This window comes from Mixophyes fleayi, chromosome 9 (assembly GCF_038048845.1).
Source record: "Mixophyes fleayi isolate aMixFle1 chromosome 9, aMixFle1.hap1, whole genome shotgun sequence".
NCBI classification, from domain to species: Eukaryota; Metazoa; Chordata; class Amphibia; order Anura; family Limnodynastidae; genus Mixophyes; species Mixophyes fleayi.
In genome coordinates, this window is record NC_134410.1 from 24050430 (window position 1) to 24194608 (window position 144179).

At 39.2% G+C, this 144179-nt stretch overlaps 5 protein-coding genes across 8 annotated transcripts in view; 4 read left to right on the top strand and 1 right to left on the bottom strand.

Annotated features, from left to right (window-relative positions):
• Positions 1-9111: 9111 nt before the first annotated feature.
• Positions 9112-27538, top strand: LOC142102240 (cytochrome P450 2G1-like). Its single transcript, XM_075186976.1, has 9 exons — positions 9112-9330; positions 13600-13762; positions 14214-14363; positions 19287-19447; positions 19886-20062; positions 21872-22013; positions 22512-22699; positions 25160-25301; positions 27024-27538. Exons 1-9 carry the CDS (start codon positions 9151-9153, stop codon positions 27203-27205), a joined length of 1485 nt encoding a protein of 494 aa, XP_075043077.1. The 5' UTR covers positions 9112-9150; the 3' UTR covers positions 27206-27538.
• A 10027-nt stretch (positions 27539-37565) lies between these two features.
• Positions 37566-52826, top strand: LOC142102252 (cytochrome P450 2G1-like). Of its 4 annotated transcripts, XM_075186990.1 has the most exons (9): positions 37566-37745; positions 39058-39220; positions 39906-40055; positions 40679-40839; positions 41698-41874; positions 43938-44079; positions 46215-46402; positions 50647-50788; positions 52509-52826. In XM_075186990.1, exons 1-9 carry the CDS (start codon positions 37566-37568, stop codon positions 52694-52696), a joined length of 1491 nt encoding a protein of 496 aa, XP_075043091.1. In that variant the 3' UTR covers positions 52697-52826. The 4 variants fall into 4 exon arrangements, with proteins under 4 accessions (XP_075043091.1, XP_075043092.1, XP_075043093.1 ...); XM_075186991.1 differs by lacking the exon at positions 41698-41874; XM_075186992.1 differs by lacking the exon at positions 39058-39220 and having other exon boundaries at positions 37612-37755.
• A 3571-nt stretch (positions 52827-56397) lies between these two features.
• Positions 56398-87617, top strand: LOC142102244 (cytochrome P450 2G1-like). The gene is made up of 9 exons (XM_075186979.1): positions 56398-56576; positions 61480-61642; positions 66274-66423; positions 68950-69110; positions 72213-72389; positions 76360-76495; positions 79590-79777; positions 82006-82147; positions 86577-87617. Exons 1-9 carry the CDS (start codon positions 56400-56402, stop codon positions 86762-86764), a joined length of 1482 nt encoding a protein of 493 aa, XP_075043080.1. The 5' UTR covers positions 56398-56399; the 3' UTR covers positions 86765-87617.
• Positions 87618-98182: 10565 nt separating this feature from the next.
• Positions 98183-112467, bottom strand: LOC142102243 (cytochrome P450 2G1-like). The gene is made up of 9 exons (XM_075186978.1): positions 112231-112467; positions 109488-109650; positions 107904-108053; positions 106890-107050; positions 105775-105951; positions 103780-103921; positions 100907-101094; positions 100464-100605; positions 98183-98528 (listed from the first exon to the last, which is right to left on the bottom strand). Exons 1-9 carry the CDS (start codon positions 112408-112410, stop codon positions 98347-98349), a joined length of 1485 nt encoding a protein of 494 aa, XP_075043079.1. The 5' UTR covers positions 112411-112467; the 3' UTR covers positions 98183-98346.
• An 11045-nt stretch (positions 112468-123512) lies between these two features.
• LOC142102235 (cytochrome P450 2C23-like) overlaps positions 123513-144179 on the top strand; it is a 24660-nt gene continuing 3993 nt past the window's right edge. Inside the window, exons 1-8 of the mRNA XM_075186968.1 lie at positions 123513-123770; positions 125211-125373; positions 126804-126953; positions 129736-129896; positions 135528-135704; positions 136617-136758; positions 137308-137495; positions 142655-142796. Of these exons, the coding sequence (XP_075043069.1) occupies positions 123525-123770; positions 125211-125373; positions 126804-126953; positions 129736-129896; positions 135528-135704; positions 136617-136758; positions 137308-137495; positions 142655-142796 (1369 nt within the window). The 5' untranslated portion in view covers positions 123513-123524. The remainder of the gene's footprint in view (positions 123771-125210; positions 125374-126803; positions 126954-129735; positions 129897-135527; positions 135705-136616; positions 136759-137307; positions 137496-142654; positions 142797-144179) is intronic.

Sequence of the window (144179 nt, forward strand, 5' to 3'; positions counted from 1 at the left end):
CACTGTGGACTCACGCATATCAGTCCCAGCCCCATAGGGGCTTACAGTCTAAATTCCCTAACACACACACAAACAGACTAGGGTCAATTTGTCAGCAGCCAATTAATCTACCAGTATGTTTTTGGAGTGTGGGAGGAAACCAGAGCACCCGGAGGAAACCCACACAAACACAGGGAGAGCATACAAACTCCTCACAGATAAGGCCTGAACTCAAGACCCCAGTGCTGTAAGTCAGAAGCGCTAACCACTTAGCCACTGTGCTGCCACATAAAATTAGCAGCCTGGCCAAATCTATGAAGTACCATCACACTTCAAGCTTCAATGCAGTTTTAAAAAGTTAGGAATTGACCCATGGAGCTTAAAAAAATATGTACACCAATATTAGTAAAGAAATAAATGATCTAAGCTACTATAACCAAAGGTAAATAAAGTTTCTGATGTACCAGAAAAACATCCAAGCTCAAAAATATGCCTCAATAACAGTAGTATTATAGTGTAATGTATGGAGGAGACAATAAATTTCTACCCTACTGTTGCACTCACTTGACATAAGTCGCTTCAAGACCTGTAGTAAATCCACCAAGATGTCAGGGATCCTTTTCTTTGGACTGTGTTGCTCTAAGTAAGCGCCTCTCACTTCAACTCTCTGACCTTGAATCACACAGGAATCTTCATATTTCCTTAATAGAAACTATTTTCTTGCTAGTTAAAAACTAATAGTTTTTAATACATTAAACAGCATGCACTCTTACATATTTATATAACAGCGCTATAGAATTTTATAGTATCTGCATATGTGCAGTAATATGTGCTGGATTATGATTGGTAAATGCAAATGTTAAACTTCTTATAATATGTCTTCTAAATCTTTAGTGTTTTGTGTGACTCTTCAAGGGTTTTTGGTAATGATCATGCTAAAGCTAAAAAAACAGTTATTCTTAACTATCTTCCCTACTACCCAAATTCCTTTCACAGCCTTATCTAGTACATAAAACTATGTACCAAGCACAGCTTTCTCCTAGCCAAACATCATCCATCTGTCTCAAATTGTCTGTTTCTTGCATAAATAATTCTTCATACAAGCTGATAACCTTTCCCACACTGTGTACAGTCACCTGAAAGTAACTTTGCTTACAGCAAGATTTTGTTCTGACAGATATTTAAATGTGTCTCAATCGGCGAAGGGCCTTTTTCTTCCCATAAAAAAAATTTGACTTTTATACATCCAGAGGTGTGGTGGAGATTGGGCTTTTACCTATAATTTCACTGAGATGCCATTTTGCAGCTAGTTTTAATCTATGCCTTTCCTTTTCAATTTATCTATGGAATGCCAATTAACTCGCACATGAGACACTCATGCACGAGATATCCAGAACCTGCATTTATTATAATTGAAGCTAAATAATACTTCCCAACTTTTTCAGCTGGGACACCAGGACAATGTACGTACAGGAAGGGGCATGGGTCACGCTACACGGGTTATGTCATCGCATCCAAAGGGCTGGTATGACCCAAGTTCCCTCCCCCTCCACAAAAACAACTTTTCAATGCTGCACAGCTTCCATTGGTACATGCATCATTGAAAGGCCATCCGTCAGTTGGACATACCTGCCAACTATTCCGGAATCAGGACAAAACTCCTGATCTGCAGGATGGTGGGACAGTCCCAGTTTAAGGACAGTGGGGAGGTATATGAAATGCAATGCTACATTTATTCAGCTACAAAACTCTGGCATGTTGTAGCCCTGTGTAGTAGTAGCTTTATAGTCATAATTCTACCGATATAATAAAAACATTCAAATAAATGATAGTAACACTTGAAGTAAAGATATTCAGATGTCCGCTTCTGAAACTCCAAGTTTGGACGTGAGTCTAGCCGCCACATTCCCATAGAATGGACAGGCGAAGCTAACACTTACTACTGTAGAACAGTATTGCCAGGGCAGCTGAGTATTGCTAATGCTTCTTCATAAATTTCTGAGAAATAAAAAAACAAAATCAACTTATCAATGCTGTTTGATAACTAGGGTAAGAAATCTCTTTTTTGGAATATGGTGGAAATATAATATTAAAACCAATAAACAGTATGAATTTATGCACACGGGCATATGAGACACGATTATGCTACTTCAATTCCTTGTGAAGATACATTACTCTGTATTTTCTCTATATGTCTGGTAACTGTGGTTGACACATTGCATGTGTCAAAATGAAATTATTAAAATTGTATGAAAGAGCAATCTAAATCAATGTATATTTATGATTATGTTGTGTACATTGCGATTGCATTTAAACGCACACATTTGAGGTTTGTTGTGGTTAGTTGCTATCGTATCGTACACTGTGGCAATAACATTTATTATTGTTTCAATGTGTATAAAATCAGATTTTATATAACAATATATTAAGTGTGCTTATGTAACTCTTTAATTGCAGGAGCCGAAGGGGAAATAATTATGTAACCAGTATCTAATGGATGACTGGGGGATGAGCGCTTAGTCACGTACAATCAGTGTCGGACTGGGGCATGAAGGGCCCACCGGGGGAATTCAGTGATAGGGGCCCACTATATTGGGGTGTGGCCAACTTTAGGAGTGGGTGTGGCCAGTAAAGGGGGTGTGGTCAGGCCATGGAGGACAACTTATAGCACTATTTTAAATGTGCACCTTTTGCATTAGACCCTGCCCATTCTACTGGTAGGGAACTACATGGGACCCATTAATAAAACACTTGTGGTTTGGTAGAAACTCCAGTACCAGCTCCTGTCGTCTCCTAATGCACCAAGACAGTTACTTATGATAAGTGCATCATTTGGTTACCTCCAACCCTCGCCTCATATGTTGTTATTGCCCATCATGTATTGAGCTTATTAAAAGCCATTACAAGGGCTACACAAACCAAATAATAACATCATCAATTAGAAGACATAAACTGCACAATTAATTTTTTAGTACAATGGTTACCAACCTGTTGTTGCTGTGACATGTCCTGGAATAAAAGTCAATTCATAAAAAACAAGTGATTGTAATTCTCAACAAATCTCAGTGAAATCCATCTAATTTCATTTTAAATACGGTTGATATATGCCTATAATACTTTCACTATATCACCCCTAAATTCTAAACAGGACAACCATCAAAAAGAATGCACAATAGGCAAAAGGAAAAATATATAAATATAATTATGTTCTCCTATGCATGTGCCTTTCTACACTAACATACAATATAGACCAACATATTATACAACCCTGAATGATTATATTTTCAACTGGATGCAATTGGAATACTAGACTACATGAAAAGCTCCCTTCATTTGCCAGATCTTGTATACACAGTCTGATTATTAAAATGACTCTTTGTTATAATTATTTTTTAAGGACTCTTACAGAATATGCCACTCGTCAAAGACCATACACACAGCATCAGTGCTACTACGGTTGCGTACTTCACCAATGAATGCTTGTTGAGAAGGGAAATTTTAAAAAACAAAAAAATGAACAGAATACAGCCCATCCAAAGCCTGTCACATTTATTCCATATATGCTGGTATGCTGCCAGTGTTGTATGAAAGAGAATATAAATATCAAAGGACGGGCGCAAATGGGGGAAGGGTAAAGAAACACAAGGATTGGGTCAATGAATAAGTCAAGGGGAAAACGGTCCCAAAGTCATTAAAGGATGTTGGTCTTCTAGTTCCACCTATACCGATGTCCCAGATGGTAAACTTACATCAATGTGACCTTTTCTATTCCATACAGTATTTGAATAATGTGTCCTCTTGCTTCAAAAAAGCACCACCACGATGTACTTTTACTCCCCTCTAAACCTGTTTCTTCTCCTCACCAGAGTGCACATATTGGAGACCAGGGAGAGAACAGAGAAAGATCTCATGGTGTTTTACGTTCTCTATTTATTAAGTTAAAACATGGGGTTAAAAACACTCACATTTTGTATGTTAAAAAGGTATCTTTCAGTCCATATGTTTCCTCGATCAAACGGCAGTATCCAGCTTCTGTATCCCAGCCACGATCAAACTGGCTGGGCTTCAGATAACCCGGGGAAACTCTGCAGCGTCAGAGGGGGCGTGGTCTATTGCGTCCAGTGTTGTATGAACCTATGATGACCAAACTGACCTTGGATCAGTATGTTGATATCAGGACGTCCTCCTCCCCTGCTCAAACTGCTGAAAAACACACTACCGCGCCTGGGCTCTCTGCATCTGCGCGGTAGTGTGGTTACAGGAGATGTGACCGCCGCCGCCATCTAAACAAAGTTCAACATCAAGCTCCGCCCTAACAACAGAGGGGGCGGAGCTTCAACCCCGCTGGGCCTACCGGTGGATTGACCGGCTGTCCGGCGGGCCAGTCCGAGGCTGCGTACACTGCTACAATGGAGAAAGACCCAAGCCTCAAGAACAAAGAACTAAAGAGCTGACTTATAGGGGCATATTCAATTGTCCGCGGGATTGCCGAAAATCCCGCCGTCCGTGCAGAATTACCGTTAATATGGTAATCCTGCGCGGAAAAAACGTTAATACGGTAATTTACTCGCTGGATTTCAGCTCGCAGCTCCGAGCTGAAATCCAGCGAGAGATTACCATATTAACGGTATTAGTTTTTCCGCGCTCGAACCCGCGGACAATTGAATATCCCCCATAGTGAACCGTGCTATTGGACTGTCCCTGGCCTTTGACCTATAGGAAAGTGACCAGTATAACTGTGACTGAAACTTCTGTTATACAATCAACCCCCCATGTTGTGTATAAATAACCAGCTCTGCCCATTGGATGGCAGTGGCTGTGCGTTTGTGCGCTTTACCCTCAGGTGGTATTTTTAAATGTTATTTCTGTACTTATTTCAGAACACAACTCTATTTTTAATAAATCACTTTTTGTGCTCTGGAACCACAACCGGGTGGACATCCACTTATTTACCTCTAATACATGGGACTAGGTTTATCAAATAATGATGTATATAGAGATTTTCTGAAATATGAATTATGAAAAGTTTTGCCTTGATGTGAGTTTTTTTTTAAAATTTTTATTTTATTATTATTATTATTATTATTATTTATTATTTAGGTGATGTGCTGTAGATTTTTGTTTTAATGCCTAATGTACAGTACCTAGCTACAAAATATTTGTACACCTTCTCTGATCCTCAGATCCCCCAGCCTGCCTCAGAAATAGCCTAATTTACAAAGTGACACTTACAGTCATGTACCTGGAGCTCACCTATATGTCTTTCAACAGTGTGTATACCCCATAAGCATAACCAAGTATGTGCACAAAGTTTTAACATTTAAGTATTTAAGAGGCCACTTCTATTCTAATATTACATGTTACAGTTGGTCTCCTTAGTTTTCAAACATACCTTATATATCTTTGGCTTCCCGCCACTGCATCTTATTCAAACATACTTTTATTTAGAAACTTTAATTTCTTGCCTTGGCAAAAACTAACTCATAACTACATATTTACCTATTTCCTATGCATACCATTGCAATTACTAGAAATATATGCAATTGCTATATCACTAGATGCTTGCATAAATAATATGACTTCAACCTCTCAGCATCAGTCTTGATGCTATTATCCAGTGACCAATCCCTGCATCACATTCCCCCTCATCACCTGGGGTTCACAGTGAACCCTTCCTTCCATGTGCTTCCAGACTAACTGCTTTCCTCCAATTCCCAGTGCCTGCTAGCAGCACAGTCTTATGGCCTGTTCCAGGTGCCTTCCATTGTAACACTGCCCTCCTCTTTATCTCAGACATCAGCTTTGCATCCTCCATAAGCTACTATTCTGCTTTGGCTGCTGCATCCCACTACCTCAAGCTTTTCTCTGAGTATTCATCCTGCTACCATTGATCTGACTTGCTCTTGATGCCTGCTGATAACCACTGCATATTGGGTTTTTTACAGGTCTTCTCCTGACCATGGCCAACTGAACTCTCCAACATGAAGTGGATGCTCCCCCACTTGCTGAATACTGTTGCCTCTCACCTGTTGTCCTGGTACATGACCATAGAATAATCCTACGACCCTGTGCTCTCTGACTTCCAATATCTTCACTCTTTGGCCTTATTAAATTGACAAAAACCTAATCCTAGCTAAGTCTAATGGCCACTACTCAATCCTCATACTACATACTACTTGACCTCTTTGAAAATGAGAATTGTAGATGGAAAATTATAGATTCATTTAGGATAAGAAGAGATAATCTGTGACCTGGAGGATGTAAATCATAATGGTGTTGTAATAATATATAACAAGAACACAGTCTCTATGAGATCAAACATACCCATAATGAATAAATATACTGCCGATTATAAGATAGCATATCAGAATAAATAAATATGGATTCTGACTGAGAAATGACATTGAACAGGTTCGCTATGATGCAAAAACAGAAGTGAAAACAGAGATGGCGCTCATAATCACAGTGTTCAATATAATAATTTCTCCAACAATACTATATTCTATTGTGATCCCTCCAAAAAATTGTACATACACGTGATCCTCCCCAAATAAAATGTACTCATTGTGTGTCAAAACATGAAGATTTCAGTGTCTCCTATTGGTTGATTCCCTTGAGAAAGCCTCATGGTGAAATGTAGGTCAGGTCACAACGTAATTTCTTACATCATAACCCGGAAGTAAGAGCCGTAAACGGCGATGCAGCCGTGAATGCCGGCAAAAGTCTGTCTGCTTTATATTATCTATAACCACCAATTACACTATTTGAATATTACTATTGTGAGCTACCATGTAAGGGGGATGCAAATCTCTATTACGGAAGCAAACAGAGGAGGTATATAAAAATTTCCTCAACTTAAATTCCTAGTAGAAGTATAATAACAATGACATCTATGTAGAGCCATAAATGGTGTGGGCAAATGGCTTTTTCTTGAGGGGTTAGATGTAAATATAGTATATTGATCCAATCAGTGAGGATATATGAGTGATAGAAATACACTTTGCTAACCAAAGCTCACTAAATATATAAATCCAACACTGATATGTAAAGCCATGGATGATATGAAGATTGGGCTGATTTGGATGAGACAAATAAAGAGAAACTACTAATGGCCTATTTTAGAAATATCTTGGGAAAAGGGATATCTTACCCGAATAAAAAATAATCTAAAATGATTTGAATGAGAGATATGGAAATCCAATAAATTTCTATTAATCTAATTCTGTTATCCTGTATCCATTCCTATTCAAGTGATCCTGGTATATGGCACCATATACTTCTCAAATAATCCTGATATCCTGTATTCTTTTCTATTTAGCAGATGCTGGTATACAGGGCTATATGCTTCTCAGCTAATCCTGGAATCCTGTATTCACTACCCTTCAAGTTAACCTTGTATCCTGACCAATTTTGGTCCTTCCTTGTTGCTTAACATCTTATTCTTTTGTCAGTCTCGCCTGGTACCCATCGGGAAAACTGCACCCTGTGTAGCGAAGCAGAGAAGCTCCTTGCAGGGGTCCCTGAGGAAAACCTTTGCCGTGTTAGACTCTGCACCACCGTGATGGGTTGAACTAAACCAGGCAGACTGTAGAATCCCATTGTTCCTGTGTGATTCCATGACACTATTAGACCACGTGGTCTTTATGTATACACACGGAGATACTGAAGTGTCTCTGTTGATGTGTGCAATACTATTATTTTGTTAGTTTGGAAATTACGTTGCTGCAGAAAGTTTAAAAAAAAAAAAATGTGTAATATCAAAGCACTAATTTAATGAGTATATGAACTAACAAACAAACAAAACAAAACAAAAATGGAAAAAAAAAAATATGTGTATATATAAAACCGTCATGTGATTCATTACTTGTATATTTCAAATTAAGACATCTATCTCTAAAATATCTAAGGAAGAAATCTTTTGAGGACTTTGTCCTGTATCAGCAAGACATTTTTCATTACAATTTTTATAATATTAAAGGAGGAGTTATTATACTTTATTATGCTTAGTATACTAATTTTATTTTTCTTCTGCCCTTGTTTAGTTAGAGCAGCACCTCCCTCCATACATAGCAACTTGCTGCCGAGGAGTGAATGATAGCAAGGTAAACATATTTAGTTACATATAAACACTCCCATTATAATTAATTTGCATCTATTTTTAAATATGATAAAGCAACGTTAATATAGAAATGTTTAATTCAAAGTCTGATTGTTTGTGATAAATATCTACATTCTGTTCCACTAAATTGGAAGTTAATTTTATTTTCATTCATTTCAATGACTGACCAGGACCCTTAAAAAAAATCAGTTTGCAGAAAGCATGCAAGGAGTTCTAATTACGGAATTACAGACATCATTTGGGTGAACTGGCCCAAATATCCTTTATATTGTGCACATATTTGAAGGAAACAAAACATCTAATTTGCCTACTGGAACAGTATCTTTCTGTATTTAAGTACTTTGGATCACTCATCACAAAAGGTGCACATTTGGGTAATATTCATAGACTTTATTTTATCTATTTACATCAGCACAACACGACTTTCCCTAAGAGTCTCTATATGTCATTTTCTTAGTTGAACTCTCATTAGTGATCTTGGAGATTACAAAATCAAACGAATTCTTGAGTTTTATCATTTTTCAAAGTTATTGGAACAGTGTTGTTATCACAACTTACACTTGTGTTCGTTTTTATCATCTTGTGCTCACATTCAGTCATTTTTTATATGAGTGTTATATGTGTATTTTTAAGATACTCTTTCATCTATTTAGATCTTATACTGTTTATATATAAATACATTTTATTTAATATACCTTTTCAGCATCGTGTTTGGCATGGTTATATTTTTACCAGTTGCAGCCCTCTAATCATTTTTTTCTTTGTTTATAGTCTGTTTGTTGCCCTTTAATCACACAAAAAACAAATAACAATTGTTTAAATTGTACTTTTAACGCTCAAGTGGTTTTGAAATGTACAAGACATGAAACTGTGTTGACTGTACTTGTTCTGAACTTTAACAAACTTTGGCTTTCTGACAACTTTACCTCACCAATCATTTCTGAACTATGATACTGTACAATCAGTGCAGTAAAGTCAACAGATTCTGATATAAATACGCAGTGACACCGAAGATTAGGCTGTTGTTAGTTCTGGCTACACCTAATTACAACATGGACATTACAGCATTTGTAACATTACTGCTTGTTCTGATGATCTCTTTTATGTTCATTTACTCAGCATGGGATAAAATGTATAGGAAGAGGAATTGGCCACCTGGACCAACCCCACTCCCGGTTATTGGAAACATGTTGCATTTAAAGAGAGGAGAGCTGGTAAAATCTCTAAATAAGGTCAGTGCCACATCTATTTGATTTTATGTGCCCTGCAAAATATAAAGAAGAGCCTTAAATCCACAAGAGACATACAGAAGGACAATATGTTGGCAGACAGATAAAGACCTATCAAACCACCTGGTTGGCCATCGTTGCTTTGTTGTTTTATTTTCATTATAGACTTATGTTTATTCCATCTAAGCTTACATTTCTTTACTGATGTATTTTAACTGCATTTCACCTGCTAAACAATTTTTCCAAGCATTTACTAATGTTTCTGTATAGCACAATTGGCTTGCATACCTCTTAAGCCCCCAACACTACTAGTGGTAAGACTTGGCCCACAAACATTTTGTCTGTCTATTTTTCAGTGCGACAAGTGGATTGTTTGCTTGCTTTTCTGGGTGTGTTCCTGCTTTATATTTTTCACAGATTCAAAAAAAAATTGGTTGCTTGATTTGGCATGATATTTGCCCTGCAATTGTGGAAGATGAATTGCATCATGAGAGCTTCACAAGGGCACTGCAGTGCGGTGATCTAAAAAGAAGTACTACATCTGCCCATACTTGCCAACTCTCCCGCAATGTCCGGGAGACTCCCGCATTTTGCGAGAGTCTCACAGACTCCCGGGAGAGTGTGGCAATCTCCCTGAAGTGGGCAGAATTACGTTCCAAACGCCGCGATTCACCGGCCCCACGCTGTCAAATGACGCGTTTGCGTCATGATGGCATGGGGGGCGGGTCCAAAATGACGCGCATTTTGGAGGCCCGCCCCCCATCCCGCCCACCTCCCCGCAGGCTCCCGTTGCTTGATATATATGGTAGTAAAGTCACTTACGTGACGTAAAATCTAGCGCACGTAGCACTGCTTTTATTCTTTGCCCCTCTAGCTAAAGCACAGGTGTGAAATTACATTTAATTGTAACTGATTTGTTTACGCTCAGGTTTTATTATCAGAGTTATCATAATTTCATTTTAACCCTGCTCATTAACTCTTTCTATGATGCTGTATGTATACTGCTTGTATGATACTGCATGATATGTAAAAAGCATATTTGATGATAGCAAGAGATTGACTGTGCCGCTATGTACTGTATGGGGATAATGGAGCAACGGCTGTGCTGAAATATACTGGGTGGGTATCATGGAATAATGGCTGTGCTGCCATATACTGTGTGATTATAATGACTTTGCTGCTGTAGACTGTGTGATTATAATGGCTGTGCTGCCATATACTGAGTCATGATAATGGCTTTGCTACCATATACTGTGTGATTAGAAATGCAACAGAAGGACAGGACAGGCTCTAGCTGAGCATGACAGAGTGGATATTACTAAAAGATTCCTGTTGAACAAGGCTTTACAAGGTAAAGAGTCAGAGTTAAGCTGAGAATCTGTTTTCTAAACTGATAGCAGTGGTGGAGAAGCTAGTATCTGATCAGTATGAGGTATGTTTGTTTAATTTTTTTCTATGGCTTTTTCTTTGGTGCCTTCCAGGGTAAGCGAGTTGGTGGTAATGGCCAAGTATTCGCCAGTTCCAGTTTTGCTGTGGCATAATATTGTCAGCAATCAGCGTAGTTTGGTTTGTAAAATCCACAGATCAAAATCAGATTAGCTCGGTAAATGGCAATGGGTTAACCTGTCTAACAGGTTGAACAGAGCATCTTGCCTGATACTTCTGATTCGGGAATATTTTTAAAGTGAGGCAAAATACAGGGAGCATCTGACTGTTGCGTAGGAATGGTGTACCCTCACCAAATACCAGTTCAGAGCAGTTTTTAAAAGGTGTCTTTGGGCATTGTCTGGCAGCCATTCATGTAATATGTGCAATACTGGAGCTCCAATGGAAAGTTACATATCTAATCTTACCCTGAGTGTTTCCCTCTCACTTGCTCTATAAACCACCTATATCACTCTTCAGACATCTTGGGTTACCTACATAGCTGCAATTTGGGTCCATCTTGGCCCACCACAATGACAAACCATCTTGCAGCTTAGCACCCCACCAGTGGAGCCGTCAGACACTGCAGCATGTGTATACCTATGGAGCTCTGAGTCAGCCTGCACTCTTCTTGCTGGTGGCCAGTCTAAAGGTGCTGACCGTGCATCACTGCACTTTTTGATCTCTGCTCATCATCCAGTGGATCCTGAGAAAATGGAAGATGGTTGAGCACCTCCAATGCACTTCATGTCTGCAACCAGACCCCTGAGCAGAGCAGTTGAGTCACCCGATAATGAACCAGCGGCCCACAGCTACAGTATTTCTAACTTTGAGAGTGTCCTACAGACCACCCTGCCAAGTCCCCCACAAAGGGTTGAAGATCAGCGTGGAAATCACCATCTTGCAGCCCACGCTAGATTCCACATCGCATTCCTGGTGTACAGAGCTTTGTCATCCTACTCCTGACATCCAAGTAAGGTAACCCTACCAGCACCGGTACACACAAGGAGCAGAGCCATCAACAACAGAGGGGGTCTCCTCCACCCTCTCTCCCTTCCCCTCTATCCCCCTCTCTCTCTCTCTCTTTCTCTCCCCCTCTCTCTCTCTCTCCCTCCCTCTCTCTTCCCTAAATGGTGGAGTATAATTTGATGGAATAAGTGTAAATATTCATGAGCTGCAAAGTATACATCCCAGCTATTAGAGGAAGAATACCTGTTATCTACTATTGATCTGCCGACCTGATGGTTCTCCACCCTTTAAGCTCACTATGTCCCTCAACATATTGACATGCCTTGTCTGATTTCTACATTTCTCCCCGGAAAGTCATAAGCAACAGTGCCAAAAAGCAAGAAGTCTCTTAAAAAGGGTATTCTACTACTCTAACAAATCCTCATGCTCCACTTGACCAGACAAACCAGACACTTCACAGTCTCTCGTGGACTGGGATTTGGATGATGACGAGTCTTCTCTTGTCTCAAACATGGAATTTCTTGCCATAATCCAAAAAATGAAAGATTTTTGTTCTTTAGTGCAGGCTGAGGTTCAACATGCCCTTCACACTTTTAAGTCAAAATTGACTTCCCTTGGCTCCCACACAGACCAATTGGAGAGGATAATGGAGAATATTGTTTCATACCAGACCCATGCAGAATAAGTCATGTCACAATCCCACCAACAATTTACTGCTATGCATGAAAATCAAGAAAACATGGTATCAGGCAAGGAAGAATAGTCTCAGAATCAAGGGAATCCCTAAATCAGTAGAACCTGTCCACCTGGACCCTGTCTCAGATAACTGTTCTCCCAACTTGCCCCAGATGTTCCCGAGGAGCAGCTATTCCTGGGCCATGCTTGCAGAGCACTTAAACCTAGATCACAAGATCAATCTCCTACCAGAGATGAAATCATACACCTTCATTTCTTCATGGCTAAAGGGTTTACTTAATCAAGAAAACTTCAAATCTTATCATATGAAGGTAATAACCTCCAGCTTTATCAATAACCTCTCCCCCATGACCCTGGCTAGTGCTAGAGAGATGACTTCAATAACTTCGGTCATGAGAGAAAATAATGTATGCTACCAGTGGGGCATTCCCTTCTGTCTATTTATCTGGCACCAAGATTAACAACTTTTAGCTAAGTCACTGCACTAATAGTCTGTAGAAGGAATAGTCAGCTCAAGCTGCTGCCTAACAAAAATTGAGATTAGACACATTACTGTACCTGGTTATTCCAAGTCATAAGAGAAATCTGATGAAACCAGGTGTTTTGTGGACCCCTACAAGGTTAAACACTGTATATGGGGGAGTCCGAGGACAGGGTGTGTAGCTAAAATCTGCCCAGCAACAAGAAAGGTATATAAGACTGTGTAAATGCATTACTTGTTCAGATTCTTGTTAGAATGCTGCACCCATGCTTTCAGGCCTGAATAAAGAAGCTCACATTTGTATTTGTGGCTTATCATTTTTTACTTTAATTCAGATTATTTTTATCAATGGTAGACACAATTGTGTTTTGATTTGTTATTAAGTGATTGTATTTTTCGTTGGGATATGTGAGTCTGTGTTTTTATGTAGTTCACATACATTTGTATACATGTATTATTAAATTGTAATTGGAATTTGCATTTCTCAAATACAAAAGGATCATTGGATATTGGAATGATCTCAAATCTGTTTATAAATATATGATCTATATAAATCATAGACAATGAGTAGTACAATCTCCATTATTATAATTCAATTGTTGTCTTTATTACTGGTTTTGGGCGCTATTATTATGTTCAGTTTAAATGGTGTTCTATAGCTATAGCAACTAATATGTCACTTTCTTTTTGTGTAATTACAGCTATCTAAGAAGTATGGGCCAATATATACTCTTTACTTTGGGTCAAGTCCAGCAGTAATTCTCACTGGCTACCAAATGGTTAAAGAAGTTCTTGTTGACCAAGGAGATGACTTTAGTGACCGAGGGAAGATGCCATCAGTGGACAGAATCTTCCAAGGATATGGTAAATCCTGGATTATTTTTTGTATTCCTCTTTGACATTTTGGTTCTCAAGATAGGCTTCTGATGTGGATAGAGCCTGACTATCCTGTCAGCGTCACACAGTTGTATAGTTGTGTCATAGGCTCTTAGAATGATCAAACATAAAATACAGTTAACATACACTTAGCGCGCACCTTCTCACATCTCACAGGAGATAGGGACTTCTATACTTCCTTCACTGGATAGATGACCCTTATCTCTCTCCTCAAATGGAGTTCCTATAATCTTAAAATGTGTGCTGAACCTTAAAAAGCAAAATTACTTTTTACACTTTATCATTAAAGGACAACATACGCAAAAAAGGTTCCTCAGCTGTATTATTTTTAGTTTGTTAAGATAATGTTTATTGGATAAGGATGGGGTTGCAGAAAAAAAAAAGTGCTCCGTCTCATGAGAATTATTTCGAACCACAGGGGTGATCCTCAGCAATGGGGAGCGCTGGAAAGAGCTACGTCGCTTTACACTGATGACCCTGAGGAATTTTGGAATGGGAAAGAGGAGCATTGAAGAGAGAATCCAGGAAGAAGCACATTTTTTAAAAGAGAAACTCAGATCACTGAAACGTATGGCTATATAATTATCTGTATTTCATAAAAATATAATGCTAATCTTATAAAGCACCACCATATTCCACAGCTTGGTACAGTAAGGGATTATAGCAAACACACATTGATAACAATATAGAAGTAAAACATGTTAAATTCTTTTTTTTTTCTTTTAAATGTATTTCTATTAAACGGTCTTTAAACAGAAGACTGACAATAATACATCATGGCGTAGCAAAGAGGTATATCACATAAATGTACAAAAACATAAATAAGTATAAAAGAAAGAAAACTGGATATGCAGTAGTCAGGTCAAACAGAGGCATCAATCATGAGATACCGGAGAATTTTTGTAGTTATACAGAGATTAAGGGAAAGAACAGAATAAATAAGGAGCTAGAGAAAGGACAAGGAGATAAGGGTAGAGAGAAGAAAAGAACTGAGAAAGAAAGGAGAAGGAAAGCAGGTAGAAGGGAGAAAGAGAGAGAAAGGACGGAGTAACAGGATCCGTCTTTAGGAGAGAGGAAGGGAGGTGGAAAGGGATGGTAGTGAGCAGTATTGATGTGTGCATCAGGAAAAGGGGGCGCGGTATTGGAAGTATTACATCCATGGGTCCCAAACTTTATTAAAGGACTTGGAAGAATCATTGTTGATACTAGACATGAATTCCATGTGGTGGATATGCCAGAGTCTGATGATAACAGTGGTAATGGATGGGGGAGCAGTTTATTTCCAGTCCGCAGCAATTTGACAGGTGGCGGCTGAAACAATGTGGTGGGCCAATTTATTCTGGTGTCTGGTAGCCAAAGGGAAACCCAAAGAGAGGAGAAAGAATTTTGGATCCAGAAGGAAGGACATTTGAATTATAGACTCTAATAGGATTTAATATCCCGCCAAAACGGGGTTAGTCCCACCATATATGAAGGAACGTGCCCACACCAGAGCATGCACACCAGCATCTATCGGAGTATTAGGGCAGCATTTTACAAATACGAGTAGGGACATAGTACCAGCGGAACAGGAGCTTATAAACATTTTCCTTTATACGGACACAGAAAAAATAGTGTGAAATTCTATGAGGGCCTGGCTGAGAAGATTATTATTATTATTTTTATCATCGTAGATTATTAGTGTGCCACAGTGCTCTGCAGCACCGTACAGTAGGGAAAACAGAACATACATAAAACAGTGACATACAAGGTAGACAAACTAAACGCAGACATGAAAACAAAGGGTATGAAGGACCCTGCTCATTAGAGAGCTTACATTCTAAATGGAAGAGGGCACAGCTGAAACAAGAGGACCAAATGTGGTTCAGAGGGAGATTGGGACAGTTGTGAGGGTGCATTAATGTGAATAGTGTTATCAGGCATATGGTCACCTCTAAAAAAAAGAGATGGGTTTTGCAAAGAGCATCTAAATATTTGAAGGCAGTGGGAAAGTCTGATTGAGCGTGGTAGGGAATTCTATAAGTGGAGAGCAGCACGGAAGAAGCCTTGTAGACAGGAGTGAGAGGTGGTTACCAGAGAAGAGACAAGGCGAAGGTCATAGATAGATCTAAGAGAGCGGGAGGGAGAGTATTTTGAGATGAGATTTGAGATGTCTCCAGGGGTAGTGTTGTTGAGGGCTTTGTAGGTAAGGGTGAGTAATTTGAATTTGATTCTGGAGGACACAGGGAGCCAGTGTAGGGATTTGCAAAGTGGTGCAGCAGATGTAGAACGGTGAGAGAGGAAGATTAGTCTTGAAGCAGCATTTAGGATGGATTGAAGTGTGGATATATGGGTGTCATGAATATTGTCAGAAGAGCTTACAGTCTAAAGCATTTGTTATAAACCATGTTCTGTAGCCTTCCTCTCACCAGAGCCAATTTTTACGAGTTTTACTGAATACAATTATTTATGTTAAATTTAGCAGTATAAAGTATCCCTTTAATCTACATGTTAAGATTTTTTTAAAGAATGTCAGGCTCAAAAAAAGGTGGACATATGTCTGTTTTTCTGTGTAAAATATGCATTTCTATACTCTGCATGCACACCAAAAATGTATACGCATACTTCCATATAGACATTTTTGAGTATCGTTGCCATTGCCTAGGGAGGTGGGACAGGGATAAGAAGGAGTGTCAAGCATAGATGTGAAGACATCTTCATGTACTGGAAACACAAGTAGAGGTGTACACATCTGCAGATAGTGCTACAGTATGCAGTGATGATGAAAAAAGCTGCACAGCGTAGCAGCTTCTGATTGGCTGAATGCATATTGATCTCTCCAGCTGATAGCACTTAAATCAATTGAATCGCGGCTGCATTATATAAAGTCATGGATGGCTATTCTTATATACTTATTTGATATTTCTACTGCAGCAGGAAAGGAGATTTCCAATTGATCGTTAAAGAGTAATACAATAGATGTTTGTATATAATTTTATGTGATTTATATTTGTGTTTGTATTTCATTACATGTTATATGGAAAATGTGACCCACAATTATTAACTGCGAAAATACTATTTTCTCCTGGTATAGTCACATTAAAAATCACATTACCCTATTTGTACACAATATGAAACTATTACATTATTATATTGTGTACAAATAGGGTCATGTGACTTTTAAACTGATTACATTAAGCTAAACCAAACCCATTCATATATTCTTAATATATGCATTTATGTAGAGTCATTGCTTTATACGAATTATTATCAATTCATGTCAAGTTTTGCTTTCAATTTGATCTGTTTTGACCTGTGTTTTGGTTTTGGCTTTGGAACTGGATTAACTTCATGTTTTGGTTTTGGATCCCTATTTTTCTCTAAAATCACATAAATTGGCTCTTTTTTTGTTCCTACATTATTATTAACCTCAATAACATTAATTTCCAGTCAATTCCAGTCATTTTTTTGTCAAGTGACAAAAACACTGCTACCCCTCCTGTTTCTGTGTGAATAATGGCACTGAGCAATGTCACTGGAGACTGGAGAGTGACAAAAACACTGCTACCCCTGTTTCTGTGTGAGCAACGGTGCTGGATTTCCTGGGGAGGGAGGTACTTATGGAATCCAAAACCTGTGAGATCTGACAACGCAACAATGACGTTTTGCCACGATTCAGATCCGAGGGTGCGCAAAAGTACCGAGCTGAGTCGCGAGCCCCTAAGTTCGGGTGGGCTCGGTTTTCAGAAAACCGATCCCGAGCATCTCTACTTATAACATCAAAATGGGCAGTAAATGTTTTGCTCTCAATTATGCTGTGTGGCTCTGGGATCATTGAAATAAATATGGAGTTTATTTAGGGATAACAGACATTGATTGTAATTTTGTACTGAATAGTTAGGCAACAGACAATGTATGAAACTGAAAACTGTTTGCTTCCCACCCACTGCAAGAATGTTCAAAATAAACTCTTTTGTCTAGTAAGAAAGATCAGCCTTTGTAAATAGATTTTTGGATTGCTTAAAAGTTCAGTCAATAATTACGCCACTGGAAAGACTGAAGACGTATGATTTGGCTTCAGCATGCACAGATAAGTTAGAAATGATATTTAACGATCAAAGAGTTCAGCCGCAAAAAATAAGCAATAACAAAATGTAAAATCAGGTCACAGGTCATAGAGCCAGCAAAAAAAATTGTGAAATTGAGGTGAAAAGTTACTTCTTCTTGTTCCAATCTCTTAAAATACATAATGCAGCAACAGTGAGTTTAAAGCAAACACAGAAGGCAGAGAATCCAAGACAACACCCATGTTTAATCTTACACCAGGCCACTCTATGTGTGCACTCAGTGCTATGTTCATGCCAGTAACATTCTAAAGAGGAACAACACCTTAATAAAAATATTTAGAATTTTGTACTGGAGTATAAATGTATCTTACTTTTCCATGTATGCCAGAAAAGTTATGTTTATTCAGAAAATTATAGTAGATGGCCTATTATCAACTACGTGAGGGTTTTTTTTCAGCCCCCTCTCTTAGAATCATCATTTCCTATAAAGTGCCATGCGGTCTGTTCTTTTTGCTGTCAGTCAAAAGACAGTCAGATTGTCAACAGACAGAATGTCGACAGGTTCAGAGTGTCTACGTGGTTTAAAGAGCATCATTGTGTCTGTCGACAGATAGTAAAGTTGGACCCACTGACAGGACAGCCGCCGAATCTGTTGGGACAATAAAGCTGCTGACACAATACAGTAAATAATACAGTAAAAAAATAAAAATAAATTGTCAATACATACATTTTAAAAAAGAAATACTGTGCTCCCCCCCACCCTCCCCAAACAGCTTAACCCTAGATCTACCAGCCTAGACTGGTACTAGCAAAATCTGTGGGGGGGACGGACAAAAACTGTGCGGTCTCCCCAACTTTACAAGTACCAGCACTAGGCTTTACCAGCCGGAGCTGGTGGCACCCACAATGTGGGATACCCCTACCATAATTACATCCAACCCCAGCATAGTCCCCTTAGAGAGATAGGGTCTGCAAAAACAGTACACCCCCAACCCCATCCCTAGGTGATTGTGATTGCAGAAATTTTAAAGCATGCACACAATATGGACATCAGTACTTGTGGGGAATTAGTCTAGTCCTATAGCTAGTGCAAGACAACCAGCAGAAAAACAGGTAACTTTGAGACTCAAGGAGCTTGATTCGGATGAGGCTGCATGCGCTTGAGTTTGCCAAACACTTACTGTAAATTCCCTATGGCAGAACTCTCCTTCCCCGCCCCGTTCAATCCCCGAATACGTAGGCTGTAGTGAGTGTCCTTTGTGTATGAACACGTAGCGGACAGGGCTACGTTTACAGATACATTTCCTGGTTCTGGGCATGCGCAGACTGATTTTGCATACGATAAGCTCAAAATCAGCAGATACGTGCCTTGATAAATCAGGCCCCTAAGTTTGCAAGTTTGCAATTTCATGCCCCTAAATGCATTATTTGTTCTTCTATTACAGAATCACAGATCAACCCCACAAATATCCTGATCCAGACCGTTTCAAATGTCATCTGTTCTGTGGTGTTTGGGAGTCGTTTTGATTATGACGACTTAAAGTTTCTGAAGCTTATCAGTATGTTTAATGAAATATTCAGGTTGATGAATTCCACCTGGGGACAGGTAAATGACCTTATTTGAGAGGAGAGGTTATAAATTTTCTGTTCTATAATGACCAGACTGGAGTTAAAAAAGGATTCAATTCAGTAGAGAACTAAGAGCATACTTGCCAACTCTCCCGGAAAGTCCGGGAGACTCCTGAAATTCGGGTCAGTCGCCCGGGCTCCCGGGGGAGATGGCATTTCTCCCGCATCCCGGATTTCACAGAGAATCGCGTCATAATTTAATAACAGAACTTAAACAGTACTGGCACCATTAAAATAAATAAATTATTCATGGTATATGTTGGGATTTCTCATAGCACAGTAATATTTTAAAATGGATGTGCTATATAATTCATGGAAATGAATTGCATTCTAAAACATGTTAATTACAGGAACTCTAGACATGAAATTAGTGTCAGGGAGTAATTGCTGATTTATAATTTTGCTACTCTCCCAGCTGCAGAACACACTTCCAGAGGTAATGAATTTCGTGCCTGGGCCCCACCACAAAATTGACAAACTCTTAAGCACTTTGCTTGTGTTTGTATCTGAGAGGATGAAACTGAATGAGGAAACACTGGACCCCGCAAACCCACGTGATTATATCGACTGTTTTCTCATTAAAATGAAGCAGGTATATTTCATACAACAATAAACATATTTTAGCAAATCTTAAAGGGAAATATCACACAAATTTTACATGTTATCAACAAACCACCAATGCCCTAAGATGCAGAAAGTTGTCGATGAAGCCTACTCATTCAGTTGGGTCAACAGTCATTCAATGCAGACCTTATATTTCCAAAGTTCTCCAGGCTTTTATGAATGGTAAAGCGGCATTTGCCAGCAGGGGTGACTAGCTCTTGAACAGCAGAAGTTCGGGTCATCATATACCTTCATCATCATCATCATCATCATCATCATCATCATCATCATTTATTTATATAGCGCCACTAATTCCGCAGCGCTATACAGAGAACTCACTCACATCAGTCCCTGCCCCATTGGAGCTTACAGTCTAATTTTCCCAACATACACACACAAAGAGAGACTATGGTCAATTTATTAGCAGCCAATTAACCTAAGTATGTTTTTGGAGTGTGGGAGGAAACCGGAGCACCCAGAGGAAACCCACGCAGACACAGAGAGAACATACAAACTCCACACAGATAAGGCCATGGTCGGGAATTGAACTCATGACCCCAGTGCTGTGAGGCAGAAGTGCTAACCACTAGGCCACTGTGCTGCCCCGTGGTTCTACTTGATTAGTGAAGGTGGTTTTATTGACAAAATGTTGTTTAGAGTTCCCACCTACAGCTACGCTAATGCTTTTGAAATGCTGACAGCTCTACACAGTGAATTACAACTATAGTAACATGGGCCCGCCACATATTTTTTTGTGTACCTGACCATCCACTGAAACATTCATAATTCTTTCAAATACACAATGGATTACTTATTTATATATACAAAAGCCTCATTAGCCCAGTAATTGTAATAAACAGTAAAAACCGTTCCTACTTTTTATTATCTAGTTTAACATACAGCAAGATCCTCAGCCGAAGCTCACTTTATATTTTGTGAATGTCCTTCTAGCATTGTGTTTTGATGGGGGGAAAACCTGGTTCACTTTGCTATCTTTAAGCTACTGCCCAAATAACTTCTATGGTAACCTATCACTGTAGTGCTATGAAAAAACCATAATAGGGGTCAAAGTGTAAAACAGTATTATGGGAGCCACCACTCTACAGGGTAACATATACTATGAGATACAGTACACTTGTTTTATTTTTGAGCTTATAGGTGATGGATATTGAATCTTTAGTTGTAGCTGGCTTAGCTCTGACTACAAGGGTCCATATACTGTAGTATAATTACACTACTAGAATATGTATGATAGGAAACAATACATTAAGGATCTCTGCAATTGATCTTCTCACAAATTATTATGAGACTCAGAGGCTGAGTATGAGGCTCAGAGCAACCAATCAGATTCCAGCTATCGTTCATCTAGTGCATTCTAGAAAATGACAGCTAGAATCTGCTGTATCTGTAATTATATACACCATGTGACAACTTTAGAGAGGAAACAAGATGACATGCAAACATTGAATTGAAGTTGAATTTTTGATTGTAGACTATATTAAATCTGACACAAACACTCTAGTTTTAATGTTTGGCATGATTGCCAAGTAATAGGAACAATGTTCAATTTGCCTATAATTATATGTGGCCATATTGGATGAGATCTGTTGGTTCTGCCTCTAGCATAGAGCAGCCAGATCATTTTACGCATGACTGGCCTGTGTGACATCAGAAGATAGCTCATACACAAGCAGATAGCGGTCATCTTCCAACCAAATCAGATTATTATCAAGCATCACGTTTACTTGTGGGCCACAGATGCTGTGATAGCAGGCTAATATTGACATTCTATTACCAGGATAACCAAAAACCAACCTCTGAATTTCACACAATGAACCTGCTGATGTCAGTACTTCAACTCTTTTTTGCTGGAACAGAAACAATCACCAGCACCCTTAGACATGGTCTTCTTATCCTTCTGAAATATCCTGACATACAAGGTATAATTATTATTATTATTCATAAAATTCCAGTGCACCGTACACTGGGGAAATAGAGCTTAGTACATAAATGTAGAGTTCCAACAAGCAAAATACAGAACAAGAAAATGTAAATACAGAATATTCAAGAAGCATAAATACAACAATACCAAGAAATTAAGCATAAGACATAATAGGCAAGGTATAGAACAAACACAAAGACTGTATAAAACATGCAAGGGGCAAAATACAAGAATGCACAGGTGGACAGGGTGGAAGTGGCATAGAAGACAGTAGGAGAGAGGGCCATGTTGAGAACTTACAATTTAATGTATTACAATATGTTAGTAATTATACTAGTTTGGTTCTGCAGCAATATGTTTTAAATGCCCTTTCTGAAAAATAATTATCAACCACAAGGAGATTTATAAAACACTGAGCAATCTCTTGATAGTTAGGATAATAAATGGAGACATTAAGAAGCATTTAGGTTTTCTAAGTACCTTTACTATCATACAGCCAAATTGCATGAGGAGATAGATCGTGTCATTGGGGACAATCGGGGTCCAAGTTTTGAAGACCGGAGCAAGATGCCATATATGGATGCAGTGATTCACGAGATCCAGAGATTCAGTGATGTTCTCCCACTTAATCTCCCACACAAGACCGTAAGAGATGTCACATTACATGGATACACTATACCAAAGGTAATTATGTTTACAAAGTTTGTCCATGAGTTGCCCATGTGTGGAGCAATGTAATTCTATCTGCATTATAGAAAGTCAGTGGTGTGTGTGTGTTATGAAATTTCTATGATGAAAATGCTGACACCAATAACAGTGACACTAAAATGCCAACACATAAAACAGTGACAAGTAGGAATTATCTAACGTGAAACACAGTGACACACAATAAATCCTGATACCAAAATTACTGATATGTAAGATACGCTGACACACATAAAATGCAGAAAGCATGATCACACCAGTGTGTGTGTTTTTCTGTGTCTGTGTGTGTAAGGCCGGGGTTTTAGCACACACATCAGGAGGTGGTCTTATCTGAGAAGACAACATGAACAATAATTGTCCTTCAAATTGGCTTTGTTTGTACACATTTTATATAATATAAATAACGGAATTAGAGAAATTATATGGGGACACCATTAATGGTGTTAATGTGTCTTTAAATAAATTAATCAATATTAAAATGTACCAGATAACCAAAGATTCCAAAGAATGAATTCAGGTAATTGTAATTGGCTTATTATAAATGCTATGTAAATAAATGAGTTTTGAACTAAGGTTGACGGTTTGGAGATTTGTATGGCTTTGGTTGGCAGTTGTTTCAGGGTGTCATGTCTGCCAAGAAAGCCATTTCCCAATATTTGCGATTAAAATTAGAGAATCTTTAGTATTAAGTTGTTGTTTGATGGTTTGAGGAGTTTTGCAGGCTGATAGGGTATTATATAGTGTATGTGAGCTAACTGGTAAGTTGCTTTGAAAACTATATAAAATTAATATGTTGATTGATTGGGAGCACAAACAAATCCTTCCAACTGGATGAAGATGTTGTATAAATGCTTTATAGAAATAGATTTCAATTCCATGAATATTCTCTCCTGATTCAGTCCTGATTTAACCCATTCTGATGCATCCTATTTAAGATGCGCCTTTTAGGAGGAGTCTCAATTGGCCTTTGGCAAGTTTATATAAATGTGTGTCGCATCAGTGTTCTAGATGCATCTGTATACTATATTTAAAGTGTATGTATCATAAGATATGTGCCTACACATATTTTTGCTGACACTTTTTTTCCCGCATGTTAACAGAAAATTCACCAACTGTGCTTAGACCTCATGTGGCCAAGATAAGTGCCCTTCAATCCGTTCATAACAGGGGAAAATACAGGATCTTTAGAGGGATGTTTCCACGTCACTCTGCCAGACTGAACATAACCGCTGCCTTTTTATGATGATTATCATTTAGCCATTGCTAGGCCATTCTCCAACACCTTTCCATCCTCTTCAAATACACAGGCAATGCTGGTACACTACTGTTTGGAGCTCACAACTCCCACTTTCTGGGCAGAGCAGTCGAAAGTGGTACATACCTTCTGACTGTCCCTGCAGTCAGCACAAAATCTCGACTGAGTATGGCAGTCATCCAAAATTGTTACTGCCTCACCATAATCAGGGCAGTTGGCAGGATGTCAGGTGTCTGCAGGAGAAGGTGGACAAACCAAGAGTGGAAGGGAGGAATGGATCTGTAGATCTGGGGCTGTATGCAGTAAGGTGGCCGGTCCTGGGGACGTTAATAGCCTGCCAAAGAGTAATGAGCCAGAGGGACTTTTTTGAGTATCTGGAAACTAATATATATATATATATATATATATATATTAGAAAATATATGTGTTGAATAGCTATTTATCAGCAGATCAAGTATTAAAAAGTGGCCAAAAAAAGTGTTTGGCAATAGGTTTGAATACATTCAAGTTACTCCCCTCTTAAGTACAGAGAGTTACACATGAAATCAAGAAACAGTTTACTATAGCGTAGGAAACAGACGTACAAGTTCTAAAACACGCTTGATGGTCAAGGCTAAATAGTAGGCGTTATGGGGGGCTATGAGTAATAAGTCACAACACATCAGTGTAGGAGGCAAATCCACAGTGTGTAGAATTAAAAGAAAATGTGTACACACAATAGCTGAGTGGAGGGGAGGGGTGGACAAGAGAGGAGATGATGTAGGAGGAGAATGGTGAGGAAGAGAGAAAGAGGGGCAGGCCCAGGACCAACCACCATGAAGCACAGCAATGGCTGGACCAATCCCCTTTAGGCCAAGGCCAGTTTTGATAATCTCAGGCTGCCCAGACCAGGGTCCGAGTCCTAGACCTATTCCTACAACCCCAAATCTTTGACAAGAACAAGTCAATGCCTCAGCAGAATATATAAAAAAAGTAAAACGAAAAAAAGCAGACAGGCGCCCGCAAGTCACTGAACCCTAGGCGGTAGTCTAGCTCGCCTAATGGGTGATCTACATCTGGCTGTGCTATGCAGGTTTGTACTGCACATTTATTGCAGTGTGCCACTAATACTGTTATATATACACAGGGTATTGATGTATTGTACATGCATTGATTTGTTCTAATATTTTTTCTCCTGTTCATAGGATACTGATATATATCCAATGCTGTACGGTGCTCTTCGAGATCCTGATTATTTTGCAACTCCAAACAAGTTTAACCCAGGGCATTTCCTGGATGAAAATGGCTGCTTCAAGAAAGAGGAAGCTTCCATCCCATTTTCCACAGGTATTTCCCCTTGTTACTATAGATATGTTTAAGAAATGTTAAGTATCTGAAAATAAACATGTGAATCATGTGACAGAAGGTTATTGAGGAGTGTTTGACCATGATCCCTAGGAAGTGGGTAGATGCGGGAGAATGTCCTACTGTCCCGGGAGAACTACCCAGAATTCAAATTCAGGAGTCTCCCAGACATTCCGTGAGAGTGGGCAAGTATGTATAAGAGAAGAGGAAGAGCCTCCTTATATACCAGACAAGGGGACATTTTTTAACCCGTCTCTACCTAAACTGGTAAAGGAACCTACACATTGTAATGGCTGCCATTATGATTGAAGAAGAAATGAAGTTGTTACATCTGACTTGTTTTGCTTTTACAGTGTATGTATAAGTGGAAATATTTCTACTGCTCGTGATTACTGCACATATATATCAGTAAATACTGCAGCTCATCCAAGTGTGAAGATAAAAGTTAAAATAAATATGTAGCTTTTAGCTTGATAACTGTAGAGTAAACATGCTTAGATTATTTTAAAGAAGTAACAATACATACTTTGGACTGGAAACCTACTGGTGTGAAAGTGCTGGCATCAATAGTCTTTGTTATGGAAATATGGTACAGATAAAATATTATTTTATTTCATATTGTAGCAGCATATAAGTGCTGGACATGAAGTCATACTTTCACATTGTGGTCATGTATGGTGTTTTCAAAAGTTGTGTTATGTGACAGGATCACTGTTATCCCAAAGCTGACAAATTCCAGTGCTATGTTAATTAATATTTTTTCTTTTAAGTCTTTTTGGTTCAATTCCTTTTCAAACCAAATGATTTCTTAAGAAAATATATGAATGTTTTTTACTGGTTCTAAAGTAATGTATGCTTTACAGTTTTGCATTTTGCAATCATTATAGGACATCTCTTTTAATGATAACTTGTCTTAAATCACAAGGGGTCATCAATTATAAACGGAAAAAAATGTTTTCATCATCAACACATGAAAGGATTCTGTACTGTAAGAAGCATAAAGCTTTGCAATGCCTTAACATGATGGCAGATTCACCATCAGATTAATCTAATGCCTTTCTTACAAGAAATGCTATCTGTATTTATAAATACAAGGGTACAGCCCCCTCTTACCTCCCTTCTCGTCGCTCTGCTCTCCCCCTTTCCTCCTCCTACCCTTGCGTCTCTGTTCGTCCTACCCTCCCCTTAGATTGTACGCTCCTTCGAGCAGGGCCTCCTCTCCTCCTGTTCTCCACCACCTTAACTCTGCTCTCCAGCTCCTTGTCTCATACTTGAGGCCCTTCTACCCCTCTCTTTAACCCCGGGGGCTCTCACCTTTCATTTAGCTGTACTTTGAGCTTCTGAGTTACTGTGCTTTTTGTTAGCTGTTCCGTGCTGTCTCACCCTGTACCGTGTTTCTGTCTGTCCCTGTACGGCGCTACGGATACCTAGTGGCACCCTATAAATAAATATTAATAATAATAATAAAATACAGCACAGAGGTGATTGATCCAAGGAATTCATACAGTTGCCATTGTTGGCTATAGGAAGAATTTTTCCTCCCCTCCTGTGACTAAATTGGCAACTGTCATACTGAGAGCTTTGTTTTGCCTTCTTCTGGATCAACACAATTAAAATTTGTGAAAGCAGAATTCTATCGACCTGTGTCTTTCCTTAACCATATATGTAACTATGTAACACTATTTCCTCATTTTTAATTGCCAGGTAAGCGGATCTGTGTCGGCGAGGGCCTGGCCAGAATGGAGCTCTTCCTGATTTTGACAACAATCTTACAGAACTTCAAACTGTGTTCAGAGACACATTTCACAGACTCTGACATCATTCCTAAAATGACTGGGTTTGCAAATGTCCCAATAAATTACCTCTGCTCATTTGTCCCTCGTTAATTGGGCACTACCTATACTATGTTATCTTTTCTCTGCTTCTACGTAACAATGATTTAATGTTATATGAATGTCTTTGTAGCCAACTGCATTACAAATAGAAGTACTTGCAATTACTGGTACAAAATTTTTAGAAAATAGTGCCATGTATTACTTGTCCTTCAGTAGGTAACATCATATCTGGATGTGAGAACTTTATTGTGTATTTTAACTTTTACATATATTGCTATTGTGATCTATTGACACATTACAAGCATCTCTTTGTTCAAAATGAATGATGACGTATTAATTAACGGGGTCAAATGTATGACATATTAAAACCATTTTGCCAATAAACATTGTCGAATGCGATTATTGTGGTTCCAACGCACAAAGATAGTTAATTGCAAAATATAGCAGGAATTACAGCAAGCCATCATAATGCCTAAAAGATAGTACAATAAAGCAGGAAAGTATAAAAAACGAATACATTACATTTTCACTAGCACTTCACCATGGCCCAATTCCATGTAGTTCTGCAGTTAGGAAGGTAGAGAGCAATGGGCAAGGGAAGCTTGCTTACATGCAGCTTCAGTTAACAAAAAATAATGATGATGTCACTATGTACACAGGTAACACTTAGAGAGGTCTTCATTGGCCCAGGGTTAACGATGTTTCAGTTGTCTGCTGGTCATAGGTCAGTTCATTTGTTCTTCCATAAAGGGTGGGGGTCAACTTCCCCCAACTGTTGTCTACATGTCTTCCCACCGAATAACCAGTTGAAACTAACCCACCAAACAAAGTACTTTTGAGTATTGATCTCATATTGTTCATAACTTGTGACCGCTAGATGCGATTTCTACTCTGTCGAAGCCAGGTTAATGCTGATGAAATAAGCTTTAAAATGAGACCAAACTCTTTACCTTTTATTGGACCTGAACCATTAATACTTTTACTATAGCTTTATCTATGTATAAATAATCTCTAACACATTTTACTAATAAATAAATGTGGATTGGGACCTTAATAAATGTATATTATTTACAAGTGTAAGTGCGAATGTGAATGTGTGTGTTATTAATCCATGAGATTGCGTCATAACATGTGGCGTACTAATCACAAGTGCACTGTAAAACAATATTAATTAATTTCGTTTACTTAATCCAATTATTTAACTTTCACAGTGTGTAAAATATTTCCTTGTACAGTGAGAAGCTTAGAAAAAGGATTTAGTAAATGATCAAATGTTGAATATGTATCATTCTTATCTGCTAAAACTTTTAGTATAATAAAAGAGAATACCACTAAGAAGCCAGCTCCAGTTTCTTTCTCTGCCACGGACATTAAAGGTCTTTTAAGGAACTACAAGTGTGTAAGAGCACAACGCAAATGCATTATCTGAGCCTAGATTTATGGGATATGTGTGCATTTTCTGATCAAGTGCTACTATTTTTGCACTTTTCTGTGCCTATAGACATCATTTATACACTGAAAAATTATAATAAAAAGGCAATAAATACGCCAAGCTACTCACTTTAGTATTTCTGTAATAATTACTTTGTTATATAAATTCATTTTTTATATTTATGCAGCATGGGAATGTTAATATTAATAATAAGTGGAATTAGTGTTCTGGTATTATTTTATGATGTATTCCAAATTTTTAAAAAGTCTTTTATTACAGTCTTGCACAAAAGTTTTGAGAATGACACATGTATTGGTTTTTACAAAGTTTGCTGCTTCAGTGTTTTTAGATCTTTTTGTCAGATGTTGCTATGTAAGCTGTGAACCAGAGCTAAATTTTTTGACAAATGACTTCAAAATATTATGTGATTTTCACTAGAGTGTATCAAATTAAATCCATCTGCCTATTGATGCCATTCAGATGTGCTATCACCTATGTTTCCTGGTGGCCTTCTGCATGTGTAGCACTAAAGCATTAGAAGATGCAAATTATGTAGTATAACCAAACTTGCCAACTCTCCCGGAATGTCAGGGAGACTCCCGCATTTTGGGTGGGAATCTCCCACATGTGCCCGAATTAGGGCCAAAATGCTGCGATTCTCCGGGAATTTGCGTCATTACATCACGGGGCGGGGCCAAAATGACGCGATTTTGGAGCCCCGCACGCCCACCTGCCACCGAGAGGCTGCCGGACACCAACTGGAAAAACTTGGTAAGTATGAGTATAACAATAATGTTTATATAATTAATACTGAGTACTTCTAGCACTGTTTCAAAAGTGTTGTTGCGGAACTACAACCACTGCAGGTGGTGTGGCCTCTATAGACCCGGGAGTTGGGGGGGGGCAAGCAATGCTGGGTCGTGTGTGGGTTCGCCATATGCTCGAAAAATGATTTAATAGCTTGAGTCAGGCAGCAAGAGATTTTAAACAGCAGTAGAAATGAAAGAAGCAGCATAGCACTGGCGAACTACACTGGCGTCCCTATAATTACCAAGTACCAAAGTTTCTACTTTCAAGTTTGTCAATCACTGTGAATTTGTGAATTTTGAAAGAAGTTGGTTTCATATCAGTTTATTTTATTCCTTGGCTCAATTTCACTTTGCAGATAATACACTTTAGGCTCATGTGACATATTAAGGGAGGTTTGCCATATTGGGCCGTGCCGAGTTTGGAGAGTCTGTGAACTCCCATTACATGATCTGTATCATATTTATTTCTTGTATAATTGTTTGTTCAGATCAGAACAAAGTACAAGATTAAAATCACCTGTTGCCAGATTATTTCCTTACGTAATGAGACAATCTCATGTTTTAAAGGGCAAGTAAATATATTGTGATAAACACACTAAGGTATTTGACAGGACAGAGATGTGTTGGTACACTATTGTACTTTTAATTTGTCAGGATAGCAAAAAATATGAACCTACTTTTCCATAAAAGACAAAAGACAAAACACACTTGCAGCCCTAGCACTGACTAACACAGCAACGCTGTCTTGTCACCGGCCATTAGTTAGGCAACAGTCGCCCCATCCCCAACAAAAGCACACACTTAAATACCTAACTTCCAACTCAAGCACTAAGCTAATCAGCTATTAATCATAATACTTCCATCTGTTTACACTCTGTATGTCAGTGTAAGACCATACTTGCCAACTCTCCCGGAATGTCTGGGAGACTCCCGCATTTTGCGAGAGTCTCCCGGGCTCCCGGGCGAGTGTGGCAATCTCCCGCATCTGGATAATTCTGCCCACTTCCTAGTGAAGTGGGCAGAATTAAGTCCCAAACGCCGCGATTCCCGGTGAATCATTTTGCGTCATCACGTCATGGGGGCGGGTCCAAAATGACGCCAATTTGGAGTCCCCCCCGTTACGCCCACCTCTTTCGCAGGCTCCTGGATTTGACCAACAGAAGGTTGGTAAGTATGTGTAAGACTGACTTCTACATTGCAGCCTGTCATACTCCCTCTTCAGCCTGAACTGTCTTGGGGAATGGCTCATTTTGCCACAATATCTATGAGAGGCTCGTTATTACTGAGCTGAATAATATACATGAAATAATTGTAGTTTTCATGCTTAGCTAAATAAGTCCATCAACAAACGCACACATAAATAAATATATAAATGTATTATTTATTATAGTTAGAGATGCTTAAAACAGATTCAAAAGTCAATCAAATGTCACATTTTTCATGGCCACAAAGTTGTTAGCTGTACAACCTGAAAATGAGTGAAATTTAAATATGTGTTCATGCTAAAATTATTGTTTTTATAAAAAAAAATGAAATCATAAATAATATTTGTAATAGTCAAAAAATAACTATCATGTTTTTTTTTAATTTGAGGTTCACCCTTCACAAATAAAACATTAACAAGTATCAATTTAAGCTGGAATATGTTCAAGCCAGATTACACATGTGCGAAACAGCTTAGATCATGTACAGACTGAATCAAACTGCCCGAACTGGCTTGAACATCGCCGAACATGCCTGGTTTTCTTGAATTTAGCTAAAAAAAAAAAATAATTAAAAATTCAAGCTAATTTTCTTTAAGAATTTGACAAACCAGCTCTACAAACAACGCGCTGTTGGTTCAAGCATCTCTAGTTCCGGCCATTTGATTTCTTGTAGATTCAGCTTTTTGCATGAATGTGTGCATTTTGGTCATGTACTGTATTCATGAATATTTATAAGTGTGAGGATATGCCATGTACTAGAGAGCTCATGCTCAGTGCTCCCTTGATAACACATGCCTATAACTAGGCAAACTTTGGCAGTAGTCTCAGGTGCCACATTTTAGGTGGCAACAAAGTGTAGGGTATTAACTGTAAAATGCCAGTGTTCCAGCTTCAGAAAACTATATTTATAGTTTCTACCATGCTAGTAGCACTAATACATTAATACAAATCTTTATGTTGATTTGTGCAAGGTAAGAGAAGAACACTATGGGCTTGAGTTATTAAGGAGAACAAAGCATAAAAAGGAGTAACTTTGCACCTGGGCAAAACCATGTTGCAGTGGAGGAGAAGGTAAATTTAAAATGTGGGGACAGATTTATAGTTGGGGTAGGGCATGTCCTAGATCAGCTTTAAATTTCAGTGTAAAAATAAAGCTATGAAGTATTTGTGTGCCAGAAGAAAAAACTGCCAGTATTTAACTTATGTGCAAAATAATAAACTACTTTGCACCCCTTGCATTGTAACATGGTTTGTCTCTGAGAATAGTTGCTCCTTTATTTTGCCTTACTTTACATAATGACTCAGGCCCTATATGGCTAGACCCACCCTACGCCTATGCAGCTTTTCAACATTATCGAATTGTATAAAGTGTTTAACTTTGAATCTGAAAGATCCCATGAAATTGAACAACCAACAAGACAGCACCTCCTAACAGCTAGTTTGCATTATGCCTCTGGTAAAATAGCAAGTGCTACAAAACAGAGAAAGATGATATCAGTTTTCCAGCTGTTTTTCGCTAGAATGGTGAATGCAAATAACTGTACATTGGAATTAAGCTTCACCCAGGCTTTCAGATTTTTGTAAGATATTTGAAACCTGTATTACAGGTGCATGTTAACTTTGAGTGTTTATTTCCCCAGGATAAAGATTCCTGATTCATCTCGAAAAAGAGTGGATATAGCCTTCTGTAAACATTTTTTTTAACTGACAGCTACAAGAAAGTGTTTTTTGAAGCTGATGTCCTTGGCGTTTCTTTTTTTTTTGCCAAATTTTTGGGAGACCTAATGTAATACATGAATTGTTCAATCTCAACTTTCGCTGACAGACGGCTGCACAATTATTTCCCTCACAAGAACTATATTGTTCTGGATAATATGAGTAGTCTATCACAGAAATATGACAGCATACTGTAAGCAACTAATGGAGATTACATTTCATTTTTGCATAAATCTGGTAAAATTATGAGTTCCTGGAAAGAATTGTTATAGGGCTATGATTGTACTTGTGTATCTCATTTAATACATGATAACATTATGCTAGATCTGACTAACAAAGATATAACATTGATGGGCTTCTTTAATGATCCAGGTTTGCTTGTTCTTAGCATTTACTGACTTGCTTTCCTATGTACAGAACACAAGTATGAGTTAGACATAACAGAAGAGATGCAAAGTTGGGCGCATATATGAAAAAAGTGCATAGAAACAGGATATTTACGCTCATATGCTGAGTGTGTATTTTATGTTAAACAAACAGGCGTACACCCAACTCAGCATCAGCTCCAATGTGAGCTTTTAAGTGCACAAAAAGGTTTAAGCAGACAATTAATGTAACTAGATTGTCCGCTAATGGATAAAGAACAATTATAGCAGGTTTTAAACAGGGAAACCATGGGATAAAGATTCTTTTGGAGGCAGCAATTGCAGCTGACCCGTCCCAACCATTGATCCCGGTGAGTGTGATGTAAAGTACTTGCGTTTATGGCTCTTGGGCAGCTTCCTGGATAGTAGCCTGGATTGCGATCCCCAGACTTCACCTCTGCAGCCGTCAGCACTAGATCTGTGCAGAGCTCTCAGTTTTTAGCAGATACAGGAAGAAGGCTATGTGAGCCAGAGAGCAGGCTTAGTGTTATGTGTCAGAGAGTGTCTAAAGTTTTCCTGCGTGTTTCATCCACGATAAACTCAGGCTTCTTGGGGGAGGTGCCAATATGTCCATAGGGTGGTATACAACTGGCATTGATAGCTGGGAGATTTATCTCTATGATAAGGGTCTGAAAAAACCTCAATGACCAGTATTTCCAAATTAAATTGTTCAATATTGCTTGCCATCTGTCCATAATTATTACATTTTAATTTTTATAATATTAATATTATATTTTTTTTAGCCACATATGTATTTATGTATATATATATGTGTATATATATATGTGTATGTGTGTGTATATATAAGCCTAGCGGCGTGTGTTAGTGAGTGTGTGTGTGTGTGTGTGTGTGTGTGTGTGTGTGTGTGTGTGTGTGTGTGGAAAAAACTACTTTCTCAGAAACGGCTTATCCAATTGACCTGAAATTTGGTATACTGACATTATTTGACAAAACAATTATAATAGTGAAGTCAGTTAACTTCCATCATCCCCCCTTCCCCCCGTGGGAGGGGTAGTAAAGGCTAAAACAGGGCTGCCGTTTAAGCTAAGACGGCGACAGTTCCCTTTGAAGGTGGCATTTGCTATCACCATTAACAAATCACAGGGTCAAACACTTGACTGTGTGGGTATTTATTTACCAGAGCCTGTGTTTGGTCATGGACAATTGTATGTCACATTTTCACGAGTACGGAGAAGCAGTGATGTGAAAGTGCAGGTTATGAATACTGCCCTTCAAGGAAGACTGATTGAGCACAGCGATAAGGTGTTTAGCAGAAACGTTGTGTATCGAGAGGTTTTAGAACAGTAAGACGATGGAGATTAAGGATGTTGCGATGGAGAAGAATAATGAGGTGGTGACATGTGGACAAAACCACGTTAAAAAAGGGCGCTTACGAAGTAATGCTTTTCCCCTGAGGAGGCCGGGCCTAGCCCCAAATGCATGACAAGAACCTTTTTAACACCTTAAGTAGCTTGATTTGACTAGAATGCATGAGTATCATGCACGGGTCAACTTGTATATGTATATATATATATATATATATATATATATATACACACACACACACACACACACACACACACACACACACACACACACACACACACACACACTATATGGACAAAAGTTTTTGCCCACACCTGTTAATTATTAAATTGGGGTGTTTCAATCAGACCCGTTGCCAGAGGCAGGGGCGGGCTGGCCCGAGGGGCAGGGGGGCCGCTCACTCAGACCGCTACTCGGGCCGGGGGGTAGGCCGGCCGGCCGCCCCCAGATGCAAAATACAATACTTCCCCCGCGGCATCAGATGCGGCCGCGTCAGCGCACAGGCGGCCGCATCACATGACAGGGGATGCGGCCGCATCATCAATGACACAGCAGCATCCCTTTTCATGCGATGCGGCCGCCCGTGTGCACCCGGGCTTCCCTCTCCCAGCCCGCGCCTGGCCAGAGGTGTATAAAGTCAAGCTCCTAGCCATGAAGTCTCCATTTGCAAACATTTTTGATACAAAATGGGTCGAAGAGCTCAGTGACTTCCAACGTTATACTGTGATAGGATGCCACATGTGCAATAAGACAGTTCGTGAAAATTCATCCCTGCTGAATATTCCACGGTCAACTGTAAGTGATATTTTTAGAAAGTGGAAGCGTTTAGGAACAACAGCAACTCGAAGCGGAAGACCACGTAAAATTAGTGGGGTCAACGACTGCTAAGGTGCATGCTGCGTAAAAGCCGCCAACGCTCTGCTGATTCCATAGCTGAAAAGTACTGGACTTCCTCTGGCATTAATGTAAGCACAAAAACTGTGCGACGGGAGCTTAATGGAATGGGTTTTCATGGCCGAGCAACAGCACCAAGACCAATGCCAAGCATCGGATGGAGTGGTGTAAAGCACACCGACACTGGACTGTGGAGCAGTGGAAACGTGTTCTGTGGAGTGACAAATCACGCTTCTCTGGTAGTCAAAATGAGGGCGAATCTGGGTTTGGAGGATGACTGGAGAACGTTATCTGCCTGACTGCATTATGCCAACTGTGAAGTTTGGTCGAGGAGGGATAATGGTATGGGGTTGTTTTTCAGGGTTTGGGCCAGGCCCCTTATCTCCAGTGAAGGGCAATCTTAATGCTTCAGCATACCAAGACATTTTAGACAATACTATGCTTCCAACTTTGTGGAAGGCCCTTTTCTATTCCAACATAACTGTGTCCAAGGGCACAAAGTAAGAACTACAAAGACATGGTTTGATGAGAACTCCACTGGCCCGCACAGAGCCCTGACCTCAACCCCATCAAAACCTTTGGGATGAACTGGAACGGAGATTGCGAGCCAGGCCTTCTCGTCCAACATCAGTGCCTGACCTCATAAATGCTCTACAGTATGAATGGGCACAAAATCCCATAGAAACATTCCAACTTCTTGTGGAAAGACTTCCAAGAAGAGTGGAAGCTCTTAACACTGCAAAAGGGGACCAACTCCATATTAATGTATATGTATTTGAATACAATGTCATTAAAGTCCCTGAAGGTGTAACGGTCAAGCGTCTGTATACTTTTGTCTATATAGTGTATATCTGTATATTTTAAATTAATTATTTCTCTTTTAAGAACTGAAATGCTGTATATGTTTCTGAATATAAAGTTATCTTATAGCCCAATAATTTCCTCATCAGTAAGTCAGTTTACAAAGGCTTGCTTCTTAATTGGCTGATAAAAACTAGTACTAGACTCCTACATTGTAACTGTTTTCTGCTGGTTATTATAAGCCTTATAGCTCTACCCTAGAATCACTTATTGTTCTCATTAAACATGCTATTCCTCCTTTTTGCTAACGCTAAATCCAAGTATGACTACAGTCAAAACTGTTTTTATCTTGTTATAAATATACATATATTGACTTATGGAGGAGGCCGTACTATTCTGTTATAAGCAATGAACTATTAGAACTTTTTAGAACCGGTGATAGTCACTTTACCGATAATGAAAATACCGACAATGTTTAGACTGACATAAAAAATTTGAACGCTAACACATTGACATGAGAGAGAGACTGACTTACCATTATACAGACACACCATATTTCACACCTGAGCAAAGAGCTACTGTTCAATGTAACGTCACTTCAAAACGAGACTGTGACATTTCCGCTGTTAAAGCAGCAATGCACTGAACCGCCGTAATGTAATCTAATGTATGAAGTATGTTTACGTTTAGGGATAACATTAGGGTTACAATTAGGCATAGGATCAGTGTTAAGGTTAGGATTAGGGTTTGTATAAGGGTTAGGGATAGGGTTAATGTTACCATCAAAAGCTGGGTCTGTGTATTGCCAGTTTAAAACTGCAAATGTCCCAATAGCTTTTTCAACTGACGTCATTTTCAACTGGTGGCCTTTGCTCAGGTCAGAAATGTACTGTGTCCCTCATGTCGGTGTTAGCGTTCGGATTTTTTATGTAGGACTAAAGAGTGTCGGGCATATGACTATAATAAAATCATGCCACACCCTTTAGAACAATGCTGATCACATGAACCGTGCAATTCCTTGTTGTCACCAATTGTTTAAATAAAGTTTTTATTTTTTTTAGATCCAGTTCTGGCCTCTCTGTGCAACTCAGAGTAAACACATAAATGCGCCATTTTGCATCACGTATTATAAGTGTGCATCCAACACTACATGAGGCGCTGTGTGTACCTAACATCAAGTCTAATTCTGTGCAAACATAAAGCAGATAAAATTGTTACCTATATGCATTCCTAGGTTTGCACACATTGTGCTCCCAATAGTAGATGAAACCCACTATTGCAGACTGAGATTATTGTGAATTTCCTGATGGCAAAACTACATTTAATAATGTTCCACAAGCTCCTAAGGTTCAGGCCAGTTACTGTCCAGTGTATTATGTAACATCTAATACATACCACAGCTAATAAAGAGCATTATAATGGATTATTTATTCAAAGTAAACAAAGGAAAAACTCCACGCAAGCTTTAATAAATATCATCTCAGCTTGTACAGCTGGGAAGGAGAACAAAATAAAATAAATAGGGTTTTGCTTTAGGTTTCAGTGTATGGGATAGTCATATATAATATGGATTAGGATTATGGATTAAAATAAATGATTGCTGATATCTGATATGAGCTGAGTATTCTGCTGACATATTTTCTTTCATTACATAACAATTCTATAAGCAAAATGTACAATAAACACAAATTGTTATGTAATGAAATTTAAACTACTGTGAATAATGGCTCATACAATTCAAGAGTATCAAGTTCTCTATATATAATAGATATGTCAGCAAGCGTGCGATCTATCGAGAAGAACATGGATCTGACAGGATTGGAGACCCTTCTGCTCGTTCTGGCCATCTCCTGCTTTTTCATCTACTCAACATGGGATAAAATGTACAGGAGAAGGAACTTGCCCCCGGGACCGACCCCACTCCCTGTGATTGGAAACTTGCTTCAAATCAAGAGGGGGGAAATGGTGAAATCACTTATTCAGGTTAGTTTTAGTTTTAATATCTACAGCTTCAGAAAATAATGATGTAAAAATGATCATGGATGACAATTATATTTATGATAATACAGTCGCTTCCCCTCTCTTGTAAATAATACAGAGATCTATAGAGATTATTAGTCATGCAAATCCGTCTTTGCCCAATGGAGCTTACACTCTAAATTCATACACACACAAACACCAAGACACAGACTTACGCAAGGTTAATTTTGTCACCAGCTAATTATTCTACCTAACCTGCCAATGTGCTGCCCAGATATTTTATACAAGTCACAGAAATTCAAGGGAACTTCCAATATCCGTAATAATTTACACTTGGAAGTGTTTATTCCTTATAATACACAAGCTTTCCTAATGAACACTAATGTGAATAAATCATAACTCACTGTTGAAGTTTTAGCAGTTAGGTCCTAAAACATTATATTAGCAGTAGCTACAGCAATGAATTGAACTAATTGTGCACAGTTGCATTATTTTTAATCTCTTTTAGTGGTGTGGATGTTAAATATTGCAGCATGTAAAGAAAGAGGTAAGGTCAATTGTGAATTAAAAAAATAAAAGGGAACTCCACTGAAAACTTAAGTCCACTATTGTGAATAGTTCACAAAGTGAATAGTAAATTTTCATTATTACTTACCTCAATGGTCCAGCACTGACACTCTATACTACTGCTACTCACCTTATTTAAACATACAGTCATGTGATTGATGTCCCTCTCCTTTGTCCTTCCCATTTGTAAGTTATAGTAATATACAGAAGACCTGTAATAGACTATTGGGGCATATTCTATTAGCCGTGGATTGCCTCTGGACCGATCGCAAAGGCACTCCACGGTGATGTAACGTCGGGGATTTCTCTTCACCCCCTATAGAGGGGAAAGGAGAGATCTGCTATGTTGTGGTGTCGTAGTACTTTAAAATGTTGGATAATTGAATATGCCCCTTGGAGACTTTTGGGGACCCACACATCTGGCAAACTGCACAAGGTGAGCAGTGTAAGTGGATTTCGTAGAAAATGTATTATATACAGTCATCTCTAAATATTTTCATTAGATGTATAAAATTGTTAGAGAGTAGGACTGTGGGATGCACACCTTTAATATATACAATACAAAAGAAAGATGGCAAATAGATCAGTTAATCACAGGATGCAGATAATTACTTCTAGATTCAAAATTATCTTAAATATATAATTATTGTCAATGTGTCATTTTGGCTCATAAGCCTAGAGGTTGATTGTGAGAGACATTTGTTTCTCATCTCATACACCTCAACTCCCAAATCTTTTCTCCGCGCAGATGGGGGCTCAGTATGGTCCTGTGTACACGCTCTACTTTGGACAACGTCCAGTGATTATCCTCAGTGGCTATCTGGCAGTGAAAGAGGCCCTCATAGACCAAGGAGAGGAGTTCAGTGGCAGAGGGAGGATGGCTTCGGTGGACAAAATCTTTGATGGGTTTGGTGGGAAATATTTTAGAATTATTTTTTTAAAAATATTTCTATAATAGTCTTTAAGAAATCTATTAGAATTGTATTTTGCATTTATGAATAAAGGCTGACATTGGAGAGCAAATTACATCTTGGATTGCTCTTATATTTATAGATCAGGGTCAGCACTGAATGCTGTCCCCCCTTTCATTACATGGTCTTAAATGCAACATGCTAATTGCATGACATCATAAAAATGAGATATACTTTTAGCTCACAGAAATTTCTAAGACCATCGACAAAACAGAGAAAAACAAATTTGCTCCCATGCATTCACAAATGGTTTATACCCTATAATTACCATAATTCATTCGCTTAACCTAGGCCCTGGAAACCCAAATAGCAAATTAAGAGCACAACTGAAGCAGTTAATCATCCATTCAGAATATTCCAACCCCCAGAAATTATTTCCTTTACTAATTAAAAATGTTATGTTACACATTGGCTAAAGCAACAATGTGACGTTTCATTCCACAAAATTGTTTAGGCCATGCAAATAGGCAACATTGTAAAATATCCAAACCAGGTCACCTGTCCACTAATCACTGCAATAAAATTAGAATAACAAAAATGAATTACAAGGAAATAGAATTCCAATACAGTATTTATTACAGCATTCCGTGCTATGTGATAATTAGTCCCTTGCTTTGTCTTACAGGAGTTGTGTTTAGTAATGGGGATCGTTGGAAACAACTCCGTCGCTTCTCCCTTACCACTCTAAGGAATTTTGGCATGGGGAAGAGAAGCATTGAGGAAAGGATCCAGGAAGAAGCCCAGTGCTTAGTGGAGGAGATCAGAAACTACAAACGTATGTGTTCAATTGTATTTATAGTACCAAGTATGAGTATTCAATATGCTATCATATCAAGTGCACCTGTCTCCTAAATACATTGACAGCATCTATTTATGATCTGAACCTGTATTTATGACATTGCAGCTTATCTATTCAATAATGAATGCTGAGTAATGTTACGCGCTCTTGTGACTTAATGATGTCACTGGTCTCTAATAAATTCATTGGCCGCAGCTCATGGATATTGATTTCAGCTCCCATAATGGCTGCTTCCATTGTGTATAGTGAGGAGTGAACTTAAACTTTATTGCAATTTTTATATTCTTCATAAAGTGTTACATAAAAGTGAGATGTTAAACCTCATGCATAATGTTGCTGGGGAGGGGTGTCATGTGATTGGATGTTTGTGGCAGGAGGGCCCCAGTAGTAGAAAGCAAAGGTTAATATGGTAGCTCAAAATCAACAGAAGATAGTTAGTTCTGTAACCATTTATATATGATGTCATATTCTTATAAATTTCAAGATTTGTTCCTTTGTCTGAAGTGGCCCATTGTCCTGACTTAGATTGTTGCTGGAGAATTATGTGCGTGCCTATAAATGGTACCATGACATTCATTTATCATAAATTTTACCAACAGAAAAGCCCACAGACCCAAGGAATATCCTTGGTCAAGCTGTCTCCAATGTCATCTGCTCCATTGTCTTTGGGAATCGCTTTGAGTATGAAGACTTGAAATTTCTGAAGCTGCTTAACTTGTTTAATGAAACTTTCCAACTGATGAGCTCCACCTGGGGGCAGGTACAATAATTCAGGGATTTGGTGATATTTACTGTGAGGGATTAAGTATACTGGCAAAATGAATCTTAGCAAACTCCTGTCTTTGTATGTTGCTTGGAATTTAGAGCACACAGACTATCAGGGCAGCATCTGTGGCCTACACAAAGTTGGGGAAGCCGTTAGTTGGTTGAACGAGAACGAGATTGAGAATGCAGTCTTCGTAGGAAATAGTGCCCCATGAATATTGCTCATGCCTCCTAAATATTAGCCATGATGTGCCTTAGTGGTGTAATTTTTTCCAGTGAATTGATAAGCTGTGTTTTCACATATTCTCATGAAAATGGTTTAGCACACAAAATGGAAACATCCATTTGTGTATATGATATGTGATCTTTAACACTTCAGAAATAGGGATCTTGGATACATTAAAGAAAAGAGTGTCTAGTATATCCGGTTGTGGTAGACAATGGAGCGTGTAGAAAATACATTACATTAGGCATATTTTTTGTATGGTTGGTTTTCTCACCATTATAACTATAAAATATTTACTCCTGCCCTGGTGTGTGTTCTCTTTCAAATTAAATATAGATAAACAAAGTTCAATTGAGTTAAGTCCATATCTGAGTAACTTCGCCTGTGGTCGAGGAACATGTATTAACCTCTACATGAATCTGTGCAGGAAATCCTGTTCAGGATTATTATGGTCTGGAACTGAGACCCCTTATAACCTCACCCTCTAGAATTTTAACATTTCTCTTGAAGTCTTAATGAAAAAAACTTAAATGGCCTTTAATAATTTGTTATTATTTCTTTGTGTTTTACCTGGAGCATTAGCTCTACAGAGAATTGTATAAATTGCTGAAGATTGTTTCTGTTTAGCTGCAGGAAATTATTCCTAAAATTATGGAATACATTCCCGGACCACACCAAAAAATCAATCCCATCCTTGAGACAATGCTGGAATTTGTGTCCAAGAGAATCAAGATGAACCAGGCAACATTGGACCCAAGTTCACCCAGAGATTATATTGATTGTTTCATCACCAAAATGCAACAGGTGGTTTTAACCTCTTTAACTAATTATGTCAGTTTTTTAAGGCAGTGAATAATGTCTGAAATAAAAAAAAAATTGTTAAAAAGTGCAAGTACTATGCCGATAATAAGGGCTTACATATTGCGGTGCACAAAGCTAGTTACAGGAAATTAGGCTAGATGAACAATATAAGCTGTTTTAAATAAAGAAGAAGTTAACATGGTAATGACAATGTAACAATAAACATGAATTGTGAATATAGTTTTATAAAACATCCTTGAATACGGAACATGAGACATGGTGCTATACAGTTCTCAAATACTGAGAACTTAAAGCCAGTTCTAAAAAATGTGGGCTTTTTTTTCTTCCCAAATAAGTACAAAAGCCCTGGATCACTTTTTTATTATTATTATTATTATTATTATTATACATGCTCGAACTGGTTCACTGAATCTATACGAGAATTTGAAAATTCTACTGAATTTTGAAACTTTTTTCATTGATTAAATTATTTTTTTTTTTAAAAAAAATCGAGAAACGTTAATATTTTCAGCCATATTTGATTATGGTTGACCTGGTTTGCACATGATCAAACATTTTTTTGGGTGATAAAAGAGCTGCCAAAGGGGAACTTTGAACTCTGAGTACAGAGATGTTTGTAATGGAAAAAAATCAACATTTTTTTTTCATTATTTAAAAATATTATTTATAAACAAAGACTTCAATGATATTTAGAGTTACATAAAATAAACCTCCACCTCAAATTATCTAAAAGCATAGTTTTCGGTGGAGTTTAATGAGATATAAAAGATAAAATACACAGAAAAGCATCCTAACTTCTATGCTTCATTCACCAGATGTGCCACGTCCCCAATGAGTCTAATAGACCCACGGCTTACACCGCTCTCCTCTTCCTGATCTGTCTGTTTAAAACAAGCTGAGCGAGTATAGATGCCCCTCTCCTTTGCAGTTCCCACTCAGGCAAATGGAGTGCAGATAGAATTTTTTTTTTAAAAAAAAATATTTTATGTATTTGAACTCTAAGGAAAATGAATATTTTTATTTATGGGTGGCTCTTGGTGGGGAACATATGATATAGATCACATGTTGATTAACATCATTTCTAAAGATAATGATTATTTTTTCTTAAATGGCCTGGAAAACATATAGGAGATTAATGGAAGTGACAACACTTAGGAGATTTACTAAACATTCTATAAAGGAAAAGTGGAAGTGTTGCTCATAGCAACCAATCACATTTTAGATATCATTTTCTAGAACAGCAACTCCTGCGGCACTCTGGCTTCTTCATGTTGTCCTTCAGTGTTCTAGAATGTGCTAAATAAATGATAGATAGAATATGATTGGCTGAAATAAGCAACAGCTCCACTTTTTCTTTTTAGAAGATTTTGTAAATTTACCCCTTAGCCTTCAAGAAGGTTAGTCACTTGTGAGAAATGAATTAATCATTTAATACCTTCAAATAATTATTACATGTTATGGTAACAAACCTACAAATAACTATTACATGATATTGTGACAGATTCAAACTATGTATGAAAATTGTTTGGGGAAAAAAATAAACGTATTAAAATTATCTGGCACACAAAAGAATAATGTAAATATGGGGGGAGGGGGTTCAATGAGCTACTTACTAAATTCTTCTGAATTAATATAATTTTCACAACCAGCCAATTCTACCCTTACATTTGTTAGGATCATAGTGTTGGTCTGACTGGTAAATGTTTGCTCTAGGTGGCTATTTTGCTATGTGCAATATTTTACTGTTTTGTTTTTTTTGTTTTTTTTTTTAAAAATACATCCACTGACACTTAATCAAATTTTGAAACTTTGAAAACATATATGTGATATCCAAACATCTTAGTTTTTTAAAGTTAACATTGCAAAATATTTATATTTGACATAGTGGTTCTTGGCAGCACTTCTCAGTGAAACGGTGGTAGCTTTTTCCCTTGTATCTTTAGTTTTTGAAATGTAGATTTCTTAATTTCTTAAATATAGGAAAACTGTGTAAGATAACTCCTGGTATTTTTTTTACCATTTTACTATTACTGTTTGGTTGTCAGGACAATGAAGACCCCACTTCTGAATTTAACATAAAGAACTTGCTGGTGACTGTTCTCAACTTATTCTTTGCTGGAACAGAGACGGTCAGTACAACATTAAGACACGGGTTCCTTATACTTCTGAAATACCCAGAGATACAAGGTAAGCTGAGCAATAGTTTTGCAAGTCATCTGCAATGTTTTGTAGACAGAGTTCAACATTTCCCAACTCTGTCCCTTAGCAGCAGACCATGGTTGTAGACGGACTTGTATGTTATTTATTTATTATTTAATCAATTGACTTGGTATGCTGGTAATAAAGATGTTCTCCTGTTGGTAAATCACACATGAGGGCACTCAAGGATAACTCGACTTTTGATAATTTTTTTATAAGCTATTTCTCATAAACTAATATTTTTTTTTATAATACACCACGCATTGGGTGAATGACACGGAAGAGGTAGTTCCTGTGGGCACCAGCTGTATATGAGAGGAGATGGTTGACAATGACAACTGAAAGCTAACAGGAAAAGGTGCAGTGAGCACACATGTCAAATGCCCCCGCTTGGGAGCAGCAAGTCATCTGCAGCAATCTATTGTCCTGCTCAGCTGTGGGTCAGACCCACTGCCCATGGCATATAATAGTAACCCACTTCCTCCTCATTGGAGGACAGAGACAAAGCTATTGTGTGCTGTCCTGCTCTCCACACCACTTTGCTTACATTACATAGTAGAAGTTGGGGGTACAGGAGCAATCATCCCTCCCTACATTGATTCACTTGATGCTGGCACTGTAACTAGTTTCCCCCACATCCATTTTATACAATGTATGGGATGTTTGGAGGAGGAGCGAGGCCTAGCACTCCTAAAACTCTATTTACTGCGCCACAGCCCAGTCGAAAAGCAATACACCAATAAACATAAATCATATGTTATAGTACAATACAGGACATCGCCTCAGTATTCTAGCAGTAAACCTTTTACGCTGATGTGCGACCTAAGGGCTTGCAGGTCTGGACAAATGCTATCATCGAAAGCTTGTCTGCACAGAAGGCAGTGACCTCATCCAAGTACAGTGAACACATGGTCACCTGTCTGTCTGGTCTCGGTGCGCTGATCTCTGGAATCTGATTGATGCACACAACATAGAGTTCTATTCAGCAAACAAATAGAAGAGGTGAAAAAGGGCAACCTTATCTAACACCAGGTAGTATTGGTGGCGTGCTGATGCTTTGGGGCTGGTGTGCTTTGTATCAACAGAGAAACAGGGTGGATGAGTCAACTCAGCAAGGGTGCTCTCCCGTCACCATAGCTCCTCGCTACACTACTGGAGAGGTGGAACATTCTATTTGAATAATATTAAATAAATCATGGGAGGTAGATTATTAAATAGCGAATCCTTTGAGAGGAGGGTGTTGAAACTATGATGTAGTGAAGAAACTTGATGAATAGAACAGAAAGAGTTTTCAAAAGTAAAATATTGGCAGAACTGGAATAATTACAAAATAGGACTTTAGGAGTAAAATCATTACATGCCAACATCTAGCAGAAATTATGAAAGTTGTGTTGATTTTAGTAATTTATCACTTAATTCCAAATTGTAGAAATATAAGCAATTTGCTTAGTATTGTTTTATTTTTCTGGTCATTTGAAGCCCTGTTACCATATCTCATCATCGTCTGTGTCTGAAAATAATGTTGTCTGTTCATTTCTGTGGTTTCATATTTTGTAGTGACGCCATGTACATCATTTACAGTATGAAAAGAAAGTATAGAAGGCTGTTAAAAAACAATAGGCTTAAATGGACTCTAATTATTATTTAAATTTATTTTGTACTTGTCCAATATAATTATTAAGAGATTACTGTATAGCTCATTATTATTATATAACTTTTATTCCACAACAATAATATTTTAGTTTATATGATATATTTTAGTTTATAAAATGGTGCTAGCTAGTTGGCTTGCAAAACTCACCCTTTAATACAGTTCTATTATTTTCTCTCTAATCCTAATTGACAATTTTTTAGGACCAGGAAGAAATGTATTTTCCCCCTTAAGACTGAATTGGCAATTATTGCACTGTTTTTTTTGTCCTGCCTTTCTCTGGATCAACACAAATATTATTAATTTATTTAAGGTTGAACTTGATAGACCTATGCTTTTATTAAACCTTACTAATTATGTATAACTATGGGTGAATTTTGGATTTAATTAAAGAATAGTTAACAAACTATTCACAAAAAAGCCAAATGAAAGTGATGCTAAAACAGTTGATTCTTGACTTTTATGCTTCTAGAAAAGATGCATAAGGAAATAGATTGTGTCATAGGCCACAACCGAAGTCCAAATATTGAGGACCGGAGCAAGATGCCGTACATGGAGGCTGTCATCCATGAGATCCAGAGATTTAGTGATGTTATCCCAATAAATGTCCCCCATACGGTCATCAAAGACACCACATTCAGAGGATTCACCATTCCAAAGGCAAGTGGGATAGTTTGAAATATTGCATACAGAACTCTACTCATACAAAGCTTTTTATGTGATACTAAACTGATTTGTCTATATTAATTTAAAAATGTTCATCATTCTCGTTCTGCTAGAACTTTGTACAATAAAAACAGAGCTTGTTCACACATTACATCGCAAGCAACCATGGAAATTATCATCATTAGATATTTATATAGCGCCACTAATTCTGCAACGCTGTAGAGAGAACACACTCACTTCAGTGCCTGCCCCATTGGAGAGGACAGTCTAAATTCCCTAACATACACACAGACAGACACAGACGGAGAGAAAGAGACTAAGGTCAATTTGATAGCAGCCAATTAACTTACTAGTATGGTTTTGAAGCGTGAGAGGAAACTGGAGCACCTGGATGAAACCCACGCAAGCACGCAGAGAACATACAAACTCCACACAGCTAAGGCCATGGTTGGGAATCAAACTCATGACCCAGTGCTGTGAGGCAGAACTGCTAATCACTAAGCCACCGTTCTGCAAATTAGAACATCATTGTTGAAAATGACATACTTCTCATGGTTTCCTCAAATATAATGTTATCTATCACCCCTACCAAAAAGGTCTGGCCATTTATGTACAATACACTTGATTCCAAGGCTTAGTCCTATCCCTTCTGCTATTTCTGTCTCTATCTCTCCTCTTGAATTTCTATGCAGATGACCAGTGTCGGACTGGGACATGAAGGGCCCACCGGGGGAAATGCAGCGGTAGGGGCCCACTACAATGGGGTGTGGCCAACTGTAAGAGGGGTTGTGGTCAGTCATTAAAGGGGATGGGGTCAGGCCATGGAGGACAACGTATAGCACCTTAGTATGGTCCATAAAGAAAAAGAGGACATTTGCAGTGAGGAGCCGCGAAGGAAAAGACAGAAGAGAAGAAAGAAGTCAATAGGAAAGTAAGTGAAGGGGAGCAAATGCAGCATGGAGGGCACTGTGTGAAACAGGGGAGACAGGGAAAGGGGAGGGATGAATTGAATACAATCAATCATCATCAGCTATTTGTGTGCTGTCCATTCTTTGTGGTTAGTGTTCTCTCCCCTCATAGTGTACACAGAAAACAAATGCTATACTACAGTACTAGAGATCAACCATTCATCATATGAAAACCACAATATAAGGGTATAGACTAAAAATTAATATATCCATGAAGCACTATGGAGACCACAAAATTATTAGCATAAAAATATATGCACATTTAAAATATTACATAAATCTAATTACACTCTAGACACTGGCAAATAAAAACAGGACTCTAAAAAATGATCTACCCACAAAATGTACACTCAATAATAATCCAATGCCACTACAAAGGACAAAAGCAAAACATTAATATTAAAGCATATAGCAGATGCAATCCTATAAGGACCTAACTGTCTGAATGTGTTTTATTCTGATTAAGATATGCTTCTATAGGGAATAGAGTCCCACAATTGATTGAAAACAAATAAACATGGAACATGATATAAACAGTGAATTTGGTTACTAGTTTATTAGGAATCCATTCATTGGTCAGCTGCAATAGGATCCTTTTATAGAGGCACTGAAGACGTATATTGCAATGAAGCCATTCTAATTTATCTCCCTCCCTCCGAGGTCACACAGTGGAGAGCTCTAGAGAAGTTTGCACGATTTATTACTTACTGATTACACGGACTCACACTGCAGTTAGGATGGCAACTTTATGACTACAGGACGCCTGCAACTACAGCAGAAGGAGTAATCTGAGATCTGTGTCACTGTGAAGCATTTCTGCCTCTCTCTGTCTCAGGAGCAGGAAGTGTTCTCACGTGCTGGCTGTAGGCAGGGATTAGTTTGACAGTCTCCGTTTCATATGTAGACTGACCGCAACTCGGTAATTCTCTGCTCTGCCTCACCAACAAAGAGGGCGGGGTTATCAGGCAACAGGGCCTCCCGGGGGATACCCCGGCTCCCCGGCAGGCCAGTCCGACACTGCAGATGACACACAAATTTATTTCTCCTTCAGGATCTGGTATTGGCAAAATCTGGAGGACAAAAAGTATGGGGGATTCACCTCGCAATGGCCAATACCAGCACCAGGCTATGACAGCCCAGACTGGTGGCACTACAGCAGGGAAACCTGCAGCATGGGGTCCCCTGCCATAGTACCAAACCAGTCCTAAACCAGTCAACATGGGGCTGAATTTACCTAGGGGAATCGTGTCTGCCTCACTAGGTGTATCCAACCCAGTACTGATAGCACTAGGGCTATGGCCACACCCCTGGTGCGGTAGGTGTGGGTTAATAAATGAAAATAAGAATTAGCTATTTGGCCATGGTGCACTGCAGATCCCAGTATGCCCAGGCCACAATAAAGTGGCAGGGTATGCTGGCACTAAAAGACCCACCATATCCATGACTGGTAGGACTCCCTGGGACCTGTTGTGCACCAGAGTTAAATGTAAATAAATACACATACATAAACCCCCCTTACTTTATTAGAAATAAAAAAATCCATCTTCTTAAACCTCCTTTATTTCCTCGCCTGGCTGGCACCACTGGCTTCTCTATTGTACAATACTGGTATTCAGAAAGTAAAATAATCCTCATACACGCCGCTAGACTAGATCCATTAAAAACTCCCATCGCAAATGAGCTCTTAGCAGCTGTGCAGTTATATTAACACCAATCAGCCACAACATTAAAACCCCCTGCCTAATATTGTGTAGGTCTCTCTTGTACCCCCACAACAGCTCTGACCCATCGAGGCATGGACTCCTCTGAAGCTGTCCTGTGGTATCTGACACCAGGGGGTAAATGTATTAACCTCCGGTTTCTTCAACCCCCACAAGTTTGGCGTTTTCGGCGCTTAAATTTAAAGCCGCACTGCCTTGTAAACTTCCCTTTACAAGGCAGCGCCGCTTTAAATTTAAGCGCCGAAGATGCCGAACTCGCGGGGGTTGAAGAAACCGGAGGTTAACACATTTAACCCCAGGACTTTTAAGTCCTGTAAGTTGCAAAGTGAGGCCTGCATGGCTCGGACTTGTCTTTCCAGCACATCCCACAAATGTTCAATCTAATGAAGGTCTGGGAAATTTGAAGGCCAATTCAACACCCTGAACTCTTTCTCATGTTCCTAAAACCATTCCTGAACAATCTTTGCAGTGTGGCAGGGTGTATTATCCTGCTGAAAGAGACCACTGCCATCAGGGAATACCATTGCCATCAAGGCTTGCACTTGCCCTGCAACAATGTTTAGGTAAATGGTACGTAGCAAAGTAACATCCACATGAATGCTAGGACCACAGGTTTCCCAGCAGAACGTTGCCCAAAATATCCCATTACCTTCACCGGCTTGCCTTTTCCCCATAGTGCATCTTAGTGCCATCTCTTCCCCTGGTAAACGGTGCACATGTACCAGGCATTCCACATGATGCACAAGAAACAGGAGTCAGCATGGGCACTCTGACCGGCTAAACAGTTCCATATGCAGCAAGCTGTGATGTACTTTGTGTTCTGACCCCTTTCTTTCATAACCAGCATTAAATTCTTTATCAACTTGTCCTATAGTAGCTCTTCAGTGGGACTGGACCAGATGGGCTAGCGTTTGCTCCCGATGTGCATCAATTAACCTTGTACACCCATCGCCCTGGTGCTGGTTCTCCAGTTGTCCTTCCTTGGAAATCTTTTGGTTCCTTTGAAAACTTTTCCCACTGCCCATCCCATAAGATGAGCAGTCTTGGAGATGCTCTGACCCAGTCATCTCGCCATCACAATTTGGCCCTTGTCAAAGTCACTCAGATCTTTACACTTGCCTATTTTTCCTGCTTCCAAAACATTAACTTCAAGGACTGACTGTTCACTTGTAACAAGATAATCAATGTTATTCACTTCAGTAGTCAGCGGTTTTAATGTTGTAGCTGATCGGTGTATAACCAGATTTTTCCCATGCTCTGAGGTCAGGGTATACATATAAATCCATTCATGCCAAAAAGTTTCAATATAATTTCTTAATAATAATAGATCACAGACAAAATATTTAGGACCCACTTGATGATAAGACAATGACCAGACAAACATGTGTTATGTAAGTTACCATATAATATCAAGTTGTAAAAACAACAGATGTGGCATTGAGAAGTGCTTGTTTCATCTATTAAAGCAACATACTGTATATTATGAATTGATGGATATTAATAATACATCGGCTTTGTTAATTTTTCCATTCCTCATTCCTGGATACAGGGCACTGATGTTTTTCCTCTGCTGTGTTCTGTCCTGCGAGACCCCAACCAGTTCACCACACCAGACAAATTCAACCCTGGACACTTTCTGGATGAGTCTGGGTGCTTTAAGAAGAATGATGCTTTCATGCCATTTTCCACAGGTAAAACATAACTTTCTTCATTAGCTAAAATAATAAAGTGGGTCCATTTCCAACACACAAGGACATGCTGGAAAAGTTAATACATAAACAATTGAGAAACCCAAGATGCCCCACAAAAGAAATACTTAAGGCTATATTTACTAATACTGCGGGTTTGAAAAAGTGGGGATGTTGCCTATAGCAACCAATCAGATTCTAGCTGTCATTTTGTAGAAAGTACTAAATAAATGAAAGCTAGAATCTGATTGGTTGCTATAGGCAACATCCCCACTTTTTCAAACCCGCAGCTTAGTAAATCTAGCCCTTAATCTGCAATGGTCAGTTATATACAATAATTAAAGATGTCTAATAATAAACACATTAAACAGTTTAAAAATAAATAAGTATCACCTTAAAGGACAACTCCACTCAAAAGAAAAGATTTAGTTTTGCCAGGGATTATGTGGGCTAAATACAATAAGAAATTCTCTGTGACCTGTTCGGCCCCTCCAACACGTTGGTTCCAGAGATGTCTGTAAAGGTCTGAATAGTATCAACTAATTACAGATGGAAGCGGGATTGTTTTTAATCCTTGGCAAAGACCCTCTGACATTTCAATTAGGATATACACATGGGAGGGACCTTAACCATGTGTCTTCGAATTTGAGAAAATACATCTTGAGCATGATGGAGGATCTACTGTTAGGGGAGCATAGGGTATTTATCGAAGGATATAGGAGAAGTGAAAGTTTAAACTGCCTTTCAAGTGACCTCAGGACCCCAGATGCTACTGTACCCTAAATTCTTGCTCATTTTTATTGTTAGCTAAATAACATGGTACTCAGTGGTCGGAAGGAGAAATCAAAGACAGACAATTGTTTACTTAGCCAAACATGCTACAAGGAAACACTGAACACAACATATATTATAGGTTTTTATACACCTTTGTCAGTACAGTCTACAAGAAATTTACATACACACACTCCCAAAGCAGTCGCAGCTCAAGGAATTATCATCAGTTGGTTGTGGATCGATCGGAAATTTATACACACTACATGTACGAAATATGATTAGAATGAGATTATTAAACAGTACATCCAACCAAATGAACCAACAATCAGCACTTCGGAGCGACTTTCGACCATTGTGTAATTATACACACTAAGCCAATATCCGAACAACTGGTCGTATATCAGCTGTTTTGGGCGATGATGGGACAAAAAAGCTCCAGTGTGTACCTAGCCTAAACAGACATAGATCCAACTGGCATCAGGTCATATTTGTTTATCTGATCTTTCCTACCCAGGCTGAAAAACTTGGTAAAAGATTTCACTATTCCTTTTAAACCCAGTGCAATCCGTGACTTTAATAATTGAACCCCAAGTCTGTCAGGGATCCTTTCATACCTCTGAGCTACGAAATCCTAGTTAATATATTTAAAAAATTAGTTTAGCTTTGCAGTGAGGAGCAAATAGATCAGAGAGGTTCCAGGGAGAAAAGTAATAAAACATTGTAATTTAGATGGATACTGCTTTGCCTACTTTGTTGCCTTATGAACTGTGTGGTAATCCCTGTAAAACAAATGCAATTACAATTGCATTAATTATTCTTCATATTACACAACTATAGTGATATAATGAACCATAACAACTGTGCACTGCTGCTTAATGCACTACATGTCCTGTTTTCATTTCACATTCCAACATGCGAGTTACCGTTACGGTTGTTCCCTCTATTTCAGGGAAGCGGATTTGCCTGGGAGAAGGTCTGGCCCGCATGGAGCTGTTTCTTTTCCTCACAACCATCCTGCAGAATTTCACACTAACTTCAGAGACAAAATTCACAGAATCTGATATTGCCCCCCGAATGACTGGATTCGCTAATGTTCCCATAAATTACCAGATGTCATTTATACCTCGTGTAGCATAACTCAAAAATGTGAAAGAAAAGTATAATCATGATCCATTTCTTGAAATATGGTTTGTTCTGGGCAGTTAGATACAAATTAATTTGTATACTGTGATTACATGTTGCTGAAAAGTCTGCAATGTACAGTCCATTGGGCTGAAAGGGTTTAAATAGTCAGGACCTCTTTTAACATGAAGGGTCGCTAAATCCAGTTGAATCAGGGGCTAGCTGGGCTGGGGGGCATCTGGCCCCCAGACCAGTCCCATAGTGGGCTACCGTGGGTTGCATCAGCGGGCCATCTCAAGTTTGTTTCATTTAAAATTTTCCGAAAAGGATGCCGAGTCCAGTCTTACCCCTTGTCTAAAATTTGCAAGTCCTCCCATGAGTTGGATGCAGTACAATAGTGTGCAGAGTTTTTTATGAGATTGCACATGTTTTTGGGCTTAACATATGGTACTTACTGCACAATAGATGAGGAAGTCTTTTATGCCCCTAAAATGCACTTGAAAGACTTCAACCAGAGCACACAACATATTATATCCAGCTGCAGCAACACAGCAGAGTACTTCATACAGTACCCAGCAATGCTACTATACTGAAACCGTAGGGTCCTGAATATTATATCCAGCAGTTGCAAAATAGTATAGAGACCAGTGCCTGGTGAAATATAGCCTGCAGTGCCAACATATTATATTACTCCCTGCAATGTGACCACTTGTACCCTTCATACCCCTCACTGTCACACATAAGGACACATTGTAACAACCAGTGCCTACACTTTTGTAACCAACAGTGCCTAGTATCATACATGCAAACATATTTGTACCTACCAGTACCAGCACATTGTACCTCCAGTACTTACGAGTTGCCAATACATGGTAGTACCCCAATGCCAAACATATTATAGTCCCACAGTGCCAAACATCTGACATCTCCACAGTGCCAAATATATACCCCGAGTGCCAAATATGGTGCTTCCCCTAAGAGTCAACACTTCATAACCCCAAGTGTCAAGCAAGTCATACCTGTCATTGTGGTCTACAATTCAGTGATCTAGCCATTTCATTTAATGATCATAGATGGAAATTAACAGGCATATACCTATTTAGCTATAGGTGATTTGCTTGTATAACATTTTTTGAAATAATACTTGGTGTAAATTTCTATATTACCTCTGTTTCATGTCATTGTATGTTATTTATTTGTATCACAATCCATGCAATGTTGGCGTTTTACAAATAAAGGAGGATAATAATATGTGTATTACTGTATATGGGTTTGTAACTTCCATCATTGTGACTTTTAAAACATTGATTTGCTCAATCAACACCTAAATTCTTTAGTACTAGAAGTGTTGTCCAGAGCTGCTGGAATTGGTGTATTTGGACTGTATTTGGATTTACTCCAAGTGCTCCGGTTCCTCACCCATTACAAAAGCATGTTACTGACAAAATTAACCCTAATCTGTGTGTCTTTGGCATTGTGTTAGGGAATTTAAACTGTAAGTTGCATTGGATGGAACTGGTGAGGGGACTGGTGAGAATGCATACCTCCCAACGACCGTGATTTTCAAGGGGCATCCTGATTAGAGGACTGAAAAAAGGGTGGGGCTTAACAGGAAAGCCAGTGGAGTTGTATTCAAATGTGCCCATTTGTAGGCGGAGTTTGATGGAGTGGAGGCAGAATTAAGGTGTCCCGTTTCGTGATTCCCCTTTTTTATATCTTCACATAAAATTCCTTTCTTTAATCACATACCCTTTCATTTTAATTTATATTTCGCTAGGAAGAATAAACAATTAATATTTTGCTTTAATTTATCTTAATCAATTTATCGGAGTATGCTAAGAATCCCTCTCAACTACATTACATAATATTGATATTGCCGTGACTCTTGTTGAATGTTATTAGAGATATAGATTAGGTTTTTCAAAATCTCTAAATCGGAAAAGTTTAATGCTGCTTTTCCCAGGCCACATATCCAAAAACAAGATGTCCATCTCTGGCTCAGAGATTCGCTGCGCTTCTTAGTAAAGTAACTATAACACCAGTGAAGAAATTTGTTCACAAGTTTACAGCTATCTGTCATGTAACATGTCACAATTGTACTAGAGTGTGTCATGTGTGTTAGTTGGATGGGGTACGCAAGATGTTGTGCGGTGCTATTCACGACATGGGACTGTCTCAGACTGTCGGACATGTTTATCATGTCCTGATACGGTCATTGATGACCTGCGCCAAGAGGAGCAGAAGACAGAAAAGAAGATAGAAGAAAAGAACACCACAGAAGGAAGGCAGTGTGATAAGAGGGCACAGTGTCATAAGAGGGGCCAGTGTGATGAAAAGGGAACAGTGTGATGAAGTGGGATGCAGTGTGATGAAAGGGGAAGCAGTGAGATGAAAGGGGAAGCAGTGAGATGAAAGGGGAAGCAGTGAGATGAAAGGGGAAGAAGTGTGATGAAAGGGGAAGAAGTGTGATGAAAGGGGAAGCAGTGTGATGAAAGGGGAAGAAGTGTGATGAAAGGGGCACAGTGTGATAAAAAAGGAAACAGAGTGATGAGAGGGGCAGCAGTATATTGAAGGGGAGCAGTGTGATGAAACGGGCATACTGTGATGATGATGCCGCAGTGTGATGACGGGGGAGCAGTATGATGAAGGGGACAGCAGTGTGATGATGGGACAGATATAGCTGTTATTTGTTGCTGTTATTGTTGTGATTTTATAGCTATATAGTGTTTTACTTAAAATAAAGCGTACAACATACCTGAGCGACTTGTATCCTATAATACACCAATTTGTGACACATAAAGTAGTAGGACACAGGGCCTACAGGAGTCTGGACTGGAGAGGGGGAGGGGCCGTGAATGGAAAGGGCAGGAACCATGACTGGAGATGGGGAGCAGCCATGATTAATCTATAAACCGCTCCTCTAAAAGAAAAGTTTAGATCCAACCCTGCCCACCACCATCCTCTTTCTGAGCCAGTAATGGCTGAATTATACATATTTACAAATAAAAATTGACAAATACATTCTTACATACATGATAAAACTAGATTATACAGCAAATACAAAGAAGCTTTAGTAATAAAAAATAGAAATAAAAAGGCATGTGGTTTGACTATTCATATATTATGGACACTAGGCAATATATTTAATATAGATAACACATCTGTTTTTGTGAAAACCAAAGCCAAACTACTGTAGAACTCTATCTATGTTTCATATATTCACACACATCGTACTGTTCTACCCTTAAAAAAAAATACTGGGTCAACGTGTCTTATCATTTAATTAATCCTCACAATGTTTGTTATAGGATCTGATCTTTCCCTCACCTATACAAAGGTATAGCAATAAACTAATAAGCTGGAGGACATTTTCTATCCTTCTGGCACAATAACCTTTTTGGTACCTTTATTGAAAACAATAATCCGTACTTAACTTAACCGATCCCCTTTGAACTTTGAATAACCCTTTACCATAATTCAAGAAAGTACAATAAAAAGTACAATAAAGAAAATGCAATAAATTTAGCATTGTCCATTTGAACCATTCAAAGTTATTTACCAATATTAAAGAAACTGCGATAAATAACAATCTCAGCCAGTGGCTGGATCTAGTTAGAATGGACTCTGGAAATTAAATTATTTGCTCAGTAGTAAATGATTAGCATTAAATAAATGTTCTAGTAGAGGTAGCACTGCTCAACCTCTGCTCACATGAACAATGGACTTCGCCTGGTTAGGATCCCTGTTCCTGGCTTTGATCATCTCCTCTCTCATATACTCAACATGGAATATAATGTATGGGAGACGTAACCTGCCCCCAGGGCCAACACCCTTTCCCATTGTAGGGAATATCCTGCAGATAAAGAGAGGGAAGCTGGTCAAATCCTTAATGAAGGTCAGTTTTAAAAGGGAAAATTAACATACATTTGGGTGACCCTGCTGGGGATTTCAACTCAGTAATTTATAATCAAATATGTGGGTAGTGCTGTTGTTACTCCTGGAAAAATATCTGAAGGCAAACTCTACACAGTAAACCTACCAACTAGAAAAGGTGCTTCATTCACTGCATGCTTTGCATTGCATGCAGTGGCTGAACTACTGTGGGTGTATGGGCAGCGTCATTCCCGGTTGCCACCTTCCAAGACGCCCACTGTGGCCAGAATCACTCTCTACTCTAAAAAGTGTAGAGTGAAGTCCTCTTCTGAGCAGTTAGCATATGTGTGCATCTACTTCAGCTCTAAAGTGGCCCCCACTCTGCTACTTTCAGGGCCCGGGAGGTTATAGTGGCTCTTCTACCCCTCTTTGCAGACATTAAAGTTTTACACAGAAACTATTTACTTAGGTGCAGGATAAATACAAATAAAACTATAACCACCGTGGGGTAGCACGGTGGCCTAGTGGTTAGCACTTCTGCCTCACAGCACTGGGGTCATGAGTTCATTCCCGACCATGGCCTTATCTGTGTGGAGTTTGAATGTTCTCCACGTGTTTGCGTGGGTTATCTCCGGTTGCTCCGGTTTCCTCCCATCCTCCTAAAACATACTAATAGGTTAATTGGCTGCTATCAAATTGACCTTAGTCTCTCTCTGTCTGTCTGACTATGTGTTTCCCCGATAATAAGACCTACCCTTACTTTCCCAGTACGATCCAAAATTAGCCCTACCTCAAAAATAATCCCTAACTAAATCCCCATTTTGCCCGGTCCCTGCGCCACAATACAATGCCCCCAGCTCCGCCCCCCCCCCCCCCCCCCCGCAGGAAATGGATGCCGCTGTTAAAGATTTAACAGTGGCATCCAATCACAGCTGCAGCCTCTCACTGTCCCACACTGAGCGTGCACCCTCCCCTCGTTTTCTGTGAGCAGGAACTAATGTGAATAAGTTCTCTGTACAGTGCTGTGGGATTAGTGGCGCTATATAAATAAATGGTGATGATGATAATGATGATGATAACCACATAAAAACACATCTATAAGTATTAATAAAATAATAGAAAAAGGCTGCTGTGAAAAATGAAGGATTGCAAAACTATTCCCCTACTGAGAAAAAACCACTCTAATAGAGGATACAGAGCTCTAACTCTATTTGCTCAAAGAGAAAATCGGACAACACAAAATTATCTAAAATGCGAATTAATAGGCTAATAACCATACAACCAATAAAGTTAAAAATTAAAAACATTAGAATATAAAAGATTGCATATAGCAAACATATAATCCAAAAAGCATTTAATTCACAGGAGCTTCCTCCTTTATATAAGTATACTGTATTTAAACAAATAACTCTTAATTTATATATCAAAACATTTTGCAAATATAATTTCAACTATTAAGCCTCCTCTCTAATAAACACAGCAAGCTTCTTATTCTAAAACAGTATCATATATTTATTAGATATATTGTGCTCGTAGCTAGTGTCTTGAGACAGTTGTAACTTATTGATTATAATTAAAGCACTGAAATTACCAGCTCTTTCCATATAACAAAGATCTTTAAGTGTGTTCCAAAAAGTATGTTCCTCCATAAAATAAGATTTAAATCCGAAAGTCAGAAACTTGTTTTATTAACCAATCCTGGGAACAATCTCTTCAGGCCGAAGTAATCAAACCAGTGTAAGTACTTTAAATCATCTGCGTGTCCTCTTCTCACAAAGGTTAAGCCGCTGCTTAATTTAGTACCCAGAGCCAGGGATAGAGATTTAGGGGTCTACACATCAAGCTGATCAAGCATTTAAACCATGCGGAAACAGCTGTTTTTGCATGATTTAAGTTTAGTCGCTATGCATTAACTGCCTAACAGAGGAGATTTCACAGAAACTCCCTCCGTTTAGGCAAATACCGTGCAGCATTGCAGTCCCCATAGATTACTATGGGGAACTGTAAAGCTCAGCAATGCATGAAGCTTTGATAAGCTTTGCATTGTGCAGAAAGGTAACGCCATCTCAGGATGGCGTTACATGTAATTTCCTATGGGATTCTGCTGAAGCCTCTACATGGGCACAGCACTTCCTCCTTTCACCGGGACAGTGGATCCGATTGGAGGCTGTCCTGGTGATGACTTTAATTACCTTACAACTGACCTAAAGTTATGCATGTGCAAAATCACTCTGCAATAGGAACCGAAGGGGAGAGCAGGAAGGCTGCTGTGAGGTTAAAACAGCAAACACCATCTGCAGATGGCATTAGCCAAGGGTTTCAAGCTTTGGAGTTTGTTAAATTGCAGTCCCCATTGAAAATATTGGGACTGTGGTTTAATGCAATACTTAATCTAATGTCAGAGATATTGATCATATCGCCAGCATTAGGCTTTTTTTAGATAGCTAATTGACTTGCAAATACCTAAACCATGAGGGAAAAATCATTTCTGCATGGTTTATGACTTAATAAATAGGCCCCATGGACTTTTAATGATAACTTGTGTTTCATTATTATAAAAAATGTAAATAAATTAAATGTATCTCTAAAATCCAGCTGTAGAAAGCCTTTGCTGTTTCCCACTAAAATAGACGGACAAAGAGCATGAGGTCCACCTGTTGAAATAGAAGCCCACACCAGGCTAGGCAGGCTGTAATGGTTACACTGTAATAGGGAACCTGCGTAGGGTACCCCTGTTATAGTGGCATCCAGCAACAGCCTGGTTAGCATGTGACTGGAGTCCCCATGAGGGGGTGCAGAAAATATATGTATGACCCACCTTACCAAAGTCTATAAGTCCTGTGCTGAAAAGTGCTGTGACTCTTTCCAGAACACTTATGCTGTGGGTACTGTATTAATACAAAGAATGAGACCTTGGAGTGGCAACCCCAGGCATCCCAGTATAATGGGAATGGGGTGCCTAAGAACCATCCAACATTATAGTAAATAAGTAAATAATACATTGGAATGCAAGGGTTAAACATTTTTTTTTATTAATGGAATAAATCAAACAAATCAAATTAAATTGTAATTCAGTGTGAAATAAAACCCAAGACTGCTCCAGAGTCCCAGCAGGGATTGATTGTGTCGTCAATTGACCAACAAGGTCAAATGCCGCTCAACCAATCAAAAATGTTTTCCACATGCTTTATAAAACAAGATTCCTCCCATCTGAGGCATGTATGTTTGCATGGTAAATAGCAGAAATCTTCCATTTTCCCTGATAATGGTGCTAAAACAGGAAGTACTGCTCCATTAGAGTCTAGTCATGTAATGTGATAACTCTCACTTATTTAAAAATTAAATATGTAGATAATTCAGGGTTTCCATTCAGAATGAATTATCTATAATATAAATGCCTAGTGGTGTGTGTTAGTCTGTCTGTGTGTGTGTGTAAAAAATAAAACCAAGCTGCAATGCCACCTGCTGGGCGGAGTTATACACTGACCTACTAAATTCTTAGTGTGTGTGGGAAAAAAATTCAGAAAGGGCTGAAATTTGGTATACTAAGATGTTTTTAATTTGTTAATTTAATTTGTTAATTGTTAAAAGTGTTTATGAAGATTTTTTAAAAAAAATATATATTTCTTGAAGGAGAAGTGACAGTTGGGAGTGGTTGGTGGTTGCCGGGGGTGACAGTGGGGAGTGGTTGGTGGTTGCCGGGGGTGACAAAGTGAGAGGAGTGTGATACTCAGGACCACTGAGAGAGATCCCTGTGTCTGCATAGACATCTGGATAGATGTGGCGATGAAAATGAAGGATGAGGTGGCCTGGGCTATGGCCCAAATGCATGACAAGAACCTTTTTAACACCTTAAGTAGCTTGATTTGACTTGAATGCATAAGTATCATGCACGGGTTAACTTGTCTACTATATAAATGCCTAATGGCGTGTGTGGAAAAAAAAAACAAGCTGCAGCGCCACCTGCTGGGCAGAGTTATACACTGACCTTTATATTTCTTGAAGGAGAAGTGACAGTTGGGAGTGGTTGGTGCTTGCCGGGGGGTGACAGTGGGGAGTTTTTAACACCTTAAGTAGCTTAATGAAGGATGTGGCGATGAAGATGAAGGGTGAGGTGATGGAGAAAAATGATGAGGTGGTGACGTGGACAAAACCACGTTAAAAAAGGGCGCTTGCGTCGGGAAGTAACGCTCTTCCCCTGAGGAGGCCTGGGCTAGGCCCAAATGCATGACAAGAACCTTTTTAACACCTTAAGTAGCTTGATTTGACTAGAATGCATGAGTATCATGCACAGGTTAACTTGTGGAAATATATTTACTTAACATATATAAATTATTATTTAGGAAAACAAATTAGATTTTTTTAACTTCATTCCATATTGTAATGTATTTGACACTGAAATCTAGCTACACTGGTTTGAGAGGAGTCTCACAACATTACTCTGTGCTATTATTAAAGTTCATATTTACTGATTGGCTACATAATGACTAAGCCCTTCCCACTTCATACTTGCCAGACATGAGTAAGCTAAGCTGAATGTTTTAGCAGCCAAATACTATGACTGGCTACACTCGGTTATAGCCTCACCCACTTTCTTCCAAACACGTTGAGGAGTAACTAGATTTGAATTGATACAGTAGGTGTTGTGACCCTAGTCAAAAGCAGCAAAAATAAAGAGGAAACAAAATATATTTTCATTTTGTCAAACTCCCATTGTCCCATAGATTGTAAGCTTGCGAGCAGGGCCTTCTCAACTCTTTGTCTGTTTTACCCAGTTTGTTTATTAGTTTTCTATGTTTGTCCCCAATTGTAAAGTGCTACGGAATATGTTGGTGCTATATAAATAAATGATGATGATTTTTCCATAACATAATGTATGGCGCAAATGTAGCTCATAAGTTTCCCATCTTTATATTTTCCTTCAGTATAGAGAGAAATATGGCTCATTATATACTATTTATTTTGGCCACAATCCCATAATCGTCTTGTGTGGTTATGAGACTGTCAAAGAGGCATTAATTGACAGAGCAGAGGAATTTGGTGGTCGTGGAAGGCTTCCGACTCTTGATTCATTTGTCAAAGGATTTGGTGAGTTTCTTATGAAGTGATTACAGTTTTACATTTCATTTGCAGACATATGGTAAATAACACAATGACTAGATCTGGTAGAAGGTAAGCAGGAATTAGCACTTAAAACAGTTTTAGACTGGATGTGGATAGGTATGAAAAAACATTTTCAAAATAATCTTGTATGTTTGTAATTTAACCTTATAGCTTCTGTTTTATGAAATCCTACAACTAAAGCAAAGTGCCTGTACTAGAACTTTCTTGTGAACAGAACACATGCAGGGGATATCTCTTCTTCTACAAACCTGCAACCACACCTACTTCAATTATAATACACATCTTGTCACCATTCAACTGTTCATGAACCATAAATCAGATGGAAAAATAAAACTCTCCTCTCTCCTGTGTATGTCCTCCTCCAGTCCAATAGTTCTCCTTCCCATGCTCTGCTTCATCTTGCTTCATTAATTACTTTCTTCTGCATTCTTTCAGTCTCCTTCCTCATCAGGTTCTATTCCTCATCCTCTCCAGCTCCAAAACACTTCCCTCATCCACCGATTAAATTATGTGCCAACTCTATATCCTCTTCTAGGCTTCCAATCCCAACACTACTTTCCCACCCTCACTGTCCTACCTCTTTTGGCTAAATCCCTTCAGATCCCTTGCAGTGTGCGTGCTCCTGGAGCCCCACAATCTTAATCCTGTGGTCTGTTGCCCACACAACCTCCTTCTGCTTACTATATACACCTCCAGCACAGCATTCTCCTGCTGTCTGACTCTATGTTACTATTTTGATTGACTAACTACTACGGAAATAAATTCTCACTCATTCTTTCGTGCACCCCTTCCATGTTCACACTGTTTGTTGGTTTCACTAACTGTTCATTGGCTCTTCCACTCTGGGGGACACTGCTACCATGGGGTTGCCTGAGGGAGTTTGCAGTTGGCACTTAAGTAGTTAATAACTAAACTTGCTGCTGACTGCTACCCTCTGCAACCCCATATTTCTCAATTTTGTTTAAGTACCCAAGGAGTTGGGCTGTGTTTAGTACTGCTTGACAATACTTCCTGTTTAGTTTCGATTTTATTATCTTTCTTTTAGTTGCAAACATTTTAGTAGTGTTAGGTGGGAATAAAAGTTAGTTAACATTTTTCCTCCTAGGTCTTTAATGAATCAATGTTGTGGGTTTTGTTTGTATTAAAAAAATGAAGACAAGAAGAATCTTGAGTATCGCGGGGGCAGTGACAGCGCTATGCGACTGTCACTGCAGTGTCCCGACAGGTCCAGCACTGCCACGGGCAGAGAGCGCTGCACTCTGTTTGAGGACCCGACATGTTGGGAGATACCAAGTCCCCCACTGAGGTGGAGTGGGGGCTTGGATCTCACAGAGACCGAATGGAAGGTGTAGGAGCAGTGTGAGATATTCCCGAGTGGGTAGTGATGCAGGACTCAACGCAGTGTGGCAGTCTGTGTTAATTAAGGCTCTTCCCTGGGCGTGTGATCCATCGGACAGCGAGGAGTGAGTGTGAGACTCTATGGGATCCTGTGATGCTGACGGGGAATCTAAAAGATCCTTAGAGACTTTTCCTTTTTCAGGTTCGGTCCTCTTTGGTCCTCAATTGGGTAACACGATCAGTCAGACTATCGGAGGTAATAGCACTATTTTCCCTGTGAACCCTCTTAAGCCTAGGATCCCTTGATTTGGTTCCTTTCGCAGTCTTTTCGTGGTATCTCGGCCTCAAGGGGACAGCCTTCAATTAGAGGCAGACCGCTTGCCCTCACGGGACAATCCCAGAAGAGAAGAGGTTCCTATTCTAAGAGACTTCCATCTACCAAGACCTCTGACAAGACATCCGCATGAAGGGACTCCCCCTCTCTATTGTGGGGGGTCGCCTTCAGTTGTTCAAAGATCAGTGGGGAGCGTCCACCAGGGGTGGTTGGATCTTGGGAATAATATCCAGAAGATATTTCATACACATCAAGGGTCTTGCTCCACAATGATTCTTCCAGGCTCCATTGCCTCGCAATTTGATCAAGAGAAGGGCGATGCTTCAATCAAGATCAGAAAGGCAGGGGTCTTTACTCAAACCTGTTTTTAGTTCCCAAACAGGGCGGGTCGTTTCGGCTGATTCTAAACCTCAAAAGTCTCAATCTTCATCTACGGGTGACCAAATTTTGCATGGAATCAGTTCGCTTGGTGATCAACAGGTTGAAAACCCTGAAGTTTCTGGTGTCTATAGACATCTGGTATTCACGTCCCTATTTGGGAGGGCTATCAGTCCCTGCTTCGATTCACCATAGGGAGTTATCATTTTAATTTTGGGCACTTCCCTTCGGTCTTTCTGCGGTGCCCAGAATATTTACGAAGATTAAGGGCAGTTCTTAGGACTATGCCTTAATTTTTACCAAAGGTGGTCTCAGGTTTCCATCTAAACCAGGAGATAGTGGTTCCGGCCTTTCGGGAAGGACTGTCTCCTTCTGGGCTGCCTTCTTCTTCTTCTTCTTCTTCTGTGGGTCTGGATATTGTCAAAGTCTTTAAGGTTTATGTGTAGAGGACTTCTGCTTGTCTCTTTTTGTGTTTTACGATTCCTTTACGAGAGGGTGATTTGTGCCATTTTTCTTGGGACTTTAGTATTACTGAGAAATATGGGGTTGCAGAGGGGAGGAGTCAGCAGCAAGTTTAGTTATTAACTATTTAAGGGCATACTCCAAGCGCCCTCAGACAACCCCATGGTAGCAGTGTCCCACAGATGGAATCGGAGAAAGAGATTTAACGTAAGTACAAAAATCCTCTTTTATTAAATGTCTTGCATTTCCACTGTCTCTTTCAAATTGGCCCACCAACATTTGCTTGTTTTACTTTGTTTATGGCTATGTCTCCATAACAATATGCACACTCATCCAGTTTGTTAGTGTGTTAGTATGGAACTACCTCTAGGAGGTAGTTAGCATCAGTAACACTAGTTGTTGTTAATCATTTCATTTTAATGCACAGGTTTTTTTTTATATCTTTTACTCCTGAAAATGGATATTATTAGTAATACCACACTACACAAGTTGTAGAATACAATCATTAGTACCTAAAGCAGCAGTGCAGTATTCTTTTGTGTGCTTATTTTTTACTTTATGCGCTCCCTTTCCTTTATCCTTTCAAACACACCTTGAAAATCAATAGAGCTGAATAAGAAATTGTTACACAATAATTAATGATAAGATTAAAATAAAAAATACAAATAAAATAAAACAAGGAGTGGTCAGGAAAACACTATCCACCCCAGGAATTTTTTTTATTATTGTAGTAAGCTGAAAAAAACCCTGCCATTGGTGCAGCAGGTACTGTACACTGGGGGCCATGGAGATAATGGGAACTGCCGCATGGCAGATGCAGAGGGTCGGGGCCCCCGGTTCCCTCCTCCCCACTTCCCTGCATCTGGGCTCACAGCTCACTAGTTCCGCCTCTGGAATGAAGCATATATTACTCACGTGAATGCCATTGGCCAGCATCGCTTTATGCTAGTCCCCCTCCAACTGTCTGTGTACGATCTCCACAATACCCCCTAGCATAGGCGACAGCTATGTGGGTGCAGTGGTTGCTTGTGCACACCCAATTTTGGTGCTGCCACTAACGATGTCCATGTATGGTATTTTTCAGACAGGGTAACATGAGCCTTCCTAATCTTTTTAAAAAGTTGACTCCTATGTCCCCTAGAACAGACTAAATGCGACTCCTGGGTATGGCAAACTTCTCACCCTTTCAACAACTGCTACGTCCCTGACCCCATGCCAAACCTCCCTAGAATCAGTCGTCTGGTACTTCTAGTTTTTGCTTGAAGGGTTAAATATAGCAGCATCTGCATCTGAATAAGAGTTTTGTTTGTACACAAACAGCTAAACAAGAAAATACAAACATTCACCTTATTGGGGACAAAAGACAGAAGACCAGAGCAAGTATATCAATCTCGATACCCAGGAGAATCTAAACTGTTGCTAGGCCAATTGTTTTTCTCTTCCCTTCAAGAGAACACTTAACTTAAAAGCAAAATATCAGCAACCTAACAAATGGAAGCAGTCTTTATGAACTGGCAATAGACAAAAAGTAGATTCAATATCATACTTACAATGTGGACAATACTACATCCTTTTTTTCTAAACTCATTGTTGACTAAACCCTCTTTGGCATAAAATAAGTCATTAAGAGCAATTTACCAGTCTCCTATTGGTAGCAAACCAAAGGGAACATCCACAAGTTGGGGTACGGATTTGATCTTTAGGGAACATCTACTGCATGAAAACTCATTTCAGCTTATTAGTATGTAAAATGAAAATGTGCCTTGTTGCTTTTAACAAAACCTCCATTTCAAGTTAACTGCTGAAATTGCTTTTTAAATGCCTTCCTCTTATTTTACAACATTAAATTTTATACCACAAAATAAAGACCTATTAACCCAATGTGAGGTTTCAATTACAAAATATATTACAACATTTTTGGGACCCCCTATGCCCAGGTTTTCATAGGAATGTCCCTGTATCTGGAAACCTTGCTGTCTTATTTACTTAGATTTCTGACACTTAGAAAACACTTTTCTTTTTCAGTACTCCGTCACTTGGTCGGTTACATGCACCTGAGAAATGTCTTGTGTTGCACTTTCAGGGGTAGTTTTTGGCAATGGGAAGAGGTGGATGGACCTACGCAGATTTTCCCTTACAACCCTAAGAAACTTCGGGATGGGAAAGAAAACCATTGAAGAGAGGATCCAAGAAGAGGCTAGTTTCCTGGTGGCAGAGATCAGATCACAGACAGGTATTTAGACATATAGGAGAGTCTCAAGTGGATGTTAATTATTTTTTTTAAGAACAGAGAGAAGCATTCCTGCACCACCCAAATTTTGCTATGTGGCCCGGCATTGTGATATACTTTCCTGTGACAGTCTTGTTTTTCTTACTGTTATGGATCATTTTAAAAAATGAGAATGTGCAAACCAAATAGTACAAATGCTTCTACCAGATGCTTTATGGTGAATTGCATTCATTTGTAGGGCCACGGTTACTGTGTTTGCTGGGGTGGAGAGGAGGAATGAAGCGGATCAAAGGTGTCCGTTTTCTAAGTGTGGATTAGGTGCAAGAATGTCTTTAGTTTACCACTGAAAAGGAAAATAAAAATGTTATTTTACCTAACAGGATGGGTTAATTTATCAAGGACTTTCAGTGTGGAATGGTACACAGGCTCTTTTCTCACTGCAAAAGGACTCAGGGGTGCTGTAAATTTGGTCTTGTCCCCTACACTGGAATGCAGGGCTGTAACTAGGGCTGTGCGAGAGGGGTGACCGCCCAGGGCACAATGCTGAAGGGGGCACAGTTTATAAATATTTTATGTTCATTTGGTTGAAATTGAGGTCTGGGGGGGGGGGGGGGGGGCGACAGTTTTGCTTCTCGCCCCGGGTGCTAACATGTTATGGTACGATTCTGATGGATTGCATTTTGCATATTTTGCACATTACACATTTATGGAAAAAAACAACATCCCTGAAGTCGTCTCACATCTCATTATTAATTTATAAAATAAATGAGGTTAAACCGAAAGGTATTCTAGGAGAGGAAAGTAGATGATCCCCGCTTTCCATTACTGTCCCACTATGCTATTCTATTCCTGTAAACCTGTTCAATGACACAGAAGCCCATCAATGGATAGTCATTATGGAGAGGTCACCAAACACCAAAAATATATTACACAATAAATAAGGTATTACAAATTGAAACATGTAAACTTATCTCCCAATAGTACCTTACTACATCATTTAAGTTGTCAGGAACAAGCACAGAAATTTGAAGGGGGATTTCCAAATGTAAAAGGAATAGTAGATTGGCAACTATCATGCAATTTTCATGGACAGAATTCCATTTTTTATTTTTGTCAAATGATTATCAATGCATCCAAATGTATTGATTTGCATCGGTCCAGGGCCAGAATAATGGCCAAATGGACCTGGGACTGAAAATGATAAAGGGCCTATTGTGAGAAGTGCCAGCCCACCGGAGGTGTGGTCAGTGATGTGTGGGTGTGGCCAGACCATGTGTGCGTGGTCAGCATCATGGAGGGCACAGCTTTCACTTTCCTCCATGCACCTACATCTCCCTTCCATCTTCCCTTATGTAAAGAGTGCACCACCAACTGGTTCACACAGCAAATATGTAAAGTGAAGAGTGGAAATGCATCCCAGCTGACCCCCATGTTGGGACAAGATCCTGGCTAATCAGGATAGTCCCCTAAAATCAGGACTAGCTTGATGGAATCGGCACAGTTGAGAGGTAAAGGTATGTTATTTTATTGACCATTGAAGACAAAAATATAAACAATGGGTGATGTACAAGAAAATGCAATTTTTTCATGTTTTTAACACTGAAGAAATTACAGGCTGCTGAAAACTTAATAGTAAAAATAAAGAGAGAGTATGTGTGTGTATATATATATATATATATATATATATATATATATATATATATACATACCCTATCTCCTCCCGGTCCCTCTCCCCACTCTTCAACTTCCTCCAATTGTGTCTGTTTCTTTCACCCACCCTTAGGATGTAAGCTCGAATGAGCAGGGCCTTCTTCCCTCTTGTCTCCATACCTGTTCTTCTACTCCGCCTCTACTGCATTAACCTAACTGGAGTTTCTGAAGCATTGGTATTTTTGTTTATTGTTCTGTACTGTTATACCCTGTATAGTCTACTGTTTGCTTTGTGTACGGCGCTGCGGAAATCTTGTGGCGCCTAACAAATAAATGATAATAATAATAATAATAATATATATCTATATCTACATATATATATATATATATATATATATATATATATATATATATATATATATATATACATACTCTCTATAGAGAGAGTATGTGTGTGTGTGTGTGTATATATATATATATATATATATATATATATATATATATAATCACCCCAAACCCCCCTCCCTGCGCCAGGTGCCCTCACAAAAAAAGAATAAGAAGCTATTTTTTTTATTTTATTTCTGGCTGGCAGGCCCTATTTCTGTGGAGAAGCCTGGGACTGCAGCCCCATCAGGCCCTTTGTTAATCCAGCCCTGCATGGGGCTGTCTTTATCCACAACACCTGAAGGTAATAGGGCATAGCAATTTATTTGCCTGGTTAACCCTTTCAGTGCTATATATGGACACATTGGCATAACTAGTATTTTTAGTGTGTTACCGGACAGTACATGTAATGCAACAAATTCAAAAATAATCAAAAAAGATATGGGGAAAAATCCAACTATCTAAATTAATTATCTTTTTTTGTTGTTGATACAGAAAAATCCATTGACCCATCTACTCTCCTAATGCAGTGTGTCTCAAACATCATCTGCTCCATAGTTTTTGGAAATCGATTTGAATATGATGATGAGAGTTTTCAGAAGCTTCTGACCATGTTACATGTTGCAACCAAGGATATGAGCAGCACCTGGGGACAGGTGAGTGGTGCTAGTATTAGAGTGTTCTATGGAAGATTATTGTCTAGATACATTCTCTGGAGTGGAATTTTAAAGTTGTGTTTTTTTTTATCAATAATGATTTTATTAAAGTTTTTTCATTTGGTTACATGGTAAACACAAGAACAAAGAAAACAAAAAGACAAACATTATAATTCACAAGGGAGGGAAGGGGGGCGACAATGGGGAAGGGAAGAAAGGAAGGCAGTACATATTAATACAAGTCAATAGCATAAAACAGTATCAAGCACAACAATTTACAGTCTTAACATAACATTTGAAATGCAGCAAAGATGGTGGATAAACGCCCTTGGGTATTACTGTGAGGGGTTACGCTTAGCACCCCCAGAGGCGGACAGGGCTACGGGCTTGGAGGCATAATGATTCCATGGAAACCATTTGATATGAGGAGAGGAGGCAGAGGAGGATTAAGGGACTCCCAACGTTTCCATGTCACAACTTAACTGAACCTTAGAAATTATCTTGGCTACAGAGGGCAGCATAGCTGATTTCCAGGCTTGGGCGATCACCGCCCGGGTAGCTATAAAGATGTGGCCTATGAGAAGGTCAGCCAGTGGAAATGCGATATTAAGGCCTCTCTCGAGGTCAACCCAGGATTTAAGGGAACCTGGGAGAGACCAGTCTCGGATCTGAGCTAGGATGGCCGCTCAAATACCGCCTGGTATTTGACAAAGTCTGGTAAAGCCAAGCCCCCATTCTTTTTTGAGCATGTCATAGTTGTGTGAGCTAACTTAGGCGGTTTCCCCTTCCATATATAAGAGGTAAGTAGGTTACGTATGGAGTGGAATTTTAAAACAGAATATTATCTTTATGTCATAACTGGGAATACTTGACAAATAGAATTTAGCCAGAAAATACCTCCCATCCTCTGATCTATAAGCTTTGCCTCTCCTATACTGAACAAAGCCTAGGCTTCGGGTAGATCTACTGAAAGTCAATTTTCAGAAATAATGATAGAAAGCTCTATTTTGTAGACATTTAAAAAAATATATCACCAAATTTTTCCATACCTTCCCAAAAACAACCAACATATCAAACTACGCTACTACAATAACCCATTCCTAAATGTTAAGTAATGATCAGGGGAAATATATAAAATATTGATTTACTAAATTGATGTGGAAACAACCAAAATGGCTTCACTGGTTTAAGACATTTGGGGGTATATTTACTAAGCTGCGGGTTTGAAAAAGTGGGGATGTTGCCTATAGCAACCAATCAGATTCTAGCTTTCATTTATTTAGTACTTTCTACAAAATGACAGCTAGAATCTGATTGGTTGCTATAGGCAACATCCCCACTTTTTCAAACCCGCAGCTTAGTAAATCTAAACATGCTGGGCTGGTTTCCACTATAACAAGGAGACCACAAGTGTGAAGTACCCATGCAATAGTGAAAATCAGCCACAGGCTGGTCAGAGCAGGGATTGTGAGTACCCAGCTTTTCAGAGACTACCAGCCATGTGCTGAAAAGGGGCACTTCCTGGGCTGTGGGATTCAGGGTAAGTAACAAGATTGGAACTCCTGGAGTGGCAACTTTGCCACCCCAGTATAATGGTAATAGATTACTCAGACCATTACCCAATATACAAAAAATTTAAAAATAAGTATCCTCCAAACCTTTGTTTACCACTCTGTTAAATATGAAATGAATTGTTTCTGCTTGATCCATCGCAGTCCAAATGGGAAATTAAGTGTGTTCTTTACCGACAACCAAGCCAATCAAAGTGTTTATGACCATATTATTATTATTATTGATTATTATTATTTTTATTATTATTATTATTATTTATCACAGAGCATTGTAAATTCAGGAGTTCTCAACACAAGCAGATTACTTAATACATGAAACAGAAGGCAAAGCTGGTCCTGCCCAAATCAGTTTACAGTCTAGAAGGTGGAGGAAACAATTGATACATAAGGTAGTGGACTAACAATCGTTGTTGCTGGTGGGGAAAGTGTGCGTGGCTAGTGCAAAGCAGAAGCATTATTAATCACCAATGTTAAAGCAGCCATTGGTGTCTGGCATTTTTTGTGAAGATACTGGTGATGTGGTATGGTTGAAACCAGGATAGACAGGGTATGATGGAGACACGTAAGATGACAAAGTCATTGAATAAAGATTACCAAGTTATTGTAAGAGGGTCAGCTGTTGACAACCTTGTCTATCCTTCACCATTTGGATAGCCTAAACATGCTTCCTGTACTGGTTCTGTAGAAGGCTTTCATTTTTGTGCTGAATGAACACTATTGGGGTTATCCACCTGCTGGAGTAAATTTGTGTAGCTCAGATTTTTCCTTAGCATCATGCTTGCTGGAAACAGAGCCAGTCCACTTGTTCCCCATGCTTGCCGGCACCAGAGAGGCAGTGGAGATCACAAAAAGAGGAACAGAAATGACAACAGCAAGGACAGTTGAGCTAAATGAATCCAACAGCTGAACTGAGATGTTATTCAGTAGATCTAATAAACAACACTATCCATGTAATGAATCTTCAGCACTTCTGTGCAAATTTCCACTGTTGTTTTTTTATGTTATATATTTGTGATAGATGATTATAAAGGAGGTAGGGGACAGAGCTGATTTAAAGTTCATCATTCGCTAACTGCTGTCCTCTCACATGGTATAGACTATGACTGATTAAAACAGAACTGTTTATTTAATATTTAATAAAGTGGTAAACAAGAGTTTGAGGTAATCTTTTATTCAATTGCAATTTATTGTAAAATTGTGTTTGTGTATATTTCCTTATTATTACTCATTTGATTTGACTTGCAGAGGTCTTAGGGATCTATTCCAATGAGCCCATTCCTTTTAATGTGGTTTCAATAAATAGTTCACTGTCTGGAAAAAAAAACCCTTTAAAATAAATCTGCCATTGAAATTAATTGGAATGTTTTTTTCTAAACATTCTGGTGAAATCACATTTTTTAAAACCCATGAATTCTACATAAAATTGTTGATTAAAAAATTAGAGAATTTGGAAAATGAGTTCATTTTTTTTCTAAGATTGGTTTTCTGTATCTTGTCTACATTGGAGAAATGTTACATGTTCTTTATTCAGTTGCAGGGCATGCTTCCAGTAGTGATGAACTATGTTCCAGGTCCTCACAAGAGAATAAACGCACACCTCAGTAGGCTTAGCAACTTTATCTTGGAAAGAATAAAGATGAACCAGGAGACACTTGATCCCAATTCACCCAGAGATTATATTGACTGTTTCCTCATCAAACAGCAACAGGTATCTGATATAGGTACATTTTCTCAGTAAATGTTCCCTATGGATCGCATCTCAAAACCATGTCATCATGTTATTATTATTATCTGACATAGTTTCTTCTGTGCATTTGAGCTGTCTTTAAACCATCAGGCAGAAATATAATTATGTCCATAGCATGTCATTGCATCACCAGAAAATTTATATCACTACTTTCCCATTTTTGTCACTTTGTTCTATGGCTTCATGATTCTCAGAGCAACCATTATGATCACAGACCTGCCAGACAAATCATTATATCAAGCTTAATGATCTTACGCTGTTATTAAATTTCTTCTTCTGGTCCCCATAGCATTTGTATTCCACCCTATAGCATTGCATTGGCGAATATATAGCTTCATATTAACACTGCATAGTCACTAAGGTCTACATTTGCGCTTTCACTGGGCTACTGCCTCCTGCATCGTTGTTCTCAGTCACTGATGTCTATGTTACAGGTTGTTGCAGAAAGAGTTACTCTCTAACCAATGAAAGCATTGCTCTGTAGTAACAGTGCCTTTATAAGGGTCTGATAACATGTTTTACCTTGGCTGCAAATGGTGAGTGGGGCTTTACATGCAGTCCAAAACTGTGATTAAGGGGTCATTTTGAGGATTGCAATAAAATCTACCAAGCTCATCCTATTATAATTGGTGGGTTTTCTAGAAGAGGTACAGAGGGAAACCCACTGCAGCATCACATGGTCAAATGTGTGCGCACGTTGTGACATTATATCGTGAATGCACAAGCATCCCTTTGGTGATGAGCACTAACAATGTCAAGAATAGGGGGAGGCTCTTTCATATTTCCTTATCTTTGTTTGAGAAAAACTTGAGAGTACCCTTGTTTAGGAGGGGGAAATGGGGCACCTATGTTTATAAGAGGACAGTTTCCTCTTCCAAACTCAGATGCCCTCTTTTTCTTTTATTCTTGTTTGGTGGTCAATAACAATCGCCAAGCACCAAATCCCACAATATTTAAGTTAATGCAACAGTGGTGGATCTTTGGTGGATATGCAGGGACACCCACATTTGAAAAATAGAAGTTTTGCTTTTTATTTATTATTCTGTTGAGCACTCATGATAATACAGACAAATGAACACAGATTTATGTAAATGAAAGTATTAGGTGCATATTTGTACCCCTGGTGACCCTTTGCACTCAGTCAAACAATATAAATCGGGTATCACTCCCTCTTTTTTCAACTGTCTGCCGAACTTTAATTTACAAATTGTATGAAAAATGTAAAAACCTTTCAGCTTTTTTGCATTCTAGTGACCTCTATACAATATAGAGAGCATATTAATATATAATATATAAGACAGACAACATTCATGTCTCCTCTATACAATACAGAGGACATTATAGTGATGATTGTGCAATGCAGAGGGTTCTCATCAGGGGAGGGCTTGCACATTTTAGCCCGGGGAGCTAGATTCAACTCAGCAGCCTATTTGGAATAACTTAAAGGGAAAAAATGCAGGTGGCCCAGTGACCCAGCAAAAGGTAGCCAGTTATGGGAGCAGCCGGGGGGGGGCAGTTGCCCCCCTGCCCCCAAACCCAGCCTACCCCTGGATTTCATGACAAATAGTCAAAACACAATGCATATTTGTAACTCTTCTTCAATGCCAACTCTTTGCTGTGGGTCACTATAAAATGCAGATGCCTGAATATTTATTGGCATTAAAAAGCAAGTCCCTTAAATCACTGGTGTTGTTACAGTACAGATCCCTAAAATCTCTGGTGGTTTTTGTCTACAAACCCAGATCTATGGTGACTTTACTAATCAGATCCCAAATCTATGGCGGCTTTAAAATATGCCCCCTCCCCAATCTCTTATGGTGATAAAATGAATTATTTACCACTCCTTCAGTACCATGCTGTCTCACAGCTAGCTGGAGGACAAGCTTGGCTGTGCAGGGGTGCTTACAAACCTAGTAGATGGCTTTCAATGTGCTTAGAGCTGTCTACTAGGTGTGACAGAAACCATTATGCCAAGTCCAGATGTTGCCAAAAAACAGACAGAGGATGCTCCCTAACCACTGAGATTATGTTTAAAATACTTTGAAGTTTATTAATATACCTTACATGTAGCTAGACATATACCATTACCCAATTATTCTGCACTATATAATGCTCAGTTCTCTCAGGAATCACTAATAATATTAAAATATTCAAATATTAATATGAACCTCTTAATAAATGATATCTTAACATTCCATCTTAACTTATCATTTGCTTGTCATTTGTTAATATTAGTCTTCCCTAAGGTAAGTTGTTAAAGAACAATTATAAGGGGAAAAAAAGGAAAATAAATAATGTATTTGTTACCCATTCAACAGTATTGCCTTAGGCATGAGCCTAGTTTGCAAGTGTTAAAGTTACAATCCCACATTGTACTTTTCATTGTTGGACTAGAAGGACCCAACAGAGGAATGTAATAGTAGGGGGCCATTAAATAGATTGTGTGCCAACACAGAAGGGCAATGCCAGCCAAAAGAAGATATGTGGTCAGCCCAAGGAAGACATAGCTAGCACCATAGTGTAGTATACAAAGAAAACGTGTACCTTATATATAAGTCCAAATTAACATGCATAATGTAAAAGAATTACAGATATGAAAGGACTTCTTTTCTCATCAGCGGTGATGAGCTACAGCGTTGTCAGTGTAATCAATAAGTACCAAAGGAAAAAATAAATTGTATTAATTTAATGTTTAAGTAGAACATCTTTTATATATATATATATATATATATATATATATATATATATATATATATATATATATGAGTTACATGTTGTTAAATATTGTGCAACTGCAAGGCTAATTTTTAACAGTAAAAATACATTTTGAATATTAAAACACATAACATGCACTTACCTAAATAAAAGCATATTAATTTTTCTTTACTTTCTTTCTTTTCTTTCTCTTTATATTTTTTTTCTGTTTCTGGTTTTTCTGTTCTCATTGAAGTATATGGTTACTGTGGGCACAGGTTACTATCTATGCAGCCGTGTTACTCACAATCACAATACACTACTCTCGAAGGATCAATGCAGTGGTATAAATGACACGCCTGCATAGGATGTGCATGGGTGTCTCATAGCCACATAAAGTATAACTAGGCCACCAGATGCAGCCCAGATCATTCAACCGAGGCTTGGCTGGGCTCTCGGCATTGAGGTTCCTTGGGATTTTCCTGGTGTACTGATGGGCCATGAAGACAGTAAAACAAGCTCAGACTCATTCAGGAAGCTCCTCAGTGGTCCTGTGATAGAAGCACTGCAGGAGATGTGCATGCTGAGAAGAGGACTGTCCAAAAGACTCTCTGCTTAATACATCATGGGCCTGAATCATTAAGGAGGCAAAACCATGTTTCATTGGAGGGGGGAGTAAATGTAAAATGTGGGGACAGATTTATAGTTGGGGTAGGGCATGTCCTAGATCAACTTTCAATTTCAGTGTAAAACTAAAGCTATCAATTATTTGTGTCCTACATGAAAACACAGCCAGTGTTTTCCTTATCTGCAAAATAATAAACTAATTTGCACCCCTTGTATTGTAACATCGTTTGTCCAGGAGCTAACTTACTCCTTTTTTTTTTTGCCTTGCTCTCTGTAATGACTCAGGCCCCATATGTCATGCGACTGTGTTTATAACATATGAAGCTTACAATCACAATAAACTTGGCAAACTACAAATCATTGTAAGGAAAAATTAACAACTCCATAGAATATCTGACAGGTAACGAAAGTAACATATATTAAAAAAAACACCACAATCATTTATAATGGGATTGTTGCTTTAAAACTAGATTTGTCTATAATTCTGAAAAATGCATTTACCTATATTTTTCACCTTCTTTACTGAGTTATACCCATTGGTTGCTCACCGTGGAACAAGCGGTGGACATTAGTGCAATAAATAACACATTGTAATACATTGTTTTTGCAGGAAAAGGACAATCCAAGTTTCAACATGTCGAACATGACAATGACACTATTGAACCTGTTTGTTGCTGGTACAGATACTGTCAGCACCACCCTACGGCATGGTTGTCTCATAGTTCTAAAATATCCTGAAATACAAGGTAAATATTGAGCTAACCCTTTTGTTCTCTCTTGTACTTTCAAAATGTAACTTGCCAAAACGTCGACAGGCCTGGCATACCCTGGCTGCAGACTATGTTTTACAGTTGTAGCTGAAACTGTGTAGCTTCACCTATAGCAGCCACCTTTCCCGTCGAGACTGGTTATGCTCACTGGTACTCGGATGCCCCCAGGTCTTATGCTCAGAGTAGTATGAGTTTATGCTAACACGGCAGTGCACAGGTACAGGATGTAGCACACGGTGTAGCGGGAGGCCAGAGATCAGAGGACTGGACAGGGCAACAGAGAGGATGTCAGGTACAGGCAAAAGGTCAAGGTCACTGGCAGTGGCTCAGAATCTGGGTACAGGCAAAAAATCAGGGTCACAGGCAGTTGTTCAGAATCCGGATACAGGCAAAAGGTCATACACAGGTAATCAATCCAAGGTTTCAACACCAAACCCTTAAACAAGAACAGGAGCAGGCAGCAGTAATGGAACAGAACGCTATAGCCGGCAGTGAGGCTCAGACCTCGCTGCCTTAAATAGTACTAAGAGCCAATCAGGACAGAGGACAGGGCTGACAATCAGCCTCAGGAGGCTGCTTATTAATTACTAGTTAGAACTGGCATAGGTAATAACATAAACCAGGAAGCATGTATACAAATATAAATGAACCAGTTGAAATCATATCAGAGCTCCCCCTGGAGTTGGAGGATGTGCCTACACCCTCCTACATCTATGCCACAAGGATAATCCCAAAGAATAATAACAGAGCATAGAAACTAAAACACGTGCCCGGCTGCTAGATGACGCCAGGATACGTCGTACCGCCGTACCACATGTGGTGGGGTGAGAGCAAAAATGAGTGATGATTCCTCCATGAAACACCCTGCAGAGACCCATTGTCACACTTCTGGTATCACAAACAGAACCCAATAGCCAGATAGTTCTGAAATAAGCAGGATTTATTTTGATATATAAGTAATTATCAAGAGTCCAACAAGAAACGTCCAAAGCACCAACAAGATAAAGGTCTTGTAGAGGTATCCAGGAATTGTATTCCAAATCACTAGGGAGCAAGGTTCTGTGGAAGCATCTGTTTCAGACACAAGCACAATACTCAAGCAAAGGTTTCATAACAGGAAGTGCCTTTTCTTGGCCCAAACAGGAAATGAGATCCAAGATGGAATCTTCATGAGACAGTCCCGGCCATCTTGGATAAGAGCTATTGTAAGGGCAAGTTCATAACAGAGATCTAAGATGGAAACTTCATGAGGCAATCATGGCCATCTTGAATGAGGGCAAATCTAAGGGCAAGTACATAACACCCATCATGTGAAGTTCCTACAGGCTAATGTGATCTCCCCCCATTCGAACTGAGATCCACCACTGAAGACACCTCACCCCGGCTCCTCTAGTGGAACTACATAAGAGCAGAAGAAGGGGAGTGTACTTTCTCTTGGTTCCAGCAACAGTAACAACTCCATCCTAGGAACCAGTCCTACAGGTTTCCTGACATCCAGAGCCTTACACAGTTATGCCCTGTTTCTTTAGACACACACATGCATCCCCAGCTTCTTCAGGATGCATCGCTGCAAATATCAGTGATGCATATTTAAACACAGATGACACTTACCTGCTCTGGGAGCCCCGATGAAGTACCCCCCTCTGCTACAAACTCTTTTTACAATTTACCAGCAGCCTAGCGCTGCCAGTGAATGGAGGAAGTGATATGTGCATGTGCAGAGCACTTCCACGGATAAGGGATCCTGCAAAGCCATAGAGGCTTCAACTGGCTCCCATAGAAAATGGCAGGTAAGGCCATCCTGAGATGGCGTTACCTTGCTGCGAAAAGCAAAGCTTTTCAAAGCTTAATGAATTAGAGAGCTTCACAGGACTAATATATGGAATCAGCATTGAGAAACGTTAACTGGGTTATGGCAGGAAAAATCTTTGAATTTTCCTGCATTGAACCCTTCATTAAATATGCAATGGCCATTTTTCGACGAAAACAACTGTTTTTTTCTTAACTAAAACAACTGGGGTTTTTTACAATTTGTTTAACTGCTTATTAACATGCTGATTGCATGTTAATAAATAGACGCCTATGAATGCATTTTTGTGCTCCTCCAATTAGCAACTAGCTTCCATTGGCTGTATGTCAGTGCGGGGACCCTACTTTGTACAGCAAATGATCGGGCTCCATGTGGAATTACCCCACTAAAATACTCCTCTATGGATGGGAGGGTGGTTGGATAAATTTAACATTAAGGTGGAAAACCCTTTGACAACATGAATATATGTCTTTAGCACTACTCTAATGTATTCCAAAAAATAATTATTTATCCAGGCGGACACCATTGAACAAGCACATTTATAAGGTGGACTTGCATTAAACAAGTCAAGTAACAATATAGTTCTGTACAGAATTATAGACAGATGATGTAAGAAATTGATAATGCAGGTAGAATTTCAAAGGGCAGGATAAATAAAAATACATTTGATTTGAGATGAGAGACAACAATATGTATGGTTTAGTAGTAATGTAAAGCAAGGGAATTTTAGGCCAGTGATGAGATTAGGTAAAGATACAAATGAAGAGATGTACATAGATTAAAACAGTCAAGGTTCATCAAAGGGAGGTATGTCAGGATAGCTAGGTATCCAGTTGGGAAATGTGAGTGGGTGGGTGTGGGAGCTTCTGGTACTAGGATAATACTAGGAGGAAAGTATGTGAGATGCTTTAAATATATAAAGGGAGTAGATAAACCAGATAGGTTTAGATTTAGGCCAATGGATTAAATAAGTGACTCAAGTTATGCACTGTTGCAAAAAGAAAGGAGGATGGAGAAAAACAATGTTGTGGAAGGAGAGGATAATAATCAAAAATCATTTAGAAGAAGTTGCAGGCTTCTCTAATGTCTTTTAAGTACAAGATACAGTAATACTAACAGAAGTCCTCTTTTTCAGTGATTTTCGTAGCACATTCCAGAATCACATTATTTACACAAATTTATTATTTACTTTTCTGTATTAATTTTTTTTTATTTAGTTTTATTTTAACATATTCCAAAATTTACTTAATTTATTTCCAGCCAAGCTGCGCGAGGAAATAGACTGTGTGCTTGGTGAAAATCGCAGCCCAACCATTGAGGACCGGAGCAAGATGCCTTACATGAATGCTGTACTTCATGAGATCCAGAGATTCTGTGATATTCTCCCAATGAATCTTCCCCACTTAGCAACAAAAGACATAAATTTCAGGGGATACACCATACCTAAGGTGGGAAATTTTAAGAGTGTTAATAATTTAATCTGACTAGGAGTTGCCACTGATTTCTCTTGGGGCCCCAGAGTGAAAATGAGTTACAATAACATGAACCCTACTAGGAAGATTTTTCAAAAATGTTTTAGTATTATCTCCTAATCTAATGTGTTAGCATATCTTTTGTAATCTCTCAAACAATTGAGTTACAACCATTGGGTTATTCATTTAATACTCCAATGATGGAGAAAGGTGCTGACATTGGGACTTCAGATTACCCTAAGCACAAGAGTTTTGTCATGAGTGATCCATTCCTTATGTCTCTCACCACTCCACTCCGGGAATTGGATTCCTAGTGAGTTGCACTTTCTTGGCTCTCTAGCAATCCCAGACCTTATTTTGTCCTCACATGCTGCCACTAAGCTGGGAATCTTGTACATATGTATCTTCATTTTTGCTTAAATCCAGGCTTACGTCTACTCAGCATATATATTTCTTGCAACACATTCCAATCGCTACCTATCTGGATTGGTCATGGAGATGCATTGCAGTGTACATTGATCTATCGCACATCAACAATATCCATAACATAATACAAATTTAGGACTTATCCACATGGCTGTTATTTTTTTTTATGAGCTCCACACATCATTTTCTCTTAGCAACCTCCAAACCGCATGTATCACAGGTGTCCATGTTTAAACTCTAAGGTGGCAAGACAGAGAGATAAATGTATCTGTATGCCAAACTACGTCAAGTTTTCTTGATTTGTGTTCCTGTGGACCAGCCATTACACAATCTAACACAACAAACAACAGCGCTGATAACTGATGTACACAATCAATACACAACCAATCCGTGGGTAAGAAAATGCATATGAACACTTTATTAAAATAAACCATAAATTATGAAACACTGGCCAGTGGATAACAGCTGAACATATAGAAGGTCAAATGGACTGACTACATAGACCAACACCTCATACCCAGGAAAAAGCTCTGTGACATCCGTATTGAATCTGTAGCTGATAACGGCAATCCGGGTGAGGAATAAAATAGCGGCTGACACAATCGTGGCACCAGGTAAGTAGCAATGATATGGCTTGCAGAAATAGCAACCTCCAAAAATCCACTAGGGATGTAAACTGGGTCATGGAGCGGTGATATCCAGCGGCTCAGTGAGAATCCAAGTCGGCTGACGCGTTTCTTCACCTGCCTGGTGATTTCTTTCAGCTACAGATTCAATACGGATGTCACGGAGCTTTTGCCTGGGTATGAGGTGCGTGCGCATACAGACCATATTACGGGACTGAGTATCGGACCAGGTCTGTATTGCGCTTTCTGCTCAAGCAGTTTAGCGACTTTGATTCCTATTCCAGAGTGGCTGTTTTCCATTGTGGCATTAATGGCATAATCTCCTCCGCACTATATGTGCAAGAATTATTGAAGTGGTGTCCATTACTATTACGGTGTCAATTATTTTCCATCAACAGTGTGGACACACTCATCCTATTGCTCCACTTCTAACTTTTCTACTGGGTCATTGGACGTTAGAATTTCATTCATGTGGGATATACAGCCGGTTACCTCTTTAGGAGTGACCGATCGGAGTATTTACCTATTTTAGTATTGGTCTATGTAGTCGGTCCATTTGACCTTCTATATGTTCAGCTGTTATCCACTGGCCAGTGTTTCATAATTTATGGTTTATTTTAATTAAGTGTTCATATGCATTTTCTTACCCACGGATTGGTTGTGTATTGATTGTGTACATCAGTTATCAGTGCTGTTGTTTGTTGTGTTGTATTTTGCCTACTTGAGATCTCATTGATCTCTTCAGCTGCAGATACTGTTCTACACTTGATCTCCATTTTTATATCATCTCTCCTTGCGCCAGGGTTTTTTTTCATTGTTATTACACAATCTAAGTAGAGATATATGCTAAAGATAAGAGTGGTGTCAGTGTACTTTGCATAGGGATGAAATGTTGACGTTGCGACACACTGCAATAAAGAGGACATGCTCCTCTCCTTGCACGTTAGAGCAGTTTAGCACTGAAGATGCTGCATGTTCCTGACCTGACTTCCTTCTGTAGTTTTAGGATAATGGGATAGCAAGCATTAACAAATTATATTTCTCTTTGAAATTAATGTTTCCCAGTAATGTTAAACCATAAAAATGCATTGGGAAATGATTTGCTGAAATGTCTGGAATGTTTTCTTATGTTTTCACACTCATCCCTTGTAGGGGACAGATATATATCCATTGTTATGTTCTGTTCATCAAGACACCAAGCAGTTTGCAACACCCAACAAATTTAATCCTAACCATTTCTTGGACAACAATGGATGTTTTAAGAAGAACGACGCCTTCATGCCGTTCTCTGCAGGTACTAATGCCGGTAACTGGTGACAAACTATAATCTCATGTTCATGTCATTCTAAAGGAGTGAGATGCAGAAAAAGGAGTGAAATGCATACATCAATGATACATACAGTCATGGCCAAAAGTTTTGAGAATGACACAAATATTGTTTTTCACAAAGTTTGCCGCTTCAGTGTTTTTAGACCTTGTTGTCAGATGTTACTATGAAGTAAAATTACAAGCATTTCATAATCATCAAAGGCTTTTATTGGCAATTACATTAAGTTTATGTAAGAAGTCAATATTTGCAGTGTTTATCCTTCTTTTTGAAGACCTCTGCAATTCGCCCTGGTATGTTGTCAATCAGCTTCTGGGCCACATACTGACTGATGGCCGCCCATTCTTGCCTAATCAATGCTTGGAGTTTGTCAGAATTTCTAGATTTTTGTTTGTCCACCCGCCTCTTGAGGATTGACCACAAGTTCTCAATGGGATTAAGATCTGGAGAGTTTCCTGGCCATTGACCCAACATTTTGATGTTTTGATCCTCTGAGCCACTTAGTATACCTTCAGTATACCATAGCAACATCTAACAACAAGGTCTAAAAACACTGAAGCAACAAACTTTGTGAAAACCAATATTTGTATCATTCTCAAAAGTTTTGTCCATGACTGTATTATGACTCATTTACAAGCATTGCCTTTAGGTGCATAATTTACACTGAACTGCAGCAAGTAATCAGCAATTAGCTTTGATCTCTCTAGTGAAAGTTAGACAGTTAAACAAGACTGATTGGTTGCTATGGTTTTGTGAAATACTTGCACCTAAACAAGTTAGTAAATAAGCCCTTGTGTTTTTTGTGGGTCATTAGGTAGTCATTTGAAGCTTGAACAAATTGCATCATCACACTGTGCAACAAACCCATAAGGAGTTTGTTTTTGTGGTGAAAACAGGGTATCAGGCTACTTCTAGAAAAGTCCGCTTGGCATCCCCTATCGCTTGCATAGGTTATACTGATTCTCATGCATTATTTTATGTACATTTATGATTGCTTTATATTGTTATTAAATGTCACAAGGGGAGGTCTTTAGGCATCTCCTTAGCATATTCCCAAAAGAACCCACTTTCATTTGCCTTCACCAAGGTGCCAAGCCAACCGGTGCTAATACAAGCGTTTGATGTTGAATTTTGCGAGGCCACTCTTAATCGTGGTCAGTCATGTTGTGCCAGATATCCCCATAAGTCCAGAGTATGAAATCTCCCAAAAAGGCTATAAAGGGTTATATCTGGGAGAGGCTGAAAATGCCCTCATAGTAAGGTGATCATGTATCTTTGTCTTACAAAGTGGGGTACCTAATTTATCAGACAAAGAACTAGTAGACAGCCTGGAACCATACACCATAGAGGGCCTGCTGTGAATGAGAAGTATGGGGGAATGCTTGGATACCACCCCACAGATAATCAGGTCTCAATCTGGTGAGGAATTGGGATCCTATAGCAGCCCTGTTGAAGCCACAACATCATGGGAACCTCACTGGGAATAAAATGGGATTATCACCCTTTTCATGGTTATTTTCATATGTTAATTTCCCACCTCTGCACTGTCTGTAACTTCAACAATCTACCATTCCCTCTCTCTGGCCATGATCTACTCTGATTTCCTTCACTTCAAGTTAATTCTCTCCTCTTACAGTTCTGCCATTTCAGTTTCTAAACAGTCCTATTTCAAGGTTATAGTTTCCTCCCAATCTTTAAAACCCCATTGCCTCCTTCAATCCCCCCTGCCCCTGCCCCTCCGCACCTTGCTCTCTACTATCCACTTCCCTTCCAAAATAGAGTTTATTCGTAATAAATTCTCCCCCCATCAGTCTATTCTTTCCCCACTCCCTACCCACCTTGTCACCTCTTCCTCTGGGGATAATAGCTCCACCTGTCCCTCCACACTGCCTCCCATCTGCGATAGCCCACCCTCCTTCTCCTCTTTCACTACAGAATCTGTAGATGAAGTCCACACCCTTCTATGCTCCTCACACACCTCCACCTGCATCCTTGACCCTATCTCCTTTATTCTCCTCTGCTGCATCTCTCTCAAGGCTTGATTGCACCTCCTCAACCTATCCCTCTACTTTAGCACCTTCCTCTCCTTCTTCTCCTTCAAGCATAATCTCGTTTCCCTATGCTCAAAAAAACCCTTGCTTGACCAAACTTCTCAAACATGTTGTTTACAACTGTCTCACCTCCTTTTTCTCCTCTCATTCCTCCTTGACCCCCTTCAATCTGGCTTTAACTTACTCCACTCCACCTAAATATGTCCTCACTAAAGTCACTAACGACTTTCTCTCCACTAAATCTAAGAGACTCTTCTCCTTCTTTTTAACCTTCTCGACCTGCCTGCTGTTTTTGGTACGGTTGACACCCCCTTGTTTTTGCAAGCATTCCAATTTATAGGCCTCCATAAAACTATCCTCTCCTGATCCTCCCTTTACCTCACCAACCACTACTTTTTGGTCTCCACAACAGACCACACCTCCATTACCTGACTGTGTTCCTTAAAGATCAATTCTTGGACCTCTGCTCTTCTGCTTTAACACCTTCAGTCTTGGTGACCAAATCAGCTCTTTTGGTTTCCAGTACCACCTGTAATATGTTGACACACAAATATATCTATTCTTGACTGACCTCTCCCATTGCTTTATCTCTCATGTCTCCTGCAGTCTCTCACCCATCCCAGTTTAGATCACCAGCATTTTCTGAAGTCATGGAAGCTACCAAATCTTATTCAGTCTATTATAATTTCTCACCTTCATTACTGTAACCTTCTCTACTCTGACCTAGCCTATTTCTGCCTTGCCCATTTTCAGTCTTTCCTAAATGCTGGTGTCCACATTATATTTATCTGCCACTGATCTACCTCTGCTGTCCCTCTCTGCCAGCCACTACACTGGCTCCATGTGTATTACAGAATTAAACTCTACCCCTAAAAAGCCATCAACTAATCTTTCTTCCCTACATATTCAACTCCATCATTCCCCAAATTTCTTCCCACCTCAGGGACTTCACGCCTCACTACTGGAATAATCTCCCACTCAGATTAGCCTATACTCTCCAACACTTCAAGTGTGCCTTTAAACCTTATTTCTTTATTCATGCTTAATATCTTTACTCTTAAATGCTTTGCCTCTGCTACCACCTTTTTGTGTCCAAACCTCCCTTAAAGGTTTAAGTTTTCATGAGAAGGGCTCTCTTTCCTTGTGTTCTCCTTCTACTACTGCATCATCCTGTGTTCCTCTTGGCCTGCTTCCCTAGCCCTGTTTTCTTGAGTCGAGGCTTACTTCATGTTGGACATTACCATAACTGTTACTCACTATCCTGTAAATAGTTTGATCTGCATTGCTAAGTTAACTGTGTATACTATGTTAATTAGTAAATGTCTGGTCTATCTATAATTATGTTCAATAATGTATTTTATGATGTATTATGAATCATTGCTGTCTGTGTATTGTTTACCACTGTAAATTTCATGTACGGTGCTGCATAACTTTTGTGGCACCTTTATAAATAAAAGATAATAATAATAATAATAACAGTACTGACAAGGAGTTGTATCCTGCTTGGTGAGTGTGGATCGTGTCAAGTATTTGGACTTCTAGCCTCCATGACCTCTGTTGTGCTGAGAGCCTGCCAAAAGCAGGGAGACAGTGGGCTTTGTCCTTACCACCTTGATAGAGGAGTGAATGATGTGGCTGAGCAGCCAAGATGTCACTTTGAGTCAACAAATCCCCTTCATAGATATGGTTAGTCTTTGGTGTAGTGGGGTTGAACCCATTGGTACTATTTCCATTGTCATTTCTGTCTTGTATTTTTACAATAAAAACACCTTTTTTTTTTGCTTAAGTGATTTCTGTATCCACAGTTATTGGGTAGACTGGTACTTAAGGCTGCCTCCGGCAAACCAGCCTGCTGGAGTAGAAAAATGGGTAACATTAGCCCAATATCCTCAGTATTTAATGACACAGTTATTGACTGGTTGATTGGAATTGGACATGTGAATAAAAGTGAGGTAGCAGAAGAGGATTGTGTATGAAATATGCAAAAGGTATAAGAAGGTAAAGAGCCAGTATAGTACATTAAAAATTTTTACATAATAGTTCGGGAGGGAGATGTCAGGTGCTATGTATACACATCACAAACTGTTTCTTGTGTTAATTTTGGGAGAAAAACTAAACTAATATTAGTTCTACATTAAATGTGTGTAAGTTATGGTGCCTCTATGCTAGTATACCTGCAATTCTTCTGAAAGTTGTTGAGACAAAGTTGCTGTGTTTAACAATTTGCTTGAATGCTGACTTTGGTCAAAGTGGATCATTGATTGTACAGTTGTAAATATCTGTTTGTAGTATTCCCCTAATTTTTTTATTCTTCTTTTATTCTTCTTTCATTCTTCTTTCATTAGGTAAGCGGATGTGTCTCGGAGAAGGTTTGGCTCGGATGGAGCTGTTTATTTTCTTCACAACCATCTTGCAGAACTTTAAACTGACCTCACAAACACAATTCACAGAGAAAGACATCATGCCCAAAATGACTGGATTTGGAAATGTCCCCATATCCTACCGGATGTCCTTTATCCCTCGTGTTCTTTAATAGATATACAATACATAAGTGCCATGACCTTAAAAATTCACTTGCACTTCCAATGCTTTCTTTAATAAAGAATAATTTCCCTAGATCTTTGTATAATTCAATTTTGGTAGCATTATCAGGTTATGTCACTTCATGTCAGGGTAGAGCCCACCTCATCCCCTCCCTCTTTAAATTGAGAACAGGTTCATTAACTAAAAAAAAAACGAAATAATCAGGAACTAAAAATACAGTACAAATTAGCTATACAATATTTAAAATGTTGCAGGAAAATCAGTTCATAAATAAACTGAGGTCTTCTGCCTCTGCATAGAAGTCACTATAGAACCTCAAAACAAACCAGCAACAACAACAGATATAAAGTGCTAGTTCTCTGTCTGCCCAATTTTACAAGAATAAATCTATTATTACATTCAGTAGATAAAGCAAACAATCTAATAATTCATATGTAGATTTACATATGAATCCCTTATCCCTTAGATTGTACGCTCTTCTGAGCAGGGCCATCTCTCCTCCTGTTTCCACCACTTCTAACTCTGCTCTCCAGCTACTTAGCCCTCCTCCTCGAGGGTCCTCCACCCCATGTCCACTCTCGCTCCCTCCTCCCCCCTGGGGGTATCCCTGTCTTCCGTGCCCTCCTGCTTCGGCCCCGTCGTTTGCGGATCCTCCCTCCCCCTTCCCCGCCCTCTCTAGCTGTGTGAGTTTACTGAGTTGCTGTGCTTACTGTTTACTGTACTGTGCTGTCTCCCATTGTATTGTAATTTGTTTGTCTCTGTACGGCGCTGCGAACGCCTTGTGGCGCCTTATAAATAAATAATAATAATATGTATACGAGAATTAAAAATCATAAATATCACTCATAGATAAAGAAAATCACTAAGAATCTTTGAATGTAAAAATACCATCACTCATAGAAGCAGATTGTGCTGCAATATCCTGATATAAAGTAGGGATGTGCACCAGCGACTTTTGAGGTCTCGTGTTTTGTGTTTTGGATCCGGATTTTCGTTATTTTTGAGGTTCGGATTTGTCTCGCAAAACACTTGACGAAAGGTCTCGGTTCGGATTTAAGGTATTGGATTCGGATTTTTTTTGAAAAAAACATAAAAAGTTTAAAAATCAAGTTTTTGGGCTTATTTTCACTCCTAGGCTATTATTAACCTCAATAACATTCAATAACAAGCATTTCCACTAATTTACAGTGTATTGTGAACACCTCACAATATAGTTATTAGTCCAAAACGTTGCAACAAGGTATCTTTCTGGACTGCGTAGAGGAGTGGGTCACCACAATATCTTAAAAACCCTGAACTTTTATGATTCGCACCAATAATTGTACCTGGACTGCGTAGAGGAGTGGGTCACCACAATATCTTAAAAACCCTGAACTTTTATGATTCGCACCAATAATTGTACCTGGACTGCGTAGAGGAGTGGGTCACCACAATATCTTAAAAACCCTGAACTTTTATGATTCGCACCAATAATTGTACCTGGACTGCGTAGAGGAGTGGGTCACCACAATATCTTAAAAACCCTGAACTTTTATGATTCGCACCAATAATTGTACCTGGACTGCGTAGAGGAGTGGGTCACCACAATATCTTAAAAACCCTGAACTTTTATGATTCACACCAATAATTGTACCTGGACTGCGTAGAGGAGTGGGTCACCACAATATCTTAAAAACCCTGAACTTTTATGATTCGCACCAATAATTGTACCTGGACTGCGTAGAGGAGTGGGTCACCACAATATCTTAAAAACCCTGAACTTTTATGATGCGCACCAATAATTGTACCTGGACTGCGTAGAGGAGTGGGTCACCACAATATCTTAAAAACCCTGAACTTTTATGATTCGCACCAATAATTGTACCTGGACTGCGTAGAGGAGTGGGTCACCACAATATATTAAAAACCCTGAACTTTTATGATTCGCACCAATAATTGTACCTGGACTGCGTAGAGGAGTGGGTCACCACAATATCTTAAAAACCCTGAACTTTTATGATTCGCACCAATAATTGTACCTGGACTGCGTAGAGGAGTGGGTCACAACAATATCTTAAAAACCCTGAACTTTTATGATTCGCACCAATAATTGTACCTGGACTGCGTAGAGGAGTGGGTCACCACAATATATTAAAAACCCTGAACTTTTATGATTCGCACCAATAATTGTACCTGGACTGCGTAGAGGAGTGGGTCACCACAATATCTTAAAAACCCTGAACTTTTATGATTCGCACCAATAATTGTACCTGGACTGCGTAGAGGAGTGGGTCACCACAATATCTTAAAAACCCTGAACTTTTATGATTCGCACCAATAATTGTACCTGGACTGCGTAGAGGAGTGGGTCACCACAATATATTAAAAACCCTGAACTTTTATGATTCGCACCAATAATTGTACCTGGACTGCGTAGAGGAGTGGGTCACCACAATATCTTAAAAACCCTGAACTTTTATGATTCGCACCAATAATTGTACCTGGACTGCGTAGAGGAGTGGGTCACCACAATATCTTAAAAACCCTGAACTTTTATGATTCGCACCAATAATTGTACCTGGACTGCGTAGAGGAGTGGGTCACCACAATATCTTAAAAACCCTGAACTTTTATGATTCGCACCAATAATTGTACCTGGACTGCGTAGAGGAGTGGGTCACCACAATATCTTAAAAACCCTGAACTTTTATGATTCGCACCAATAAATGTACCTGGACTGCGTAGAGGAGTGGGTCACCACAAGATATATTAAAAACCCTGAACTTTTATGATTCGCACCAATAAATGTACCTGGACTGCGTAGAGGAGTGGGTCACCACAATATCTATTAAAAACCCTGAACTTTTATGAATCGCACCAATAAATGTACCTGGACTGCGTATAGGAGTGGGTCACCACAAGATATCTTAAAAACCCTGAACTTTTATGAATCGCACCAATAAATGTACCTGGACTGCGTAGAGGAGTGGGTCACCACAATATATATTAAAAACCCTGAACTTTTATGATTCGCACCAATAAATGTATCTGGACTGCGTAGAGGAGTGGGCACTGGGCACCACAATAAAATATATAAAAAACCTTCAACAGATCTGCATTACACTACACATACGGCTGCTCCTCCATCCTCTCCATCATATACATGTTGGAGTTTTAGCGTGTGACAACCTCTTGTTTTTGATAATGTCAGTGCATTTGGAATATTTTTCAATTTGCCCCACACCACTGAATGTACTTTATCTATGATACGCAATACGCATCTATCTATCTTGACTGCGTAGTGTGGTGGCCCCGGTACACAATTTGGTACCGAGGCCACAATATAATTAAAAAACCCTCCACGTGTCGGAATTCCACCAAACAAGTATCTGGACTGCATAGTGGGGTGGCCCCGGTACCCAATTTGATACCGGGGCCACAATACCTCCTCCAAACATGCTACAGACAATTCGTCATTGAGAGACCCCAGACAGACAGGGTCGAAGTGTTATTGTTTGACTTTGTAAACCCAAAAAAATGTCCCTGTTGCACTTGCACATAGTCGTGCAATGAAGACTGACTTTTTCATTTAAAGGCACGATCTTTAAAGTGTCAGAAAGAGAGAGAAGACACAGGAGAGGAGAGTTGTAGCTGGGGACCTGGGGTGGAAGCTCCCAGGCTCCCCCAGCATTGCCTGGAAGTCTGAGCGTGGTGACTGAGCCAGGGCAAGGAATGTGTGCCCTGGATGAGGGGGAGAACTCCATGCCACTATAGTGAACCCAAGAGAGAGGGGGACACTGCACATGGAAGAGGCCCTGGAGTGAGGGCTGCTACAAGAGGCATGGTAGCTGTAGTGTCAGATCCTGAGGCTGAGAGTACACAGAGTGACGTGTCAGAGCACAGGAGACATTATCCCCGCAGAGGAGGGATGAGCTGCAGTTGAGAGGTATGTTGTTGAAATAGGACATGCACACTTTAACAAACCAATCATTTCAGCGACAGGGCCTACCAAACAACTTTGACTGAAATGATTGGTTTGTTTGGGCCCCCACACCAAAAAAGCTATTCATCTCTCCCTGTACAGACTAAACAGGCTCTACTGAGGCAAGATGTCGTCCTCATCCTCAACCTCTGATTCCTCTCCCCCTACAGTGTGTACTTCCTCCTCATCACACATTATCAATTCGTCCCCGCTGGACTCCACAACCACAGGTCCCTCTGTAGTATCTGGAGGGCAGTGCTGTACTTCATTGAGGAATTGATTATTCATTTTTATAAACATCATTTTTTCAACGTTGTGAGGAAGCAACCTCCTTCGCCGCTCACTGACCAGGTTCCCCGCTGCACTAAAAACTCTTTCCGAGTACACACTGGAGGGGGGACAACTCAGGTAAAATAGAGCCAGTTTGTACAGGGGCTTCCAAACTGCCTTTTTTTCCTGCCAGTAACAATATGGACTGTCTGACATGTCTACTTGGATGGTGTCAGCAAAGTAATCATCCACAATTTTTTCTATTGTGACAGCATCCAATGCAGCGAGAGTAGACATGTCTGCAATGGTTGGCAGGTCCTTCAGTCCGGACCAGATGTTATCAGCATCCCCGCCAGTGCCTCTTTTGGGAAAACTGAGCTTTTTCCTCGCAGCCATAGATGTGGAAGAAAATGAGGGTGGAGCTGTTGGCATGTCACGGTCCTCTTCAGAGGACAATCTCCTGACCAGCAGGTCTTTGCACCGCTGTAGATTTGTGTCCGCCGGAAACAGAGACACAACATACGCTTTAAACCGAGGATCGAGCACGGTGGCCAGAATGTATTCCTCTGACTTTAAAAGAGTGACCACCCTCGGATCCTGGCAAAGCGTACGAAGGGCTACATCCACAAGAGCTACATGCTTGCTGTAATCGCAATGGCTTACCAGCTCCTCCCTCACTTTCTCCAGCTGCTTCTGCAACAGCCTGATCAGGGGAATGACCTGACTCAAGCTGGCAGTGTCGGAACTGACTTCTCGTGTGGCAAGTTCAAATGGCTGCAGAACCTTGCACAACACGGAAATCAGTCTCCACTGCGCTTGACTCAGGCGCATCCCCACTCCTTTGCCTATGTCGTAGGTGGCTGTGTAGGCCTGAATGGCCTTTTGCTGCTCCTCCATCCTCTGCAGCATATAGAGGGTGGAGTTCCAGCGCGTCACAACCTCTTGTTTGAGGTGATGGCAGGGCAGGTTAAAGCTTTTTTGATGTGCCTCTAGTCTGCGGTAGGCACTGGCTGAATGCCGAAAGTGTCCAGCAATTTTGCGGGCCACCGCAAGCATCTCCTGCACACCCCTGTCACTCTTGAGGTAATGCTGCACCACCAAATTAATGGTGTGGGCAAAACATGGGACGTGCTGGAAATTGCCCATATTTAATGCCCGCACAATGTTACTGGCATTGTCTGACACCACATATCCCCATGAGAGTCTAAGTGGGGTAAGCCACTGGGAGATAATTTCCCTCATTTTCTCTAATATGTTGTCAGCGTTGTGCCTCTTATTAAAGCCTGTAATGCACAATGTTGCCTGCCTTTGCATGAGCAGCCATTTTGTAGATGCTGCTACTGATGCAGCTGTTGCTGTTGCTGCGGAAGGGGATGCATCTACCCAGTGGGCTGTCACAGTCATATAGTCCTTCGTTTGCCCAGAACCACTTGTCCACATGTCCGTGGTTAAGTGGACAGTGGGTACAACCGCATTTTTAAGAGCACTGAGGACACTTGATCGTACTTCTCTGTACATTTTTGGTATCGCCTGCCTAGTGAAGTGGAATCTCGAGGGGATTTGGTACCGGGGACACAATACCTCCATCAACCCTCTAAATCCCACTCCACTGATGGCGGACACCGGGCGCACGTCTAACACCAACATTGCAGTTACAGCCGCAGTTATACGCTTTGCAATAGGGTGACTACTATCGTATTTGGTGGTCATGGCAAACGACTGTTGGACGGTCAATTGTTTGGTGAAAGACTTAGCGGTCTTACGACTTCCCCTCTGGGAAGATGACCGACTAACAGCAGCAACAGCAGCAGTGGCAGTAGTAGGCGTACCGCTGCAGGATTCCTCGGATGAATCCCGTATTGAGGAGGACTCAGTCTGGCTGCTGACTTGGGCTGCAGGACTGAATCTGATGGAGATTGTGGAGGAAGTTGACGAGGAGGGTGTTGCTGGTGTGTATCCAACTGGACCACGGGATTTAGGTGTCCCTGTACCGATGAGGGTCCTAGCCCCAGTTCCTGAACTAACCACTGAACTATGAAGGTTATTCAGGTGACGTATAAGGGAGGATGTTCCTAGGTGGGCAAGATCCTTACCCCTGCTTATTTGAGCTTTACATAAGCTACATATTGCCATACATTGGTTGTCTGGATTTGGATAAAAATAACTCCAGACCGAAGAGGTGCATTTTTTGGTCTTCTGACCAGGCATGACGATGGGCTTTTTCATCCCATGGACATCAGCTGTTTCCCCCCCTGGTGCCTCATTTACAATAACCACATCACCATCCTCATCATCAAGTTCCTCCACAGCGCCAGCTACATCATCAATAGCCTCCTCCCGAGCCACCTCTTCCCGTACAGTGATGGGAAGGTCAGGCTTGACAACCACCAACACCCTTGGACTCGCCTTGGGGATTTGTGATAATTTCTCTTTAGAAGGCAGAGTTGTTTGCTGTTTTGTTGCTGACAGCATAACTCTCTTCAATTTTTTGTAGGGGGGGGGAGGAGGAGGAGGGCTAAGATCCGTGGGTGAAGCTGAACCACTAGTCATGAACACGGGCCAGGGCCTAAGCCGTTCCTTGCCACTCCGTGTCGTAAATGGCATATTGGCAACTTTACGTTTCTCCTCAGATGATTTTAAGTTTCTCTTTTTGCTACTTTTTCTTAACTTGGGCTTTTTGGATTTTACATGCCCGGTACTACGAGATTGGGCATCGGGCTTGGAAGACGACGTTGATGGCATTTCATCGTCTATGTCATGACTAGTGGCAGCAGCTTCAGCATTAGGAGGAAGTGGGTCTTGATCTTTCCCTACTTTATCCTCCAAATTTTTGGTCTCCATTATATGTAGCACAAGATACTGCAGAATGTGTGAACTTGGTAATATTGCAGTACCAATGGACTTATAATGCTGGATTGGTTTTGCAAATTTGGTTATAATTATTATATATTTTTTTTTTTTTTAAATTTTTTATTTTTTTTTACTTTTTTTTTATTTTTTAAAAACTTGGGAATAATGGGGAAATAACTATGCCCTTAGAAGCACAGAGCACAGGACACAGCACCACTGGACTGAACAGGATACGGCACAGGACCCAGCAGCACTACGGAACTCAGCAGGACAGAGCACAGGACACAGCACCACTGGACTGATACTGCAGAATGTGTAAACTTTGTAATATTGCAGTACCACTGGACTTTTACTGCTGAATGTGTGAACTTGGTAATATTGCAGTACCAATGGGCTTATACTGCAGGATTGGTTGTGAAAATTTTGTGGTAATTAAAAAATATTAAAGTAGTTTTTGGTATTTTTTAAAAAAACTTTTTTTTATTTTTTTAAACACAGGGGAATATTGGGGAAATAACTATGCCCTTAGAAGCACAGAGCACAGGACACAGCACCACTGGACTGAACAGGACACAGCACAGGACCCAGCAGCACCACTGACCTCAGAAGGACAGAGCACAGCACACAGCACCACTGGACTGATACTGCAGAACACAGCACAGCACAGCACAGCACAGCACAGCACAGCACAGCACAGCACTAAACAGCACAGCACAGCACTAAACAGCACAGAACTAAACAGCACAGAACTAAACAGCACAGAACTAAACAGCACAGAACTAAACAGCACAGAACTAAACAGCACAGAGGACCACCTAACACACCCTCCCTCTACCCTGATCAATGCCCGAGTGAAGATGGCGGCGACTAGCGGGGAATTTATAGGATCCGAGTATCGCGAGATCCGACAACGGGATTATGAGTCAGAGCCTCAGTTTCACTTTTGAATTTGGCGCCAATACCCGGATCTGTCTCGGATCCGACTCGGATCCGCAACGTTCGGGTGGGCTCGGATTTCAGAAATCCGAGTGCGCTCATCCCTAATATAAAGCACTACATATGTGCGGGTTCACCCAGTTCATTAAGCAAAAGAGTCACTCTGTTCCAGTGCTCACCAAAAAAAAATTCCTTAACACTCAAACTTCAAAATCATATAGGCATTTTATGCACTTACTCAGATATACAAAATTAATTGTTTGATTGTGCAAAGCATGTTACCCCTCTATCCCTATTTTCTTTACCCTAATCTGTGTGTATTTTTGAATTTTTTTAAAAGAAAATTTAAAAGAAAGATAGGGACATTTATAGGGACAAATCTTTAAAACTTTAGCATAACACAATTGTTTCTGTACTTGTCATTAGCACCATGACATACCTAGTGTACAAATACACAGGCAATTCATCACAATTATTTTGGGAACCATGGCTATTCATTTGTCATTGGAACCTCCATTAAATTAAATTCAATTTCCTGCAGCTCCTACGCAGCAAACATAAAAAAACTTGGCTGCACCACTAACCACACCTGAGAAGTCCAAAAATCCCCATCCCAACGGTAAAATCATGATGGGGTGAAGACTTCATCGTATAACAAATACAGTCGATAATTCAATACTAGACAGTGTGATGACTGCCAATGCTCCACTGCCTACAGCCTTACAAATAAGTTCCAAGAAAGCTTCTAATTAACAAAATGCAAGCCACGTATCATCTAAAAGGCCAGCGCCTGTTGCAAGACATCAGTTTACAAAAAAAAAAAATATGAAGACATGGTTAATATGTTAATGGCTAAATGTGTAATATGTGTTGAAGAACCCAACTTATGGAAAGGCATTATAGTCTCCTTTGGGGGGAAAAAACACAAGACGGCAGAAGGAAGTTCAAATAATAAAAGCATACCTGTCCATTGTACAACTATTGATGTTGTCCTTGCTGATGGTGATAAGAATTATGATGTACGTGATGATTGTCATGGAACTGAAATTGGATCTCATGACAATTCTCAAGAATCTTTTCCACTGCCTCTACCTGACCATTTTGCACATCCTTTCCACTACCCACACCTCATCTCACAATCTCTGAAGGTGCATCAGGAGTGACCACAACGAGAGAGAGGTACTATAGCTTGTTTTAACTGAAAACAAAGGGATGAACAAATGTTTTAAATCTGTTCCTGGAAAATTTGCCTCATTGTGCATTTGGCTGCAGGTTTTGTACCTGTATTTTTGGCCAAATTTGACCTCAAGTGTTTCCATCATAACCACATCACAGAGCAGAAAAAATAACCAACATATCTCTATTGATAGACTATACATTCAATGAAATGCCACTTTACAAATATAGTGTGAAATGGCCCCTCTGCAGGATGGTGAAGCAAAAACTGAACTTGAACACAATATTGTAGGCAATTCAAACCTCTGCAAATAGAACTGTTACACTGAAAAATTCATCACAATGTATCACAACTGGAACTAGTTTTGTGATCCCTTCTTTAGTTATAAGATGGGAACTAAAGCTAGTATGTTTTTTTTTGTGGGGAAAAAGGATGCAGGAGCTAGATTGTTTATTTCAAGCCAGCAGACCAGGAACTGATATATAATTGGCAGGATAGAGTAATTGCATGTTTGTTAACCAAGAACCTCTTTTTTCCACAAATTACTTTGTTTTCAATTTTCTATTGCAGTGTTTACAGATTTCCTTGTTTTAGCCTATAAATATGTTCTTGGTTATTCTAGCTATGATCCTGTCCTTGTGTAACGAATATATGTATTCACTGAGTAGCAACACTTGTGATTTATTTAAAGTAAGAGTGTGTGTTTATATGTTTTTAAGAGAGCTCCAGATATTTTATTTTGCCATCTCCCATATGTGAACGCACAAAACGCTGGAAGTAATGGTCTGGGCTCGGGACTCTTTCTTCACACTCCTTTGGAAAATGAGCAGGACCTTACCCCCCTCTCCTCCCCACTACCACTAGGATTATTCGGCACTCTCTGCATATAATAAACTCTAGTGGACACAAGGACAAATAAAAGTAACTAGGAAAGACAGAAGGCAGTAACTAGCACAGGAAGAAATAAACAATTATAGAAGAAGCAGAAGTTGAGGAATATTCTATTGGGACATAGGAATAGGACAGACAAATAAGTCACAGCAGAAAAGACAATACAATTATAACGGGGTGTCAGGTATAGCTCCTACTTTTTCTTCTTACAGTGGGAATGGACACCTATAGTGTCGGCAGTGCATGACCCATTGTCTAGCAACAGGATGTCATTTCCGGGTTACCGGACTGGCCTGTGTATAGATGGTTTCCCGTTACTAGGCAATGGAATGCAACCTTCAAAAGCTTATTGTCAGTCAGTGAGACATCACTGAGACATCACTGACTGCTGAAAATTAACTAATTCAATAGACTATTTAAGGCTGACTCTGGCACTGGATCACTTCCTGCCTAGTTCTGTTCCTGGTTCCTGCTGTACTTGTACCCTTGTACTTTCCATGTTTCCGAGTAGATTGTTCCTGGCCATTCTTATATTTAGCAAATCTGTTTTCATTGCTTCCTGGCGTTGACCTCTGCTACCTTGGCCATTCTTCTGCTTCACGTTTCTGCTTCTTTTGGATCTCCTGGTACTGACCCGGGCTCTACACTACTCTCTCTTCGTGACTCCAACTACCGCGCTAGTGACTGGTTCTGAGTGCTGCTTCCTGCACGTTCTACACAGCTAAAACCAAACCTCCTTGTTGGGGGTCCCTGGTGAACACCTGGGGCATGTTAGACTCCGCACATCTTTGCACAGTAGCGTCAACTGCTAGCAGGAGTACATCCACCATTTCAGTGTGATCATGTCAGCTATGCCTTGTTAACTTATTTATATTAATTTTCTCATGTTTATCAATTTATATGTTAATGTTACCATGTATGATAATATATTCCCAATCTGATATGGCTAATTTTTAAGTTAGGGGCATAAGGTGTCCTAGTTAATAAATTATTTGACCAATGAGAGACAACAAATCTCTATATGTCTTGTTAGATTAATGTGATTGGATATAGAATTAATCAAAAATGTAATCAGGCAATTTATAGATCTATATGGTTCATCACTCTTCTGTATTCCAATGATTTGCAGAATAACAACAAGTAGCTGATGACTCTATATATAAATTGGTATATGACATTATTTCAATTAACTCCTTAATGAAAGTAAAGAAAAAAAGAAAAAACAATAATCAAGATGTGCAGGATTTGTGTCCACTGTATTTACAGCAGTAAGATAAATAATACAAATTGAAAAGGTTAAAGACTAAATGTCACAAGACACAATGGAGGAAGCCATTTTTTATTTTGAACTAATATCCCTCAGAAACCACTCCATCGATTCACTATAAAAAAAGGGACATTGCTGAGACACTTCGTGTAATATTCACAAAACGTGACGAATAATCACTTGGTGTATTATCATAAATATTATAACATTAAATGTCAGTCAACGTGACACAAATGCCACCTGGTAAGGGATAGGAACATTGGCAAAACCGGTCATTCGGGGGTAGATGTCAGAGTCACTGAACTGTGTCTGCGATGTCAGCACAAAATTCTGTAGAATTGAGGTGAGGAACAGGAAGAGTTCCGTGCGAGCCAGACCTTCTCCAAGACACATCCTCTTCCCTATTCAGAGAAATCAAATAAATATATTTATTTATTGCCATTGACCCTCGTATACTCCTGCTTTTATAACTTTTTTTTTCAGTTGACACTTATCTAGAACAGTGTGGCATCAGCAGAGAATAAGACAGAAGAGGAGAAGCCAGCTTCCCCATCATGTGACCTCTTCTGCACAATGAAAGGAGATCACATAGCATATCCAGGGGGGCGTACAGTGTATTGTGCACCAAGTGCTGTCCCTCCTTCATCTGCAGGTTCCGACTGTTAATGTAAACCATTTTAGGCTGTAGATTAGCCAGTGAGTGTAGGCATGTGGGGAGGTGTGCAGGATATGTTGGGAGGTGTTAATGGCATGTGAGGAGGTGTGAGTAGCATGTAAAGAGGTCTGAGTGGAGGTCATGTGGGGAGATGTGAGTGGCATATAAAGATGTCTGAATGGAGGTCATGTGGGGAGGTGTGTGTGGCAAGTGGGAAGTCCTGAGTGGCATAGGGTGAGCATATGGGGCGGTATGAGTGGCATCTGGGGAGTTGTGGAGTACTTGTGGGATCTAAGGGCATATAGATAAAATTTTTGAGCAAGGAATGTACATGTGGGAGCATTTTGGTGGGAGTAGTGTGGGGGTCATGTTTTAAGGCTGTTTTCAAGACTTAAATTAAGGATAATGTGGAGCCCTTTGAAGATTGGAAGGCCATATATTCGGCCCTTGCAATATATCAAATTAACCATGGTTTAGAACATTTGAAACTTGGAGTAAGCCAATAATAAGGAGACACAATTTATTTTCTGTTTTTGCAACTAAGGTCGACAGGCCAGCAAGTATAAAGCACAGTTTTACAGAATGACTGAAAACTAGTGTAATGCATGCATTGACTTTTATATGTATCTATGAAATTTCATAGTTTCCCATTTGCAGAGTCTCCGCTTTTCTTTCTACTGATAACTTTATGATTATTAGTTCACAAACCTTATTCAATAGCTCCACAACATAAAAAAGTTCCAAGTATTGTTTACAGCCTTGTATGTCTTTATTTTGTCAACATTTTTATTTAATATGAGTTATACCCTAAAAAATAAATTATCTAGAACCTTTACTCACCTGCAGTTGTTAAGGGACCTGAAATTGTATAAATATCGTTTTAGAAGAATTATGTTTCTGCCTTTTTACCCTTGTATTATTTTTAATGTGCCAACAGTGATAACAAAAGAAGAAAAATCTAAGTGGTAGTGTTATCACATTTGTAGTTAATAGGACCATTTGGAAACATTGTTCTGTGGTCCATGGGGTGCACCATTAACCGTTTAAGGTATATTAATTAATCTGCCAAGGGTAGCACAGGTATGAAAGTGACATGTGTAGATACGGTTTAGTTAGTTGTCTCTGTACTAGTGTATACAAGTCAGAGACTGGCTGGGCTAGAGGACAGGGGGGCCTTTGGGCTACCTTGGAGTGGGTCATTTGGCTACCTGCATTTTTTCCTTTAAAATATTCCTAATAGACTGCAGAGCAGAGTCTCGCCCAACGGCCTAAAATCTGTCAGTCAGTCTCTGATCTAAGTGTTTCTTTGTGTGGGTTAGCCTGCAAAAGCATACAGCTTGCTCCCCTTACTCCACTGGGTTTTCCCAGAAAGAACGCTAATTGTTCCTCTTCAAATACTGGCTCAGTATTAAGTATTCATCCAGAAATAACTGATCTTGCTCAATCTTCCTCTTTGTCTGTACATTACTTCCTTCAACACGCCAAGCCTCGCCTGCAGCTAACTTACTCTATGCTGTAGGGAAAGTGGCCAGAGGAACCGGCTTTTAACATGTGTACGTTAATAATTGCAGTACATCGCAATTAAAATTTACTATTTAAAATCTGCATGTCAGGTACAATTTAAATGCATTTCTTAGCATTTTGGAAGTGAGATAAAAGCATTGTAGGTTATAGATCATACCTATAGAAAATGGTATGAATGCATCATTTCGCTGGAACTTGCCCTCAGAGTCCAAGAAGTGGTTGGGGTTAAACTTGTGAGCGGTAGCAAAGTACTTAGGGTCTTCAAGAACAGAGGACAGCAAGGCACAGACTCCGGTACCCTAGAACATTAAAATATTTATAAAATAGTTGTTATTATCTTATACACTTTATCTACCACACCAGTGGCGTACTAGCTATGATGATAAGGACTGTGAAAATCCAGCAGTCCTGCGCTACATAGTCCTATATTTTTCTTCCCTACCTACCCTGCCCTAATAAAGCATTTATCTGTGTGCAAAAAGCAGTGAGCATATAACTAATAATGCAGGCAATAGTATATATATCATCTCCTCCGTTGCAGTACATAAAGCTTTACCATCTCTATTAGTTAGAATATTAGCCTCCTATATGCTCTCTCACCTTGGGAATTGTGTATCCTCTAAACTCTGTGTCCCTGGTTGTGGAATGGGGTGCATTCATTGGGATCACATTGCTGAATCTTTGGATCTCATGGATTACAGCATCCGTGTATGGCATCTTGCTCCGGTCCTCAATATTTGGATGGCAATCCCGTCCTATCACATGATCTATCTCTTCATGTATCTTAGCTGCAAGTACAAGAAATACACTTTTTTTATTTAAAGACAAATATAAAAATCAGACATCATTTGATTATAAAATGTATTTAATCTTAATGTAAAAACCTACATTCCATGATGGCAAAGGTTTTTGTTTTATTAATATATATATATGTATTTGAATTGAAGCCTGAGGTGTATTGCCTCCTATTACCCATTGCTGTGCAGAACGCCAGTGCAGGGGGCTTTCCCTAAAGGGAAAGTGTCCAAATTCTCCTCAAATCCTGGAGCCATAAGGCACTTTTGAGAACAAGATTCTTCAGAACCCCCATTTGCCAAAGCTAAGGGGGACTGGTTAAAGTCCCCACTCCCACAGAGCCATAATACTCTGTGGGCTCAATTACCTACGTGTCCACTTCTGCTGCAAGGCTCAGATGGGCTCCTTTCTCACTGAGGTAGGGTGAAGCTTCTCTCTGGGAACTGTTTCTTCAGCTCCCCTTATAAGGAGGGAGCCTCTGATAACTTGGGGAAAGAGTAATCTATGTAGGTCTGGACCCAAAACCCCTCGAGACATATGGGCAAAGCAAAGCAAGCAAAAAATATGCATCAGATGCTAAGTGTCAATAGTAAAAATAAATAAGTACCTGAATGCCCTGGCCCAATAGCCAGTGGGTTAAAAAAAATTCTGGCCAAGCCAATAGGCCAGACCTGTTATATAATAGTGCTGCAGGAGGGACAAAGTGCATTATGCTAGTGCCTAACTCTATTCACTGTGCAGGTGCAGACCCATTATCTGTGAATTCTCAGACACCCATGGTCCTGTGCTTACCAAGGGCACGTAGAATCCCGGATTCTAGACATTATCATCTTTTTGGCTAAAAGACCAAGACAGTTGTGTGTGTGTGTGTGTGTGTGTTAGGGAATTTAGACTGTAAGCTCCAATGGGGCAGGGACTGATGTGAGTGAGTTCTCTGTACAGTGCTGCAGAATTAGTGGCGCTATATAAATAATTGATGATGATGACCTCTTTTACTTTGCAAAAATCGGTTATGGATTGGTAGCAATATGATATTATTGTGTGAGTTTTAGGCCAACAAAAAAATTACATTTATATGTATATGTATGTCTGTACCAGTGTTTTTTTGCCACTATACATTGCAACATTCTTCACTTTGAACATTTCACACAGGTGACATTAAGTGTCATCTTAAAGACAAACCTAGAGACCACGGCAGACATGCCAGGGCAGTGGTCCCAACCCATTCTTAGACCTTAGTCCTCTGGAGTGCATAGCATTGGAGCCCTCCTCCAACCTCCAAGTAAATTTCACTTCAGAATACATGCATTAACTACTCAAATCACTGTAATGCTGTGATGAAATAAATCTTAACATCCCCACCAACAATTTAAATGTGCCCATGTTTTCTAAGTTAATCTCCATTAGCCTTTTTAAAAATGAGATTTTTCAACAACAACACCACCAAGGGCTACCACCCTAGACTGCTAACGAGTCAGCCTATTGAATAATCAGCATTATGCATTTTGTCAAATCATTTGGTGTAATATTTTCCCTGCATGACCGCACATATACACAAATGGGGGAAAAACATTACTTTTCACATGTGAAATTACTAATGTGTGTGAAATCAACTGATACGATGTAAAAACTTTGATGTTATGGACAAAAACATATATGGTTATGATGTTATTTCTTTCTTCCATCATGTTATATGTAGATGCATAGGAGCCAAGTCAGGTGTAACAGAACCCCACAGGGGTGGCACCCATTATAGGGGGGGTGGGGGTCAGCCACAGGAAGAACAATTTGGGGATAGTGGCCACCGGTAAATCTACCTACATTTATTTATTAAAATGTATGCAAGCAATACATCATTGTAAGAACAAATGGATTGAATTGGAACACACACGCTTAGCTTGATCCATACAACCTTGGAGAGATTGACCAATGCCATTGTTTAATCTGACATCCACCATTTACCCTCCTGCCCCTGTGGTACCTTTGTACTCTCCTGCCCCTGAGCCACATGTTTACCCTCCTGCTCTAAAGTGTGCAACTGTGTCTAAACATTTGAAACAGTATACTGCAATGCTAATTGTGAATTCATTAGATGTACTTTTTAATGTGAAAGGTACAACTACCACTTTTAAGAAAGCTGTCAGCAGATTTTTTCATTTTTTTTATATGTTCAAATGAAATGGCACAATGGCACCCACCTCCCATGATCTTATCATGTTGTTTAGTGAGATGAGTTCATCAGTTGTGCGGGTGAATTGTCAGTCATCCCATTAGATTGTGAGAGTGAATGCCGTGTTTGGCAATCACTGTCATCCGTCAGTTACACCTGCCCTGGAGGAGGTGTAAACCTTATGTCTGAAACCAAGGGTATTTTTGCGTATGCCTGAATATGAATTGCCCGCATCTGCTTTGGAAAACCTTCACTGTACCTTGTCTATGTTCAGCCAACTCCGTTTCGCCCTTCAAGTCTTGCATTCTTTGGCGTGAGGTCCATTTGTGAGCATGCGCAGAGCAATATTTACTCAAAATACAGCATACAAAGGGAATTACATTACTTAATGAATCACCCCCAAATACATGAAGCAATATTTCTATCAGTGTAGATAGTCTATATGAAACCCCAACTTTTATTTTGTTGGCTTTGCAAAAGAACCTGCACTTGCTCTCAATGTACACACCTTGTATATCTGGGTACTTGAGAAGCAGAAGAAATCCGTGCTTTAAAGTTGTGGCAACAGTTTCACCCCCAGCAAAAAACAGGTTGTTAAGAGTCAGAATTAAGTTCCTCATGTTGAATTCTGAGTCAGGATTATCCTTTTCCTGAAAGCACAACAGGGCAACAAAAAAATGTCAGATGTCCTCCACATACATTCTGTATAGCACAGATGGGAATTGTCAGCTCTCCAGCAGTTACTAGCAAAGTACACATGTTTGAAATATAGACCCATCTCCCAATATTTCTGACTAGACCATTGATACATGCTCCTCTCTGCCAGGCTATACTTATATGAACCCAAACCACTCCCGCCCACAATACTATCCCATTTGACATTTGAGGATGTTATTACATAAAGTAAATGGTCTGCCTATTTAAAGAAGAACACAATGCTTTTCAAACTTTATTCTCTAAATTTTCAGAGTAACATGATTTCAGAGGATATTCTGCACTTAATTTATCAGGATAATTGCACTTATTTATTGTTTATATTCAAATTAGTCATGGAATTTAAAGTGAGCTTTGAGTATTCACCATGTAATAGACAGAAATGTAGTTATAAATTTGTGCTGCAGAAATACTAAAGCAAATTGTACATTTAATAATTTTATGGAGAGATTTAGAATTGACCAAAGATTGTATAAAAATTATAAATGGGAAGCAATGATAAGGAAATCTATTTTATAATTTAGTAAGAGAGGTGTAAAATCAGGTGATACAAACATAACCTAACTTAATAATCATGTGAAGAAAAGATAAATTTACCCAAAACTAATATTTAAAATGTAAAGTTTTGGGTGGATTTCACTAAGATATGATAAAATATCAATTTTTAGTTATCTTTGCAGTGACGCTCCCGAAGGCTCGGGATTGTCCAAAGCTGCACTTCCCTAAGTTACTGCACAGCATCATACTCCAGAGCTGCTGGTAAAGGTTGTATCTGGATCTGGATCATTGACAGATTATGGCCAGAGAGTAGGCTTAGCCAGCGATAACTGAAAGCAGCAGGGGCAGACATTGAAAAACCCATCACCCTCATACAAACTAAATAATTGTAGATACGATGGCAGAAATCTGAGGCTCCTTGGATATGGACTGACATGGGAGAGGCCCCGGTGACACTTCCCACATAGAACCTTTACCCACAAGCACCTATTTATTTTTTAAGAATTACACTATTTAAATACCTTAATTGAGACTCAGAAACTGAAATTAAGTCTTGTATTGTTATTTCAGATTACTGCAGGTGAACTGATTTAGGATTTATCTATAGGAGCTAGGAGCTTAGATGCTATCAGCCTAAAAAGGCCTAATTTATGCCACCAGATTTAAATAGATCACCATCACTTCACCTGAATTCTATTGTGTCAGGCACTGTCCCTGCCCTCTTTCGTTAACACAGAAATGGGGTCCTTCTCGCTCACAGGAAGCTGTGTCTGGGTGCTTAGCAACCAGACGCACCAAAGCCCGGCCGTCCGGTGACCTCCATTGAGCATGCGTGTCCCTTTGCTAGGCAACAGGATGCTCTTCTGGCACCTGGCCGTGGCTGCTGACGTCACCACCGTCGGTGATTGGTCCTCTTCTCTGCTATTTAAGGAAGACTCTGGCACCAATAGAGTGATCATCTGACCACCTTTTCTGTCAGTCCCAATCAACATTTACTTGTCTAATCAGATGTTGTTTGGGATTGGAGGTCATTTTGTGCCCATACATCATATGGCTTGTGATTAAATAGGTCTGCAAATTCCCTAACTTGCCATTACAATTTCAGTGTGTATGAGCATCTTTACTCTGCTGTGGAAAAATACAATATCTGCCATATATTTTCATGAACAGTGGCTAAACTGTGATTAAATTGGTATAATAAATCACATTACAGTGAAAAAAAGCAATATTTAATTATATTTTTTCTAAAGCACTAATAACAGTGAGATTTTGTTCTATATTCTATGGATACCTCCTGCATTTTGATTAGGAAACAGTCTATGTAATCTCTGGGGTCATTGACATCCAGTGTCTTCAGGTTCATCTGGACTCGCTCAGCTACAAAATCATTCAGTTCCTCCAGCAATGTGGTGATTTTTTGGTGAGGTCCGGGAATGTGGTTCATTATCATCGGAATCATATCTTGGATCTGTTAATACATGAAGGAAATGTGCTTATTTCAATGTCATGAAGTATTAGTTTTACTCACAAAAAGTTGTTTCCCCCTTTAAAAATCAAAATTAAGTAATGTGAATAGATGTCTGCAACTTCATCTAATTTGGCAGCCACATTAATAAATTAAGTACTATTAGCTAGAGGGGTCAGTACGCAACCAGCCAATCAGAAGCGGCTAGCTAGTGTAGATCATTGCAGTCATCATCATTGAGTATTATTGCACCAGTCCTCCAGCAACCGCAAGAGATTGTCTCCTTCAGTCTCACTTACTGTACCCGACCTACGCTTGACCACCCCTTCCCTCCCTCATTCGTCTCCCTAAGTATAAGGAGTCATAGATGTAAGATCAACAAAACTGTATACGGATGTATTTGCATGCATTTTCAGTGTGCATGCACAATACAGAAATGCGGATTTTATGCAAAAAAAATGTGTCTACCCTTAAAAACCATATTATTCTTAACTGTGTCTTCTCCATCCCCATTCAACAAATAAAATATTTTTTTATAAGTACTTAGATACTTAATCCAAACTTAGCAAAGCACACCCTTATCCTCCTAACTCCACTTAGCAAAAGGTAAAAATGTTCCTCCATCTTGTCCAGCAAGACCATACTCTTACCCATAAAACTAGGTGCATTTTGCAAAAAAGTAGGCATGTATGTATTATGCAAATAATGTCAAGTTCAGTTAACTATAGTTAGTATTTTTATGGTTTGGTACTTTCTGAGAAGTGATATGCATTTTTTTTTTATATATATATATGTTTTGTATGTACTGGAATGGGAATAACGGATTCATGAACTTGTGGATTATGATTTATATGTATATTAAATTGAAAGGTAAATTCATGCATCAGTAAACTTACTAAATAACTGTGATATGTGTTACCATTGTCTGCTTTTTACTCTACCTGCCCCCAGGTGGAGCTCATGAGCTCAAATGTTTCATAGAAAATGTCTAGCATTCTGTGAAACTTGGCATCATCGTAGTGGAAGCGGCTCCCAAAGACAACAGAGGAGATTACATTGGAAACAGCCTTGGAAATGATAGTGGCCGGGTCAAACTCCAGCTCTGGAACATAAAATATAAAATGAGCAGAATTTTTTTTTCCACTTAACTAATCCACAAAATCTAGTAGAATAAATGGACTTAATGTGGATATTTTATGTGATAAATAAACATCAATAAGAAATGAAACAAAATCCAATGAAACATATTTCATTCATTCCTACTTCCACTTTGTGCCTTACTTCATTTTTAGTTAGTTGACTGCAATATCATCATGAGCTTTCATCATACATATTGGATCAGACCACAAAGTTACTGGTGTCCTCTGTTTGTAGGCAACAGGTGCACTTCAGTTATTCTATACAAAATAAGTGGTTCAGCTCATTGCATACAAGAGACACTTGCTCTACAGTTCACCCTAATGGCAAATTTATTATGCATAGTGGGGAAAAATGTTTGGGCTTTATGTAACTTGAAGTTAAAAATGCACCTTATCAAAGATATTAAAATTAAGTAAATGATTTACTTATATCTAGGCTTACCAAAGAAAACAAGTCATTTTTTGCATTAAATAATTGTCCTTAGCACAGACAAATCTGCTGTTCTCCTATGTGGTTAATTCTCTGAATTCATGAATATTGTTTAGAGAAGACTACTAGACCATATAATATGGCATCATTTAATACTCCACTTGAATTAAATGTTAATAGTTGCTTTAATATATTTTGTGCATGGTTAAGTTTTAAAAAGGCAAGAGTTCAGAGAACAGCATATGATTGCATATGAACCAGTGCAGCCATTCCATGATTCCCCCCCCCCTCTTTTAAAATTCTCACAGCTAAATGCAGCCAAAAAGGACTAGCATGCAACACAAGGGGAAAATGCAACTCCAATAACAGTCCATAGACTAACATACCATTATAGGACCGGAGCTCCTCCACCAGGTAGCTACACTCCTCCTTGATCCTCTCATTAATACTCCTCTTTCCTAATCCAAAATGTCTTAGTGTTGAGAGAGAAAAACGTCTGAGCTGTTTCCAGCGATTTCCCTCACTTGCCATTAACCCTGGAAAACAATAATTAGATTGCTATTATTTTTGTCATTGTTCAGCCACGAGTAGCAAAGAATCCCTGAAGTTGGCAAATGTATAGTCTATGCATAAATATTAGTTTGGAAAGGAAGAAGGTTAAGTGGCCCAAAAGTGGGACAGCTGGGAAGTGTTCACTTTCAAACCGCGTGACAATACAAGAAGTTCCCTGCCCAATCGAAATTACAATTTATCTTTAGATGTCTGGGACAAAGGAATACAACGTGTTGTGTAAGGTCCAAAGGAGTTGACATTGAATATCAAATCCTCGTCTTCAGCCAGTAACACTGCTATGCCCTGTCCCTGATTGTATTTGGATGCATTTGCTTTTCATGTTACTTTATCTATCTGGGTGCAGTTATGCTATACCAATTGACAAGGCAATTCTACTACACTCTATACTGATTGGTTTTGTGTACATAATACTGTACAATTCTGTTATATTTTATACAGCCATAGGGAACTATGCCTACCCAACATAACATGACCACTGCTCATTTTGATAAAACAATTCTATTACATTCTATATATGTTTAGGGCATTACACCACCGTGTAATTTGACCATTGGATATGAGCCCAGCAGAATTCTATTGCACCCTATGCTGACATTGGACAGTACACCTAACCAACACAATGTAATCACTGAACAGAATCATAATAGACTAGTACTACACGTTATAGAGCCATAGTATACTACAATACATTACCCCTGCACAGTATGATAAAATAATTCTATTATACTGTATAGAGACAAATGACACAATACACACAATACACACAATGCAATATTATCCCTGGACATAAATATCATAAAATCTGTTACACTCAATATAGTCCAGTGGTCTAAGTGGGCAGATAAACGGTGGTATGCTATACCGCCACTTCTACTACTGCCTTCATTGTAAACCTATCAAATTCCATTCACTTACATTTTCCATACCATCACTTCTAAATTTCCAGTTCAACCTCTGCATAGGATTCTTCACATTCTAACACAACGACTTGACATGATCATAATACAATTCAATTACACTCTATACAGACATAGGACATTATAGCCCAACATGACTGGACATGATCACAAAACAATTCTATTACACTGTAAACAGACAGGAATGTACACCTCTCAACATAAAACCTCCAATGGACAACTGTTTTCCACAGGATACTTACCATATACAGTACCCTCTGTTTTCAAGTAGACCAATAAGAGAAAAATGGGGTTTCACAATGAATGTAATGGTGAATGTCTTCATGTAGCAAGAGACATTCTGCATTTTGGGGATTTGTATAAATCCATTTTTTGAGTATCTTAATGTAGCTCAGTAAAATGAAATAATAGTGATAGAACTCACATATATATTTTTTTCTTTTCAATTTTTCATGTAAAATGTAATGGGTAATCCTTTACCATATCCTTGGAAGACTCTGTCCACTGTGGGCTGTCTTCCCCGACCTATAAAGTCATCTCCATTATCCACCAGAGCCTCTTTCACTGCTTCATAACCACAGAACACAACCACGGGGTTGGGCCCAAAGTAAAAGGTGTATACAGGACCATATTGTTTACCCAGCTGTATAGAAGAGAATATAACTTTAAGAAATATGACCGTCAAGAAGAGTTATATTAAGCAGCTTAAATTTAGCTAACTACAAAGTATACAAATGTAAATGCAACTGATGATAAACATATGTAAATTTTGTATAAACATTTTTGAGTTTTTAGAAAATAGTAAACAATTATTTTTGAAGTTTTAGGGAATACTAGACATATAAAAAAAAGGCTTTTTGCCACATTTTCCATAGGTTTTGCAATTGAGCAATTTATTAGGGGGAGAGCTTGGCACTAAGGGTTGAAAATGTAAACATTGAATTTTTTCTCTCTCTATCCAACGGGCTCTTTGTTGAAGTGGCCCTCTCCACCAATGTAAATAGCAATAAAAGTATAGTGGGAGTAATTCTCTTCATCAATAATACTCAGAAAGAAATGATAACAGTACCATTACAGATCAGGCCAGCAAAACTTAATACTTTAGATTAAAATAGGTAATAATGTGTCATCAGCAACAGGCGCAAATGCTTACCACCGCAATCCCCAGCTGTCTCTTCAGATGCTGGTTTACTTAAGCAACCCACAAACAGCTGTACAATCAGTGTAGTGTGATCACAGGATTGCACTGCAGCTAATCTCTGTGAAGGGAGCTTGGCTCAGCAGAGGCCCTGTGGTTGTCCTTTTGCCCATTATTGTGCAGGAAGTGCTGTCTTTCATGCCGGGGCTAGTTGTAGCCATGCTGTGAGTACTTGAGCCTGAGCTCTGGTTTTGTTTGATTACCTTGTGGGACCATGACTGTAAACTGACTCTGTCTGTTGCTGAAGGCCTGACCTTGTCTGCTAGCTGCCTTCCTCCCCTGACCTCTGCCTGAATATTGATCTTGCCAGTTAGCCATCTGCCCTAACCTCTGCCTGGACACTAACCTTGGCTGTAAATCGCCTATCCAGACCTCTGCCTCCATGCTACCTCTCACTCCCACCTACAAGACTTTTCATATTCCACTAAGCACTTCCCTGCTACATCCGATCAGACACACCCACAGACTTTGAATCGTTAAACACTTTCTGAAAGCTCATCTCTTCATTAAAGCTTACCCTTACCCACCTATACTACCTCATTCCTCTTGATTCACATGATCGCACTGAAGCTAATCAATGTGAAGGGTGCTTGTCTCAACATAGGCCCTCTGATTGGCTCACTGCTCCTGGTAGTGCAGGAAATTCTGCAACTCATGCTGGTGATAGTTGTAGCCATGCCATATGTATTTGTCCATGCATTCTGGTTCTGTTTGATTCTCTGGTGTGACCCTGCCTGGATACTGGCTCTGTCTGTTGCTGGAGCCCTGACCTTTGCTTGGATTTTGTCTTTGTCTGCTAGTTATCTGCCTTGACCTCTGCTTGGATATTGACCTTGCTTGATAGCCACCTGCCCTGCCCTCTGTCTAGTCATTGTACCCTTTCTTGTACCCTGGTGAGTCCTGTTCCGGTTACATTTCTGCCCAATGTCATTTACATCAATTTCAAATATATCCGCATCAACATCAGAACTGGTATAATCCCCTACAACCATGTGTTAAGTTCTGGGGTAACTGAGTGACATATCCTGCTTTATGGGGCTGCTGTGGGTGAAAGTCATTCTTGGGCAGCACGGTGGCTTAGTGACTAGAACTTCTGCCTCATAGTGCTGGGTTCATGAGTTCAATTCCTGATCATAGCCTTAGCTGTGTGGAGTTTGTATGTTCAACCCGTGTTTGCGTGTGTTTCCGGTTTCCTCCCACACTCCAAAAGCTTAATAGTAGGTTAATTGGCTGCTATCAAATTGACCTTAGTCTCTGTGTGTGTGTGTTAGGGAATTTAGACTGTAAGCTCCAATGGGGCAGGGACTGATGTGAGTTTTCTGTAAAGCACTGCGATATTAGTGACGCTTTATAAATAGCTGATAATGATGATGGGACTTAATCCAGTTTCTGACATCTAGCATTAAATGATATTTGTCATCAACATTTATAATAACACCAAACGATGTTTGTACACAAAGACCATATATTATTAAATATAGGAGATAAACACATTGGAAAAATAATAATTTTGGCACTTCATAAAAAAAAACCCCAAACATATAAAATCCCAAAAAGTGATGGAACACTGCAAACAGGAGAGAGGAAATATAAAAATACTGTATGAATTTGAATTAAGAGTGGAGTTGATAGACTTTTAAGCAGGAATTTTTTTTATTTTTACTTTGAATACTTTTCAAACAAAGGTTATAAATGAAACAAAGTGAAGCTTGCACAGTATATAGACATAGGTAAGGAGGAGATATGGATCTCTCTGAGATCAATAGCTTAATGATCATGATAATACGATTCAAGGATTTATATTTTTTGCATACTATAACCTGTTAGCAGATGCAAAATGTGTAATGTTAATATGGTATGTCAGCATGGGTGTGCAGAAAACAGGAAAATAATAAATCCGAATACAACATACAGTTTTCCTAAACTTTCTGTGCTGTGACATGTGCAAGGATGAAATAGTTAAACACAAAACAGAACAGTCCTGTGAACACGGGAGATGCAGCTAAATAAATAAAGCAGACTGACCTCCATAAGAGTCTTTGCCATTTCTCCATTTCTGACTTGCAGCAGGTTCCCTATCAATGGCAGTGGGGTAGGTCCTGGGGGAAGCTTATGTCTCTTATAGAGATGATTCCACATAAAATAAAATACAGTAAGAGAGAGAACAGCGGTGAGGAGGATTGTCCCACATCCTAGTGGCTCCATGTTTTTTAGTGTCAGAGCTCTGGATTGTATTTAATTGAACTACAGTCTCTGTGTTTACGTGGATTTGAGCCAAGAGGCCAGAATACAGAATTCTTTGAATCCTGCTTACTAATTGGCTGCTAGCCACATGTTATTCTTGCAAGAACAGATATGAAAAAGGAGAGAAAAGGGCAAAGGGTGAAATTTCTATACTCGAAAGAGCCTTTATAGGGATGCACAGTGGGATTCACAAAGTAATAACATTGAAAGCTGAGAAAAATGTTTACCTTTATTTTTAATACTGGCTAGAAAAAAATAATATTCACCTTGTCAAGAAAGTGTCAAATAAGAGTTGATATTTGTTGCAAACGACAATGAACATTGCAACTGTACAAAAATAGAAATAGAGATACATTATGTAAAAAAGTTCAATAGTATAAAATTTCCAAAAATGCACTGACAGTTCTTAGAAAAGTCCTCTGAGGAGCACAGAAAAGGTGTAGTACAAGTGCCTTCATAGTCTTACTTTTGATTATACTGGCCTACTGCCCTGGAAGGTCTGGGAGGCTCACAGATTCCAGTAGAAGCGGGGCTTAATGAATTAAATCACGTCATCAGGCCTTATGCCTTGCTGTGTAATGCAGTAAATAACGTCATTCCAAATCAGGAGACGGGGCCACTGTGACATCCCATCCTGTACTTGCCACCTTACCTCTCCTCTGGGATCTCCCAGAGGGGAGATACTAAAAGTCGGCAAGTGTGCTTTTGATAAATGTTATTCCACATATTCCAACATTAAGGTTCCCCCTTTATCCGACTCTCTTCCAGTCCTGTCGATTACACCCTAAAATCATTGCCAGAATACATTTTATTACTTAACATGCTAACAAAATTCTTACCCATTCTCTCATCTTCTCCCGTCTTGACTACTGCAACCTCTTGCTATCTGGCATTTACAACACCCATATATCTACACTTCAATCCAACCTAAATACTGCTGCAAGACTGATCTTCCTCTCTGACTGCTCCACATCCGTGCACCACTTTGCAAATACCTACACTGGCTCCCAATGTCCTCCAAAATCCAATTCAAATGAATCACCCTTACCTGCAAAGCCCTCAACAAAACTACCCCTTCATACATCTCATATCTCATATCAAAATACTCTCAATCCCGTCCTCTTAGATCTACTTTTGACCTGCGCTGTGTCTCATCTCTGGTAACCACCGCTCAGTCGCGCCTACAAGAATTCTACCGTTCTGCTCCCCATTTATGAAATTCCCTATCATCTGCAACCAGGATTTCTCATAGCCTTCAAATATTTAGACGTTATCTAAATTCCCATCTGTTTTATAAATCTTACCTTATCCTTGATGATACTATTCACACTAATACACACTTACAACTGTCCCAATCTCTATTCTAAGCCATACTCGCTCCTCTTGTTTCAGCTATGCCCTCTTCCACTTAGAATATAAGCTCTCTATATGTATTACAACAATCGCCAATTTATATACCTCAATCTGTTTTTCGTACAATCGGCAGTTTTATTTCCTCATTAGTGTGGGTAAATAAACGAGCTAGTGTCAAGTTTATTAATTTATGTAGATCCTGGAGGTTCGGGAGACTAGCCCTACCGAATCTGGGACTTTATTATTTTGCCTCTCAATTAGTACATATTAACATGTAGCTGCAGTCTCGTGGAGTCTCGTACCTTTATGATATTTAAATCTCCAAAACGGGCTCTAAGCACTCCAGAGCCCAGTTTCTCTTAGCTGGTAGACGATCTATTGGTGATCCTCCCCTGATAACAGAGACTCTAAGCATTTGGCGGGCTTCGCTTAAAAGTACAAATAATTCTGGTTATGATCCTAACACCCCATTGTGGTATAATTCAAACTTTGATGAACTGGTAAAAATGAGATGAGGCCTGGCACTTATATGACATCCTCCACCTTGGATAATTATATGTAGACAGGGTATTACACTCCTTTGAACAACTTCAGAGATTCTACAGATTACCTGGAAGTAATTTCTTTAAAACCTACAACTTAGAGAAGCCTTGATATCACAGTTTAGGGAGGTCAGCCCAGACCTTCTTGCACACCCCTACGGGTACAATTAGCAAGGCTGGACACAAAGCACCAGGTCTCATCTATATGCTCAATTCTCATGGAAAAAGAAGGCACGCATGGTCTTTGGAGATTGCGACACACATGGGAAGCTGACCTAGGAGAGATTAGTGATAAGGCTTGGGGAAATATGTTAGAAAGTTCATATCAAGTTGCTGCCTCTGTCAGATTTCGCCAAATTCAATTTTTCTTTCTACATAGGGCATACCTCACTCCCCTCCAACTCTCCAAACTTGGTGAGAGACAACTAGTTCTTTGCCCCAGATGTGAGAGTGCTGGAGAGGACTTTTGGCATATGGTATGGAGCAGCCCAGTGGTGTTATTCTTCTGGCAAGTGGTGGGAAAATGTATAAATGTCTAAAATTAGATCTGGAAATATCCTCCATTAATCCGAGCTTGTTTTTCTTTGGCTTGGGTCTAAATAAGAACACGCATAGATTCATTAGATTACTTGTCAATATATTACTTATGTTAGCGAAAGTGATGATTGCCAGAAAATGGATGGCTCTGGAGGGCCCTATTCTAAAGGACTGGATTGATCTTGTAAATTATACTGTATCACATGAACAATTTGTGTATACTAGTCGTAACTTGACTAATAAGTATGGAAAATTTGGTATCGGTGGAGGATTTCTCCATATGTTACGGAGGGGCTGTGGGAGATGGATCTCTCTTAGGTACTATGCCCTGGACAGATTCCTAGCCACTAATATTTTAATAATCGGACATTATAGATATATATGCTTATTTTGAAATGATAAAGACCACTTTTTGTGACTAAGGACATTTCACACAAAACAAATATATTCAAATCTTTTCTTTATTCTAATGTTGCATGTTTAACTACAGATATTTTCTGATTTACACTATGATTAAATATTGTAAGTTTGATTTTGTGATACTGATACTATCCCTGCGTGGGTTTATCTTAGTTGAGTGTTGTTAAGGTTTTATTAATAATGTAAAAACCTTCAATAAATATTTGCTTAAATAAAAAAAAAGAATGTAAGCTCTCTAATGAGCAGAGTCACCCACACCCTTTGCTTTCATGTCTGCATTTACTTGGTCTGCCTTGTATGTCCTTGTTTTATGTATGTTCTGTTTTCACAATGATAATAATAATATCAAGGAAAGTCTCCTACAATGAAAATTTCCTGCTACAATTGTATGCTGCTCTTTTGATTAACATTATTAGGAAAATGTTAGCAGTGAGGATCATAGGGGGTGGGGAAGCACTGTATGAAGGAGAGGTAGACTTGTAGATCCAAAAGCAGATGGAAGGTGTAGAGGTGCAGTGGCTATTGGACATTGTGACATCATCACTGTTTTTTGTACACTCAAACTGTATATAAGCGAGCCCTTGGGCCAGCATTAAATCTCTTTGACTGCAGACTACAAGACTGAAACTGGACCTGGGCCCAGGGGGTGCTTGCCTAATGTATTCATATATACTTTCCTTTATATTGTTATACCTTTTATGTATCATCATGGTTTGTTTTATCCTGCTATCTTTTGCTATTAAATCTCTTTGTGCTTTGAAACCACATTAATTGCATCGACAATATTTATTGGTAGCGACAATGCGAACATTACAGATGGGTGGCTCATTGAGTGATGCCACATTGCTGAAGGATTCACAAAACCTACGGATTTCGGTTTATCAACAAAGGGTGGGAGATGAGTCCTATAGGAATGCAAATAGTTCTATGTCTTTATATCATCCAGTGTTGCTAAACCGAATATTGCCGTGTGTAATCTGAGAGGTGCTGGTGAGGACTTAGGGACAAGAAAGAAATAGTTTCTTTTTCATGTCATTTTGTGATTAATACGTGGTTTGTTTGCATAGTGTACGCATATATTTCCCTGTATATTTGTCACATGTTTAAATGGTTGTATTGATAGATATTGCTGTTGTATTTTATAGTGAAACTAATTGTTAAAACCTCTGAGTAATAACTAACATTTGGAAAAATATTTTTCCACACAGAAAACAAAAGTGTATGTGTATTGTGATTTGTGTAATTGTGAAAGTAGACAGACTAGTGAAGAAAAAGGGCATAGAGTTGACATCAATGTTGGTATATGAAGTATATGTTGAAAACAATAATTTTCATAAGAATCCCAATATTAATTGTAGAGCATATAGAAAACTAGTATATGTAAGCTGTGCGATCGGACCGCACGGTTGCGTACGCAACCCGGATTGTGACTTTTGGATTTGTCAGAGGAAATTTGCTGGAAAGGCTGGTATTATTCAATATTTAGTGCTCCTAGTTCTAAAGTACTCGTCAGCAACCCCTCTGGGAAGGCGACATATAGTTTTGTGCTGTGAAGCGTTGATATTTCCGTTCTCCCAGTAGAAAGTGAATTTGTTATGGGCCTCACTGTCTACGCTGTGTATTGTTCAGTGGTACGCAGTGGAGAAGAAGTGAGTGGACGCAGATTACAGAATTTGTCCACGGCCACGGAAATCTCCAGAGAGAAGTTTTGTACTGCGAAGCGTTGAGAATTCCATTTCCACATGGGTGCTTAACAAACGTATTAGATGGTCGATGATGCATGGGTTAAGCAAGGGAACTATGAAATGTGTAGGAAATAAGGTAAGTATGCAATGGCATACTGTGATAAGTGGGTCAAAATAACCGTTGAATGTGTGAAACCTTTTTCCAACAGTTGGTAGTTTTCATCCAGAGGTATAGAGTACAGTTAGTGACACCAGTATTTCATTCAATGCAAGCCCAACATGTAAAATCATTATAAACAAAAGTGATATTCCCCACTTTACGTGGATAATGACTAAAGTACAGCTAGTGAAAATAGTGAGTCATGTATTAATATTAGTGAAAGAAATTTGTGGTAACCCCTGTAATGGCTTATTTTCAGAAATAAAACAAAGAGAAATAAGGTCCCACATATATGTATTACAAGTAGATAAGAGATATCCATTGTCTAGAGACAATGGTTCTAGCTAATTGACCCTTGGTGCAATGAAGCTTTAGAATTAGAACAATATCATAGAATAAATTGACAAGTAAGTGACAAAAGTCTAGAGATAACATTTGCTAGAGATAGATTAACATGAGAAACATTTGCTTCCATTGAATGCACAGATTCTTAGGGCTAGATTTACTAAACTGCAGGCTTGAAAAAGTGGAGGTGTTACCTATAGCAACCAATCAGATTCTAGCTGTCATTTATTTAGTACATTCTACAAAATGACAGCTTGAATCTGATTGGTTGCTATAAGCAACATCTCCACTTTTCCAAACCCGCAGTTTAGTAAATCTAGCCCTTAGGTTTTTGTCGATTGATGATAAGGACCGAAGAGTAAAGAAAAGAAAATGTGTTGTTTTGTTTTTCTGATACTAATTAAAAAACAATTCTCTTCTTTAGAAAAGGACGGCCAGTGATATACAAATATATATATATATTTTAACTGTGGGGTTTACAGAAGCAGTGCACAATTTTCCCATAAAATCAGGAGTTAACATTGGGTCATTCTAACATTCTTTCTTCTAGTTGCGGTGGCTCATAATAACTTATTTTGTCGAGATTTATTGTTTAAAATGAAGTGTGTAATATACTGTTCTTCTGATGGAGTTTTTAGGTAGTAAAGGAAGACATGCATGGGAGGTACAGAATATGCTTCACAAAGGTCAATTCTGCAATTCACTGTTATAGCTACAAGTCCATCACAGGTTGTAGAAATACTGTTATCAGAGATACTGGGTTCCTTATGAAATAACAATGGACAGGACACTGGATTGGATGGGTAACGTAACTTCCTGTTATGTTTAAAAGGAATGGGGGAGGGGCCGTAGATTAGTTAAGATTTAGGTGGTTTAATGAAATAGTTGAGAGCCAATTCCCCGTAGTGCCCAATCCAGCTGTCATCTTGATATAAATATCCTTTCCTGCTTTTCTGGAAATGCTTTCATTATTATTATTCTTTGCTCTCTTATTCTCCGCTTTTATACTTCTGACAGTGAATACCTCATTATTTTCTTAGAAAGAGGTAAAAAATACGTAGACACTGTCCCAAAGGTTTATAGGAACCCTCCATATCTGGACACAAGCCTGGCATGACTGTTTTCAATCTTTCCAACCACATAATGGGTGCAGTATTAAGAATAGTATTGCTGTGTTCTGATTTGTTTATATCATCATTGTTTGAAACTAAATAATTGTTCCTTCATTTTTCAATTACAGGATATGGGGTTACAAAAAGATAGATAACAGCAATGCCAGACAAAGGTGCAATAATTGAGATGCTGTCTCACCCAAGGGGCTAAGACATCTTGATAACTGTCAGAATTAAGAGTATACACTACACTAACATAGCCGCAAGGGCAGCTGCAGATTTGCACTTCCATATTTCATGAAGCTGCTGGGGTCCTTGACGTAGTACTGGGACATGATTCAAGTTTTTATGCATTGCATGCGCTATCTGCCCTCCTAAGTCCTGCCTAAATTACATGTTTCTTGAGCAAGGTGTACAAAGTGTGTCATCAGAAGAACAAAGAGTGGAAGGAAAGATGACTCTGGCTGATGGCGAATTTGGCAGATTTTACAGATATGCATGACTGTATGGAATATTTGAATCAGACTTTTACCGAAAAGACCTGGCATAAGTGACACCCCTTTAGAAAATGTTACATTTTTATGTTTTATATTTGACATAGAGAGACAGACATGTACCGATATTGTTATAAATGACAAAGATGCTCTAAAAACTGACCCCTTGGCCCCCTTCACTTAGCCAAGTAGCTGAACTTGCGGGATTGAGACTGGTGTGTGAGTTGCTAGAAAGTACATCAGTTAATTTACACTGATTCTAAGTAAATTTCTAGGATAGTGGGTGACATTGAGGCTACAGAGGAACTTTTATGACAATAGCAGGACATGAGTTGTGCACTCACATTGCATAAAAGACGAAGCTGCCAAGCAGGCAGCAGATTGTATTTATGACAACTGACAAAATATTAGTTTTTGAAGTGATGAGCACACAAGAATTAATTAAAATGCAAGATGTGTGGTCCCTACAGGAAAAGGCAGTCTGGAAGAAGAAGGGATGTGGTCAGGAGTCCTCTGGACTCTGGAGAGATGGATGAGGTAGGCCCTTGGCTCCCAGAGTGTATCTTCCAGGCCTAGCTGAGGCAGCACATGGTCTGACTCAGCTGGGTAAAGTTTTGTGCTAACTGGTAAGAGCATACTGGTGTACACCAGACTTTTCTTCTCAAACTTGTAGGAAGGCAATGTCCTGTATTACTTGATTGAGGAAAAATGTTGGAAAGACAATACCAAAAGAGCCATCCCATACCCCTCCTACAGATGGATTTTTTCCAGGGAAAACAAATCAACTACATCCAATTGCCACATTGCAAGAATCTCAAGTATGTATTCATGTGTACTTATGTATTCTATATTTGGGTAAAGATATTTCCAACTGCCACTAATATTGTTGTTTCATACCCATGAACATGTATGCAGATATTGTATCCCTAGAGTTATAAAAAGTGATAGAGGTACTCAGTTTACTGGTAATATCTTTCAGATCATGTGTAAAACTTTTGATAGTAAATTACAAACTCTCTTTAGGACACAAGCCAGTAGGGAATTAGAGAGGGTAAATGGTACTATCAAGAACGAAATGAATGAGTGATAGTTTAAACTAGATTGGAGTGGCCAGAAGCTTTTGCCACTAGTCCTCCCCACTATCAGAACCACTCCTAAACCGCCTCTTAACCTGTCACATTTTGTAATTCTTTAGACAAGCAACCTTCCTTGATGGTAGGTTCACAAGATGAGTTAATAATGGAGAGACTGTTGAAAATATTATAAAGATAAGCAAATAGTGAGGCAGTAACAAAGGACGTTCGAAACACTGTCTCCTGATATGATATACACAAATTGTCATGATGTTGGACTTGGAGAATATGTTATGGACTGAAATTTCTTATGCTCAAGTTGTTTTAAAAAGGAGAGAAAACCCATACCAAGTGTTGACAACCAGCACCACATCTCTAGAAGCAGCAGAAAGAGACACTTGGACCCATCTTACCCATTGCAGAAAAGTCAACAACCCGGAGAAGGTTCAAAATATAGCCGAGGATGACACTTGTGAATCTGTTCCAGGAGACCTAAATTTGCAGTTAATAACACCTGAGTCAAGGACTTTGCAAAGACTGTTACCCCATCATGTTTCTCTTATCCTTATTTATCCTAATTCCTTTTTCCAGGATATTCAATTCTTTCAATGATGATCAGGTGATGGAGACTGGTTCAGATAGTGATACGGAGGATGTGGGGATGAAGGAGAAATAATCAACACAATCGGTCCAGCCAATTACACTATTCATCTCAGGGGATAATGTAAAGGTCTGCTAACCTTGGATCTCGGAGACAGTATGAGGGGCTATTGTCTAAAGACTATTGTGTCTGTCAGTACTGTAACCCTATAGTTGAAGAGAGGTGCATCCAGTGATGTCAGTCCAGTAATAATTTGGACTTGGGCAGGCATCCATGAGAATGATTATCATTCTTTGATAGGTAAGGTTTTAGAACAAACTGGATGCTGGGTGTGCTCTTACTGCCTCAGAGACAAAATTATGTAGGACTAGTTCTCTATCAACTAAATATTTCTCAGGTACTCATTCCTCATTTCACCAGTAGAAATCCGGTGTCAATAGAGTCGCGATCGCACATAGAGATCGCTAGTTATGATTATTATAAGTTCCCTCAGGCACTACATGTGCACAGCTGTTGGCATGAGCTGCCCCCACCCTTGGAAAAGAATCCTTTGAACTGACCTATGATCTGCATTGTACTGGACTGACTTGACACCTGGATGAATATAGAGGACCTTAGTTTATCTTTGTGTACATTGGGACATAATAACTGTTTTTTGTTAACTCAAACTGTATGTAAGTATGCCCCTGGGCCAGTATTAAATCTCTTAGACTGCAGTCTACAAGACTGAATCTGGACCTGGGCGCAGGGGGAACTTGCCTAATGTATTCGAACATACTTTCCTGTATATTGTTTCACCTTTTATGTATCATTATGGTTTGTTGTTATCCTGCTATCCTTTGCTATTAAATCTCTTTGTACTTTTAAATCACATTAATTGCATCAGATAATATTTATTGGTACAGTCCACATGTGTTTTCTCTCAAAAACATATTGATAGGTTACTTGTATGGAATAAAATCTTGACTTTAAGCTCGATTGGATCACAGATGATTTAAATGATTTACTATAAACACTACATAATATGTCTGTGGTATAAAGGTTCATAATATTAATTATCCCTTACTCATTGAAAATGGTCCTGACTCCTCAATTTATATGAATGGTAACTGAACTAAGCACTATTTTGTCCTCCTCTGCTCTAGTAAATGCTACGTAGTAGGCATTAAGCCTTTACATGCTGACAATTGTCAATATTTTAATATTTTATTACTGCTTTTCTGGTCTGAAATTATTACATTTTATTACATTTACAAAGTAAACTCAAGACTTTAGTAAAATGTTATACAAAAATGTCTTCCCTCCACCTATTTGAACCCAACTATTTTTTGTAGTGCAAGGTATCTGGATTTATCAAGGCATTTATAATTCTAGAACTCATTCTGAACATGCATGAGTGAGTTAAAATTATTTTCACAATGTGCAGGGGCGCACGCAGGGGGGGTTTCTGGTTCTCCAGAAACCCCTCCCCTCCGCGATCGATCGTGCGCCAATGCATGTCTTTAAACATGCAATACATTTTGCCTAGACAGCTCCGCCGCGGATGCTTGTTTGACAGCGCCGCGGCTGCTGTACAATTCACCCTCTCCGAAATGGAGCTGCTGCGCATGCGCGGCCGCAGCAGCTCCTCCCTCACATATCTCCCAGCAATACCTCACTGGCTGTGTTCCCTGGTGAACGAGGTGAGGGTTTATATGGCTATCTTAAATAATCTGAAAATAGCTTTCTAGTTTCATATACTGGCCACAAGCAAACTTGTATAGTGTTTTAATTCATAAACCAAAGACTCCATTTCTGGAGAGCTGTGTGATATATATATATATAAATATTGTATTATAGGATTAATAAAGTAGAGGATCTTCTACTTTATTAATCCTATAATACAATATTAATATATATATATATATATGTATATATATCACACAGCTCTCCAGAAATGGAGTCTTTGGGCTATGAATGAAAACACTATACAAGTTTGCTTGTGTGCAGTATCTGGCTTCACCCAGTAACCCAATAACTATATATATATATATATATATATATATATATATATATATATATATATACACACAGGTGTGTGTATAATATATATATATATATATATATATATATATATATGTGTGTGTGTAATATATATATGTGTGTATGTGTGTATATATATATATATATATAATATAGATTTTTTTGTGTGTAAATGTTGTAAAATTATAGCCACGCCCCCACACATGCTAGTCACGCCCACTGGAGATGTGGCGTGGAAACCCCCCTCCTCAGATCCTGCGTTTGCCCCTGATGTGCCCAGAGCAATTATATTTTTCATGTCTCAGATTGGCAGTCTGACTAACTCTGCTATTGCTAAGGGAGACAAGCCACACATGGTTTACAGATGTTATTTGGGGTGTTGAATAGATTTAAAATAAGCAACAACACATTGTTAATTGAATAAGAAAGAAGTATTAACTTTATATCTCAACTTGTGCTTTCAGTGTTAATAGGTCATTCTACATGCATGTACTTTTTGCAACAACACTATTATTTACTGAGTATAATAATACTTTTTTTTGTGGCAAGGAGATATATTGTTCCCTATTATTCTGCTTCTTTATAGTTTTTACTCAACTTTATACTAAGAAAGCCTCTGTAATATGAGCTACCTGATAAAGGCCAACAAGCGAGGCCTGTTCCAGGAAAGCTTCCAACTGCAGTTCAGGCCAACTCTACGCCTACATTAAAACCTCTATGACTACATTTCAATGCATGACATAGAAAGGAAAACAGTGCAGAGGATCCTCAAATGCAGCCTAGTGAATGGTAGAGATATGATTGACATTAAGAGCGTTACAGTTGGCTTGGTGGGTTTTGTAACTTTTATGTTAGTTCTATCATATGGAAAATATGCATGGAGGAGAAAGAAGATGCCGCCTGGCCCATTCCCCCTGCCCATTTTGGGGAACTTTCTACTGATTCAGTCTGAGGGAATACTGCCAAGCTTAATAAAGGTGAGTGCAAAGTTAATGTAATGCTATTATCTTTTTGAGGGGTTGCAGGGTTATGATTTCTACTGGACTCGTGCCTCCTATGACCAGAGTGTTTTAGTGACAGTGATATGTCTAATGGGTCACTCCATCCTAGGAGCATAGTGTACTAATAAGAGTGACATGTCAATAAAGTGTACTAGGGCAATGACATGTACAGTGGGTCCATCCCTCCTAGGACAGAGTATCCTATTGAGAGGGATATGTCTAATCAGTCAATCCCTCCTCAGACCATAGTGTTCTAAAAACAGTGTCTTGTCTAATGGACCAATCCCTCCTGGCGATCTCCCAGACACTTTCATTTCCTTTTAATATTTGAATAATCACAATAATGGAAACTCTGCCAACCATTACTTTTTACACACACACATTCACATTCACATAGGTCTGTGTCTCATTGCTTTCACCTGGCACATGCTGCCCACAACATCTTAAGAAAGAAGAAAGAAAAATAAACTGCTGTAGTATTTGTGTAGCATTGTCTACATTAAGATGTATATGATGTATTGTACACATCTACCTAAATGTGTTAATTTATCTAAGTGCTAGGCAACCCAGGTTAAATGGCTTCACATGCCCTCGGGGGCATGGCCATGCCCATTGTGACAGCGACACACCCCTAACATGACATGTAGACGCACCCTTTGGAGGAGGCATGGTCACGTTCAAATTTTTTAATTTTCAATGTTGGGATGTAGGTGGATGTAGTGAATGTACTACATGCAATACATTTTTTGACTTGTTTATGTCAGTAAAAATGAATGTCAGTAATGTCAGTTATGTCAGTAAAAATCAATGGATATATAAACACAACATAAGTAAGCCAGATAATTTCCTTTGAGTCATCATGGACCTGATTCTTTAAAGAAAGTAAAGCAGTAAAAGGAGTAACTTTCCACCTTGGCAAAACCATGTTGCATTGGAGAGGGAGGTAGATTTAAAATGTGAGGATAGATTTATAGTTGGGATAGGTCATGTCCTAGATTAACTTTAAATCTCAATGTAAAATAAAGCTATCAAGTATTTTTGTGCTACATGATAAAATAGCAAGTATTATCCTTATGTGCTAAATAATAAACTAATTTCCCCCCCTTTGCATTGGAACATGGTTTGTCCAGAAGCAAATTTACTCCTTTTTTGCTTTACTTTACTTAATGAATCAGGCCGCATATGAATAAATTGCTGTGCAATTGGCAGCCCGGGAGCCAGTCATCCAGACTTATTTTGTGGCCCCAAGTGTCCTTACAGCTCTCACAGGTATAATTTCTCTACTAGCTATTAACCCGTAAGTATGACAACATAATTTCCTCTTTCTTCATGGAAATATTTTGAATCCTTAAGACTACTTTGAATTACAATGAGACATGTTTTCATTTCATAAAGATGTATCTGATACTTTTACAGATGGCTGAAAAGTTTGGCCCCATTTACACTATTTACATGGGCTCCAGACCCACTGTAATTCTGACTGGATACCAAATTGTGAAGGAGGCACTAGTTGACATGGGGGATGCCTTTCTGAATCGAGGAAGTATCCCAATACTTGATCGTATCTTTCATTGTCGAGGTGAGTGCTCAGACATTGAATTTGACCTAAAACCAACATCTTAACGGATATCCAGCCTCATCAGCACCAGACATCTACATGATGCACAGAATAGTTATTAGAATGTTGTGTATTCTGTGTGGTCCATGGAGGACTTCCATTCTGCTATTCTTCAAGCTCTGACATCGCTATTTAATAAATCAGTTCAGAAGACATCAGGAGAGACCGATGCAGTCATTCCTTAATTGTGTCTTCTGTTATTGTCAACACAGCCACTCCTTTCGTGGAAGTGCTTAATTTTACATTATTATATTAAATACAGCTAATTAGTTTGCTTTTCTGAAAATAAATGTAAAATCTAGTTAGAATACATTTTTATTTATTAACTTGCTGAAGGTAAACAGTAAATATAATTGTATGGTTCTTGATAATTTTATAATATACATATATGTAAGTTTATTATTTCATTTATGTATTCTTCATTTAGTGGAAATATCTGAACTCACCCTGCTAGGGTTTTACTCATTAACTATGATGGTTGTAGTAATCCCTGGCCTCATTGTAATATTTATTGCAGTGTGATCAGGGCCCTCTTAAGAACCTCTTGGGCCCCCGGGCACAGCAGTGCACCGGGGCCCCTATATATACAAAAACAAAAAATAATGATTATATAAATGGGCCCTGCAGCCCAGGGGGGCCCGTCAGAGGCAGGAAAAAGAAAACCCTGAAAAAAAGAAGAAAATACTTACCGTGCTGTCAGCTGGCGATCCGGCTCCCTCCCTGGTCTCCTCCTCCGTCGCGCTCCGCAATGGATGTCGGGCGGGCGTGATGACATCACGCCCGACATGCACTGCCAGCGCGACGGAGGAGGAGACCAGGGAGGGAGCCGGATCGCCAGCTGACAGCACGGTAAGTATTTTTTTCTTTTTTTTCAGGGTTTTCTTTTTTTCCTGCCTCCGGAGGGCCCCCCTGGGCTGCAGGGCCCCCGGGCACCTGCCCAACGTGCCCAATGGGAAAGACAGCCCTGAATGTGATAAATATTACATGCAGCCAGAGATTTCCATTCCCTTCATGTAGAGCCCAACTGAGTGAAATGTATGAATAGTTCTTCCCCAGTTTTAGTCTTTCTGATGTGTTTCCCTGATGGGTGAGAAATATGAATAGAACAATTAAAGTTGTTGAAAGAGAAGTTGAGGCCTGTCAAATGAAGAAATGTCACTTCCTTACCTGTTCTATAATAAATATGGAAGTGCCTAATATCAATGTATGGACTAAGTAGCAGCTTTTCTAATTTAAGGATTCAAGGTTGTGGCAATTTCCCCCTGACCATGTAGAAGGTAGAATACTGCACTTCAAATGTTACCACCATTGTCGTAGATTTTGCAAGTACAATATTGAATATATATATTTAATATATATTTTTTATTTTCATTTAATGTCTGCTGTTTTAGGGTTAACCCTCACCAATGGAGATTCCTGGAAGCAGTTAAGACAATTTTCTCTTATGACCCTAAAGGATTTTGGAATGGGTAAGAAGAGCTTAGAAGAACCCATACAGGCAGAAGCACAGCATCTTGTTGAACACTTCATCAGCTTTAATGGTGGGTGTATGTCGAGAAAGGTCTTCTATGTCGAGTTTTACTCATACCTCCCAACTGTCCTGATATAACAGGACAGCCCAGTTTTAGGGGACTGTGCCAATGTCTTGCTGATCAGGACTATTATCCCAGCTCCAGGACAGTTGGGAGATGTGTCCCGCTAATGTATGCTACACTTCCCTGATGCTGATGCATATGGCATTGAAAGGGTATTTTTAGGTGAGAAGGAGGGGATTGGTGAAATTCCAGCACTTTTGAAGCACTATTCCCCTGGGGGACATAGCATACCACAAAATGATTCGACCATGCACCCTTTTCATGTTCCGATTTGCAAGGTCCAAAAAGTTGGGAGGTATGGTTTAACCCTTTGCAAATGAATATTTACAAAATTTTTCAACATTTAAAGTTATAGATAATTCAGGTGTCTTGATGCCAGTATATTTGGGTGTGATATCTGTAGTCTGATGGTTGATAAGAATGCAGATTTCCTAAGGCTGGTGAAAATGAGTACTTTCACTGATGATAGGGCTTTGCCCTAAACATCTATTTGCCACTGTTAGCGAAAAGATCAGGTTCCACCACTGCAATACCTGATCGGTTGCGGCGATAACACAAGAAAATTAATAAAAAAATGCTCACACCTTTCAGGAAAGCATTTTTCAATGGTCAATATTTACAAAAAAGACAACAACAGTTATTGTTTTGCTATTTTTTACAAATGCCGGGCCAGTCTGAGGGGATATGCACATATCTGAGCTGGCTAGCCAGTACACACGATGGAACTAAAAGCCCAGACCTACTATATATATATATATATATATATATATATACATACATACATACATACATACATACATAATTCTTGCACCCCATTTTCTACATTCTTTACATTTATTAAATCCATCTTGAGTCAGGTGAGTCCCAGGTGTCCCATGGCTGCTAGTGCTTGGGAAAGCCTTACCTTTAAAAGCTGTGTGCAGGTAAGCTATAAGCCCAGATAAAATAGCATAGCATTTGATCATGTTAGGATTGGCCAGAATGGGAAGACTTTGGCGTCAGTTGGTCAGCTTAACATATATTGCAATATGTGGAACTAACATTCCCTGTTTTTAATATAGAACAGTACTTGGTATAGCATTAATTATGTGTTTGGAGAGTGCAGAGTATCCCTGTTTTCTTGTCTATAAAATGTGGGCAGCCCCCTCTTGCACCCCAGTTTCTACATGGTGAGTGCAGAGGGTCTATGTCTGTTTATATATATATATATACTGTAACAAAAGGAGGCATTTAGCTGGCAATATGCAGAGAAAGCAGGGAAGTAGAGTAAAACATTGGCACAGTTATGTACCTAGGTGGAGATTAAACCAGGTAAAAACATATGTGTAGTTTAAAATTGGTTTACTTACATGATTTAAAAGCTGCTTCCTCTCAGAAAACAGACAGGGTGGGTCTGATAGTCTAAACAGAGCCAGGGATGGGTGTTTCCTTTTAAAGAGAAGGTAGGTGTGTCACCTGTCCATCAAGCTAGGCCTGTGAGAGGAGTGTCAGGTATAAAACCCTGCTTGTCTCATTGTTCAGGGAGATCAACGCTGGGCTAGCTGGCTGATCTGGACAGAGAGCTGGACTATGTATTGTAAGCGTTGAGGGTCTCCATAATTGCTGTGCAAGTATATGGTGTCAAAACATTATTACCATCCTGACAATAAAGAACCATAAAAAGGAAGAAGTTGTACGCGTGTGCTTCTGCAGTAGCGGGCTCTTGCCACAATACATAGTAGGTCTGGTCTTTTAAATCTACTGTGTGTACTGGCTAGCCAGCTCACATATATGCATATCCCCACAGACTGACCCCGCAAAGCCATAAATTAGCCCTCACTTCTCAGGTCCAGTACTGCTGAGGCAGCTCAGTATCATAAACTATTGATTGATAAATTATGTCTTACTTGCCAAAAAATTTTCTCTCCCCTCTGGGTGACCTGGTGGAAAAGGTGAAGTGCGTACCAAACGAGAGAGATAAGTGAGTTTTCATTGGTGGGAGAGCAGTGATAAAAAAATCAGCCTTATCGTCGCATATTGGTAAAAGAGCTCCTTAGTCACAAATAAAGGCATTGCACAAAATAAGCAGATTGAAAATAGTTGGAGACTGGCTGGATTCAGTACACTGGATAAGCACACCGCTAATAGTGTTTGGTACAATTTATAAATAGATAATAAAGATCAGCAGGAATCACTGGGGCAGAACAAACACAATTCTCAAGCTAATTGTTTAACAAGAAGTAGAAACAGTAAGCAATATGGATTCTTCTGAGGCAATGCTGGCCATCTTAGTTATGGGCAAGTTCATTTGCAGTGTTGGTGTCTGATGTCTGGAGATGGAATTATCTTAGTCAATTTCTATCAGCAGGCAAATTATGGACACATGCTAAAGGAATGCATGTGTGCTCTATAAGAAACTGTAGACATTTATAAAACACTTTGGCAAAGCGGTTGTGAATCAATCTGTCACTTATTCATACATAGAGCTGGGCCCACATATTAATCTACTTTTTTTATACTGAAGTATATTATTTTAAAATCATCACTAAAATCATAGCAACTGGTTTCAATTTGGTTACCTTTCTCATGTTTTACAATCATCCTATTCATTAAGAATTGGTGAAAGTACAACATACCTTAGTAATGTCTGGTTCCTACTGATATTGATACATTCTCATGAATAGTGGGTACACAATAATGATGAAAACTCACCACTGTTTGTTTAATTTCACTTTTTCCATCTCTTTAGAGCAGCCATTTGACCCCAGCACCACTCTGGCCTGTGCTTCCTCTAATATTACTTCAAATATACTGATGGGAACACGCTATGGCTACAATGATGAGAAGTGGGTGAAAATTCTCCAAGACTCCCATCAGGCTTTTCATATCCTCGCATCAAATTGGGGTCAGGTGAGGAGAACAAATGTATTGTGTTTACCTTTAGTGACTTTAAAGATCTCTAACTAAAAGCAAAACTGGGGTCATTTACAATGCAGAAAATCTAAATTTTTTGCATACAAATTTATCTAAAAATAACACTTTATCTCTGCTAAGGCAACACACCACAAAAGAGCAAATAAATTCTTCTGTGCTCATCTGTGCTAGTTTATTTCACGTCAACATGTAGAAATTTAACACGGAATCATATGGTTAAAAGCACCACCATCTCTAGTGAGAGACAAAGAGGATATGAACGACATATTTTGTATTAGTTGCATGCAGCTTCCAGATATTTTTGTCTAACCTGTTGTGGAACTAGTGTCAGATAACTAACTAATGTTCCAGTATTCACTGACAGCCATTGGCTGTTAGTTTATGCTTGTTGAACCACGGTAAACAGCCTGTTCTTATAGTCCATGGCTGCCAGTGCATGCAGGAACATGTACTTCCATGAACGCAAATAAACATGTGGACACAAATTTTTTCAAAAGTTTTTACTTACTGAAACCCTTTGTGCACCACACTAATATAAAATAAAATCTCTCTTCATTCTTCATCGTAATCTAATGTGAAGTTCTTTTGTATTTGTAATTTAATGTGAGAATAAAACATAAAATACAATGCATCTCTCACTACAAGGACAAGTCATTTAAAGACTCTGACCTCAATTGATCAGGACCTCACTTATCTGCTAGCCAATCACAACTGGCCAATGTGGGAAAATGCAGCTAATGGAACTCTTGTTAACTCAAGTTCCCAGTATTTAAGTGGTAGGCACTCGTAGCAAGCAGTTGTGTTGGTGTTTATGGGGTTTTATTCTCCTATTGGATTACAAAGAATTACAGGAGAACTTCCCATTTGTTCAAGAACAAAGAAAGATTTAGAGAGTGTTTTATTCAATTAAACTATGTTTTAAATATGTATCTGTTGGTTTTTTTGTCCTCCATATACACTTTTGTAATAGCGGGCAGGGATCCATGATACTAGGAATACTGAGTTGGCAATGTTGCCACTCTAGAGATCCCAATTTCTTTTATCACCCCAGACCCCACAACATAGGTTGCCTGAGAAGATCCAGATGCACACCACTTTTTAGCACAGGGTTGGTAGTGTCTGGGACCGATTTTCACTATGAAAGGGATAGCCATGCTCCTGCTTTGCCTGTTATAGAGGAAACCACCCCAGGCTGTCTAGCTTTGGTTAGGATATTGGGGGTAGGGCCACGATGCATAATTGTATTTATTCAGATTAAAAGCTTGGTTTATCAAAGGGAGAAAAGCCCAATTGTCAGAGCTAATTGGTATTTTCACAAGCAATAGGGCTTATTGTGATTCATATATTAAGGAGAATGCCTCTGACAGTAATATCATTATTACTTACAATTATCCTGAAGGGTGTTTTTACACTGAAATGTAGAGTTGATCTAGGACATTCCCTGCCCCAACTATAAATCTGTCATCACATTTTAAATTTAAAGTTATTCATTTTTTTGCTTTCCTTTTCTTAATGAAAGAGGCCCTATATATATTTTTAGTAATAACATTTATTTAATTATTTTTTTATATAACATATACATTAAATAAGGTTTACAGTGGAATTCAAGCACATTTGTGCAAAAGTGAATGCATCACTAATATCTCCCATGCTCCATCAGGTTAGCCCCTACTCTCCAAAGCTTCAAGCGGCTCTTAAAGCTCACTTCTTTATTCAAACCTATCTGGCCTCCTACTAACTCCGTTGCATCAGCTAAAACCCTCCTCAACCCTACTCGTTACCACCTAATTTGTGTCTACCCTTCACTTTTTACACCATTCCTTCCTCATATTTAGTATGGAGAAATACCATTGGTGCAAAAATACTCTTTTTCATTACAGTGGAAAAAGGTGAAGAATTAAATGGCGTGAAGCTAAAAATGTACTTTTGCTTGTGATGCATTATTATATGCAAAAACAAGATATCGAATAGACCCCTTTTTGTTTATCTGTACCTTGTATGGACTGAATTTAGGAGTTATAGATTGTTTAATCATTTTACCATTTTGTGCAGATAATTTGCACTATTCGATTACAATTGTAGACTTACTGATGAATACACATTCAACCAATACACTAGAATATTGGTAGGAAAGGCGGAATTACTATAGGGCAAATCAAGTAGCTTCTACCGTTTTTTTTTATCCATAGCTTATACTGCTGAGTGGCTCTTCACCCTTTTTTTTCAAAACACTTCTGCTCCATTACCATGCAAATAGATTTAAAAATCGATTGGATCAGTGTTAATAGATTTTTTTTTCCCCTGGGAGAGAATTGAGGTGAATTTCATTCTTACGTTACCACTGATGTAATAGGATCCCGAGATCCGCCATAATATAATGCCATTGATCTTATTAATAACTAATCTCATTAATTATTGGGATATAATGTAATTTGCGTCTTTTTTGCTATTTTAGTCATGTCGAATAATACGCACCCGTGACATCTCATATTATTCATGGTCAGTGTGGTGTTACCCTGAAATAGAGAGCAAAATAACCGAGTATCGTATTCTATAAGAGATAAACACATAGCCATTTAACAAAAAATATTGCATTTACCCAAAAATTATCAATTAGTTCACAATCAAACCTACTATTGTACAACACTCAATCACTAGTCCACCTAGAGAAAAAAATGTTAACATTGAATAGGCAGATTGTCCCTATTTTCCCTTGAGGAGATAATTCAGTCATTAAAGGTCATTTGTTTCACCATTCTGAAAAATGTAAAAATACAGAAATAAAAATAGGTTTGCTGAAATTAATTATGGGTCTTCTTGGCCATTGAAGATAATAATTAACGCAGTTTGGTTGGCTCGCCATTTGTAACAGGATCCTGAGATCCGCCGTAATAATGATACAATGCCTTTGATCTTATTAATAACTAATCTAAAAAATTATTGGGATATAATGCAATTTGCATCTTTTTCGCTATTTTAGTCACGTCGAATAATACGCACCCGTGATATCTCAGATGTACTTTAGAGGCATTATTTCACTCAACCTTTTGTGCTTTCGCCTTGTACCATGACAACCATAAACAAGGTATCCCAGTTGATATGCTTGCGCATCCCAACTAGTAATAAGTAAGAGCGACTTACGCGATCCCTGTGTTTGACAAGGCTATATGCATATCACCTAAGCATTACACACTTATTGACCTCCACCGTCAAATAGCCCACCATTATGTATTAATCGCTAAATAGATACCAATCTATCATTTACCTCACTATACTGCATTATCTATATAAACATCCATTCATTCTATTCATTCTAGTTATCTAAACTTATAAAACAGGTATAAAGATAAGAAGAGAGTACATAATATCCTATTGTTATCCCCTTGTTATAATATCCTATTTGTTGCATATATATATATATATATATATATATATATATATATACAAGTTAACCCGTGCATGATACTCATGCATTCTAGTCAAATCAAGCTACTTAAGGTGTTAAAAAGGTTCTTGTCATGCATTTGGGCCTAGCCCAGGCCTCCTCAGGGGAAGAGCGTTACTTCCCGACGCAAGCGCCCTTTTTTAACGTGGTTTTGTCCACAGGTCACCACCTCATTATTTTTCTCCATCACCTCATCCTTCATCTTCATCGCCACATCCTTCATCAAGCTACTTAAGGTGTTAAAAACTCCCCACTGTCACCCCTGGCAACCACCAACCACTCCCAACTGTCACTTCTCCTTCAAGAAATATATAGGTCAGTGTATAACTCTGCCCAGCAGTTGGCGCTGCAGCTTGTTTTTTTTCCACACACCCCACTAGGCATTTATATAGTATATATATATATATATATATATATATATATATATATATATATGTGTATGTACTAGTGTATATGCTGTAAGACAGAAATGTATATGAGTGTATGGTCAGTATTGCTCTTTTATGTAGTGTGTGTATAGAGGTAACAAAAGAAAGAGGGAGCATTTATGAAGAGAATGTGTTTTAGGCAAGCTGATGTTCATGTATGTTTAAATGTGTACAACCACATGTTCGTGTATGTTTAAATGTGTAGCAAGCACATGTTCGTGTATGTTTAAATGTGTAGCAATTTGTTTCAGTGGTAGATAAAGAAAGATTAAATGAGAGAGAGAAAAATATGAGATAAATATGTGGTCAGACCTAGCATAGAGGGTGAGAAAGAGATGAAGGGGAAGGAACCTAGAGTCCATTGTAGTGTAAATAGCAAGCATTCCTGAGAAGCTAACCTTTGTAAAGCATATGTGAAAAGGTTACTTAAAGAGTCAGAAAAACTTTAAGTTGTAGGCAGAATACATATAAGGTGAATAAACAGATAAAGATTCAAAGGAAAGTTAATGAAAATAGATATAAAACAGATAAAGATTCAGAGTAAAATTAAAATAAATAGATGGACATATAATAAGAAGATATACAGACAGATATAAGAGGATAAAAGTTGCAGACAGATAAGGAATAAGCTTACTGTGGAGTGTGTGTGTCTTGTGGGCTCCATGTGGAAGAGAAGTCCCAAGTGTGTATGTGGTGTGGTCAAAAGAGGATGATTTGTCTGCCTCAGTGACTTAGAAACCTTTACCCAGAATGCATTGCTTCAGGTGGGAGTTGCTGACCTCTGCCACTCCCATGCAACTGGACACTGCCTGCAATGATGACTCACTGCTCTGTGTTTCTTAGCTATGACTTCCTGTCCTGTGAGCACATGTTTTCTTTTGTTTGCAATGCTCTCTGCCAAATGCCACATGTAAGACAATGTCTTTGGTCGAAATGCCCTGGCTTTCAGCCAGTTCATATCTTACTCTGCGCATAAGTTCGGCACAAGTAAACAGCAGTGGAATGCTAGCGCCCATTATGCGTGGCTCAAGCTACGCCCACTGTGACTGCGTCATCAGCGGCGATATAGGATCTCCTTCACAACTGACATGAGGTTGTTGTGAACAATTTGACACATTTTGTACTTTTGACATATTTCCTTTTTCTTGCTCTATGATTGAAAGAAGGTTTTGGACATATTTTTTAGTAATGTACAAGCATTGACCCCCTTTCAGGTATGGTGAAAAATATGTCCTTTTCTTTGTACCGTAACATTTAAAAAAATGTTTGAGCGGGATTTGAGTGAATTAGAACTGATGCCTTCTGAAAAACTGTTTTCAGTCTACTTAAAGTTTCTTGTGTTTGCCATCGAAAAGAAACTCTCTTATGAGCCAACTGAGAAATGGGCTGAATGAACCTGGAAAATGTCTTAAACATTGTCAATAGTAATTAGCAAATAGCAGGAAGCACTGAATAGACTTAACATGGGAGTTATTCTTTAATCTTAGTGACAACAGAGAACATTCAGAATCAGCAAATCGATTTGACCAACTTTATCTTTAACACTTTCATATAATCTTAGACCAGCTCATGCAGCCTACAGTACAAACAAAACCAAAATGTGTACAAACAAAGTAAAAGGAAAGTACAGTAATTATGTAATTTGTACATATGTTTTTGTATTTGTAATTTTGTTGCATGCTTTTCTTGTTAATTAATTGAATCACATTATAATAATTTCAATTCATTCTGCAGCTATATGATATGCTTCCTGAAATCATGAAATATTTACCCGGACCCCACAATAAAATATTTAGTCTTCTCAAACCACTTAAAGATGTTGTGGAGGAGAGCATCATGACCCACTCAGAGACATTGGATCCAGCCTGTCCTCGAGACTTTATAGATTGTTTCCTCATCAGAATGAAACAGGTCAGACAATAGAGACAACAAGACAAATTAAGTTCATACTTATACACCAGCTTCTTTTTGTAGTTTCTTTAAAAGATAACAGAGGAGATGACATGCATATTTAGCTCTATTTTCCTCTCGCAACGTCGTGGAAGAATTCAAATGTTATTTACAAAAACAATTTGTCTAGACTATGATTCTGTAAAGCTTGAGTTTGTACATATTTGCTGAGTTGAGATGTTTGGAAATTCAAAGATCGATGCCCACAAACATTTTTGCAGTAAAATCGACATTTAACTCTGATTTTAATTTGTGGATTGAAATCTGCTGCTCACATTCACGGTTCATGTTCCACATTAGTGTTAAAATTAGTGTTATCAAATATTTTAAACATTTTTTAAACTTTGAACAGCGAACACTACTGCGTATGCTGACTCCAACATGATCATACCTGTTACGCTCTCTAGAATTTAAAGCAATTTGTTAAGATAAAACAATGAGACATTTTGGTGAATTTTTGTACCAATACATCACCTGGTTTGAGCATCTCTATTGCTGAGAAATTGGGTCTACAGTTTATTCATGGAGTAACACAGAAAATCATTCAAAAAGTCCATTATTTGTTGTGGCTAATGACATATATAGCATTGTTGAGAAACAATCAATAAACGTATGGAAAAAAAATGTTGTAGCAACTTGTGTTTACTAGGATAGTGATGTTGTAATAGGACAGTGTAATGCACCTCTGATTCAGAATTCTTGCAATTGTTATAAAAATTACATTTGTGAACCCAACCAAGTCCAATGAAATATCGAAAAATACCTTAATCACCAAAAACTATTTTGTAAACAAGTTTGAACTTTCCCTTAAATAGTTTGTTGGCCAAAGTGTACTCAAATGAAATCTATACGGGTCTTTGTTTTTCTTTATAGGAAGAGAAGAATCTCAAAACGCCTTTTGATATGGCAAACCTCACAGCAACAGTATTTGATATGTTCTTAGGGGGAGCAGAGAGCACTTCAGTTACTGTAAATTTTGGTTTCCTGATATTTATAAAGTATCCTGAGCTACAAGGTAAATCATTAAGCTGTAAAATCACATAATGAGAGTTATAACAATAGGAACACTACAATTCAGTGCGTGATTCAAGGATGCATTATGGAATTTAAAACTTATATATAACTCCTCCTCAAACTGATCACATGACCACTCCTCTTATAGTTACCCCCTTATATAACGATTCCCCATAACATGAGCCCTAGTTGATGATATCACCACTCTGAATAACTCCTCCCATAATTGTTACTATAATCATGTAGATCTTCCTGTAACAGATCATACAACCCCTCTCTGCCAGCCCTCTCGCAACTGATCTAATAACTCCTTCCTATAACTCCATCCCTAACACCATTCACCATTCACCAATCCCATTCCCTGTAACTTCCTCCAAAATGATATTATAAGACCTCCTTATCACTCCCCAGGAAATATCTTATATATAGATAATTCTTTATTGATTAGATATGTATACTTGGTTAACTAATAACAAGCATACATTCTTTTATGAAGATGAAGCAAAAATGAAATAACAAATACTGTCTATCTAATTTGAATGAAATGCAGATAAGTTGCATGAGGAGATTGATCGGGTCATTGGCCAAGTGCGGCAGCCTAGTGTGGAAGACAGGAACAAGATGCCATACATGAATGCTGTTTTATATGAGATCCAGAGATATAGTGATGTCTTTCCAATGGGTATTGTTCGCTCCACCACCAGAGATGTGACCTTTCATGGGTACTGCATTCCCAAGGTAAACTCTTGTAAATATTAACATGTATAACATGGTATTATAAATGGATGTCAACTGATATTTAATTGAATTTTACAATTGTGTGATTATGTTTCCATTTACACTAGTTCTGTAAAATATTATCCACATTGTTATGGATTTTTATCTATTAATTTTTTTATTAAAAAAAACTATACCTTTGTTCAAATAACATATATAATATACATGAATAAGTCATGAAACAGTCAAATGTTGTGTACTTACCTGCAGTGCAGCTGAGATACAATACATCCAATACATAGATCAAGCATACATAAGATAATACATGATGTTCACCATATAATATACAATCCTATACCATACATCATGTACAGCATTATTCAAACATTGCATCACAACAGTTCTACTAAATTTCCTGGCGTGAGATGGAGAAAAGGGAAGGGGTGAGGTATGGGCCCGAAGCTTTATTCCAAACAGATAAAGGGTGAAAATTGGAAAAGAAAGGCAGATTAATTGTCTTCTTCCTCGGACAGTCTATGGTTGAATAGTCTCTGAACAAGCTGTGGATCATCTAACAAAAATCCTGAACCAACATCATGACTTTCTCAGCACAAGGCTTTACCTGTCAAGTCAAAAAACATCCTATACACAACAACACAAAATGTCCAGTCCTCCTAGGTAGCCTGTTAGGTGTGTATGTCAGGATATAATTTATACCTATCAAATAGTATAGGAGTGTTCTCCCCGTGTTTGTGTGGGTTTCCACCAGGTGCTCTGGTTTCCTCCCATACTCTAAAAACATATTGGTAGGTTAACTGACTGTTGACAAAATAACATGTGTGTGTGTGTAAGTGCATTCATATGCCTGTGGGGACATTGACCTCTTTACACACCAACACTGTGGGGACTTGAGCCATAGTGGGGACAAAAATTGAGGTCCCCACAAAGCTTCCCAAGGATAATCAATGCAGGGGATCTTGATGATATTCTCAGCATAAAAATCTGGCGTATCCCCGCAAGTCACTTTTGTCGAAACAACAGTGTGAGTGTGTCCAATGTGGAGGGGAGAGTGTGTGAGCGCGCGCTACTGCTGGAGGTCATAAGCTGGCTCGTGCCATGTGCAGTGCTCCTGCGCATTTTATACTCGACAGGGATAATGAAACGGTCGCCTCCCTCTTCTGCTGAAAGAAAAGTGGGAACAGTAGAGCATGACAGAGCCCACCAGAGACTCAGATTATAGCCCGGAGAGCAGTGAAGATGAGTATGCCCCCTGATGCTTCAGAGGAGAGCGGTTCAGACATCAGCAGTGATGCCCCATTGGTCGCCAGTGGAGCAAAGTGCAGGTACCCAGCGATGTGTTCTACGCAGGTCCATTCCCAACCTGCTGGCAGCAGCATCTTATTCACAGAAGTTTGGAAAGCTGATATGGTGTCTGTCTAAACGGTGTCCACAAATAGAGATGGCTCCAGGGCATATAGCAAAAAGCAGTACTGCCTGTACTGTGAGAAGCCCCTCCCAAAAATAAACCTGCATATGGGGCATGTTCATCGCAATGATACTGAAGTGGCTTGGGCCATGAAATTCCCCAAGCACTCGAAAGAAAAGTGCATGCATTTGACACATCTCCGCAATAGGGGTAACTCAGCACACAATGCTGAGGTACTGAGTACAGGACATGGCGTTCTGGTCCTGTGCAAACTTCCAGGCAAAGAGATGGATGCCAAAGGCTTCATGCACTGTGCAACCTGCCAAGACTTGTTTACAAGAAAATACCTGTAAAGACACTTAAAGAGATGTAAGCTAAACCAAAGGGGCAACAAGCCCACACCTGGAAACAACAGAGTCCAGTCACTGTGCACCTTTGCTCAGCCTTTTCCACCTGACTTCAGTGGTGTCTTTTGGAAGCTCTCGAGTGATATGAACCAGGATGCAGTCTTACTCGCAGTCAAAATGACCGATGCATCATGCAGATAGGGCAGCATCTCTTCAACCGGGTCAGATCAAATGTTGGCAGGCACGAGTACATCCATCAGAAGCTTAGAGAAATAGACAGGGTACTGCTACAGGCCAGAAGAGCTACCCCTTTGGAGAAGATGGAAGACTGTACCACCACATCAACCTTTGCATTGAAATCCGTGGAAAACGAGGGACAAAAGTCCCTAACTTGCAAGCTGCAATGCAACTTCTCTCAGAGAAGCGTGAAGATTATGGAGTGGATATCCAAAATGTCTACATGTTTGCCAGAACAGCTGCCTTGTCACACTTCAGAGGCTCCAATTGCATACGACTGTTTGCCCGAAAGTGTGGTGCCAAACATCCTCACGCACTGTCTTCCCTGAAGCTTTGAAAGCACTTTTCCACTGTCTCAAATATCCTCAACCTAAATGACACAGAACTGGATCAGTTGGTAGACTTCCTTGGGCACGACATCAGGGTACATTGACAGTAATGCCGCCTCCCACAAGTTACCTTCCAACTCGCCAAGATCAGCAAACTGTTAATGACTCTCGAGAGTGGCAGGCTGGCCGAATTCAAAGCAAATAGTTGGACAAGATGCACATTGTTTCAGACGGTAAGTAGGAAATCTGGTGTCTGATGTATGCTTTTGAATTTTACAGCAGTCTTTTACATATCAGATTCTTTTCAGAACTGGTCCAGCTACTGAGCGATATGTTGGATGATCAGCAATCCCCCATGACAGCGGCACAAGTGATCAAGTGTTCCGTCGACACTTCCATGAAGAGAGGCGGTGTATGGACCTGGCAATACGGGACCAGTGCGCAGCCATGGCTTTCATAGGTAGGTGTAGTACACAAATTTGCTAGGTAAAGAACTTTGCCTTCTCTGTATTTTGCACAGTCGCAATGGACTAGTCTACTTCCTTTCAGGTTGCAAAGGAGTACGGAGGAAAACCTGGGAAAGAGAGGAATTCCAGGCTGATGAAGTTTATAAAGACATGCCAGGTGCCTATAAAGCGTGTTTGTGTTGTATGTCTTATGGCTGAACCATCCATACTTGAAGATCGGAACTGGTCATGGGTGAAATTCTACATGAAGAATCGAATAACAGCTTTAAAGAGGGATCAAACTTGTTGAAGTGATGCGCAGTGGTTGAACAGAGCTGTAACCTACATTGCTAGGTGACGGTGTAAGCAGGCATGCGGATGTCCTCAGATGGTAAAAATACATGAAACTTTGCCCACCATTGTTATTGTTTATTAATTTATATATATGCGGGAATGTGGATGTCCTCAGACAGTCAAAATCCATGAAACTTTCCCCATCTTGCAGTCCGTGTAAGTAATTTATGCAAAGTCAAAGTGTAAATCTCATGTGGTAACTCTGGTGACAAACCACTCCTACACATACCCCTATGATTGTTCTGTCAGAAGGGCATTAGAAAAGGGGTGTCCCTGTACGCCATGTTACATGGGTCCTCACGATGCAATAAAAACATGTGTGTGTGTGTGTGTGTTAGGGAATTTAGACTATATGCTCCAATGGGGCAGGGATTACTGTGACTGACAAATATTCTTCGCAGAGAGCTGAGGCATTGGTTGCGCTATTTAAATAAATTGTGATGATGATAATGATGATGAAGATGATAAAATAATATGAAAGGCTGTTTCTGGGGAAAAAGTATCTGAGTTCAAATTCCAGTGAATTAAAACAGGGTCTGTGAGAAAGGACACTCCCAGAAGAGGTGCAAAGATGATTCCTCATTGAAGAAGTACCATGGGCAATGTCTGAATCTAAACAGATTTCTGGCATCCATTAAAGTCAGCACGGTGGCTCAGTGGTTAGCATTTCTGACTCACAGAACGTGGGTCATGAGTTCAATTCCCGACCATGGCCTTATCTGTGAGGAGTTTGTATGTTCTCCCCATGTTTGCGTGGGTTTCTGCTGGGTGCTCCGATTTCCTCCCACACTCCAAAAACATACTGGTAGGTTAATTGGCTGCTATCAAAATTGACCCTTGTCTCTCTTTCTGTCTGTGTATGTACGCTAGGGGATTTAGACTGTAAGCTCCAATGGGGCAGGGACCGATGTGAGTGAGTTCTCTGTACAGCGCTGCAGAATCAGTGGCACTATATAAATAAACGGTGATGATGATGATGATGATGAAAGTCCTAAGCAGCAGGTTACCTTGGATTGGTCATTCACACTATGTTCTTAAGCTTGTTGATAGGCCTGCTGGAAAAAAAATTCCCATACAGTTTTTACTGCTGTATCGGGGAATCCGGGAATTAACTACATTGTGACCTTAGCCCTGGTGGAATTGTCGATAGTCTTTGGTTTCCAAAAATTGGGTTTACCTCCACTGTTGAGAGGGATCCTAGCACATCACTGCCCATTTTCATTTATCCATTTTGGAGGCCAGGATGAAGTAAAAGATTTTCTTGTAATGTGTCTGCAGACTGCAACAAAAGAAGGCTACATCTGAGCCTTGTGACAAAGAATGGAGAGAAACTTGTTGTGGATCACTAGTCCTTTGCTTTGTGACTTAGAACTGCAGTGGTGGACTTTGATATGTCCCTAATATTTCACTGCTGGATATCTTCTCGCGCCTGGAAGACCAAGGGGTAAATGTATCAAGCTGAGAGTTTTTTGGCGGGTTTGAAAAACCAATCAGATTCTAGCTGTCATTTATTTAGTACATTCTACAAAATGACAGCTTGAATCTGATTGGTTGCTATAGGCAACATCTCTACTTTTCAAACCCGCCGGAAAACTCTCAGCTTGATACATTTACCCCCAAGTACCATCCAGAATTGGTGTAACAGAAAATGGCCTCCTATGTTTGTAAGGTATCTTTACATGGTATTGCTTCTCAAAACTTTTCCTTAATTATTACCAATACCACCAGTATTGTCATCATATTTATGCTGATTTGGTTAAAGTACTATTAATATGCTTTGATATATAGAGAATTTGCTCATGCTCCAGATAATCAGATACCATTCAGTTACAAATTGACGACAGTGTTGTCCTAAACTGATTCCTTCTCATAACCAACAGCAAAACGCCTCAATAATATTATTTACAACTGTGTCAATGTGCATTTATCGAAGTGACACCAGTGCTTTTTGGAGTTAATCCTGAGAATCATACAAGTTGTATCCCAATCAGGGCTACATATTTATAGTTGTACATTAATCACAGTTTATTGCTTTTTGCAGGGTACAGATGTTCTTCCCGTGTTGACCACTGTATTGCGAGACCCGTCACAGTTTGAAACTCCCGGAGACTTCAATATTAAACATTTCATGGATGAGAGTGGCAAATTTAAGAAAAATAATGGATTTCTGCCATTTGCTGCAGGTTTGAAACATTTTAATATATTGTGGCAGCAGCACACTTCTGGCAAACAACTTATTTTTTTTTACTTTGTTTTAATGGCAAGATGGTAATGTATTTGACAACATAAATATTCCATACAGTTTCTGGTGACCCTTAACACTAAATAAACAGAGATCAGCTCTATAGACACCGGACAGCTTTTCTAGCATTGGTCACCCAAAACAGTGAAACAAGCAGGTTTTTTATAAATAACATTCCTCCCACAGCCCTAACTTGATGGGCAGGTGACACTACCACCTTACCTTTAAAAAGTAATTCTCATCATCTGATCTATTTACTCTGACTATAGTCACACCTTGTCAGCTTGCTGTGGGAAAATACAGTTCCAAACCATGTAAGTTAAATCAGACTTTATACTATTACTTTGTCACACATATGTCCTTCACCTGTTTATCTTTAACCTAAGTGTACTGTTGCACAAATGTGTAACTCTGTTTCCATTCTTTCTCTGCAGATTGGCAGCTAAATACCTCCCGTTGTTACAGTATATATATGTATATATCTACTGTAACGGCAATGTGGTTCAGCAACAGCAATGTGGTTCAGCAAACCTCTTTAAGCATCATCTGTTTGGCATGCTTGTCACAGTATATATGTATAGAGGGCTATTTGCCACACCTTTTCTGCATAGTGAAAGGTAGAATCCCAAAGAGTTTGCAGGTACAGCTTGCAGACAGTGTTAAATTCCCACTTAGTCTTTTCCACAGCACACAGACACACAGGTGCACAACATGGGTGTGATTGTTGTGGTGTGTCTATGTGTATAAAAGGATTCCGGGACCTGGTTCGTGGGGCTTCCGATGCTGACAAGCAGCAGGACAATAGTCAGGGACTGTGGGCTGAGAAAGTGTGTCAGGAAGCCATGGATTATTTATGTTTGTGATGTGCTGTTTTTTATATGTATGTATATATATATATGTATATATATATATATATATACATATGATGTTGCTGAACCACAGTGCATTGCTGCAGTTATTGAGGGATGTTAGATGTCAGGATTGTACAGACAGCAAGTCTTGTAGTTCCAGCAATCAAGCAACAGTTTTTCCAATTTCCTGTGACCCTGCAAGTATCTAAACACTCAACTACCTAACTAGTGGCCAGCCAACTAATTCAGCGTCGGTCACCCGCCCACAACACAAACCCAGCTTTTTATGCCTTCTTACCAGCTACCTAAACTAGACACCCAGGTGCACCACCTGTGATCCTGTGATCTTTGTGTAGATACAGAAGGGGTAGCATAGAGTGTAGAGCAGTTGGGTAGGCAAAGTTAGAGAATTGAAAAAGGAGGGTGGTAGCAGTGTTAAAGAAAGTAATCAGTGACATTCAGGAGAGCTCCAT

Bases quoted from the DNA above. Each gene is read 5' to 3' on its own strand.
- LOC142102243 (XM_075186978.1), bottom strand. From the start codon at position 112,410: ATGGAGCCACTAGGATGTGGGACAATCCTCCTCACCGCTGTTCTCTCT. The intron at 107,051-107,903 runs GTATGTTAGTCT...TTTATGTTCCAG, and splicing joins GGAGCTCCGGTCCTATAATG to AGCTGGAGTTTGACCCGGCC. The intron at 101,095-103,779 runs GTGTGTACATTG...TTGTACTTGCAG, and splicing joins CAAGTACCCAGATATACAAG to CTAAGATACATGAAGAGATA.
- LOC142102240 (XM_075186976.1), top strand. From the start codon at position 9,151: ATGGACATTACAGCATTTGTAACATTACTGCTTGTTCTGATGATCTCT. The intron at 13,763-14,213 runs GTAAATCCTGGA...TTCGAACCACAG, and splicing joins CAGAATCTTCCAAGGATATG to GGGTGATCCTCAGCAATGGG. The intron at 22,700-25,159 runs GTAATTATGTTT...TCCTGTTCATAG, and splicing joins ATGGATACACTATACCAAAG to GATACTGATATATATCCAAT.
- LOC142102252 (XM_075186990.1), top strand. From the start codon at position 37,566: ATGGATCTGACAGGATTGGAGACCCTTCTGCTCGTTCTGGCCATCTCC. The intron at 39,221-39,905 runs GTGGGAAATATT...TTTGTCTTACAG, and splicing joins CAAAATCTTTGATGGGTTTG to GAGTTGTGTTTAGTAATGGG. The intron at 50,789-52,508 runs GTAAAACATAAC...CCTCTATTTCAG, and splicing joins TTTCATGCCATTTTCCACAG to GGAAGCGGATTTGCCTGGGA.
- LOC142102244 (XM_075186979.1), top strand. From the start codon at position 56,400: ATGGACTTCGCCTGGTTAGGATCCCTGTTCCTGGCTTTGATCATCTCC. The intron at 61,643-66,273 runs GTGAGTTTCTTA...TTGCACTTTCAG, and splicing joins TTCATTTGTCAAAGGATTTG to GGGTAGTTTTTGGCAATGGG. The intron at 82,148-86,576 runs GTACTAATGCCG...TTCTTTCATTAG, and splicing joins CTTCATGCCGTTCTCTGCAG to GTAAGCGGATGTGTCTCGGA.